Source organism: Copidosoma floridanum, unplaced genomic scaffold (assembly GCF_036245765.1).
Source record: "Copidosoma floridanum isolate Cflo_tuat_1 unplaced genomic scaffold, Cflo_Japanese_pri ptg000034l, whole genome shotgun sequence".
NCBI classification, from domain to species: Eukaryota; Metazoa; Arthropoda; class Insecta; order Hymenoptera; family Encyrtidae; genus Copidosoma; species Copidosoma floridanum.
This window is the reverse complement of record NW_028321911.1, coordinates 8,985,086-9,115,271: the sequence shown is the minus strand read 5'-3', so window position 1 is coordinate 9,115,271 and position 130,186 is coordinate 8,985,086. Positions and strand designations below refer to the sequence as shown.

At 37.5% G+C, this 130,186-nt stretch overlaps 2 protein-coding genes and 1 long non-coding RNA gene across 3 annotated transcripts; all 3 read left to right on the top strand.

Moving 5' to 3' along the window:
• Positions 1-48,048: 48,048 nt before the first annotated feature.
• Positions 48,049-52,465, top strand: LOC149373270 (uncharacterized). The gene is made up of 8 exons (XM_089597585.1): positions 48,049-48,065; positions 48,244-48,745; positions 48,797-49,404; positions 49,469-49,628; positions 49,679-50,754; positions 50,906-51,380; positions 51,425-51,655; positions 51,704-52,465. Exons 1-8 carry the CDS (start codon positions 48,049-48,051, stop codon positions 52,463-52,465), a joined length of 3,831 nt encoding a protein of 1,276 aa, XP_089453711.1.
• Positions 52,466-52,498: 33 nt separating this feature from the next.
• LOC149373269 (uncharacterized) lies at positions 52,499-121,948 on the top strand. Its single transcript, XM_089597584.1, has 2 exons — positions 52,499-53,068; positions 121,604-121,948. The coding sequence occupies exons 1-2, from the start codon at positions 52,499-52,501 to the stop codon at positions 121,946-121,948; spliced, it is 915 nt and encodes a 304-aa protein (XP_089453710.1).
• Positions 121,949-127,710: 5,762 nt separating this feature from the next.
• LOC149373268 (uncharacterized) lies at positions 127,711-128,920 on the top strand. The gene is made up of 3 exons (XR_016293423.1): positions 127,711-127,768; positions 127,844-128,013; positions 128,109-128,920. It is a non-coding gene; the product is annotated as an uncharacterized LOC149373268 (long non-coding RNA).
• Positions 128,921-130,186: the final 1,266 nt, after the last annotated feature.

Below are 130,186 nucleotides of genomic sequence, written 5' to 3'. Positions count from 1 at the left end.
ACTAAAAACACCAAAATCAACTTTAATAACTCAATAGATAAAAGATAAACTTTTATTACACCGTTCACCATCACCATCACAAAAACCGCACACAGTAAAATTTGCAGAACAATCGAAAGAAAACTTGAAACAACTTCCTGAATCACGTACATCAAAAAATATCCCTATGAAAAGTAATATTCGCGTTGTATTGCCTGCCAAATACATTAATGGGCTTCAAAAATCAAACATAAGCAGTGCAACAAGTAATGTCTCTAACAAAATGATACTCGAAACAATTACTGCTCAAACAAAACCAAAAGATAATTCTTCTCGTGAAATACACCATACTTTTTTAAACTCCAAAAATCAATTAGTTTCGAGCTCATCAGAGACTATGACAACTTCTGATCCTGTAAATACCCAAACACAAATCCCACCAAATAATCCATTGTTAATTACGACGAAATCCTTAACACACACACAACAGCAGCCAACAACAAACAATATTACCGAGAAATTGCAAGAAATTATGGAAATGATTCAAGCTACAAATTCATGAGTAATTTTTTAAAATTGTAATGTAACTGTCTTAATTTTATTAATAGTTAAAATTTAGTGTTGAAAAAGAATTCTATTAAGAGTGCTTATGAAAATAATTCAACGTGAGGACCTCACAGAAAAAAAAATGATTCAGAATCTTACTCATTTGTGAAAAAAATTTTTTTTATTAGTATGCAAGTGAATGAATGGGAAAAAATCTTAAATCTTCAAAATTAATTTTATGGATAACTTTTTTGTGAATTTCTAATTTCTCCGTAATAAAAACATATTACAAGATTCAATAGTATGTTAATAATCTACTAATCTTCACATTAAATAATAAATAACACACCAAGATTTAGTAAAAAATGCTCGGCTTCGCCTTCGGTGGCAATACACGTGCAATCTGAGCATTTTTACTCATATAGTGTAGACAAGTTTTTTTACCACTGTGGAACGAGAGTGATACTTTCATCCCACTATGTGAGACAGAAGTACTCGCTTCCGTTACGCAGGCACGAAAAAAATTTTTGCTCTACGCAAAAACATCGAGAATGTATACCATATTTTTGAAAGTTAAGAATAATTCTAAATCGCTTCATTTTCATAAGAAGTTAAATCAAATTATTGTCCATGAAAGGTGAAAATAAAAATTTATTTACTGATGTACCCTTATTAATTTTTTTTTTCTAATTCTAGTCATATGGTAATCATAAATGAGAAGTTGGACCATCTTGAATCAAAAGTAGAGTAAGTGTACATGTAAAAACAATTAATAAAATAATAAATACGGTATTTTAACTAAAATGTATACATTGCAGATCTAATCATCAGTTGTTAGAGCGATTAACAACACAAAGGCGTGGTGGAATGAAAGCAGTACCTCAATTTTTGCCTTTTAAAACTCTTCAACATCTTCTTGATTTTGACCGTGCTGCCGATGCTACATATGATGAGTTGGTAAATAATAAGCCATCAAAAAATTTTACTGATTAGAAATCTGTAGTATTATTAAAAGATGCTCCTAATTTTTTTAAAGCTGTAAAAAAATATGTGTACAAATTGTGTTGCATTCATAAATAACTTTTACTTCAAATACAGGTCCATTACTTCGTGTACCTTGGAGGCGCCAGTGCAGTTGATTGTGCAGCAATATACTTTAAGCATGTTTTTGCCAGTGACGAAGAAATATCTCCATATATTTCTTGGCTCGGAAAAGCGTTACGAAACTTGACTTCGTTGTCGCGAACAAAATTTGCTAACGCTTGTGAAGGTTTGTCTCATGTAAATTCATATCAATACTTTTGAAAAAGAGTATAATCAATTAAATTTTTACTTGGTGTCTTGGTGATTAACTGTTTTAGATTACTACTGTAAGCATACTTTTTTTTTTTTTTTTTTTTTTTTTATTAATTTTATAACATTTTACGAGTACTCCTTAAAATGCCAAAAAAAATTAAATTTAAAATTTTATCACAATTTCACTTCTGTATGATTTTATTACTATATTTAAAAAATTTCATTCATTGTTCGAATTAAAAGTATTTTTTTTTAATATTTACAAATAAAAATAGATTCGGATGAATTTCTATTAGATAACCGTTATTTTTAATAAAAGTTATGTTACAAGTCATTTTATATGAAATTGTAAGAATTTATACTAATAATCATTTTTTTATTATATTTTTATAAGCATTTGAATGATGAATTACACTGACAGTCATGCTTTAAATCACAATAAAACTATGTACTTAAAAAGGTTAGAATAACAATGCATACCAACAGTCATAAAGTATTTATTAAGTGCTGCAAAATAATATAAAAAATCGTACGATATGAAACAGGATAAAAAACAAGTAGTGAAAAGCACGCACCATCTCTCTTACTTTCACTCGTTTTTCCCACTAATACTACTTGACATTTTTAATAAAAATCAATCTATAATTACCTATTGGTACATATTCAATTACAAATCTATGTTTTTTAATATAGAGGCTATGAAAATCAGCAAAAAAATATCAGAAAGCAGCCGGGATAGTTTTATTGATGGCATGACAAAAGCCTTAAAAAGTTTGAAAGAAAGACGTCGGCGAAAAGAAATTAATCAGACCATCATGGCTCAAATAGAAAATGAGAATTTGGAAGACCATCACCCAAACGACCTTGGCGTGATACATATAAATGAGGAAGATAACTTAGAACAAATAGAAGATAGACGTTCTGTAGAAGATGATCAAGAAATTTCCAACGAGCAATTTGGACAGCAACATGATGATATAGTTCAGTCGGAGTCAGAGGTTGAGAAAGAAGACGAGCAAGAGATTGATGAGGAATTTCCGGATGTATCTGAAATGTTCCAACAACCCTCACATAAAAAAATTAGTAAGTTTTAATAATTAACTAAAGAATAATATATTGTATGTAAGCACGCGTTCATTGGCAGGATTCGTTGCTTATCGAAAAGAATATCCAAATGTCTTAAATATATTTATTACATGATCATAAACCAGTACAATCACATTATTTAAAAAGTTTTCAAATAAAAAGATATTATAGCAGAACTAAAAAAATATTTTTTTTACAGGACTTGAACAGGTGTGAACTTCAGTGATTCCATAATAACTACGTTGCTGAGTCTTTATTTAATTTTGTCATGGCAGTGTCAAATCTTAAGTCGTATAATTTTTCATTTAAGTAAAATGTAACTAATTTTTTCATTCAGTATTCACTTTCTTGTAATATGTAATAATTTATTTTTTGTGATGTGTGTTGCTAAATAGTTAATTTTAATTTGCATTGCATGATGTAATATGTATCGTAGGATTGTAACTGTAGGATAAGATTGTAACTTTGTGTTTATCATCCTGTGCAATTGAATTTAATTAATACAAATAAATTATTTTTTTTATAGTCGCAATGCTTTATTAATTATTTTAAAAAACTTAGAGGTTATGAGCGGCTACCCACGACACGCATCCCACCTCGCGTACACGCAACCTGCAGCTCTGGTGAATGCATGGTGAATGCAGTCTGACAGCATGACGTGCACTCTCCACGCCATGCTTGCAGTGTGCACTCAGAAATTGCTACAGCTGGACGTCAGAGTGCTTTCACGCGTGCTTCAGGCCGTGCTCCACGTTGCGGTCACAGTGCCGTCACGATGCTATCTGGGTAGCTCCTTTTGAACGTCTTCAATTTTTTATTACCACACTTGATTTGCCTAAATAATAATTATGATCATTCTACGTATGGATGCAAAATGTTACGTATTACATTTATGTGCATGTAAATTATAGTATGATATATAATGTATAGCGTTGCAGATCAAAACTGGTGTAAATTTAATCTTCATAAGAAAACTAACTTTGTTTTAAAGTAAAATGTTAGGCGAGTTTAATGTGTTTCGTACATATCGAAAAAAGAAGAATGACTCCAACAATAACGTGATATAGTGGTATGTAATACAGTATTTATTTTGATAGCAAACTATAATAATACCAAGTGCCTCTTTCAATACAAAACGAAAGATTGGAAGAGTAACGAGATCAACAAAAAATAGTTACATTTTTTGATACTTGAAAAAGTTATTAAAAAGAAACATTGTGATAATAAATAAATATCTTAATTAAATATCTGAGTAAATGGAGAATTTACAAAATGAAATTAAAGATTTACAAAGTAATAAGATCAAGATAAAATAGTCAAGTTATAAAACATCATTCTAAACCTATATAATTTTAATAACAGAAACTATGATAATACAAAGTACCTTGTTAAACATGTATAATATTTCTTATGTTACTTATACAAAAGTATTAAACGAAATGAAAGATTTTAAAAGTAATGACATCATCAAAAAATAGTCAAATTTGTAGCTACATGAAAGATTTATTTTTTACAAAAAATAATGGAATAAGAACATATATTTGTAAAATATCTGAGTAAATAAAAAATTTCGCCAAACAAAATTAAAGATTTACAAAGTAATGAGATCAACAAAAAATAGTCAATTTTTTAAAGATCACCCTGAATCTATATTATAATTGCTTACAATTGTTGAAATACTTAAATAAGGTAAATATTTTATTACAGAGCAAAACATGTCAATATTTTGCAAAATTCTTAAACCTGTATAACTTGCCGGGCTGGCTTTATACTGTTTTGGACGTATATGTTACGTACGATATGCTAGGCATATCATACTAACTCCCCCTGGTGACCACGAAGCTACCTTATCAAGAGGGTACCGATGGGAGGGGAACGAGGTAATATAGGGCCCAGCAAGCTTCAAAATTGGGAGAACAAAGAGAAGACTCGGACAGACAGGGTGAACGAAGGGAATACTCGGGCAGGCAGAGAGAACGAAGAGAAGACTCGCACAGACCGAGAGAACGACGAGAATACTCGGGCAGACAGAGAGAACGAAGAGAAGACTCGCACAGACCGAGAAAACAAAGAGAACACTCAGAGAGATCGGGCAATTAATTGGGAACACATACGGGCCTTTCCTTATAAATAAGTATCTTGAATAAAAGTCTTTAAGGTTCCAAGGTTTTGATCGTTCTCGCGAAGCACCTCCTTATTTTTTGGTTTACCCACGTAACAGTTTTGGTGCTAGGTGTGGGGTTTAGTAAGAGTCAAAATTTTTTTTTGCAAGCCGAGAAGCACACATAGTGCAGTGCCGCGAGAATACAACGATTAAAAATCGAGGAGCCGAGAAGCCGATCAAAAAGGACAGGAGCAGTCATATTCTGCAAGCGACGGTGACATCAACCCGCAGGAAAACAGGACTAGGACACTAACTGCCGATAATCACAGGATCAAGGATCAAGGAGACAAGCGGCGAGCGCTGAAAAGAGATGATTTTCAAAATCTTATTTCTACTGGTGTGCATATCAACGAGAACGTAAGTCCACTTATAATAAAATTAATTTTATACCTTACTCCCCGGGAAAAAGAGGGAAGGCACTTATAAGGCGAAAATAAGGTCGTAGAAAATTTTTGTTTCTGGATTTATACTTATTATCACGTCCGCTCCCCGTGTTTGGCGTTTTTTTTTTTCTTACTCTTAGAACCTGAAGAGAAATCGTGCGGGACAACAGACTTAAACAAACAGCAGATTAGGAAAATTTAGGCATATCAAACATAAAACAGAGGGAATTTATAAGTAGGCTTCCACAGTTATAGGAAACATCCGAAAATAATAATATAATAATAATAACCGGCACCCATATACACCACTAATTCCATTATTATAATTCTTATTAACGAAACAGACTGCAGATATTCCCAAAATAATATTTCTTCGTAGTTATCACTAAACTAAGAAAGGGCCAAAATTAAAAAGAGCTAGTAAAAGACGAACACTGCTCTTTTATTTTCTTATCTCACCTGTCACTACTCTTATCACCCGATTATTGTTAAGCTGTGACACAGGTTATTAAACGCAACCCCGTTGCTAAGAGAATAAATACACCTCATAAGAAACAAAAAGGAGGATACGACACATAGAAATACATATATAAAAGAGGAAAAAAAAAGAAAAAAAAAAAAAATGAAAAAAAAAAAAAAATGATTCATCTACGCGACAATATCCATGAGTCAGAGAGTGATAGCGAAGGCCCAAGTAATAATATGACGGCAGACTTGTACAGGCCAGAGTCCAATAGTAAACAAAAAAAGGAAAATATGACGGAACGAATGTTGGAATTGGAGCTGGAACCCGAGGGGTGCGAGAAACTAGATGCCCTGGACGAAGAAACAAAAACGATAGTCATGAGTTTATTTTCAAAGATAAAAGCAAAACTGAAAAGAGCAGAGGAAGTGAACGTGCCACATGAGCCAAACACTGAGACCAGCTGAAATCCGTCACTGACGATAAGGGATCAAAGGAATATATTGTGTGACACAAACGCAAACACAGGACGTATAAATAAAGAAATGGACCCTCTTTCTGGCGAACGAGTCATCAAGCGAAGCTTAAGAGAAACTGAAGAAATACGTGGAACTCGAAAAAATAAAACAAATATGTTATCAACACAATGGAGCATGCCAGAGAAACAAGAGCGGCCGATTCACGTTACACCCCGTTACGAATATCAAGGCACAAGAAACTCCGGGACGAGAGACTTACATGCTCAACTGCTGTGGGACGGATTAAGAGATAGGAACAAAGAACCTGGAAAAATAAAGGGATTCGTGTCTATGGCAGCAGAACCACCGTTGACTAATAATTACACATACTGGACCAATTTTAATGAACATAGGGATAGGGACAATATAGCACCAACTATGGGCCTATATACAGAAAATATGCAAGCTACGGGTAATCATAACCATCCACGCAGACCGCAGAATTTACAACAAAACATTCTGCCCACGCTCAGCCACATGGCAAATAGCATCCCGTTCTTCGACGGCGACCCAATCAATCTGCCGCTATTCGAAAGAATGGTAAGAATGACTGCTCAAATGATCGGTCCAGAATATAAATTATTTTTCCTTGGAACCATCGCAAGTAGACTAAAGGAAAAAGGAGCTGAGCATTTCGCGCCCAGATTGGCTTTATTCGGCACGGTCCAGGAATTTCTTCGGGAACTTTCGAACAGATATGGGAGTATAAATAATTCGGACACTTTAATGGCACAATTGAAGATAATCAGACAGCAAAATCGGGAATCGATAGAAGATTACGGCGGAAGGGTACAACGATTATATAACAGGCTCACGATGCTGCACGATTCGAATCCAAGCTTACTACCGATTCAAAAGCAGGTCCTAAAGGAAGGCGTGGAGGCAGAAGCAGTCAAACAATTTACATATGGGTTGCACTCAACATACAGGTGCAAAATCACAAGCTTAAATCCAAGGACTCTCTGTGAAGCAATCATAGAGGCATTAAAAATAGAGAGTGACCTCAGTCTACGGCACGCATTACCAGTAAGTGCACTGCCTGCATACAATAAGGCAACAACCGAGCGAGAGCCACTAGTAAACCTAGCAAGTAAAGAGGATAACACAACAGAAATCACTAACGGGGCACAAGGGACCGCAGCAAACGTAAAACGCTGTATATATTGCGATGGCCGAACCGGGCATTCAGTCGAGGAATGCCGAAAATTACTAGCAGTAATCAATGACAGAAAAACTTCGCGAGACAACGGAAGAGAGTTAAAAGGAAATTGCAGTTATTGTCAGAGACCAGGACACTACGCGAGAGACTGTCGTTTACGTGTGCAAGACATAGAGGAAGAGGAAAGACGGCGAAACGAGGGAAGTAACCAACCCGTAAATAATACCCATACCAACAGAAATGCCTATGATTATAGGAGTAAAAATGATAACTTTAATAACAATAATTACAATAATTACAACAGGGGCTATAATAATGGCCCAGCGGAACAATATAACAGGAATAATAATTACAATTATAGGAATAATAACTACAATAATAAAAATAACGATTACAATAATAAAACTAACAACTACTATGACAGAAATGATTACAATAACAGGTATAATAACTACAACCCTACAGGGAGCAATTATTACACCAACCGCGGCTACAGTGACCAGTTTAATAACAACAACAGGGAATCATTTAACCGTTATGGGAACAACTATAAAAATCAAGACAGTAGGGACGGCTATAATAGGGACCCAATTAGGCAAGAGCTGCCACGGGATAGGGGCCCTCAGCATCGAGAAAACAACGCATACGGCCCTGACAATAGGAGGGACGTACCGGCAGCTTTAAACTCGCAAGATGTTCGGCGTGCTCCTCAAACGTCGAACATCAACTGGAGAAAGAGATAGAGAAAAGTGTGTCCAGTGAGGAAAAATGTGTGAGAGAGAGGCCGCAAAAGACGGAGAAAGAGATAGTAGAAAAGAAGACGCACAACGACAGTCCAAGTACTCCACAGTGCAAGAAAAAATAGAAAGTAATACGGCACAGCAGGATACCACTCCGATAAAACGGAGCGGAAAACACACAAGAAAAGACAGGAGAGCCCGCAAGAAAAGTAGTCGGACAAAGGCACCAGACACACATGTAGATAATGATGAACCCAAGCTTTCAGAGCGCGACGAAGAAATAGAGCAGCTTCCCAAGATAACTATAAAACTCGCGAGAACAGGGCATAGGCCACCATCGGTCCAGTTACAGGGACCACAGTTAAAGAATGGAAAGGCGACTTTTTATGCGGATACAGGCGCAGAAATTTCGATTGTAAAGGTTAATTTTCTAAGCACAGACATGCTAATAGACAGTAGGTATCGAGTAGCTATTATTGACGTGACTCACGGAGCACGCAAAACGTTGGGCACAGTACAGGCTCAGTTGCACGGATTAGAGTGCACATTACATGTAGTCCCCCATGACTTCCCAATTGACGCGGAAGGAATCATAGGGTGGGATATTTTTAAGCGATACCAAGGCCAGATAAGCGCCGCCGAGAATACGATTAAATTGGATAGCGTAGAGATACCACTGTTAAGGCCGGAGTGTTTTAAAATACCTGCGAGATCGAGGCAAATAATTTATGCGCGAATAAGAAAAAGCAAAAATAATTCAGAAAATGGCTGGATACCCCTCCAAGAAATGGAGGAAGGAATATTGTTCGAGAACTTTATAGCCATGAATGTTAATGGTAAAATAGTCGCACAGATCATTAATACAAGTAACGAAATAAAATACGTGCTTGTTCCGGAAGTAGAGCTGCTAGAATATGAGGAAATTTACCGGAAGCGCGCAGAAGACGTCGAAGGGGACGACGTCGAATGCCTGGAAGAAGCAATGATAAGATTGTTTGATAAAGAAAAAAGAGATGACAAGAAAAAAATTGAAATTTTCACAAAAAACGAAGGGGAGCTAGAGAAAAAAAAAAGGGTAGACAAAATAATGCAACTCGTAGCCACAGCTGGTTGCAACAAAAAAGAAAAAGAACATATAAGGAATCTAATTGAGTCCAATAAACAAGAAGAGCCCAACATACATGATTTATTAGAGGGAAGGTCTGATGAATTACGGGCTCTAGTAATGATTGGCATGAAAATGCAAGATGTAGAGGGAAGGCCGGGAATGATGATTTACCTGTGGGAGCCTAACGAAAAGCGCATAAGGCCTCCACCTAAACCACCACCCCCGCTGGATCCTTAAAGCAACGGTAAGCCATTGACTGAAGAGAATACAACGACGATAGTTATAACAATATTAATAATAATGATAGTAACATTAATAATAATAATGACAGAAGAAATACTGGATATAAGAAAAATAAAGCTAGTATACCGACATAGTATATTGTATAGGAAGACAGGATAAACAGAAAAATACGTGTATAATACATATATATAGCGACAAGCGTTAGTTTTCATGAATTCGCGGCCCTCGGACAAGCAACGAGTGAGCAACAAATCATACGAAAAGAAAATATGAAATAAAAGATTACTGCGCAACCAACAGATATTCTGACAATTAACCCACCCCCTTGTGGAGATAGACTATTGTAAAAATACATACAAAAATTCAGATTTCTAAAATTTTTGCGGCCCCCGTATGCAGCGCGAAAATATGACATAAAGAGTGGGATTAATTAGGTTTACGATAAAATTTTTTTCGCGGCCCCGGATGCGCCGCAAACTAGATATTCACATACGTTACACTTAGATTTGCAAAAAAAAAACCACAACTATAATGGATAGGTACGCATAAACAAAGCATTAATAATATTAATCAATTGTAATTTGATGTAACGTGAATGAAAAAAAAGCAAAGCGAATGAGGAGCGCATGTGGCACTCTCTAGGGAGTAGACGTACTCAATAGGAGTAGAATTAACTCACAGGCCAAATGTACAAATTACGCATGGTAAAGACAAATAAAAAGGAAAAAACAGACGTATAAGCTGACATATACATGTAAATTAAAATAATTTTTTTCTTGATTACCCGATTGACTTCATTATTGTAAAAAAAAAAAAAAAATTTTAGCAATTATTGTTAGGTAGAGAGGAGCATGGAGGAATGATAAAAAAAAAAAAATAAAACAATTTCAGAAAAAATAAAACTATTTTTTTAAAAAGGCCCACGAGCCCACGTCGAGTATGAGAGATTAAACCTCCTCTTCTTACTTCCTGCTATTGTTCTACATTAGAAACAATCCCACTCCTACCATCATGATATACTGATAACCACAATACCTGAAACGCCACACATAATCGTAACGGGATATAGAATTGACTACCATGTCTAAATTAACGAATAGCTCGTTCGTCAAACTGTCCACTTCAAATTTATCATAATTTTGCAAAAAACTACATGGACCAGTACTTAATCGTTCATGTAAGGGAGATTAAAAATAATGCACCCAGATCACCGCTCGACGATCGAGAGGAATAATCGACCACACCCAGTGTGCGGCAGTGTTTCTGAGAACTAGGCCATCGAAGGACAACGTTACTAGGCCATCCTCATTCAAACAGGGTCGTCGATATTGGAGAGAAGGCATACGAATCTACAACCCGCATGCTTAACTGAAAAAAAATAAAAGACGCTTGCAATCACATAAGCTGTCACTTACACAACGACATTGCGTGGTAGTGTACGCAAGCTGCTCCAGCTTTTGCAAGAAAGAAAAAAATTTAACTGCATCCATAAGGACCACACAAGGAGATTCTACTGGCGCAAAAAGAAAAAAATCACGCTGTGACGCAAGTAGAGTTGAAGCTCAGCTTTGAGAACTTAGTCGCCACGTAAACATCTTAAAAAGCACACTTTCTTTAGACATTAAAGAGAAAAAATGAAAGCTTTGTTGTTGTAAAAAAAAAAAAAAAAAAAAAGAAAAAAAAAAAAAAAAAAAAGAATATCGAAAAAGCAGCGAACTAACTCAGCAAATACGTCTACGGCGTCAAGAGTGGTTGTTGACAAAAAAATACCCTTATAAATCCTTTCCTAAATCTGACTACATAAAAAAAGAGATTAGAGGAGTATGAGGGAAACATTATATAAAAAAATGTATGGGTGAAAAGTATTAGAAATATGTACGATACGGGCCAAAACTTCACTGCCAGAAAATGATTTTTTTTTAATTCATACTTCCAAGCTTGTCTCGACCAAAAAAAATATACTAAAGAAATGTAAGGCAACCAATCGTCAAACTATTTGACTCTACAGTGTTCTTAAATATGTTATATGACGCCTCAGGCAAAATGGAGCGCATTATATTATATCCGACTATTCACAAACTCAATAAGCGACTTATATGCGCACATAGAGCCAATGCGAAATAAAAGATAACGTAATGAAACATATTTACGATGGAGAATTTTTTTAACTAGGAGAAAAATACCCACATTGACAAAGACACTAAAATAAATTACAATAATTGTACAAAAAAAGTAAAGAAAGAGAATTAGAAGATGTACGTTTATTATTATTTACTTTATATGTGAGGAGAGAGCCACACTCGCAGCTCAACGCTAACCAAATAAAGGGGAAACATAAGAGAAAGGGTAAGGTACATACGGTAATACATTTAAATAAATACCTATCGATGAAGTATAAGTAGTGTTAGGACAAGTATTTACCACAGTAATTAGGGTTGGAAACTAATAGCTAACAGCTTTATATATTACAGGATTAATGAATTCGGCATGGGGCTTCTTTTTCTTATGTTTAAGTGCCTTCTCCATCGGGGGGGCCCTACTACAGATATGTTATAGAATGTTCACAGGAAAACAAAAGGTTCAAGAAGAAGCACGAGAATTGGCAGTAATTCAAACCACACCGACAGTAGAACTCAGAGCAGAAAGGTGACTGATACTAGAATTGTCCGTGACCAAAATTAGAATTCGTGAGCCTCGAAGATAAGCGCCGGGAGTCGCTCGACTATATTGGAGGGCGCAGTCCGAAGGATAAAACTATTAAACTAGGAAAGAATTTTTTTTTAAGTATGTAGTGTCGAAATAATCACTGTAAGTAAAAAAAAAAAAAAAAAAAAAAAAAATGGTAGTTGTAGCGATAATAATAATAATAATAATAAAAATAATAATAATAATAGTAATGCTATAAGTATAATAACATCACATACCATTTTAACAATGAAAAAATGAGAATGAGCGCCGGGAGTCGCTCGGCTACACCAAGGGGCACAGTCCGTAGGACAATATAATTTTTTTTTCTTTTGATGATAAGGTTGTACGAAATTTTTTTCTCTCTTTTTTGATGAATAAGCGCAAGTGAAAGTATAAAAAAAAAGAAAAAAAAAAAAAAAAAAAAAAAACACATTGTAAAACCACACTTAATGTAAAGTAGTCGTAAACAGAAGCCCGCTTCGCGGCCATTTCATATATAATTGTAATGTAAGGCAAAGCGCATACAAAAAAAATTTTGTTATACACTTAGCACACGATGAGAGGAGACGGAATAATTGTGAGAGAAAAAATATTAATGTAAAGGGAACAGCGATTCTCTAAAAGAATGGAAGAATGAGTGTAGGATACTAAACTACATTAACAACACAAACAACAGAATACAATACAGCACACACACGCACACTCGCAACAAATCCACAGGCTCAGTTCCGTCAACATCGGAAAGCGAGCGTCGTCAAGTCGACGACGTCGCGGCCTCGGACGTGTTACGTACGATATGCTAGGCATATCATACTAACTCCCCCTGGTGACCACGAAGCTACCTTATCAAGAGGGTACCGACTGGAGGGGAACGAGGTAATATAAGGCCCGGCAAGCTTCAAAATTGGGAGAACGAAGAGAAGACTCGGACAGACAGGGTGAACAAAGGGAATACTCGGGCAGACAGAGAGAACGAAGAGAAGACTTGCACAGACCGAGAAAACGAAGGGAATACTCGGGCAAACAGAGAGAACAAAGAGAAGACTCGCACAGACCGAGAGAACGAAGAGAACACTCGGAGAGATCGGGCAATTAATCGGGAACACACACGCGTCTTTGCCTTATAAATAAGTATCTTGAATAAAAGTCTTTAAGGTTCCAAGGTTTTGATCGTTCTCGCGAAGCACCTCCTTACTTTTTGGTTTACCCACGTAACATATAATACAAATTGTAAAAATTTCCGTTTACTTTCTGAAGAAGTTCATAAATTGGTGGATTGTGGAAGCTGTAATACTTGAAATATTTGTTTTGGAAAAAAATAAATAAGAAAGCATAAAGTCTTCGGACAGACATAAAAAATATTTGAAGGCTGTAGAAATCATTTGTACTAAAAAAGCTAAGGGAATGAATAAGCATGCAAATCGGTTTCTGATTAATTTCACGTAAACAATTATGATATATATTTTTTTTCCAAATTTACTTGCAATTGTTCGCCAAAAAACAGTATAAAGCCAGCCCGGCAAGTTATACAGGTTTAAGAATTTTGCAAAATATTGACATGTTTTGCTCTCTAACAAAATATTTACTTCATTTAAGTATTTCAACAATTGTAAACAATTGTATTATAGATTCAGGGTGATCTTTAAGAAATTGACTATTTTTTGTTGATCTCATTACTTTGTAAATCTTTAATTTCGTTTGGCGAAATTTTTTATTCACTCAGATATTTTACAAGGATATGTTATTATTCCATTATTTTTTGTAAATAATAAATCTTTTATGTAGCTACAAATTGGACTATTTTTTGATGATCTCATTACTTTTAAAATCTTTCATTTCGTTTAATACTTTTGTCTAAGTAACATAAGAAATATTATACATGTTTAACAAGGTACTTAGTATTATCATAGTTTCTGTTACTAAAATTATATAGGTTTAGAATGATGTTTTATAACTTGACTATTTTATCTTGATCTTATTACTTTGTGAATCTTTAATTTCATTTTGTAAATTCTCCATTTACTCAGATATTTAATTAAGATATTTGTTTATTATTAAAATGTTTCTTTTTGATAACTTTTTGATGTATCAAACAATGTAACTATTTTTTGCTGATCTCGTTACTTTTCCAATCTTTCGTTTTGTATTGAAAGAGGCACTTAGTATTATTATAGTTTGCTATTAAAATAAATACTGTATTACATACCACTATATCACGTTATTGTTGGAGTCATGATTCTTTTTTCGATATGTACGAAACACATTAAACTCGCCTAACATTTTACTTTAAAACAAAGTTAGTTTTTTCATGGGGATCGAATTTACACCAGTTTTGATCTGCAACGCTATATTTTACATGCACATAAATATAATACGTAACATTTTGCATCCATACGTAGAATGATCATAATTATTACTTAGGCAAATCAAGTGTGGTAATAAAAAATTGAAGACGTTCAAAAGGAGCTGTGCTTTTTTTGACATTTTAGTTGGTTTACCTACTACGGCGATGCATATAATAATAGATTTAGCTGATCTGTAACACATGGTAACTGTTTCCTACAGCACTGACCCACATGGTAACGACAGTTTTTGCTTCGGTACTTAACCTCCAACGCTAACGCCACCTGCCTTATGGGGTACCTAACTAAATTTATGTGCCTCAAAAGTTGAAAACAAGAAAAGGCCTGCCCTGGCCCTCTATACTTAAAGAGATATATTCCATATCCTCTGGTACGACTTCCCTTTCTTTGAGTATAACCCCGGTTAATTGATGGTGGTAACAATCGGCTAAGAATATTATCTGTACCGAGGAAACTCTAAGATTAGGAACCAACATACAAACAATGATAGTGTTTATATGTCAGAGGGCGGGTTCGTTGCACTGTGTTAAAGAGGGAAATTGCTCAGATTGCCGATTATATACAATATTTAAAATAATTATTATCAAGTTTCAAAATTTATCTGTTGAATAATCAATTAATTCCTGCACCATATACAGCAATTGTTTATTGATTATTACTTTATTGAATTCTCCTGAATATTCCCTTAATTTAATTAATTTAGTAATTTAATATCTTGTTTAACTTATTCAATATTTTTCTAATCTAATATCTTTTTTTTTAATTTATTTCTGCCCTTTTGTGGGGTACAGATAATATTCTCAGTTTATATAAACGATTTGAAATCTTAACAGCTATTTTTCTAGTTTTTATCTTAAACTATAAAAGGAACTCGCAATCTTACGTGGAGGGGAAGGTTTGCTTAAATAAGTACAATCAATTTATTTTTAACTAGCAGCCCCCCGTCTCGGCTTCGCCCGAGACTTACTAAATAAAACACCGTAGTGTGTTGACATTTAATGTGAAACATTTTTAGTTAGAAAATTTTACACATATTCCCGATACATCTCAGAACAAAAATCTTCTTATTAAAAACATATTTTTTCGGAATCCATATAGTTTATTTGGTCAAATAATAAGGTGTAAAAATTCAAAAAAATAATTATGCTGAAAAGTACCGTGCGTTCTTTATGCCATAAAATAATCGATGGCTATAAGAAGTTGTTGATATACAGTTTCTTCCGTGTAATTCACGAAAAGGGCTATTTTTTAAAGCTGTTAAGATTTTAAACCCCCAAAAAATGTATATTAAAAAAAAATTTTTTTTCCTCATATCTCACTATTTTATTACCAGAGCAACAAAGTCCTGGACCTTAAACCCAACATTTTTATTGCCACAAAAACAGAAATACATTTTCTACTTATTTAAAAATCTAAAGTAGGATCTTTAAAGATTTCAGAGATTGCTGTGAGGGTACAATGAAAAGCTGATCTCTCACGTAATGGACTCTTAAGTTGTCGATTTTGACGCTGCTGTTTCAATCTCGATAAATTTTCTGCGTCAGTTTCTTGACGCCTCAAATTGTATTCATTAGATACATTTGAAGTTTTCTTTCCAATATACCCTTTTGCGACTATTGGCATGCTTACGACTTTTATGACCCCTAAAGGCTATTTTCAGTCAACTTTGTTAATTTTAATACATTTGTTGGCAAGGTAGTTCGACGTCCGATGGTCCTAAAAAAGACCGGTGAGCTTCTTAAGTTAACTCTTTCTTGACTGCAGTTAACAGTAATTGTGAGTGCCTGGATACCTCAGGGTGATCTTCTCTGGCTTGCTGTTGAAGACCCAGACTGATCGGGAGAAAAATTACAAAGTCCGAAGCTTTGGGGCTAGTTGTAGTGCTCTTTTTCAACGTCTCCCGGTATAACGTCGAAGACGTTGGTGTCTAAAGAACAGTTTTTATTTGCAGATTCAGTTGTTTTGGTGATCTTAGATGGGGAGATTGGTTAGTGATACTTGTCCAGTAGAGGCTGTCCCGTTGACTTTTAAGTTTTTTTTCCTTCATAGCTGTTATAGGTTTTCCCAGTGCAGACCTTGGAGAGGATCAGCGATTCCTGGTTGAATGCTTAGAGTCAAGAGAGTAGTATAGGGTCGTCGGTCACCGGTTTTCCAGCCTTGCGAAGAACAACTCCGCAGGTGACGTCTGCTAGTGAATGGCTGACTTGGTTTAATAGTGCCCGTCATAATATAGTCTTTTAGTCGACGAATCGCTTCCGGAAATGGTAGTAAAAATGTATTTGTTGGCAAGGTAGTTTACACTTGGGTAGATCTTAAAAAGAACCAATGAAATTGATGGTTAAGTAGGGGACGTAAATACTTATAATGGCCCTAAAAAGCGCCAGTGGTGAAACTTCCAGGCTATTCTTTATTATTATTCCTGAAGATGAAGAGCTGGCTACGGGTAGCTTGATTCTTACCCTGGGAGTCTCGATGTACGGAGACTGTGATGGAGGGAGGTACGCCGCTGACCAAAGAATATCTCGTCTCGGGTCCTTCCCCGGATAACCAACCGCTCATCGTTAGACGGGAACATGTGGGTAAGCGCGTTGGGGACGCGACGACCAAGAAGGTAGCCGTTGTGGCTTCCCGTGCCCCTCAGAGCTGTTCTCCCTTGCTTACATTTGTAGCCACAAATTCTCTAACTAAGTACACCAGGTGGGATGGTGGGACTGCCACACATTTCTGAAGAGTTGGTGCAGATTGTGCTCTGGCTAGATATGTCTCCTGGTATTGTGGCAGAGACGGCATCGGTTGGAATCAATTTTTTTTTTTTTGATCGCACTCGTCGAGATTCAGGGTGAAGGGGCACCTAGGTCCCTTCCCCTTTAGAGAAGAGTGTCGTCCGTAACCAGGATACCCAGCTGCAGGACTATCACCAGCATTCTCTACACAGCTTGTTGAGCTGCCGAAGCTCGATTATACCATTATCGATACGCTCCGGCCTATTATAACCACACTTATTTAATTATGTTGCAGGTAGCTTCGATTTTTTGTCGACGCCACCTAGCGGATTTTACTGAACTAAAGTGAAAAGCTGGCGTATTTTTGCAAAACTTTGAGCTCATTTGTTGCTATTGTTATTAAATTTTTTAAGATAAAAACTATACTAAAACCATCTAGGAAGTATCATGAATCAGTGTGCAAAATTTCAGCAAAATCGGTTCAGTAGTTTTCGCGGTTAGCGATTACAACTGTTTTAGCGACTTTGCTTTATATATTAGTAAGATTATCTTATATTTATTTAATCATATGATTCTAAGTAAATTGTATCTTAAATTTTTACATGTATTAACTATATTTAAGTAATCGCAATTATTTACTTTAATAATAAAAAAAAATATATATAATATACTCGATAATTTACTTAAAATTTATCCGCCCTTTTAATAAAGAATTTTACATACATGACAATTTGAATTTTCCTTCCTTAATATCTCAGCTTAAACACGTTAGGTTAGACTAATACGAATTTTTATTACAACCACGGAAAGTTAGTGTTAGGTAACTACCCATCCTACCAAGTCACGTGAGGTTAGGTCGTTCTCAGGGCCCTTGGGTGTCTTGAGCACTGCTCAAGTCGTCAACCCAGGAACTTCGCCTAAGAACGTGGTCGCTAACCCTAGTGCCTCGACTACTTGGGGATGACTCGTCTCCACGCTTAAAGCGGTCAAGCACCAAAAGTCAAGTAGATACCGGTTAGTGGAAGTGTTACCTGTCGGTGGTATACAAACTTACTTTTCAGCTATCAGCCTTCGTACTTCGTCTCTTTTATCTCCCTTTGTGCTCGTCGCGGTATTATACCGGTGCACGGGAAAGTTCCAGGTCTGGGTGAACAACGGAGTTTCCGCGTCCCAGGCAGTGTGCCCAGATCGTCCTGAGAACTCGCGCACACTTGTGCGCAGCCGGCCTCCGATTGGCCAAGCGACTGCGCGTCGTTTGAACGTCCAAAACTCAAAGACACAGCGCTCACAGCCCGAACACATGAAACCCAAATGCCTAATCCCCAACGACTCAGTGGCTCAGTGCGCTTACTTAACCGCACTTTTTTTTATTTATTGGTAAGAAAAATCTTAAGCGGCTAATTCCCAACGACCCAGTGCGCTTACTTGGCCACACTTTTATTTTATTTATTGGTAAGAAAAATCTCAAGCGGCTAATCCCCAACGACCCAGTTCGCTTACTTGGCCGCACTTTCATTTTATTTAAGTGCGCTGGTCCCAGGCTCGCTGGAAGAGGACTCCCTTTTGCATTGCGCACTGGTGCCTTTTATGCTAACGTTATTTCCTTTTGAGTAGCAGGTTTTCCCTTCTTTGGGTGAACGCGCTCTAGCGTTTTCTTAACGTACTAGACGCACATTCGCCGCGCGCGGTGTTTAAATTGGAATTTTCGTGTTTCAAATAGAAATGAAATATATGTATAAAAAAAATGTGTACTGTTTAATTGTCTATGAGACGGATTTTTTATTACAAGAAAATATAATAAATAGAAGAATATAAATATAAATGTGAAGCGTGTATTATAAATTCTAGGTGATAGAAGTGCCCCCTTGCAACAGAGAAACTTATTTTACTGTGAATTGAATGTAACAATCAAGCCTTTTCAGTTTAAAAATATTAAAATTAACTATTAATTGCTTAAAAATAATTCTTTGGTGATATTAGTTGTAAAATAGCATGTATAGTTTCATGTTCCGTCAATTGGTACGCTTACCTTTAATTTAACAAATAAAAAAGTTATTAACAAAAAACTGAAAATGAAAGACGGTGTTTTCTCTAATTTGAAACTTTATACCTGAAACTGTGACGTCTGTGAGCTAAGTATGACCAAGTTGGATTTCTCACATCATCAGAATTAACATTTCAAATAAATTATTTTCTGAATGTAGACCCGTGATTTTTATCATAATTTTTTGATGGCATTTTCATTGTAAAAATCTAACTATATTCCGTGGATCCCTAACACTTTCTCCTGCACTGTGAAAAAATATCGAGGTAGTATATAAAAGTAGTGCGATAGGCGGGTAACCTGTTGTAGGTAACTACTTGTGTGAGATTTGTCTTGTGCGCTCACTCCCTCCCTCCCTTCTCTTCCCGGACTGGAGAGAGAGAACTGCGGCTGGCTCAAGGGCGCGGCTGTCGCGGAAAAGGAGAGAGCATTGATGGAACCAAAGGTTGAGGGAGAAAACGGATCGCCCGTAAGAAGACCACCGAACCGGAACTCCTGGTCGCTCGACTTCCAAAATCTCTGTATCGGCAGATCCGCCGAGTCGTATCTCCAACAAAATAAAGAGTTATTAAAACATTGGTCTTTCGAGCCGGATTGCGTGACCAGGACAGACAACCGCCAGAACCTTATCGAGTCCAGGACAGCCAGGCCCACGGTTTGATTTGAAGCAATAATGTAAGTAGAACGATGTGAGATTCGAGCATGCGATGAGACATTCTCTACGTTAGAGAACGTATCGAGACATTCGGGCCTCTGTTGCAAGTGATACAATCGTGCAGAGCTGCGCCACATGGCAGAGCGGTTTGGGGTTATGGGAGCCTTAACGCGATGTGATAAGCGAGAGATGCTCAGACATCAACCGTGACTGCCGTGCAGTCCGCGTCGTGGACCTCGCGAGCGATCGCGATTACTCCGAAAGTGAGGCTGTCGAGAAGTTTTGAGGTGCAGATTGCAGGCAGCTTCATAGATAACCGCAGGTTTTATTTAAGTTTACGTCAGACCGCCATTTCGTCGTTTCTCACACCGCTCTCAATATTTGGCGTCAGACTCATTCGGCACACACGATTAGACCACCAGTAACAACGCGCCTCTTGAGAGACAAGCGTCGAGCTTAGCGCGTGATTAACTTACTGTATGACGAAGGCTGGCCTCCATTGCTAGAAACGCAGCGAGCTCTGCTAGAGGTTCTTGCGGACTTCACTAAATCCGCCAAGGCTGTTGAAGTATGGAGCATGGGTCTCGTCGATGCTAGGTTGGAGCTGCTTGTCAACTATTGGGATGACTTCCAAAAGCCAATCATAAGGATCTGCTTCAGGGCACGCCTGTGGACAAAGTCGCCTCCTTGAGAGACCTGCACAGATCCGCACAAGGATACTATCTCGATGCTAAAGCGTACCTGTATGACGCTAGGAATCGGATTTCGTCGAGATTGTCGGAAGGTGGCGACTCGCTAGCCCGCCTCGGGCTCCCGCCTTCCGAGCACCATAACATCCCGCACTTCTCCGGCCATCTCGAGGACTGGAAATAGTTTCGCGACCTGTTCCAGGCGCTTGTTCATCAAGATACCCAGCTCACCGACGTCGAGAAGCTCTACTACCTAAAAGCAAACGTCAGAGAGAGGCAAAAGCAGTTCTGGACACCTTGCAGCTCGCTGGCTCCAATTATTCCATGGCGTGGAGCCTTCTTGTCTCGTGGTTCGAGCATCGCCGCCTGCTCGTGCAGGATCACGTCACGGCACTCCGAACACTCAAGCCTCTGCATGAGGAGTCAGCTGCTGGTCTGCAAGGGTTGCTTGATACCTTAGAAAAGCATCGATCGTAATCAACTGCGAGCGCTCAATCAACCCGTCAAACATTGGGATGTGTGGATGATCTCTTTTGCCTCAATCGCCATGGACCCCTTGACTCGGAGAGCCTGGGAAAACGATTTCGAGAAGCTGGAGGCTGCAAGCTTGGCACAGGGGAAAGTGGCTGCTTTTGCCACCTTATCCAGCTTTCTGCGGAGGTGCGGCTGCTCACTGATATCAATGGAAGCCTCGCACCCTCCCCGATCGACAAGTGATACTGTACGTTCGACCGGCAGTCGCCCTCTATCGCCGATGCCACCCAGCCGCAACTACCGATCTTTCGCGACCCACGTAATCGATGATAACTGCCCTGCGTGCCACGCACCACGCTACGTCGGACACAGCAGCCGATTCCTAGAACTAGATACGTTTGGGCGAAGGGGTTTCGCCGCTCTGCGTTTTAACTGCCTGAAGCCGGGCCACATGGCGACTCTCTGCCCTTCTCAGGAAGTATGCCAACACTGCAAGGCACGGCATCACAGTCATCATAGTCTCATCCATACTGACGGTCGCAAGCGCAGGGCCGCGCTGATCCAGCACTAGCCTCCAAGGGCGGAATCGACACGGCGCGCACAGTGGGCGATTTTGATTTTTTTCCTCAAAACCTAATACCTCGCGAACATTGATAGATATATAAGAAATTCTTTTTTTATTCTCTTTCTTTAATGATAAGGAATGAAGAAAAACTATGGAGAGGTAAGTAAAATTGAAATCTAACCTACAAATTTAGAGTAAACATCAACTTTTCATGATTTTCCGTCTGTTTTTTTGTTTTTAACTCCAATTGGGATGAATTTTTGCTGATTCATGACTAACTTTGATGATTTTATTTTTTATCTAATATATACTTTATACTGACGTTAAAATTTATTCATTTGTATATATATATATATATATATATATATATTGCGAGTCTTCGTCTTTTTCACGAGGACTTTTTGTGGGACCAACGTGGATCGCTTAGGCGTACCGTTCCTCACGGTGTAATAGTTGGCTCCGAAATCCCTGAATTAATTTTAAGATTTATTTCTATTGGATTAACTAAGGACAAGGACGTGATGAAATCAAAACGTATATTTAACGAGGCGTAATTAAAGAAATAGAAACTTGATTTATTATACTTGGAAAGTTTACAAACAAAAGAATAAAGATAGACGCATCAGCTATCGAGCGCATTTACAAATAAAGTTTATCCTATTTGGCGTAGTCAATCGAATACACTTCTCCTCACGAACATACTCGAGAGACGAAATTCGGAGAATTATACAGGTCACGCTATGCATCGTGTAGCGAATACTTCGAGGAAGAGAGCGCGCGTGCCTATAACCTTACAATTCAAGAATCGGATTTTTGACTAATACGGGTTAATTATTTTTAACACTTCAATTATTTTTAACACTCATTGATAATTGAAAACAAAAGTAGAGATTTATGTTCCGGTTTTTAACACTATGTTCATTAATCGCGAGTTGACTTTCTCAGTCAAAAATTTATAGCTATTAACCCGATCAGAAATTTAATGGGTTTGCCACCTTAGTTAATGGAGTCCCCCTTAGGCTGCCTAGTTGGTACCCCATTAGGCGCGTCACAGGGCGAACTGAGGGTCCATCGTAGGCTGCCCCAATAACCTAGCTAAAACTGTTGAAAACATTATATATTTCTGTTTTTTTGTTAAATATATGTAACCGTAATTTTAATTCTTCCTTATCTGCACGGCCGATAAACTCCATTATCTACATAGCCCGCATGGTAAATCAGGCACATGCTCTTATGATAATTGTATTAAATGTAATGATGTACCTACACAAAAAATACAAAGGGTTAGGTAAACTTTCTTTCCTATTGGGGCACACTAGAGAGGACCACATCTACGCCCCGTGACGATGCCATTATAGGACCACATGTGGTTAATTTGGCAGCGTAGTGTGGACCCCATCAGCACCCTACTAAGGTTTCTGATCGGGAATATGCCTATAATTTATAGCTATAACTACCTATAAAACAGCTATAATAATGTATAAAATTCAGCTATAAATATAGCTACAAACTACAGCAGTAAATTTCTCACAAATAATGAATAAAAATTAGTTTAAAATCAGACTTTTTCAACACATATCAATCAGTAGAGATGGTATCATCCGTATGATAACAGTAAAACTGGGGGCCTGAAGTATTTTTGAATATGTAGAAAAAAAAACAAGAAATCATATACAATTTCAAGTTTTTTTAAAATTGTTTAAAAATACTTTAGGCCCTCAGTTTTACTGTTATCACACGGATGATACCGTCTTTACCGATCGATATATGTTGAAGAAATCTGATTTTAAACTAATTTTTATTCAAAATTTGTGAAAAGATTACAGCTGTAATTTATAGCCATATTTATAGCTGAATTTTATACATTATTATAGCTGTTTTATAGGTAGTTATAGCTATAATTATAGCTATAATTTATAGGTATAATTACAGCTATAAATTTTAAACTGAGAATTACATCACTTAAAATAACCTGATTAAAACTACGCTATCAGATTTACAGTAAAAAAAGTACGCAGAGGCTCGACGCAAAAAAGGAAATCAAAGATTTATCCGTCCTGAAATGCAACGGTCCCAGATTCAGGAAGGAGAATCAAAACGCAGATTTAACGAGTACGTATATAAAAAAGGAGAACACCGTCTACACCACTCAGCTGTAGACTCATCACCTCGGTACCCCCGAAAATCGGACCTCGCAACTCTTCCCCCGGAAAAATATATTGCGCAAAAGTATTATAAACAGACACTGCGTCGAGCTGCCTGAACTGTTTTCCCCCGAAAATCACGTTTTCAAAAATCAACAAAAGTAAGAGCGCTACAATATGTATGTGTATAAATATTCTGACGTATACTTATAAGTAAAACTTTGCAATATATATACACATTATTTTTTATCAGGTCCTGTACTATCGACAACATCTTCAGAAATATTTAATTGCGAGAATCATATTCCGCATTTAAGTTGTTCGTATATACAATAATACATATTACTCTCTTATCCTAACGTTTTTGAGGATAAGATTTTATTAAACCATTTTTTTAGTAAGCACGCTTTGTGCAGAGCACAAAATAGTAGTTTATTTTTTAAATGCATTTGTGCGTGTGTAAGACACACAGGAGAAGAGTCTTCATTTTCAAGTTTTTCGATGGAAGGACTCACTCGAAACAAATTATGAGCTTCACGTCCTAATATTGAGCTAACAAAAACTTAGCCTCCTTATTACCATCCCAGCTAAAAATTTGTCATAAGTTCTTACATAAGTTCTTATGTAATTTCTTATGTAACTTCTTATGTAATTTCTTACATATTTACATTTGCTTATCAACCGAGAACTTACATAAGATCTTATGTAATTTCTTATGTAAGTTGTTATTTAAGTTCTTATAAGAGTTCGTGAATCAGTCGTTTAAACGTATTTAATTACTATCTACATACATACACGGTGAATTATAAAATTTTTTCTGCACAAAAGATGTTAAAATAGCTTATACAAATTAGTAAATACAAAAAAAAGCATTTCTTACCTTCACTAAGGGGATTTGAACCTGGTCCGAAGAATCCCTAGTTAAGTGTCTTACCCATTTAGCCAGAGTGGATTCGATACATGGGAAAGAATTATTTCGTGGATAACATTTAACACCTTGGTTATCTCATTGGTTAATGAACATTTTATAAACGTACGTATAACATTGTTTTGAGTCTGATTATGCGTTTCTTGACAATAAATCTTGTAATTGATTTTACAACTACTTTTCGATCACAGATTTTATTTGAACTTTACTTGTACTTTTTATTCTAAGCGAAAAATAATCTATTTTTAAAAGTGTAATAAATTTATTGTAATTGTTACTACAACAAAGTTGAGGATTAACTTCTTCTCTTTAATATTTTAATGTCGGTATCAAAAACCAGCAGCAAAAATAGTTTCGCACTTATATAAACATTACTCAAAAGATTATATAAATTCTTAAAATATAAGTTACTATACATGAAATAAAGTTTTTAAAAAAAGTATTTGATTTAAATAAGAAGTGGAAAAACAAAGCAATAATTTGAGGACTCAATAACATCGATGTTAGTATCAGATGTACCATATGAGGACGTCAATTCTTAACCATGTATCGAATCCACTCTGGCTAAGTGGGTAAGACACTTGACTAGGGATTCTCCGGACCAGGTTCAAATCCTCTTAGTAGACGTAAGAGATGCTTTTTTTGGTTTTTACTAATTTATATTAGCTATTCTTACAGCTTTTATGCAGAAAAAATTTTAAAGTTCACCATGTATGTATCTTATAGATAGTAAATTAATACGTTTAAACGACTGATACCCGAAGTCTCATAAGAACTAACATAAGAACTGACATAAGATCTTAAGTAAGTTCTTGGTTGATAAGCAAATGTAAGTTCTGACACAAGTAGTGATAAAAGAACTTATATGAGAACTTACGTAAGAACTAACATAAGAACTGACATAAGAAATTACATAAGAAATTACGCAAGAACTTATGTAAGACCTTATGATAAATTTTTAGCTGGGATGTTCACATATTCTTCTAAGATTCTTTGCAAGGGTAAGAAAATGATATTTTAAATTTTCCAAGTCGATGTCACCTTCATACAAATCAATCCCATGACCCTCCAGTGTGCAATAGTTATTGTATTTTCTCACATCATGAGGTAAATCATTGAAGGCGCATGGAGGTTTTAGTAACCAATGACCCACAACATTTTCTTGCAGTGATACTACTCCAACTTCTTTTGGCATGAATTTTCCAGCAGCATCGTAAAAGCTTTGGATATCCATTATATAATCCATGTTGTTTTAATCACTGCTTTTTCTTATAAGGATATTTTCAGAATAAAAGATTTTTCCTTCGTAAAGAAACTATATAAATTACGTTTTAATTTGAAAGATGAAAATAAAAATTTTTTTTTCTAATCTGCACTGATACTAAAAGGCTTGTTTCTTCTTCGATCGCGCTCATAACACTATTCCACTTTGTAAAGAACTGAGAGAAAAATATTACAGGACTCGTATTTATAACCTCGTGTCATCCTAGCTAGCAACATGTTCTCACATTTTTTTCTGTAGAAAAATATAAGGTCACTAAATAAACAATTTATTTTTAAAAACTCAAATTCTATGTAAGCAATTTATTTTCAAAAACTCAAATGCTATTTAAAAATTATTTTTTTACTAATAAATATCTTAATTTCTGTTACAATTTATAATTTGCAACAATATATTTACAATTATTTATAATCTTGCTAATTCGCATATTATTTTTTCTGGTCGTAGAGTTTTCTTTTTTTTATAATCTTACTAACTTCACATATTATTTCTATTTCTGGTGATGGAGGTACATCTTTTCAGTCAAATCAATTAATAGCAGCTGATGTATCTGCGAGCGGTAGCGACTTCAAAAATTCCCACAAGTCGTCTTTCTCACCGACTTCAATTTTTGCCCGTGGACTAGCACCCTCCATAGCACAATGTAATGGAAGAGTTTTTAAATTTTCAATCTCATACCAGTGTCAAGGAATGACTGAATATATTTTTGGGGAAGCAATCGGTTTTCATACCTTTTGAACAGCTATGCCTAACTTCTGCGAGAATAGAGATGGACTTAAGGAGGGGAACTTATCAGTATTCATGTTATACCTTTGGAAAAGCCAATGAGAAAAAATTTGACTGAGTGTTGCAAGAGTGCACTATTTTTATCTTTGATGTATAGTACTATAGAAAAGAGTTAAGGGCTAATAAAGCATTCGATTGGCTCAGAGTCAAGATGTTGCAGGTAGAGAGAGAGAGAGAGAGAGAGAGAGAGATGAGCGGAGGTGGAGCATTGAGTGAGATACACATGCATTGTGCTTTCATATTTTACACTACTCTCAGTCAAGTCTCAAAAGCACATGTTTTGAACCAAAGATTCCCATAAATACGTCTAATATTTGCACGTAGGCATAATGTAGGCGAATGAGTCGTTACACGTCCAAAAATTTTATAAGGTTCTTATCACTTTATTTTTAACTTTCACATTGGTATTCCATTGAGTTTTCAGGATGCGTTTGATTTATAATGGGGTTCGATACATAACTGTTCTCAAGTATGGTAGATTTTGTGCAGGTAGGTACATGCATCGTTTTTCTTCTAAGAAAATTTTATAACTCCGGTCACTCTTTAAATGAAAAATTGTCAGCTTCCGAGAATATCAATCTAGTCTTCTATGTACCAGTTAATTTCTATATGCTACTAATCTTGCACAAACATCTTTCCCTCCTTAAATTTTAATCAAATATAGCAAGATTCTGCATGTAGGAAGCATTGTTGTTTTTTCTATACTGAAAAAAATTCATCGTAGATTCTCATAAACATGTCTAATATTTGCAAGTAAGCGTAAATGAGTCGTTTCACTTCCAAAAAAATTTTTATAAGGTTCCCATCGGTTTATTTTTAACTTTAACATGGGTATTTCTATTTGACTTTATATCAGGGTTTGAGACATGACGGCTTCCATGTATAGTTGGTGTTTTGCACATAGGTACATAGGCGTGGTTTTTCTTCTAAGAAAATTTTATGACTTGCTGACATTCCTGAAATTAAAAATTGTCAGTTTCCCACAGTATTAATCTAGCCTTCTATGTACTCATTTGATTTTTATGTGCTACTAACCTTATACAAACTTCTCCGCTTCCTTAAGTTTTACTCAAATATAGTGGGATTCTGCACGAAGACACCAGTGTTGTTTCATATCCTGACAAAATTCATAACGCTTTCAGCACGCCACAAGTAAAGTCACTAATTCGGTTACTAACAAATTCTTCATTTGTATTAAAGAATTTTTTTTTCATACATATAAAAAGAGTTTGTCGTAAGATTAGTTCTTTTTTGTCAGAGAAAGCGAATAAAAATTAAATAATCATGACTACTGCGCAGTATTTTAAAGACTCTGCTGATGACATATGACAGCTGCAAAGACGAATTACAAGGGAAAGCATACTGATGCTGCAGATATACAGGTAATATAAATATGGGATGCATAGTTCTCCATGATGTTGAAAGACGGATTACAAGGGAAAGCATACTGATGCTGCAGATATATACAGAAAACAATAAATATGGGATGCATAGTTCTCCATGATGCTGAAATTTTTAGCAAACGTTCAGATGTATCAACTTCTAAAAGACAAAAACTGCAAGCTTTAATAGCTTTGTTGAAAACTTATATGCGTCTACTTCACGATCCCCTATTGTTGCGGTCCAATAAAAACCAATAAAAAATTCATTGATTTTACCATAGGATTTTTCTATTGGTTTGTTGTCGGTATTTGCACCCGTAAATCCAAATAAAATCCGAAATGGTCAAAAATAGATTTTCTATATCATTTATTATAACTAGGACATGATTGAACAAAAATAAATTGACAAATTAATGTCATACCATCCGGATGGTAACACCAAAACGGGGGGACTAAAGTATTTTTTACAAAATTCTAATGTAAATTAATAACTAACTTTTCTTTCAATTTACATATAAAATACTCCAATCCCCCCGTTTTGATGTTACCATCCGGATGGTATGACATAAATTTGTCAATTTATTTTTGTTCAATCATGTCCTAGTTATAATAAATGATATAGAAAATCTATTTTTAACCATTTCGGATTTTATTTGGATTTACGGGTGCAAATACCGATAAGAAACTAATAGAAAAATCCCATTGTAAAGTTTTATTGGTTTTTATTGGACCGCAACAACAGGGTCATTTAGAAGTTATACTATCTGTAAAAGCATTCGAAAATGACGCAGTTAAATTTGAGAATGATGAATTAAATGTGCATGAAGAAGTTGCTGCTGCAATTGAAGCCTTCGAATATGAATCACCTACTTTTGGAATAACGTCGGGTGCTGAAATTATACCAACAGCAGCAGCAGCAGGAGTTTCTGATAGCAGTCAAAATATATCAGCAGAGAATCAGACTGCATCTCTTAGCTATGACGATGTAGCGCGTTTGAAAACCGCATCAGGACAGCGGTAATTTCGAATTTAAAACATTTAGATCAGGGAAAATTTTTAAACGATTGCCAAATTCTTTTTATTGAACGAATACAGCAAACGCTTGAAGAGTATGAAAGTTTAAAAGTGAATGTAGTGTTAGCGGCTGAATATAAAAAAGTTAATGATAATGTTGAAAATATTGAAATTAAATATTTCAATACAAAATCGGAAACCATTTATCAAACAACTGATATAAGTGAGTGGTTTGAAACACATGAGCAACAACCAATTGAGAGAGATATAGAAGATTTTCAAGACAAGGAATTAGGATGGCCTTTGCTTTTAATAATTAACTAAGTTGTCAATATGTAAATAAATTGAACCCTATATGAGAGGTAGCTCTTTTATTGATTTACCAAAATACATCAGAAATAAAAAGGCATGCATTAATGTGATGAATAATGATGCACAATGTTTTAAATGGGCCATTTTATCAGCAATGCATCCCGTAAAACATAACGCACATCGTGTCTCCAATTATATTAAACATTTTAATGAATATAACTTTGACGGTATAGACTTTCCAGTAGATCCTAAAAAAATAAAAAAATTTGAGAAGTTAATTACAAGTATCATTACGTCTGAATAAGAAGTCTTTCCCACTTAGTAAGTAATCAGTTGTCACATCATGAACATGCACACACATATGTAACCGATGTCTTCACTACTTTTGGACGATTCAAAAATTAGAAGCTCATAGAGTTGATTGTAAAAATATCAACAAATGCAAAATAATACTCCAAAGTAAAAAAAAACAAAAATCATTCTATACTTGAATTAAAAAACTTTTTGTACAAAAATCGAGTACCGCTCATTGTGTATGCTGATTTTGAATATTTGCTAGAAACTATTGAAAACGAACGTGCATATCAACATCATAAGGCCTTTAGTATTGTATATTATATAAAATTTGGTTATAATAATAGTCTATCAATTTACAATAGCTATAGGCAAAATAATGAAGAAAATGAAAAGCCTTCATAGTGGTTTGTGAAATAACTTCATTCTATTGCATTAAAACTAGAAAAGTTGTATAAAATTCCACTTGACATGATAAATTCAACCATTGAAGAACAATCAGAATTTAAAAAAGCAATAATGTGTCATATTTGCAACAAAATAATTGGTCTTAACGATCAAAAAGTTCGAGATCATTGCCATCTTACAGGGAAGTAAGTACTGTGATAGTTTATTTGATTCTGTCTTTTTTTTTCAGTAAAAATAAACATTATTTGTTTTTCCAGATATCGCGGTGCTGCACACAGTAAATGTAACATAAATTATCAAGACTTGAGGACAGTTCCAGTCATTTTTTACAATTTAAGCGGATATGATTCACATTTATTTATAAAGGAACTAGCAACATTTTTTCCCGACCGTGTACAGCTTCTGCCTCAAACTAAGGAGACTCAGTCAAAAATTATTAGCTATTATTTTTGTTCGGCTCGTTTCCCGTGATCAACGTCCGACAAGATGACGGCACGCACGCCCTCCTTCGTTCTGCGCGCGTACTGCTCCTGCGGAGCTGCCGAGCCACGCGCGGGCAGAGATAAGTAGAGAGATTGCCAGTGCCTATGTTAAAGAGTGTGCCGATGTTTCGGCGCTGACTTAAGCGCCAATCCATCGTGGCCAGCAGAGGAACCGTGCACATGTTTTCTATTGGCTGGCGGCTTGTAGGCTCAGCTCGCAGGGAGAGGTAAGGGGAGATCAGTGAGGGAGACATGAAAATCCAAATGTGTGCATCGGTGATGGAGATGGAGATGGAGGAGAAGCTAAACCTATATGTATATGCATACAACGGGCTATATATCTATAGCTGTAGTTGTACACTGCTAATACGGAAAAGAGCTGTGCGTATTACTTTTCTCGCTTTTCCTCCCTGAAAGAAAGATAAGCTTTTTGAATGCAGTTGATCATTCGTTCAACTATAATAAACAAAAACATAATTGTCAGGTTATTAGCAATTTTTTTTTTCATTTTTCAAAAAATGACAAGCTCAACGCAATTAACATATTATTATGCTTTATTAATAAACGAACGCCTTTATCCCAATAATTCGGTGCGCTCAATTGTTCTTCACTTTTACGATAAGTGAAATTATTGAATAATAAATGAAGGCATTCATCACAAAGACACAGTACGCTAAAATATTTTTTGTGCTCAGTAATATTACTTACTAATATACTGAACGCATTCATCCAAACGCCCCATTGCGCTGATATCTTTATTATTTGATTAATTTATTCTTTTTCACCATTAATACATAATAACTAACGGCAGTAATGCGATAAAGCTTAAATTAAATCTTAAGCTTCGAAACTTTACGATAAACATATGTAACTTTACTCCCTTCTGACCATATGCTTCGATAGCTCAGGTGGCTAGAGCTGCATGAGCGTAGAATTTCGTTTTGCGGCAGCGGGTTCTAATCTCACTCGCAGCAAATTTTTTTTTTTTTATTATTACAACATTACTAAAAAGGTTTAACACTTATTTTTCATGATTACTTACGTATTTTGTTTGACCAGTGACCAAAAACATTTTTTTTTTTTTTTTTAAATTGGTATACGATCCAAGAAAATTTTTTTCCATTTACGGCTAAAAAAATCATTTGACGCATTGAGTACAAGATTTTCAAGTGCAGTTGATCATTCATTCAATTATAAAAAGAAAAACACAATTGTTAAGTTATTAAAATTAGTAATATTTAAAATTATATTGCACTATTTAACACTTTTTTAATTCTGTATATAAATTAAGTTTCTAGAAAATAAATTATCATTATCAGTTATTTCTTGCCAATTTCAAAAAAGCATATGACATTTCAAATCTGCTCGGTGCGCGCAGCGCGCCGTGTTGCGCGCATGATCAAACAGTACACCCATCCGCATAGATATATATATATATATATATATATATAACTATATTAGCGCGTTATTACCCGCAGCGCTGTTGTTTTGTTCTCAATCGCGTCTGTTTTGTATTTATCATACTGATTGACGGTGCTGTCGATCGCGCGAATCAGTCTTGCTGAGAGAGTTTTCTTGCATTAATCATATATTACCGTGACACTAATTTTTAGAAATTAGTATTCAGTGTTGTGCAGTTTTTGGCAACGATCACTTCAAGACATTTTTACTTCGTCATAGGAGATTTATCTTAGCAGGGAGAGTATTAATTACGTTTCTTTTCTGACATTCATTTTTTTTTTTTCCACAATGTATGCGTTCAGTATACCTGCTATTTTTTTGCTGTGTTTTACGACTATGTAGCATTTTTCTGCCGTTGTATATACTTGTTGTTATAGTTGAAGCGAGTACAACAGAAAAATGGAAAAAAACAGCGTTTATGCAAGGTGAAAAAATTGTCACTGCCACAACGGCCCTCACAATAGACATACGTTGCGTCGATTCCCTGCAGACAAGAAGCGACAATCTGTTTGGATTACGAATTCAGGTATTTCTTAGTTATAGATGTAAATGTGTGCTTATATAAATTAATATGAAGTAGTTTGGTGGTAAGGCAAATACATATGTGTGTTTTCGTGTGTATTTCTGTACGTTATTAGTTTTTATGTACACTCGCCACGGCTTCATTCTTTTACCGCAGAATTGGAATTTGCAGCTTGTTTAACTGTGTCCTTTTTTTTTTTTTTTTTTTTTTTTTCTTATATCTCAATATGACATGTAACCTTATTGAAAAATAATTTAGAATTGCATTTATAATTATGATCTGTAGAAATCTCCAAATTTTTTTGGTATGATTACTTTAAGATAAACCTATTTAATTTTGAAATAGATCTACAAGTTGTTATTTTTTTAATAACGCAAGAAAGAAAGAGTCAAGTATGCATTTAAGCGTGTGTGTTAGTTTATGTTAGTCCATCCATATGAGAAAAATAACCGTCAGTGTTGCTGCATATATTTGCGCTCCTCTCATCTTTCAGAACTTTTCTCCCGCTAACTATGTGATGTACGTCCTTAAGTCACAAAATTACCTTAATCTCAAAGTAAAAATTGTGAAAGAATAAAACGCAATAAAAATCAATTATTGTATTTACAGTATACAAACATTTTTTTTTTATTTCTTACAAATGTTGAAAAAATATGTAAAAATCGTATAAACAATTACATATGTATTGCAAACGTCATAAATTAATAATAATTAATAATGAAACTATTTGCTGAGGTGTTGTATGGTGCGAATGGAACCGGAAGTACGTCAAAGGGGGGGGGGTGAAGGGAGAGTAACATGCAAAATCCACTTCCGTTACACATTTTTTCAAGGTCGTCAATCTGAAATCGTTGATTTACTCTCACGCATAACGCGCCTATAGAAGTATAACTTCAAAAACTTGAAAAATTTTCCAGAAAAATTTGAATGTTAGTTGAGTGTAACAATCCTAATAGTACATCATAAGTTGTTAAAAGCAGACTTGTACTTCAGAACGGCATGGATGGGGTAGATATATAATCCACAATAATTTCAAGTGTAGGATTTTTCCATTTATAATAAAAAATACTTGAAATATTCAGATAATACTTTTACATTTTTAGCGATCATTTAAGCAAATGATAGACGCCATCCAATCAATCAAGAATAATTTTTAATATCGAAACTGATTGTACCAGCCAGAAACATTTTTTCTAACAGGTAACACTGCAATGAAATTCTGGGCACCGTCTTCCAAGCGATCTGCGGGAATTTGTGACGGACATTTTAATGATGCTGATTTAGTGAAAGACAATACCGGCAAAATAAAGGGTTTAAAACGGAACAGTACTCCTATTCATTGGCAGGCTCCTGAAGCAAAAGTTGTTTATGACAATTATATGCAAAAATATCACATAGCACACACACAGCAGCGATCTAAAGTAAAAAATATGGTACTTACAGAAACAACGGCTTTTGTTGACAATGCGTCTTCAGCATCATTTAGTAATGCTGATGTCTCGTCAGATAATGCTGATGCGGCATCAGAATCGCTAAACGAATGTCAAGGCGTTCAAATTAATCCCATCGAAGTATCAGTTAATTTCTATATCGAACAAAGTTTTGCTGTAAATAGTGAACGAACTTTCGGCGTGGATGACGTAGTAGAGGAAATTCCGATTCTCAGAAAAAGACCAAGCGATGTAACGTATCCATCCGGTAAAAGATTATTTTTTGATTTTGAAGATATTGAGAGTAATGAAAAATACTTAAGTTATGAGAGGGACAGTCAAGAGAATAAGACTGAAAAATTTGATAGTCGCATCAACAATGTTTCTAACGTTTGTAATGTTCCAGCGACCGATTTTAAAGTATCTGATACAGCTAATTCTTCTTCAAATATAACTGATACAACTTCTTCAAAGATCAAATCAAAATCTACTTTACTCAAAGCTCGGCAGATGATTCTTAGACTCCGAAAAAGAGTTGCAGATTTAGAAGACGACAAAGCCAAGTACCAAAGATTAATTAAAAATTTAAAACAACAAGTTAAACGTAAGGAACACTCCATCCAAAATTTAATGAACACAGAAATTCGTACCATCGACGACATCTTAGAAGGCAAAGGTCTTTCTAAAGCTGCAACTACTTTAATTAAAATGCAATTAAAACGAGACAAAACCGAGTATAATGAAGAAGAAAGAAACCTTTGTAAAATTATTTATTATCATTCAGCAGCGTGTTACAGTCGGTTGCGGGACCTTAAAGTGCGGTTGGCCGGAGAATCAACGGTTAGAGGGTGGGTCGCTGAATACGATGTTTTACCGGGATTAAACAATGTAGTATTACAAATGCTTGATAAAATGCTTACGTCGTTACCTCCTGAATAGCGCGTGTGCGCTTTGAAATTCGATGAAATGTCTATAAAATCCGGTGAAGAGTATTCTAAAGCTCAAGATTTAATTGAAGGGTTTGTTGATATGGGTGAGAATCGAAGGGGATCGAAATTAGCAAATCACGCGTTATTATTCTGTTTGGATAGTATAAATGCAAAAAATCCTTGGCGCCAATTATTGTCTTATGGATTTAATGAGCATGGTGCATCGTGCGAAGAATTATACGATATTTTGTTGGAAACGTTAAGGGCTTTATTTAAGATAGGAGCGAATATGTTAAGGCCATTGTTTGCGATCAGGGTTCTAATAATCAAAAACTTGCTTGGAAATTGCTAAATTCATCCGCTAAAGAACCTTTTTTCATCTTGATGATCGTAAAATTTATTTAATTTTTGATTGGCCTCACCTTATCAAAAGATTGCTTGTTCAATTGAGATCTCATAGATATATATATGTAAATGATGAAATTGTCATGAACTTCAGAGATATACTTGAGACGTGGAAGCTTGACTCAAATAACTGTACATCAAACGTATTAGGATATTTAAATCAAAGCTATTTCATACCGAACAATTTTGAAGTTATGAATGTTAAATCAGCTATGCAACTGTTGAGTCGTCGCATGGCTGCTGCTGTTCATACTGCTTCTCAGGATCCTCATGGGTTAGCATCTGATACTGCGGCAAAATCTGTACAATTCATCGAGACGTTAGATGCAGTAATAGACGCTTGCAATAGTTATTCTTTGCGCACAGTTGACGAACAGAAATGCCCTTTATCCAATGACAATCCAGAGATCCTGGAACACTTAAATTCATTTATTGATTGGTCTGAAAAATGGTATACTGTGGTTGTAACTAAAAGCTCTACGGGTAAAACTTGTATTAGACGCTCTAGACCACTTTGTTTTACTGGTTTACCACAAACAGTAAGAGCTTTAACTTTACTTTATCAAGATTTAAATTCAGATTTTCCTAACTTTGCGCTCGCGACAGGTCTTTGCAACCAAGATAGCGTTGAACATTCTCATTCCAAATTTCGAGGAAGATGCGGTTTTAATTTTAATCCTACCTGCAGAATGAATCGTTTAAGTTTTAGACACGTCTTATCAACTGATGATATTGGTACCAGTAAGCGATGTAATGTTATTTTAAATGAAACTCACTCATCGGTTTCACTGAGTGCAAAACCTGTAAATACTAATGAAACAACATCGTTGGGTACAACTGAAAACAGTGAACAATCAAATTTTGATCTAAATTTTAATCCACATGTAGAAGAAAGTGTTATGTTACCTGAATATAACTCTGATGAAGTTGACGAAATTAATGAACTTTTAAATGTTGCTGAAATATGAAATCATTTGTACCCATCGATTCTAGTACAGCGCCAGATTTCGAAGAAAAACATTTGTTCGAACAAAATTCGATTACATTTCTCAGTGGCTATGTGTGTAAAGCATTGCTAATAAAAAATAAGTGTTCTTATTGTGAAAAAATTATGTGTAAGCCTTTGACAGAGCAATTAAGTGACAGCGAAATATGTTTAGAAAAAAGGGAATATCCTCATTCAGATCCGAATTTGCCCAGCATCGCTTATTTAACTAGAGCGAGTGATTACTTTGTTAAAATAATAAGTTGCCAGTTGCATGCTTTTAACGATCACCACTTGAGTGTTTGGTATCAAAGAAAATTGCTTTTAAGTTTGAAAGAATTTGTCGAAAAATACACGAATGAGAAATTTCCTAAATGGTTTGATAAAACCAATAAATGTTATAACCACAGATTGTTTGCGTTAGAAAAGCTGTTATTAGTCAAAATTTATCGGAAGACAAGTGATCATAATCACAGTAAAAAAAATGATTTAGATAATGAGTTTGTCACTAAAAATAAGAAATTGCGAATCGTAAAACATCTATAAAATGTTGTGTATATATGTAAATATTTACTTTGTAGTCTTAAGGTAATTAAGTGTTATAGAAATATGGAAATGTTTCATCATTCTGGCATCTTATTTTTCAAATAATTTGTGACAAAATATTTGAGGTTTAATGTCGGTTTTAAGATTAAAAACATTGATAATTTGATTTTTTGTTATTCAATGCTCAAGGTAACGTTTGGGTGACGTTTTTAGTAGATATGGTTACAATGTTAAATAATTTGTTAAGTTACATATGTTAAATTCTATTACTAGTGCTATATAAAACAAACGTACTGTATTTTATCGTAGAAGAATCGTATAGCAAAATTTCATATTTTAGTTTGCATTACAATTAATGACGTTAATGAATTCTTGAATTGCTCGAAAGTATTCCAAAAAGTAGTTTTAAACTTTTTTTAAAAATTATAAACACAATACTTTTTTTTTCATCTATTGTACATTAAAAATGATTGATTAGTATGTCTTAGAAAGTCATGTAGAATGAATTTCTTGTTGTAGTGCCAAAGAATGTAAACTGTTTTTGTGTTGTACATAACATTTAGTAGAAATTATTATTACTATTTTTTTTTATTACTATTATTATTATTAATATTAGCTGCAATAAATGTAAATAATTTCTCACTTTAAATAGGATACAAACGAGATAGGATGCGCTGCTGTGTGTGATAGGAGTCACGAATTTAAATTTCTGTAAAAATTTTGTTCACTACACGATATTTATTATTTTTATAATTATGTACATAATGAATGCGTCACTGAGAATTGTATTATATCTTTAAATTCGAGTCGTAAAATAATCGCTTGATGAAATAATTAGAGTGCTTTCGGAAAACAATTCAACTTACAAATCAGTACTTTAAATTATAAGAGTTACAAAAATTCGCAGTTTTTATTAATTCGTTGTATTACGTAATCAGTAGTTTTCATTGTTTAATTTGTCTTAGAGTAGTATTTTCAATAAATTTGTCGAGCACTCAACAAATTAAAAAAAAAAAAAAAAAAAAAAACGCGCACGTAATGTGGCCACATTTAGTGTGCCGGTCTCAAGCCCAGAGAAACTACAGAGAGAGCGTGCATTTTTTCATAATAAATCGGGTCGGCGACTATTTGCACAAAAACCAAATAGTGATTTTCTGACTTGAGGTTGGCAACGGGCACTGAAAATCATAAATTCTGCAGTGCTAACAAAGATGGTAGAAAATCGTAGTTATCCCTGCATACTGCTAGATGGCGTTAAGTGTCTGAAAGACATATTATTTAATTGAATTGGGGTTGGAAGGCGTGAAGAGCGTGCGCTACGATTCCACGGAAAATTTAAAGTTGGATGGCTAGCGCCCACTAGTTCACCACGTCCGCGTGTTGGCAGTGCATACTGCTGTAGTAGCATCCGCTAGAAGAGCGTGCGCTACGATTCCACGGAAAATTCAAAGATTCTACGGACAAATTCAAAGTTGGATGGCTAGCGCCCGCTAGTTCACCACGTCCGCGTGTTGGCAGTGCATACTGCTGTAGTAGTGCCCGCTATAAGAGCGTGCGCTACGATTCCACAGACAAATTCAAAGTTGGATGGCTAGCGCACGATACATTATTACGTGTGATTTAAAATTTGTCGTTGTAAATGAGAGAGAGAGTATTTAAAAATATATGTATGAGTTTATTTTATATTAGGCTGCTGAGACACTTAAAATTATAAGAAAAATATGATTAAATAACATTCCTATTATACTGATGAACACTGTGAACAAAACCATTCTATATTTTTTAGCGTTTTAACTGTTTTTTTTGAAAGCTTGACACACTTGTAGTGAAATCATCTTAAACACAATTCGCACTGTATAACGCTAGCATGCCGCATATTTTTTGTGCACGATCCACAAGAATAAATTTTTTTTTTTTTTTTTCTGTCAGAATTTTTATAAAGTACTCATAACATGATTTGGACATGAAACTCTTTATTGCCATTACATCTACTTCTTCACTTACAAAAGTGTCGATTAAGGTGCCTGCAGACAAGTGGCATATGTCTTGCACATCCAAATGCAAACCACGGGTGGAATACTGAGAGTACTTGTAGGGATCACAATGCAGCAGTAGGCCTAGTAATATTTCGGCTTTTTCCTCCTCATTTCTTTCACGGAAAGATTCAACATTTTTTAGTTTTTCATTAGTATCTTCGTCTGGAAAAAATTTTACAGCATTAGTTACATCAAGGAGTTAGTAAACACAATTTTTTTTTATTACAAAAACTTACCGCTACTAGAATTCGATGTTGGAGAAGTTAGAAGGGTTCTTGGGTTTATCGGCAACAAGGAAGCATCATCATAATCATATTCTATCAGTGTTGATTTTGCTGTGGGTGTAGTACCATCATTGCCAATGACGGGTAATAGCAAATTTTGTTGTTCATTTTCATGCTCAGTAACAATTTTTTCAGCACATTTTGGCAAACCTATTTGTCATTACACATATTACGAGGTTTACTACAAAAAAATGAAATATGTATATTAAAACGGAATATTCCCGATTAAAAATCATACTTACTTGACTTTTCTTCTGTCACGGAAATTTTACTTTCCTGTGCGTGGCTTATTATATCGTAGTACACAGACTCGTGTGTTTGAGTGTTAAAAGGATCAGAAGTCCTTGTTGTTGTGACTACATTGGTTCGGCCTAGCCGTATTTGTCGGGTTTGCGTAGCACAAGATGTGCTAAGTGCTGTAATACATTAACTAGTTAAACGAAAATTCATTTTGAAACATACATAGAAAGACACAAATAAATTTATTTATTTTATCTATCAGGTGAAAATATTTACACAACTTAAGCTATGAATATTAATTTTTGTAAATACACTAACGGTTTTCACAGGCATGCTTTCTTTTTTGTATTGCTGCCAGGTTTCCAGGCTCACTTGAATTGTCCAGTCGATCCCTCTTTTTCTGGACTACCTGCTTACTTTCATCAGCACCGCCTTTTTTCTTAGAATGCTGCACACACTCATTGTTGTGCAACAAGACTGATCTTGTGTCAATCACAAGCTCATTGTTTTTTGCATGTATTCTCAACATGCAAGGACAGTTGCAGCGAGTGCTTTCTTTTTTTTGTTGTCGCTTCGGGTTAGCCACAGGTTTATACACACCGGATCTTACACATTTGAGATTAAGAGCTGTGTATCGTAAGCGCTCATTTGTTTTATCTGTAACGGTATTGTACTTCTGAAGTTGCTCATTGCCATTACCGTAGTACCAAGTACTGTAGTCATGAATAAATGTCATCAATTTCTTTTCGGAAGCAAACGTTTTTCCTATCACCGGCTTTGCAATAGCAACATCAACAGAGTTGTCTTTTTCTTCCTCCATTATCGTTGTCAAGAGCAGAGATTTTTTTCTTTTTCTCTAGACAGCGGCAGTATACACACGCGAAGACTTCTTCGCAACGAATGCAGAGACGACGACGACGACAACTGCTGCAGCAGCAGGAGTAGTAACTACACCACTACCTCCTCACCCCCACTCTCTTCTGTTCGTATATATATACTCACTCTCTTACTCTCACTTTCTCCTCATTCTCTCTGTAATGAGACACGCACTGACGAGTTGTGACGAGTTGACGACTGTGACTTGTGGTGTGTGTTAGGACTGTAAGGAGGGGGGTACTGTGAGCTCATACGAGAGAGAGAGAGAGAGTGAGAGCACATACATACACACATAAATCTCTACATTCTCTGTCTTTCTCTGTGCTGTCAGTGTTACCGGTACGTGAGGGAGCGAGCGCGCGTATTGTGCTGAAACAAATTAACATTAGCGCACGCTATTAAAAAATATATAATAATTAGTGAGAAATGTCCCAAAGGTCTCAGTATGTACGGAATCGCTACACCACGAGGGTGTACTTTCGCAAACTCTTTGATTTTCTCTCTCATTAAGTCCGTGTGTGCTTTTTATTTGCTCGCATCTAGTAATTACGCCTACAAGTATATTCTATATTGATTTTGCTTTTAAGGTAGTGTAATTTTTTTTCCTCTATGGGTAAAACAAAACAATCAAAAAGTGTCAAGGGAAACAGCCATTGGATATTCAATGGTTATTCCTATCACGTAACTAATAGGTATAAGAGTACAACGTGAGTTCTTATTTTTTTCTAAAATTAGGATAGTGCGTGTTTACGTTGTCTTAACACTCTCAATATTATTGTTTTCGTAAAAACGTACTATTTGACCAAAATTTTATGTTTGATGATACACAACGCGAAAAAAATTTTTTTACACGTTTAGATACTTACGTTGCATAAAAAAAAAAATGTGATGCACATGGGAAGTTTAAAAACAACGTATATCTTTCATTGAAAAGTACGCACAACCATGAACCCGATCCAATGACAGCTAAAAAGCAATCATTTTACCAGAAAATGAAGAAACTAAGCAGCGTTCATCTCATCACTCTGATACAACTGTATAACACAGCCTTACAAAGGTAACAGAATATATATGATGCATTATTTTTTGGTAATTAATTTTAAGGTGGTACTTTTACCATTGTGTACAGTAAGTTATTCATTCCGAATGTACGATATATAACGTACGCTTAATTGTCCAGATTAGCATGTGTATTTTTGTGTGTACAAAGATTTTTACAAAATAATATAGTACTAATGGAACTTTAATATTTTTTTGAAAAAATGATGGCTACCTGGAGTAAACGATCGCAATTTTCCGAATTATTTTTTTTACGTGTTGAACATAAATGAGAATAACTGTCAACTTACTTTAGGTGAATTATGTTAAAAGCATGCGCGAGCAGTTAGCGGAAACCAACATTTTTTGCAGGTACCAAAATTAGAATTTTAACATTAAGTAAGGACGAAGCGTGCGCTAAAGTGTAGCGTACGCTATGGCTCCGGACATATTGCAGCGGCAAACGTTTCGGCGTGACGCGCCATCCGCGCACCTCCCTTCGCTTGCTCGCTCCCACTCCGAGTGCCACACACGCGTGTCGCGTCACGCTGCAGCACTCCTGCAAAGCGTTTGATTTCCTATCCCTACCCTATAAACTACTGTAATATATTTTGTAGTCACCCCCTTCCTCCCCTCCATAGTAAACATAATACGTGGTGAATTAATTGTACAAAAATTCGTAAAATTATTAATATCATTAAACAACGTCACGAATTGTAAAAATAGAATTAAAAAATGCCAAAACATGCGACGTACGACTCTTCTCTCCTAAAGGTGTTTACGTACGTGACATGAGAGCGAGAGTAAAGTCTGACCCCCTGTTACTCTCTGACACTCTCACATAATAAAAATTATTATTTTATATGTATGAAGAGTTTAATGACAACTCACACACCCAGTCGCGCAAGATCAAAAACACCTACATTTCAGTCAATTATTACTATTATCTTAAAATTTTTTTCTAACCTTTTATGCATATTATAAGAATTTATAAATTTTTTTTTAAGAATATCAGGATTTTCAAATTAATAAAAAAAAAATATTTTAGCGTATCTGCTAAAAAGATTTGCAAAATGTCGCAGGGATGTTATTAAACACTTTGATACATTTCATGTTTGTGCATGTAGTACATCGTGTGGTGATTGATTTACAGAAACCCAGAAGTTGCAGAGAAAGTACTTTATGCTAAAGTTCGTCGAGACGTTCAACGTTACGTTCGGCGGTACAATCCCAATAATACCAAATTAACATTGAAAGGGAATAGCTTGATTGCTTTTGGGCGACATTGCAGTTCTGGAGTAGATAGCAATCAACTAAAGTATGGCAGACACGGAGAAAATAAAATAACCATCGCTATAGATGAATTTGATTCCCGGACAAAAGGTGCTCCATGTTCTGCGGTCAATGTTTACATTTACGACTACGAATTATTTAATAACGTAATCAACTATGGTACAAAAATGTTCATCGATGGAACTTTTGACATCATCCCCAATTTGAAAGGCGCGTATCAGCTTATTACGATTATGCTCAAAGTTAGCAATGGTGTATCGAAAAAGGTATTTTATCAGTTAAATTTTTTTTGTAATAACTAATAATTAAACCAAGTAAGCAGTCTGCATCATTTGTAATTCTATTTTTATTTATTTACTATTTTTTTGTTTTTCATTGTACAATAATATACAAAACAAACACGACTACATAAACACTGTGAATTTATTATATATATTTTTTGTTACTACAACTTACGACATTACAAGAATATTATTTTGATGCTGCAACACTTCAAACAGTTGCAATGACAAAGCTATACGAATATTATTGATACATATATTTTTGTATCATTAAAATATATTAATTGATTGTTTTAATAAAATATGCTATATAAAATATTATCATTGTAGGCTGTACCCGTCTTCTTTTGCATCGCAAGCCACAAAACTGAAGACACTAACAAAAAATTATTTTCTTATATAATAAGAGTTTTCCCGACGTTTTCGCCGAAAGAATGCAGCTGCGATTTTGAAATCGCCATCAGAAATGCTGCGGAGATAATTTTTTCTGATATTGTCGTGCGATGCTGCTATTTTCATTTCAAGCAGGTGCGTTAGCATTAAAAATATTTTATTATTGTTACAAGATTTAAGTATGGGAAATTTTCATAAAGTGCCACAGTTAGATAGAAGTCCTTTTATGTTTTATAAAAAATACACTTTTTACTGTATAGTACGATCTACTCCAATTTTAAAACCAAATTTTCATTAAAGAAATAATAATACAATACGCTAATCTTTTCAGGCTTTGCAAAAGAAAGGTAACAGATTGAGAATAACTACTGCAAAGAAAACTACAAATAATCATCCAGAAGTACATGTAATATTAGAATATATAAGCTCCTTAGCTTTAATCCCAGAACCAAGTATTCCAGAAACGTTCAATTCGATAGTTAAAATCTGCAAAGAACAGTATGGCGATTATTTTGAAACTTTTTTACAATATTTCGGAAAGTATTAGCTTCAACAAGTTGGCGCCAATTACTTTAGTGTCTACAATGTATTCGAAGACAGGACGAATAACGATCTTGAAACTTTTCATCGTGACGGCAACAGTGCATTGCCGAAGAATCCGAAAATAAACGTTTTTTTAAGTAAGCGTAAATATGTATTTCGATATTTATACGGCATAAAATTGCTCTAGACCATAATTACGTAAAATAAGGCTAATACTAACATTTAGTAAGCGCATGACAAATAATTATTAAATTACATTTTATTTTTGCAGCACACCTCAAGGTTACATTGCTTAGGTCAAAAGTCATTAAAAACGCAATTGAAAACAACACTTATCAAAGTCGTGAAATGAAACGAAGGGATATGGATTCAAATGAGGAGTTAAGTTGTTTTTGGAATGTGCTAAAAAAGATGCTCCAAACGACATAGATAATTATAATGGTTGCTTATTAGATTACATAAAACTACTCCAAAAAGTTAAATCCCTTCATGACAAAGAAAAACAAAACGCTGTCAATTGGATCAAGCACATGGACTTTGAAAGCTCTCTCTTACCAAAAAACGATGTATCAAAATACGAAACAGTAGTTGTTAATTGCAACGACAGGAATATAGAAGACTTTGGCGAATTAGTTACGTACATCAGAAGAAAATATTTTTCAAAAAATGATGCCGTTGTTGTAATTGTAGAAAACAACTACTAAACAAAAAATGTAAATAATAAATTTGAAAAAAGTATGAGACAATAATACTTTTGTTTGTTATACGATGCATCTAAAAAAAAAATAATTATATATACAGTATGCATCACTACCTCCTCAAAAACACACAAAATCTACATGCACGCCTTCTCGTGTTGTATTATGTTCTGTATCGTCAATATACGATTTGATCGATCACTACATTCCCAACGTAGACGTGGTGGTGGTAATGAACAACTATCTCTCACTAGCCATCCAACTTTGAATTTTCCGTGGAATCGTAGCACACGCTCTTGTAGCGGGCGCTAGCCATCAAACTTTGAATTTGTCCGTAGAATCGTAGCGCACGCTCTTCTAGCGGGCGCTAGCCATCCAACTTTGAATTTGTCCGTGGAATCGTAGCGCACGCTCTTGCAGCGGGCGCTAGCCATTCAACTTTGAATTTGTCCGTGGAATCGTAGCGCACGCTCTTTTAGCGGGCGCTACTACAGCAGTATGCACTGCCAACACGCAGACGTGGTGAACTAGCGGGCGCTAGCCATCCAACTTTGAATTTTCCGTGAAATCGTAGCGCACGCTCTTCACGCCCTCCAACCCCAATTCAATTAAATAATATATCTTTCAGACGCTTAACGTCATGTAGCAGTATGCAGGGATAACTACGATTTTCTACCATCTATGTTAGCACTGCAGAATTTATGATTTTCACTGCCCGTTGCCAACCTCAAGTCAGAAAATCACTATTTGGTTTTTGTGCAAATAGTCGCCGACCCAATAAATCATTACAGGTATTACCACAAACAAAGCTGTAATAACTTTATTTTTTTATAATTACTTTTTCATGAAAAGTAATTTAAAAACATGTTTTTGGTCACTGGTAAAACAAAATACGTAAGTAATTATGAAAAAGAAGTGTTAAACCTTTTTAGTAATGTTGTAATAATAAAAAAAACAAATTTGCTCCGAGTGAGATTAGAACCTGTTGCCGCAAAACAAAATTCTACGCTCACGCAGCTTTAGCCACCTCAGCTATCGAAGCACATGGTCAGAAGAGACTAAGAGTTACATATGTTTGTGGTAAAGTTTCGAAGCTTAAAATTTAATTTAAGCTTTATCGCATTACTGCCGTTAAGCTATTATATATTAATGGTGAAAAAAAATAAATTAATTAAATAATAAAGATATCAGCGCAATGGGGCGTTTGGATGAATGCGTTCAGTATATTAGTAAATAATATTACTGAGTACAAAAAATATTTGAGAGTACTGCGTCGTTGTGGTGACTGCTTTTATTTATTATTCAATAATTTCCCTTATCGTAAAAGTGAAGAACAATTTAGCGCACTGGATAATTGGGATAAAATCGCTCGTTTATTAATAAAGCAAAATAATAGATTGATTGCGTTGAGCTTGTCATTTTTTGAAAAATGAAAAAAAAATTTAATAACGTGAAAATTATGTTTTTTCTTTTTATAATTGAATGAATAATCAACTGCACTTGAAAATCTTGTACTCAATGCGTCAAATGATTTTTTTAGCCGTGAACGGAAAAAAATTTTCTTGGATCGTATACCAATATTTAAAAAAATAAAAAAATGTTTTTGGTCACTGGTCAAACAAAATACGTAAGTAATCATGAAAAATAAGTGTTAAACCTTTTTAGTAATGTTGTAATAATAATAAAAAAAAAATTTGCTGCGAGTGAGATTAGAACCCACTGCCGCAAAACGAAATTCTACGCTCATGCAGCTCTAGCCACCTGAGCTATCGAAGCACATGGTCAGAAGAGAGTAAAGTTACATATGTTTATCGTAAAGTTTCGAAGCTTAAGATTTAATTTAAGCTTTATCGAATTACTGCCGTTAAGCTATTATGTATTAATGGTGAAAAAGAATAAATTAATTAAATAATAAAGATATCAGCGCAATGGGGCGTTTTGATAAATACGTTCAGTATATTAGTAAGTAATATTACTGAGCACAAAAAATATTTGAGCGTACTGAGTCTTTGTGATGAATGCCTTCATTTATTATTCAATAATTTCACTTATCGTAAAAGTGAAGAACAATTGAGCGCACCGAATTATTGGGATAAAGGCGTTCGTTTATTAAATAAAGCATAATAATAATATGTTAATTGCGTTGAGCTTGTCATTTTTTGAAAAATGAAAAAAAAAAAATTGCTAATAACCTGACAATTATGTTTTTGTTTATTATAGTTGAACGAATGATCAACTGCATTCAAAAAGCTTATCTTTCTTTCAGGGAGGAAAAGCGAGAAAAGTAATACGCGCAGCTCTTTTCCGTATTAGCAGTGTACAACTACAGCTATAGATATATAGCCCGTTGTATGCATATACATATAGGTTTAGCTTCTCCTCCATCTCCATCTCCATCACCGATGCACACATTTGGATTCTCATGTCTCCCTCACTGATCTCCCCTTACCTCTCCCCACGAGCCGAGCCTACAAGTCGCCAGCCAATAGAAAACATGTGCACGGTTCCTCTGCTGGCCACGATGGATTGGCGCTCAAGTCAGCGCCGAATCATCGGCACACTCCTTAACATAGCCACTGGCAATCTCCCTACTTATTTCTGGGCGCGGGCTGACTCACTGACAATCGAGGACCCAAGGAAGAAAGAGCAGAGGGAGATCACATCGACAGAAGTGCTCTAATTGTCTGCAACTCTGTACTAGGCGCTAAGTCATATCCAATCAAGATTTTCAAAACTGAACAGTGGTCCTTCGAGCCGGATTCTGAGCAAGTAAGAAACAAACAGCAACCATTGCAGAGCAGGTGTATATAAACCAAGGAGAGCATTCAGCACACAACATGATGTGAGTATACTATTACTGATGTCAAAGTGTTGGTTGTATTAAGCCATCGCGGCGGCCATCATGCCCGCGGTTTGACTTGCGTTGCCTGATCATGGCCACGACGAGGTCGTGCCGCCATTAACGCGTGCCTCACTAGCATCTGCGTCACAAGTTGAATACAAGGCTGCCACGGCCACCGCATAGCCCGCGGTCCAGCGCTCGTCATACATGCAGCCACGGCAGACATGAAGCTGTGTCGCTGGTAGTGGTTATCTCGTCAGTAGCGGCGGCCACATCGCCTTCCTTACGGGTGTACCTATACCTTGTCATGACTAGAGCAAACGCAATATGGGCGATTTATCAAGGTTAGCATTTAACCTTTCTTTTATATGCGTGACGCACGCAAGCGTCTACGCGCCTGCATGGACATGTTGGTGCGTATGTATGTGTGTGTGTGTACATAAGGTGTGAGTCTCTCTCTTTCTCGCTCTCTTTTCTTCTCCCCGTCGTACAACCGCACGCATACGTCTTAATTTGTGGAAGTGAGGACAAAGCCAGGCTCGGCCCGACGGCAATAGCAGCTTCGTGCAACCGTCAAGCTCATGATTGCTCTTTCAGGTCCAACAAATGCTGGGCTAACCTATTTGGCGCCCAATGCGCTCTGGCAGACGTCATCGCTCGTTTCGCGCTGGCCGTCACGCAAACTGAGCCCTCGGCCTGGACCACCGGCCTCGTCGAAGTGAGCCTTGAGTTGCTGGATGGCTACTGGAACGACTTCCAGGCCAATCATCTGAGGCTCATCGAGACGCCTCCTTCCGAGAAATCACTAACCCAAATGTACTCGACATCGGAGGCTGAGTACATAAAGTCACGCGCCCACCTCTACAACGCGAGGAGCACCCTCGCACCACCCCCTGGCAACGGTGGAGCCGGCCCCGGGCGCGCTACATCGAGTTGTGGACCCCGCCTGCCCCGAATTAGTATTCCCACCTTCTCCGGAAAAAGAGAAGACTGGGAGAGCTTCCGGGATTTCTTTCTAGCGCTAGTGCATAACGATCAACAGCTCACTGATGTCGAGTGACTGTTTTACTTAAAGTCTCTTGTGGAGGGAGATGCCAAAACAGCCCTCGACGCGATCCAGATCGTTGGCGCCAACTACTCGACCGCTTGGGCCACGCTCGAGGCACGATTTGAACACCGCCGTCTCCTAGTACACGATCATCTAACGGCGCTATGCAACATCAGGCCTTTAAGGGACGAGTCGGCCAGAGGTCTGCGGAGCTTCCTTGATACGCTGGGTCGCCACCGGGACCAGTTGCAAGCTTTGGGCCGTCCTGTCCTCCAGTGGGATGACTGGCTGATCTCTTGTGCCATGACCGGCATGGACCCAACTACCCGGCGTGCCTGGGAGGACGAGCTCGAGCGGCTCGAGGGCGTCGACACAAGGGCTGGGATTGAGACTGCGACTTTCACCGCTATGACGAACTTTCTTCACCGACAGTGCCGCGCTCTCAGCTCCATTGAGGCATCTCGCCCATTGTGGCCAGCGAGCACGCCCAGCAGCCGTCCACCAGCTTCATCATCTTCTGGGTGGCACTATCGCTCCCTCGCAACCGGCGCAGCTCTGCCTCCGAGCCCGTCCTGCAGCGAAACCCATTACCTGGGGCACTGCGCTCGATTCCAAGGCCTCGACACGCACGCTCGGCGAGACCTGGTCTACCAAGCCCGACTATGTTTTACTTGACTCCGAACGGGCCACCTGTTGAAGTTCTGCCCCTCCCGATCTGTTTGTCAGATTTGCCGAGAACAGCACCACAGCCTGCTTCACGACAGCAGCCGTCGACGGCCATCGGACCCATCTGACGGTCGGCCATCACCAAAACGGCCGAAGGCCGGCCCTGTCGGTGCAACCCGTGCCGACGACCTGGGCCCGTCGCCCTCTTCCTGACTCACCGTGCTACCGACCGCTCTCGTCCAGCTGAGTGGGCCGTCCGGCCGGCGCGCGACAGTCCGAGCCCTCCTCGATGCGTGCTCCGAGGTCACGATCGTCTCTGCGAACCTGGCGCGACGGCTCAACGCCACGCTGGAGCACACCAATGTTAGCATTTCCGGAGTAGGAGGTGAGTCGGTCGTCCACTCGAGAACACAGGCCCATCTGCACATCGACCCGGGCAGAGAGGTGCCACCGATCACCTTGGCGGCACTCTGCTTACCTCAGCTCGGGCTCGTATCGCCATGTGCTCCTCTGCACCCATCCATGGCCGAGCAGTGGCTTGATCTTCAGCCTCTGGCCGACCCCGCTCTCGGTACACCTAGTCGTGTGGACCTGCTCCTCGGTGCCGACGTCTACAGCCGCATATTGAGGGCGGAATCCGTCCAGCGGGGCGACATTATCGGTCAGCACACGATCTTCGGCTGGACCCTCGTCGGCCGTGCTCCTGGCCTGCAGCCAGCAGCTTTTACTGTTAGCTCAACACTGCACATGGACGGAGCACCGTCTTGGCATCGCAAGCTAGCTGCGCTGCTGCAGCGCTTTTGGGAGCTCGAGGAAGTACCGCAAGTCAGTCACCGCGCTCCAGAGGACATTGAGTGCGAGCGCATCTTTCTCGATCACCATCGTGCTTCGGATGGCCGCTATGTTGTTCGTCTGCCACTAAAGAGCGACAGTGCGCGGCTGCTTGGCAACAGCCTGCAGAGTGCCATGGCCGCCCTTCACTCGTTGCATCGTCGCCTTCAGTGGACCCCAGCGATGGGTGCTGAGTATGCGCAATTTATGGCAGAGTATATCGCTCTGGGCCACATGAGGCCACTGCCTGACGATCTGCGCACGGCATCGCCCCGACCAGTGCACTATATCCAACATCATGGCATCTGGCAGAGCAGCGGTAAGGGCCGCAGACTTCGCGTCGTGTTCAACGCATCGAAATTGACATCAAGCGGCTACAGCTTAAACGACGTCCTCTTCGTAGGCCCTAGACTGCAGACCGTGCTCCCTAGCGTGCTCCTACGCTTGCGACGACACCGAATCGCCTTCTGCAGCGACGTCCGCATAATGTTTCGTCAGATCTGAATTGACAAGCGTGACGTCGACCTACAGCGTATCTTGTGGAGCCCTGGTCCAAACCAACCGCCCACGCACTACCAGCTGTTGACAGTCACCTACGGCGCTTCGTGCTCACCGTACCTCTCCTTGCGCACTGTGCAGCAGCAGCGACGACATCGCCACGGCTCGACATGTTCGTGACCAGCTAATCGAACTTCTGCAAGCCGGCGGGTTTCCTCTGCGCAAGTGGACAGCCAATGTGCCCGAGCTGCTGGACGACCTCCCCGACGACGTACGCCTGCGGCCCACTTGGTGTCAGCTTGGCGCTGAAGGTCTCGTTAGTGAGCTCGGTGTGAGCTGGGACCCACCGTCAGATTGCTTCCTGCTAACAACACCTCCCCTCATACAGCACCAAACCACCAAGAGGACCATGCTCGCAGCGCTCGCGGGCCTATTTGATCCATGCGGTTGGCTTGCGCCGATCGTGCTGAACGCCAAGCTCCTGCTGCAAGACTTATGGCGAGCCAACCTGGACTGGGACGAGTCTGCTCCGTCGTCCATGATTCAAAGGTGGACTGCCTTTGCTGCCGAGCTCCAAGCCGTCTCCGGTCTATCCCTGCCTCGTTGGATCGGAACGGTCGCGTCAGCGGACATTCACCTGCACGTATTTTCCAATGCCAGCCGCCGCGCGATGGCTGCTGTCCTTCTAGACTCCAGGCCACGGATGATTCTGTCCACTGCCACATCCTCCTCGCTCGCACGAAGCTGGCGCCCATCCGCACTCTTAAGCCAATGGCCGAGCCCGTGGCCTGGATGACCATTCCTCGCTTGGAGTTCCGCGCCGCCCTGTTGGCTGCTAAGCTTCTGCGCTCGACGGCCGAAGAACTAGCAGTTCCAATCGAGTGCTGTCACGCCTGGTGCGACTCGCAAATTGTGCTGCACTGAGTTCGCTCCGATCAGCCAACCAACAACGCCCTCGTCGACAACTACGTGGCCCAGATACAGGACACGCTACCCTCGAGCGCCTGGCGGTACGTGCCGTCGCAGTCCAATCCAGCCGACGTGGCCACTCGTAGCGCGGACATGTCCGGTCTCAGACAACAACTCCTGTGGTGGGACGGTCCGCCGTGGCACGCTGACAACGACCGGGCCTGGCCCCAGGAAGCACTTCAAGAGGTGACACCCCTGCCGTTGGCCTGCTACTCCACCCATCTGGCTGAGCCGAGCATACTTGAACGATATTCCAAGCTTCACACTCTAGTCGTCGTTCTCGTGCGCACTCGTCGGTGGGTCCGGCGCCAGTTGCGTCACCCACCTGTCCTGCCGGTGCTCTCACTACTGACCCCTGCCGAGCTTCAAGATGCCTTCCTGGCCTGCGTCCGTTTGAGCCAATCGGAAACGTTCGGCGAAGAGCGCGCGCGTTTGCAGAACGGCAAGCGATTGCCAAAAGGGAACCCTTTGACTTCTCTTGCGGCTTTCCTCGACATCAACAGCGTTCTGCGCGTCGGCGGGCGGCTGGGTTTCTCCTTGCTACCTTACGAAGAACGGCATCCACCGATCCTTAGCGGAGCCTCATCGCTCGCCTCGCTGGTCCTTTCTTGGGCCCATACTCAAGCTCTTCACGGTGGATACAGGGTCATTAGCGCCTACGCGGCGAAGCGCGCATGGATTCTCGGTGGCCCACGCAGAATCAAGGCTCAATTGTGGCGGTGCGTCGTATGATCCCGACTCCAGGCTCGCTCCGCAACCCAGATGATGGCCCCCTTACCAGCTTCACGAGTCACACCTTCCCGCGCTTTTGGCCACACGGGTGTCGACTACGTCGGGCCTTTTACAGTACTTGCGTCAAAAGGACGAGGCATACGCACTACGAAGGGTTACATCGCCGTCTTCGTGTGCATGACGACAAAGGCCCTACACCCCGAGCTCGTCGGTGATCTCTCCACAGCCGCCTTCCTGGGCGCTCTCGCTCGGTTCACCGGTCGTCGCGGTCGACCCTCTGAACTCTGGAGCGACAATGCCACTTGCTTTCGCCGCGCTGATCTGGAGCTGCGCGAGGCGTTACAAATTGCGGAGATCGACTGGGACCTCGTTGCCGGCTCTCTCGCTTCGCAAGGTATTGCTTGGCACTTCATCCTTCCCGGAGCTCCACATTTCGGCGGACTCTGGGAAGCCGCCGTCAAGTCAGTCAAAGGCCACCTCCGACGCGTAATGGGCTCCCGTCATCTGACCTACGAGGAAATCTCCACCGTACTAGTCGGGATTGAGATGGTGCTCAACGGAAGGCCCTTGACACCGCTCTCCGGTGACCCTTCCGACCTCGAGGTACTTACATTATTAGTTTTTTGTTCATTAATTTTTTAAAGTGAAAATTTGAAGAATTATAACAAACTCCATGGGCAGTTTATCGACGTTTTGCTTCGTTAGAACCATTATATTTAATGTCAGGAATAAACTAAATAGAACATAATTGATTTCGGTGAATTCTGATGTATTGCCGCAAAACGTTCTACTTTGCTACCTAACAAATTGCAAATGTCTGTCAAGTTTGCATTCTTATTTTCTCAACTAACATCATTGCCTTTGTCTTAAAAAATCTAGAATCAAAAAAATTAACGCTCTAGCTTACTCTCCAGTCAAAAGAAATTTGCGTTACTTGCAATAAGTGATGCTTACTTTTTTTTTTGGCAAAAATCAATGACATTAATAATGTACTCCTGCAGTGTGATGCAATAATATTTGAAGATGATACATAAAATTTTTCGCAAAAAAAATTTCATCACTCCGTTATTGCAAAAAACGCAAATAACTTTCGGCTTAAGAGTAAACTAGAGCATTCTTTTTTTTTAATTCGTGACTTAAGACAAAGGCAATGAAGTTAATTGAGAAAAGACTTATTCAAAATTGACTAAGACATTTGCAATTTTTCTTGTTGAAAAAAAAAACTTTAGTGTGCGGAAAAAGTGTGCTGCAAACATTTTCAGCGGTGTGCAGAAAAAAAATTTGCTACCCATCAGAAATCTCGCAAGGAACGAATTAAACCGTATGTGTACAACTATCATAAACCTACTTGGTGTAAGTTTCAACTCTGAACTGAAATTCTTTCTGAAGATTTTTTTTTTGTTAATTCCATTAATATATCATTATATTTTTAGAATATTTCTTTGGGAACCACAATCCCATTGTGTTGGTGCGGTGTCCTTTAACAAAATTTGTTGCAGTTGTACAATTCTTTGAAAATTTTTTTGTTTAAGTAATTCAAACTTCATTTTTTATAAAAATTTTTAATTAAATCGAATTTGAGTTTATACATTTGAGTCATAAAAATACATCTTTTTTTTTGGACGATCAACCGGTATTTTTGCAGTACCCTGGACCCCGCAAAAGCCTTTTTGGAAATCATCAACATATTTACTATTTTCCTCACACTCCTATGATACCTCCAAACTTTTGGGAGGAAACGGTAACTCGTGCCTTTCATCACACTCGCGCTATGCACTCGTGTGTTTAACTAGCACTCGTTCCCGTCAACTCCAACCACCTTTTTGAGTCAATCACGACTCGTGCAGAAAATCGTCTTTTCCGCGCCTGTTCCGTAATTAAATAATTTGTAGCAAAACGTCATAATTAACCAAAATCAATTACATTTTATTCAGTATCATTACTGACATTCTATAGAACGTTTCTAACGAAGCGAAATGTAGACAAATTGACTGTGGAATTAGTAATGACACTTTAAAGATTCACTATGAAAAAGTAATTACCTAAAAAAAATTATTATTTTACAATTTTACAAACAGCTGCTTGCTGTGCGACTATATATATCGATGCCCCACACGAACAAACGTACAGGCAATTATGAGGATGAATGATGAGCAAACTCAACCGCCAGAGGGCATGGGCAGCAGGACAAAGTGCAACCAAGATATACAGGGCGTTCTGATTTTGAGCCCGGAAAACTATACCACGAGATAAAGCTCATCAAAAGCTCTCGAAAAGCTTTTTACAAAATTTGGATTCGATGGATAATTAACGAGATATTGTTGATTTAATAATCGATCAATTCCTCCAATCACAGAGCACTTAGCCTCAGGAGGCGGGGCCTAAGCATTGTGGAGGGGCGACTACGCACAGCTAAACTCTTTTACGGAGAAGGTGGTAATAGGTATGCCAGGAAACAAGGTTACCGACTGCAGAGATTTGATCAGTTACCGTACCAGCGCAAAATTCAAATAGCAAGGCCGAAGTATTTTAACCGGAGATCTGATTTTTGAGAAATGATTACGCACGTCCACTACGCTTATTCAGTGCATATTTTTTTCTCAGTAAATTTCACAGAGGAACAATTCAATTCAAATTTTTTTGAACATGCATCGCCTGATAAAAAAACCAGAATGTGAGAGGGTCTCATGCGTTGAGCTCGAATACTCAGTAAAACTCTTAATCTTTTAACGTTGAACTGCTTGGAGATAAAATTTTAATTTTTTGTATACTGTAGAAGAAGCTCATTTCACGCATTAACTTGGTCAAATTTTTCTATTTCATCAAACTTTTTAGTCTGATTTGCGAAAATAAAAAAAATAAAAAAATAATAAATGAAATTACGATTAAGCAAGACATGTGCGTTCATGGGGCACACCTCTCTAACGTGTAAGATGTTACTAAAAAAGGATCAGTATTTAATCCATACGAAGCTTTATCGTCTGAGAAATAACAGCTACATCTAGAAACTAGAGAAAATCTCACGCTTTCAGCGCGATGGCTCAGCGCGAATCAGAATGCTTATTTTTTCATCTACGTGTCGATAGGTCTTGAACCTTTTGGTCCCTGGAGTACAACATGACTATTAGAAAAAAGGCAAGAAAATTCCGCACATCGAGCTAGTTCATTTATCAAAAATCTTCTAAATCTAGAGCTTACATTATCTAATTTCAAAACATAACTATTCTTATGCCCTCCAACATCATAAGCACTAAAAGTTCAAGTAGGCGGAAAGGTCCAACATGGTGAGAGTAATTGACTAGTAGAAGCCACAATTTTTATTTTTGTTTCCTTTTTTTTTTTTTTTTTGTCTATGGAAAAAAATTTACAAAATTTTGAAACTACTTTAAGATAAAAAAAGTGTAAAAAAAGAAGAAGCCCATTTCACACTTTTAGTTGGTCAAATTTTATGCATTTTGTCAAACTTTATCGTCTAAAAAAGGATTAGTATTTATTCCATACAAAGCTCTATCGATAAAATATCTCTTTCTGCCAGTAAGTATTGGCGACTAAAAATCCAACTGTTTATTAGTAGATTCATCAATAAAATAATCTTACAAGCAAGTAAGCATTGGCATTAAAAAATCAAATAGGTATTCAGTAGATTTATCAATAATATATGCCTTTAGGCAGATAAGCATCGACGATAAGAAAAAACCCAACAGATTTTGAATGATTTTTTAAATAAAATAATCTCTTTGACGAGTAACCATCGGCGATTAGAATCCTAACAGTTCTTGAGTACATTTATCAATAAAATAATGTCTTAGGCAAGTAAGCATCGGTAAATAGAAACTCAACAATTTACTAGTGAATTTATTATTTAAATAACTTTTTAAGCAAATAAGCATTGGTGAATAGAATACCAACTATTTTTTACTGGATTTATTAAAAAAATAATCTCTTGGGCGAGTAAGCACGTTTGATTATTGGAACCCAACAGGTTTTCAGTAGATTTGTCAGTAATATCTGCCTTCAGGCGAGTAAGAATCAGTGATGGAAACCCAACAGATTTTGGGTGATTTTATTGATAAAATAATCTCTTTGACGAGTAACCATCGGCGATTAGAATCCTAAGAGATTTTTCGTGGATTTATCAATAAAATAATGCCTTAGGCAAGTAAGCATCGGTAAATAGAAACTCAACAATTGATTAGTGAATTTATTATTACAATAATTTTTTAGCGAGTAAGCATCGGTGATACGAAACCCAACAGATTTTGAGTGATTATATTAATAAAATAATCTCTTTGGCGAGTGAGCATCGGCGATTAAAATCCTAGTAGTTTTTAGTGGATTTATCAATAAAATAATCTTTTAAGCAATTGAGCATCAGGGATAAGAAACTTAATGGGTTTCCAGTGGATTTATTAACAATATCTGCCTCTGGGCGAGTAAGCGGTAGTGATACGGAGCCCAACATATTTTTTATGAATTTATTAGTAAAATAAGCTTTTACGCTAGTGAGCATCGGTGAAAAGAAATCATACAGTTGTTTAGTATATTTATTCATAAATCTTCAAAGAGATTAATTATGTAAATAAATTTCCTAAAAACCAGTTAGGTTTCTAATCCCCAAAGCCTACTCACCTCAAAGATTATTTTTTAATTTAATTCCCAAATAAACAGTTGACGTTCTAATTGCTGATGCCTACTCGCCTGAAAGATTAAAAAAAAAAAAAAATTACCAAATAAACAGTTGGGTTTCTAATCGCCGATGCTTACTCGTTCGAAAGATTATTTTATTTATAAATCCAATGAAAATCACTTGGGTTTCTAATCGCCGATGCTTACTCGGTTAAATAATTAATTTAATAATAAAACCTGCAGTGAAAAACAGTCAATGTTCTTATCGGCGATGCTAAACTCTTTTAAAAGATTATTTTATTAATAAATCCAGTGAAAAAAAGTTGGGTTTTTAATCGCCCATACTTACTCGGTTAAAAAATTATTTTATTAAAAAGTCCAGTGAAAAATGGTTGGGTTCCTAATCACCAATTCCTACTCGCCTCAAGAATTATATTTTAATTTAATTCCCAAATAAACAGTTGACGTTCTAATCGCCAATGCCTACTCGCCTGAAAGATTAAAAAAAAAGTAAATTCCCAAATAAACAGTTGGGTTTCTAATCGCCGATGCTTACTCGTTTAAAAGATTATTTTATTAATAAATCCAGTGAAAAAAAGTTGGGTTCTTAATCGCCCATACTTACTCGGTTAAAAGATTATTTTATTAAAAAGTCCAGTGAAAAATGGTTGGGTTTCTAATCACCAATTCCTACTCGCCTCAAGAATTGTATTTTAATTTAATTCCCAAATAAACAGTTGACGTTCTAATCGCCAATGCCTACTCGCCTGAAAGATTTAAAAAAAGTAAATTCCCAAATAAACAGTTGGGTTTCTAATCGCCGATGCTTACTCGTTTAAAAGATTATTTCATTAATAAATCCAGTGAAAAAAAGTTGGGTTTTTAATCGCCAATACTTACTCGGTTAAAAGATTATTTTATTAATAAATCCAGTGAAAAATGGTTGGGTTTCCAATCACCGATGCCTACTAGCCTCAAAAATTATTTTTTTATTTAATTCTCAAATAAACAGTTGGGCTTCTAATCGCGGATGCTTACTCACCTTAAAGATTATTTTAATATCTCATTTCCAAAAAAACAGTTGGGGTTGAATCACCGCTGCTTACTCACCAAGGCAGACATTGTTATTAAATATACTGATAAACTATTGGGTTTCTCATCGCCGATGCTTGATTGCTTAAAAGGTTATTTAATTAAATTAATTTTTTTTTGTGATTTAAGATTTGAATCCTAATTTATTGAATCTAAATAATTAAATCCAAATGAAATTTTTCAATTAGTCATGTTGTACTCCAGGGACCAAAAGGTTCAAGACCTATCGACACGTAGATGAAAAAATAAGCATTCTGATTCGCGCTGAGCCATCGCGCTGAAAGCGTGAGATTTTCTCTAGTTTCTAGATGTAGCTGTTATTTCTCAGACGATAAAGCTTCGTATGGATTAAATACTGATCCTTTTTTAGTAACATCTTACACGTTAGAGAGGTGTGCCCCATGAACGCACATGTCTTGCTTAATCGTAATTTCATTTATTATTTTTTTATTTTTTTTATTTTCGCAAATCAGACTAAAAAGTTTGATGAAATAGAAAAATTTGACCAAGTTAATGCGTGAAATGAGCTTCTTCTACAGTATACAAAAAATTAAAATTTTATCTCCAAGCAGTTCAACGTTAAAAGATTAAGAGTTTTACTGAGTATTCGAGCTCAACGCATGAGACCCTCTCACATTCTGGTTTTTTTATCAGGCGATGCATGTTCAAAAAAATTTGAATTGAATTGTTCCTCTGTGAAATTTACTGAGAAAAAAATATGCACTGAATAAGCGTAGTGGACGTGCGTAATCATTTCTCAAAAATCAGATCTCCGGTTAAAATACTTCGGCCTTGCTATTTGAATTTTGCGCTGGTACGGTAACTGATCAAATCTCTGCAGTCGGTAACCTTGTTTCCTGGCATACCTATTACCACCTTCTCCGTAAAAGAGTTTAGCTGTGCGTAGTCGCCCCTCCACAATGCTTAGGCCCCGCCTCCTGAGGCTAAGTGCTCTGTGATTGGAGGAATTGATCGATTATTAAATCAACAATATCTCGTTAATTATCCATCGAATCCAAATTTTGTAAAAAGCTTTTCGAGAGCTTTTGATGAGCTTTATCTCGTGGTATAGTTTTCCGGGCTCAAAATCAGAACGCCCTGTATGTAGATATATTATTTGAATATGGTTTATTTACATTGTTTCATAAAAAAATTCGTAAAAAATATTTACATTGTTTCTTTTAGCAGTTTCTTAAATTGATTTATACTGCAAGAACTATAATAGTTCTCTTTGTAAATTCTCATTCATCCTTTAAATTCTAAATTTTCCGCTCTCTCACATACGAGTAACAATGAAATTGTATTGGTGAGACGCCATGATAGAAACCGTATTCAAATAAAATATCTATAAATCTAAGTTGCACCTTGTCCTGCTGCCCTATGGTGGTTAAATAAGCTTGCTCATCATTCATCCTCATAGTCTGACGAACAGACGTACAGGCAGTCGTTATCCGACGAAGAGACGCACAGGCAATAACTGTCTGAAACGTACAGGCAATTGGAGTGCTCTCAAATGTAACTGGCAAGCTTGCTGAAATTTCAATATGGCTATATGGAGCAATTGCTTAATGTTTAATGCTTTATGATTTAATAAATTGATCAGTAAGTGCCCCACGTCATCAGGAGATTAGCGCTTGAGTTATTGTTTAACATTTTGTTATTTAATGGAGTGGCCTGTGTGGGTGCCTCGGGTCATCAGGTGATCGGCACTTGAGTTATTAATTAATTAATTATTATTTAATACAATGGCCAGTAAGTGCCCTGAGTAATTGTCTGGTGATTGGCGCTTATGTTATTGTTCATTATTTTGTTAATTAATGGAGTGGCCAGTAAGCGCCCCGAGATATCGGATAATGGCGCTTGAGTTATTATTTAACATTTTATTATTTAATACAGCAGCCAGTAAGCGCCTCGGGTCATAAGGTGACTGGCGCTTGTGTTATTAATTCATACTTTATTACTTAATAAAGCTGATAGTAAGCACCCTAGATTATCGGGTGATAGGCGCTTGTTTTATTTATTAATAATTTATTATTTAATAGAGTGGCCCGTAAGCATTCCGGGTCATCTGGTGATAGGTGCTTGAGTTATTAATTAATTATTGTTTTAGAGAGTGGCCAGTAAGCGCTCTGGCTTCTTAGGTGATTGGCGCTCGTGTTGTTATTTGCTTTGGGTTGTTGGATTAAATAGCTTGGGGTTAATTTATTAATTTATTATGCATGAAGTTCTGTAGAATTGTCTGAGTTTTTGTGTCTTGCTCCATATAGCCACATTGAAATTGCCGCAAGCTTGCCAGTCACATTTGGGAAGACTGCCTGTTCGTCTCTTCGTCGGACGATAACTGTCTGTACGTCTCTTCGTCGGACAGTGACTGTGTGTATGGATCTTCGTCGGATATTTTGACGAGTACGCTTCTTCGTAGAAACCTCTGGAATACCTTTCTTCGTCGGAGGCATCGGTATATATATATATAAATACGTACGTTTAAATTAACGCTATTGTTTTCTTTACGTCTACTGGAAGTTGTTCCGTAAAATAATGTTCATGCTTCACATTTTTGTCTAAAAAATTTGATTGGAAATAGGTTGACGGTTGTCAACTTTCTTTTAAATCGACAAAAGTTGAGATATAAGCAACAAAACTAAATAAAAAAATTGCTTTTTTTCAAATGACATTAAATACATGTATGAAGCCGACTTTTCATTTCGACAAAACTATTTTTTCCGCCTTCCTGAGGAAATTCTGTAGGGGGGAAGGAGATTTTCTTTTCTTACTAGAAAACAAATGATTGGTCACATTTTTACCTTTCCGTATTTTTCCACTATTATTATCAAAAACTGGTACATGGACTGAATTCTTGGCACAATGCTGAAGGTTGCATCTAAAAACCATCTCTGCGAGTCACGAACAGTTTTGACAAAATCGTCGTCGTACAAAATCAAATGCTGTACAATTCCAACTGTAATGACTTCGTACGATATGTCAGAGCGATATGTCATGCGATCTTGTTTCTGCATCAGGAAACCTACAAACAGTTTACTACTATCTGTAGTTCTACTGGCGCACAGTGGGAGAAAATTAGATCTTTTAGCTACAAAATATCTGACGACTATCTGATATAATACACGCTGATATGGAGTTGTCACTTTTGCTTATAGCCCAAAACCACTACCTCAAAATAATGGAGAATGCAAAAAAAGTGAATTATACAATAAAAATTTTTAAACGAATTTTAGTTAGTGATTGATTTTCCAGGTGTATGATAATTTATTGTTTTTTTTGTGCCAATTAAAAGTGACAGACATAACAACAGATAAATACCACAAGTTTTGCTTGTTTTACTGTTTCACATATAATTTGAGATTTACACGGTTTTTTAGTCTGTAACTACAAATTTGTAAAAGGCAGGCCAAACGTCCATGTTTTTAAACCATAAATCCTGAACTCCTTATCCAGGGATTGGCCGAACTTTTATATCCTGAAATTTTAAGCCCCAAACAACCGGAAGCCTGTCGTTTTGAGCGATGAATACAAAACTCAAATGAATGAATCTTATACCTTCAATCCCTACACGTTATATCCTGAGATTCTAAGTCTGAGTCTCTGATTTACCAGTTCGGAATTTATTGTTTAAAAAATACAGGTCTTTGGCCTGTTAGACGTTTATGACTTAGGAGTTTTTGTTCCTAAATAAAAAAGACAGTCCGTACTCAAAGACAAAAAAAATCTGTTACATACTAAATTGTACGAAAATCAGAGAAATAAAAACCAAAATTTTTTATTGTTGGCCGTCACTTCGTATGCACCCTTTCCAACTGTGTGTACACATATAATATATTTACTCAGTTAAAAATTTATAGCTATAATTATACCTATCAATATTAGCTATAATTATAGCTATAACTATCTATAAAACAGCTATAATAATGTATAAAATTCAGCTATAAATATATATAGTTAAAAATTACAGCTGTAATTTTTTCACAAATTTTGAATAAAAATTAGTTTAAAATCAGATTTTTTCAACATATATCGATCAGTCTAGACGGTATATCATCCGTGTGATAACAGTAAAACTGAGGGCCTTAAGTATTTTTAAATAGTTTTTAAAAAACTTGAAATTGTATATGATTTCTTGTTTTTTTTTCTACTTAGTTAAAAATACTTCAGGCCCCCAGTTTTACTGTCATCATACAAATGATATCATCTGTACTGATCGATATATGTTGAAAAAATCTGATTTTTAACTAATTTTTATTCATTATTTGCGAAAAATTTACAGCTGTAGTTTATAGCTATATTTATAGCTGAATTTTATACATTATTAAAGCTGTTTCATACGTAGTTATAGCTATAATTATAGCTATAAATTATAGGCATATTAATAGTTATAAATTTTTGACTGAGTATCATCAGGGATCAGAATAACCCTTATAAATAAATTTTCGTAGAAATATTTTTCATATGTTTGTTTTTTCTGCATTTAGCGATTTTTTAAAGTTGTGGTTTAACTTATAAGCAAAAGTGGCAGCTCCATATCCTTGTTTATTAGCTCAGGTGCGTAAAACAAGCTGCAAAAGAGATACGTCATAAGTATGCTTCATGTAATTGTGAAAATGCGCAATAATGCGTTTATAATATGCAATAACCTGTAGAGGGCAAAAGATTGGTATTTAAGTGTCAGAAAATACTTACAACTAAAAAACCTCGATACCGATCACCAGGACATCGTCATCGGTACTCCCATATACCTAGACTCGTGTTAAAGTCTATTTACATATTTATAATTAAAAACTCCAGGTGCCGATCACCAGGACATCAACATCGGCACCCCTGTTTACCTAGATGTGTATTCAAGTCTAATTAAATTTTTATGATTAAAAACTCTAGGTGCCGATCACCAGGACATCGTCATCGGCACCCTCGTATACCTAGACACATTGATAAGTCTATTTGAATGTTTATAATTTAAAACTCTCGGTGCCGATCACCATAGGACATCGTTATCGGCACCCTTGTATACCTACGATCGCTTATGAGTCTATTAAAATGTTTATAATTGAAAACTCTCGATGCCGATCACCAGGACATCGTTATCGACACCCCCGTATACCTAGACTCTCGTTAGAGTCTAATTCAAATTTTCATAAATGAAAACTCCAGGTGCCGATCAACAAGACATCGTCATCGGCACCCTCGTATACCTAGACTTGTTTATAATTCTATTGAAATGTGTATATATATTAACTCCCGCTGCTAATCCCCAGGAGATCGTCATCGGCATCCTAGTATACCGCTACTCGTATAAGTGTCAGATAACTCGGCAAATTTAAAATACTGTAACTTCCGATTACCGGGACGTCGTTATCGGCAGTTTATAGTGGAGTTCCTTATGATCATCAAGACTGATGAGTCACCTAATGAAGATATTTTTTGAAGTATCTGTTGGTAAAGGCAGTTTATGTATGCGGTAGTACTACATAAACTGGGTACTTTTTTTTGTGGTCGGTCGGTCCGATTCCTTAAGAAACTGATACATGACCAAAATTGTACCTACATTTTTCGTGACTCCCACCTTGGCACCCAGTATTTAACACACTCCTAGCTATTCGGCTCACCGTTCGATTTTCCGGCTCATTGTCCGATTCGGCTCAACGTCCGATTCAGCTCATTGCCTTATAGTCTCCAATCAGAGATAAGTAGGAAGATTGCTAGTGCCAGCGTTGGGTTAGGCGGGTTCAATATCAGACCTTTTTCCCTCAATCGTAAGTATAGCTATACGATCTAGGGAGAATGTTCCGTCGAGCACACAGCACAGCAGTGAAGGAGCACTGCCAAAGGCACGCGGAAATTAAAAATTGTAATATTAATAACACAAGTGCCTATCACCCAATGACCCATGGTGCTTACTCGCCTCTTTATATAATATAATAAAGTATTAATTATTAACACAAATGCCTATCATCCAATGACCCGGGGCGCTAACTGGCCTCTCTATTGAATAATGAGGTATTAATTATTAACACAAGCGCCTATCACCCGATGACCCGGGGCGCTGACTGGCCTCTCTATTAAATAATAAAGTATTAATTATTAATACAAGCACCTATCACCCGATGTCCCGGGGCGCTTACTGGTCGCTTTATTAAATAATAAAGTATTATTCAATAGCACAAGCGTCTATCACCCGATGACCTGGGGCGCTTACTGGTCGCTTTATTGAAGGATATATATTATTAATTAATTACACAACGGTCATCAGGTGATAAGTGCTTGTGCTGTTAATTAATATTTTAGTATTTATTAGAAAGGTCAGTAAGCGCCCTAGGTCATCGGGTGACAGGCGCTTGTGCTATAAATTAATAATATATATCGTTTAATAAAGCGACCAGTAAGCGCCCCAGGTCACTTGGTGATAGGCCCTCGGGTTATTTATTAACCATTTGTTAATTTATGCAGTGGCAAGTAAGCACCCTGGGTCATTTGGTGACAGGCACTTGTGTTATTAATCAATAACATATATCGTTCAATAAAGCGACCAGGGAGCGCCCCAGGTCATCGGGTGATAAGCGCTTTGGTCAATAATTAATATTTTATTATATAATAGTGTAGCCAGTTAGCACCCCGGGTCATTGAGTAATAGGCGCTTGTGCTATTAATAAATATTTGATTATTTAACATAGTGGCCAGTAAGCACCCCAGATCATTGGGTGATAGGCGCTTGTGCTATTAATTAATAATTTATTATTTAATAGAGAGGCTAGTTAGTGCCCCGAGTCATTGGGTGATAGGCTCTTGTGCTATTGATTAATACTTTATTATTTAATAGAGAGGCCAGTTAGTGCCCCGGGTCATTGAGTTGTAGGCACTTGTGTTATTCATGTTACAATTTTGAATTTCCGCCTGTCTTTGACAATGCCCCTTCAGTGCTGTGCTGTCTGCTCGACGGAAAATTCTCCCTAGATCGTTTAGCTATATATACTAGGGAAAAACTGCTAGAGAAAAAGTTCCGATATTTAATCCGTCTAACCCAACGCTGGGCGCTGGCGCTGGCCAGTGCCGATGTTAAAAAGTGTGCTAATGTTTCGGCGCTGATTTGAGCGCCAATCCATCGTGGCCAGCAGAGGAACCATGCATACGTTTTCTAGTGGCTGGCAGCTTGTTTGCTTGGCTCGCGGGGAGAGGTTAGGGAAGATGAGTGAGGGAGACATGAGAACCTAAAAGTGTGTGCATCGGTGATGGAGATATAGATGAAGGAGAAGCTGAACCTATATGTATATGCATACAACGGGCTGTATATCTATAGCTATAGTTGTACACTGCTAATACGGAAAAGAGCTGCGCGTATTACTTTTGACGCTTTTCTTCCCTAGAAGAAAGATAAGCTCTTTAAATGCAGTTGATCATTCGATCAACTATAAAAACAAAAACATAATAAAATGACAAGCTCAACGCCATTAGTATATTTTTTGGCTTCATTAATAAACGAGCGCCTTTATCATAATATTTCAGTGCGCTCAATTGTTTTTTAATTTTATGATAAGTGAATTTATTGAATAATAAATGAAGGCATTCACCACAACGACAATGTATGCTCAAATATTTTTTGTACTAAGTAATATTACTTTCTAATAGACTGAACACCTTTACCCAAACACCCCATTGCACTGCCATCTTTATTTGTTAATTTATATTTTTTCACCGTTAATACATAGTTTAACGGCAATAATACGATAAAGCTTTAACTAAATATCAAGCTTCGAAACTTTACGATAAACATATGTAACTTTTAGTCTCATTATAACCTTAGCGTTAATAGCTTAGACGGCTAATGCAGGAGAGTAACTTTCAGTTTTGCGGCTCCGGGTTCTAATAATCTCACTTGTAGCAAATTTTTTTTTTTTTTGCTTCCAAGATTACTTTAAATCTTTCATACATTTTTTAGTATGATGACTTACGTATATTGTTTTATTAGTAACTAAAAAGATTTTTTTTTTCCGATATTGGTACACGATCCAAGAAAATTTTTTTTCTATTAATGTCTAAAAAAATTATTTGACGCATAAAATAAAAACTTTTCAAGTGCAGTTGATCATTCATTCAGCAACAAAAAGAAAAACATAGTTGTCAAGTTATTAAAATTTTTTTTTTCACTTCTTAAAAAATGACAAGCTCAACGCAATTAACATATTATTTTGCTTTATTAATGAACGAGCGCCTTTATCCCAATAATCCAGTGCGCTCAATTGTTCTTCACTGTTATGATACGTAAAATTATCGAATAATAAATGAAGGCATTCACCACAACGACAAGGTACGCTCAAATATTTTTTGTACCAAGTAATATTACTTTCTAATATACTGAACACCTTTACCCGAACGCCCCATTGCACTGACATCTTTATTTGTTAATTTATATTTTTTCACCGTTAATACATAGTTTAACGGCAATAATACGATAAAGCTTTAAATAAATATCAAGCTTCGAAACTTTACGATAAACACATGTAGTTTTTAGTCTTATTATAACCTAAGCGATAATAGCTCAGATGGCTAGAGCAGGAGAGTAACTTTTAATTTTGCGGCTTCAGGTTCTAATCACTTGAAGCAAATTTTTTTTTTTCATTCCAATATCACTTTCAACGTTCCATACATTTTTTTTCATGATTACTGACGTACTTTGTTTTACCAGTGACCAAAAACATTTTTTTCAATTACTTTTTATGAAGAAGTAATTATCAAAAAAGAAAGTCATAACAGCTTTGTTTGTGGTAATACCTGTAATAGGTGATTATGAAAAAATGCACGTTTTCTCTGTGGTTTTTCCGGGCTGGAGACCGGCACAATAAATGTGGCCACATTACGCTCGCGTTTTTTTTTTTTTTTTTCAATTTGTTGAGTGCTCGACAAATTTATTGAAAATACTACTTTAAGACGAATTTAATGATGAAAACTAGTAGAAGTACTACAACAAATTAATAAATACTGTAAATTTTTGTAACTGTTATTATTTAAAGTAGTGATATGTAAGTTGAGTTGTTTTTCGAAAGCACTATAATTATTTCGTTAAGCGATTATTTTATGACTCGAATTGAAAGGTATAATACAATTGTCAGTGACGCATACTACGACTTCCCTTTCTTTGAGTATAACCCCGGTTAATTGGTGGTGGTAACAATCGGCTAAGAATATTATCTGTACCGAGGAAGCTCTAAGATTAGGAACCAACACACAAACAATGATTGTGTTTATATGTCGGAGGGCGGGTTCGTTGCCCTGTGTAAAAGAGCAAAATTGCTCAGATTGCCGATTATATACAATACTTAAAAAATAATTATTATTAAGTTTCAAAATTTATCTGTTGAATAATCAATTAGTTCCTGCACCATATACAGCGATTGTTTATTGATTACTACTTTATTAAATTCTCCTGAATATTCCCTTAATTTAATTAATTTAATAATTTAATATCTTTTTCAACTTATTCAATATTTTTCTAATCTAATATCTTTTTTATTTTATTCCTGTCCCTTTTTGGGGTCCAGATAATATTCTCAGTTTATTAAACGATTTGAAATCTTAACAGCTATTTTTCTAGTTTTTATCTTAAACTATAAAAAGGAACTCGCAATCTTATGTGGAGGGGAAAATTTGCTTAAATAAGTACAATCAATTTATTTTTAATTATCTTATATTTATTCAATCATATGATTCTAAGAAAATTATATCTTAAATTTTTACATGTATTAATTGTATTTGAGTAATCGCAATTATTTACGTTAATAATAAAAATATATAATATACTCGATAATTTACTTAGAATTTATCCACCCTTTTAATAGAGAATTTTACATAAATGACAATTTGAATTTTCCCTCCTTAATATCTCTGCTTAAACACGTTAGGTTAGACTGATGCGAATTTTTATTACAACCGCGGAAAGTTAGTGTAAGGTAACTACCTATCCGACCAAGTCACGTAAGGTTAGGTCGTTCTCAGGGCCCTTGGGTGTCTTGAGCACTGCTCAAGTCGTCAACCCAGGAACTTCGCCTAAGAACGTGATCGCTAACCCTAGTGCCTCGACTACTTGGGGATGCGTCGTCTCCACGCTTAAAGCGGTCGAGCACCGAAAGTCCAAGTAGGTACCTGTTAGTGGAAGTGTTACCTTGCTGGTAGAGTACAACCTTACTTTTCAGCTATCGGCCTTCGTACTTCGTCTCTTTCTCTCCCTTCGTGCTCGTCGCGGTATTGTACCGGTGCACGGGAAAGTTCCAGGTCTGGGTGAGCTACGGATATACCGCGTCCCAGGCTCGCTGGAAGATGAACTCCTTTTGCATTGCGCACAGGTGCCTTTTATGCTAACGTTATTTCCTTTTGAGTAGCAGGTTTTCCCGCGCTCTAGCGTTTTCTTAACGTACTAGACGCACATTCCCCCCGCGCGGCGTTCAAATTTGAATTTGAAAATAGGAATTTTTTATAAAATGAAATATATGTACAAAAAAAATGTGTATTATTGAATTGTCTATTAGACTGATTTTTTATTATAAGAAAATATAATAAATAGAAGAATATAAGTATAAATGTAAAGCGCGTATTATACATTCTAGATGGTAGAAGAGCCCCCTTGCAATACATTATGAACATAATTATAAAAATAATAAATATCGTGTAGTAAACAACATTTTTACAGAAAGTTAAATTCATGACTCCTATCACACACAGTAGCGCATCCTATCTCGTTTGCATCCCATTTAGAGCGAGAAATTATTTTAGTTTACTACGGCTAATAATAATAATAATAATAATAATAATAATAATAATAGTAATAATAATAATAGTAATAATAACAATAATAGTAATAATAATAATAGGAATAATTATAATAATAATAATAATAATAATAATAATAATAATAATGATAACAATAATAATAATAATAATAATAATAATAATAATAATGGTAATAATAATAATTATAATAATATCTAGTAAATTTTTTAAGACAATGCAAAAACAGTCTTTATTCTTCGGCAATGAAACAAGTAATTTTTTCTACATGACTATCTAAGACATACTAATCAATCATTTTTTATGTAAAAAAGTTGAAAAATAGTACTTTTCCTACGAGTTTAAAAAGTCTTTGTTTGCGAACCGAGAGGTTTGCAGCTCGAGCCGAAGGCGAGATCCGTAACGAGGTTCGTAAAGGAGACTTGTCGAACGAGTATCGGAAAACTGCTTTCTTTCCCGAGGAAGTACCAGCCTTTCAAAACCACCGGAGGGCGGAAAAAAGTATTTTGTTGATAATTTTAAAAAGTTTAAAATTACTTTTTAGAATACCTTCGAGCAATTTAAGAATTCGTTAACATCATTAGTTGTAATGCAAACTGAAATAGGAAATTGTTACTTCATGCGTCGAATGATTTTTTTAGCCATGAATGGAAAATAATTTTCTTGGCTTGTGTACCAATATTGGAAAAAAAAAATTTTGTAGTCACTAACAAAATACGTAAGTAATTATTGAAAAAAAGTATAAAACATTAAAAGTAGTGTTATAATAATAAGAAAAAAAAAATTTGCACCGCGTGAGATTAGAACCCAGAGCCGCAAAACTAAAATTTACCCTCCTGCTCTATAGCCATCTGAGCTATTAACGTTTAGGTTATTGTGAAACTAAAAGTTACATATGTTTACCGTAAAGTTTCTAAGCTTGAGATTTAATTTAAGCTTTATCGTATTATTGCCGTTAAGCTATATATTAATCGTGAAAAATGTGAATTAACAAATAAAGATATCAGTGCAATGGAGCGTTCGGGTAAAGGTGTTCAGTATATTAGAAAGTAATATTACTTAGTAAAAAAATATTTGAGCGTACTTTGTCATTGTGTTGAATGCGTTCTTTTATTATTCAATATTTTCACTTATCATCAGAGTGAAGAACAATTGAGCGCACTGAATTATTGGGATAAAGGCGCTCGTTCATTAATAAAGCAAAATAATATGTTAATTGCGTTGAGCTTGTCAATTTTTGAAAAGTGGAAAAAAAAATTTTAATAACTTGACAATTATGTTTTTCTTTTTGTTGTTGAATGAATGATCAACTGCAGTTAAAAAGCTTATTTTTCTTTCAGGGAGGAAAAGCGAGAAAAGTATTACGCGCAGCTCTTTTCTGTATGAGCAGTGTACAAATATAGCTATAGATATATAGCCCGTTGTATGCATATACATATAGGTTTAGCTTCTCCTCTCTCCATCACCGATGCACACACATTTAGATTCTTATGTCTCGATCCCTTACTCATCTCCCCTTACCTCTCCCTACGAGCCGAGCCTACAAGCATCCAGCCAATAGAAAATGTGTGCATGGTTCCTCTGCTGGCCACGATGGATTGGCGCTCAAATCAGCGCCGAAACATCGGCCAGCGTTGGGTGAAGAGGATTCCCGCAGTGAAAATGACGGTCAGTAACATAAAAGTTACTGTCACTAACATACCAATCTATAGAGTGTTGGAAAAGCGAATAGGCAGAGAAGAAGGGGGCATTCCAGAGGTTCTCACCAGTGCTCCCAAATGTGACTGGCAAACATGTGAGAAATAACACAAGCACCAATCCCCACACAACCCGGTGCGCTTACTGGTCCCTTTATTTATTTAAAATAAAGTGAATAAAACAAGCGCCAATCCCTACACAACCCGGAGCACTTACTGGCCGCTTTGTTTATTAATTAAATAAATAAAATATCACAAGTGAAAATCCCCACACAACCCGGTGCGCTTACTGGTCCCTTTATTTTTTTAATATAAATATAATAATAAGACAAGTGAAAATCCCCACACAACCCGGAGCGCTTACTGGCCGCTTTGTTTATTTAAAATAAAGTGAATAAAACAAGCGCCAATCCCCACACAACCCGGTGCGCTTACTGGTCCCTTTATTTATTTAAAATAAAGTGGATAAAACAAGCGCCAATCACCACACAACCCGGTGCGCTTACTGGCCGCTTTGTTTATTTAAAATAAAGTGAATAAAACAAGCGCCAATCCCTACACAACCCGGAGCACTTACTGGCCGCTTTGTTTATTAATTAAATAAATAAAATACCACAAGCGCCAATCCCCACACAACCCGGTGCGCTTACTGGTCCCTTTATTTATTTAAAATAAAGTGAATAAAACAAGCGCCAATCCCCACACAACCCGGTCCGCTTAATGGTCCCTTTATTTTTTTAATATAAATATAATAATAAGACAAGTGAAAATCCCCACACAACCCGGTGCGCTTACTGGCCGCTTTGTTTATTAATTAAATAAATAAAATACCACAAGCACCAATCCCCACACAACCCGGTGCGCTTACTGGTCCCTTTATTTATTTAAAATCAAGTGAATAAGACAAGCGCCAATCCCCACACAACCCAAAACGCTTACTAATCCCTTTATTTATTTAAAATAAAGTAAATAAAACAAGCGCCAATCCCCACACAACCCGGTGCGCTTACTGGTCCCTTTGTTTTTTTTAAATGAATATAATGATAAGACAAGTGAAAATCCCCACACAACCCGGTGCGCTTACTGGTCCCTTTATTGTTTTAAAATGAATATAATGATAAGACAAGCGCCAATCCCCACACAACCCGGTGCGCTTACTGGTCGCATACTTATTTTACAATAAATATAGTAATAAGGCAAGCGACAATCACTACATAAGCTGGGGCGCTTACTAGTAGCAATAATTATAATTAAAAAGCATTAAGTAATCATTCAAGCGCAACCAGTGGTGACCAGTGAGTATCCTGGATAGTCAGGTGATAAACACTCGCGTTGTTACGTAATAAATTTTATTAATTATTACAGGGACCAGAAAGCACTCTGGGTCGTGTGGGGATTAGCGCTTGTATTATCATTATATTCATTTAAAAAAAATAAAGGGACCAGTAAGCGCACCGTGTTGTGTGGTAATTGGCGCTTGTTTTATCCACTTTATTTTAAATAAATAAAGGGACCGGTAAGCGCACCGGGTTGTGTGGGGATTGGTGCTTGTGGTATTTAATTTATTTAATTTATTAATATAGGGACCAGTAAGCGCACTGGGTTGTGTGGGGATTGGCGCTTGTCTTATCATTATATTCATTTTAAAAAAATAAAGGGACCAGTAAGCGCACCGTCTTGTGTGGTGATTGGCGCTTCTTTTATCCACTTTATTTTAAATAAATAAAGGGACCAGTAAGCGCACCGGGTTGTGTGGGGATTGGCGCTTGTTTTATCCACTTTATTTTAAATAAATAAAGGGACCGGTAAGCGCACCGGGTTGTGTGGTGATTGGCGCTTGTTTTATCCACTTTATTTTAAATAAATAAAGGGACCAGTAAGCGCACCGGGTTGTGTGGGGATTGGCGCTTGTTTTATCCACTTTATTTTAAATAAATAAAGGGACCGGTAAGCGCACCGGGTTGTGTGGTGATTGGCGCTTGTTTTATCCACTTTATTTTAAATAAATAAAGGGACCAGTAAGCGCATCGGGTTGTGTGGGGATTGGCGCTTGTTTTATCCACTTTATTTTAAATAAATAAAGGGACCGGTAAGCGCACCGGGTTGTGTGGTGATTGGCGCTTGTTTTATTCAATTTATTTTAAATACATAAAGCGGCCAGTAAGTGTTCCGCGTTGTGTGGGGATTGGTGCTTGTGGTATTTTATTTATTTAATTTATAAATATAGGGACCAGTAAGCGCACTGGGTTGTGTGGGAATTGGCGCTTGTCTTATCATTATATTCATTTAAAAAAAATAAAGGGACCAGTAAGCGCACCGGGTTGTGTGGGTATTGGCGCTTGTTTTATCCACTTTATTTTAAATAAATAAAGGGACCGGTAAGCGCACCGGGTTGTGTGGGGATTGGCGCTTGTGGTATTTTATTTATTTAATTAATAAACAAAGCGGCCAGTAAGTGCTCCGGGTTGTGTAGGGATTGGCGCTTGTTTTATTCACTTTATTTTAAATAAATAAAGGGACCAGTAAGTGTTCCGGGTTGTGTGGGGATTGGCACTTGTGGTATTTTATTTATTTAATTTATAAATATAGGGACCAGTAAGCGCACCGGGTTGTGTGGGGATTGGCGCTTGTTTTATTTAATTTATTTTAAATACATAAAGCGGCCAGTAAGTGTTCCGGGTTGTGTGGGGATTGGTGCTTGTGGTATTTTATTTATTTAATTAATAAACAAAGCGGCCAGTAAGTGCTCCGGGTTGTGTAGGGATTGGTGCTTGTGGTATTTTATTTATTTAATTAATAAACAAAGCGGCCAGTAAGTGCTCCGGGTTGTGTAGGGATTGGCGCTTGTTTTATTAACTTTATTTTAAATAAATGAAGGGACCATTAAGCGCACCGGGTTGTGTGGGGATTGGCGCTTGTTTTATTCACTTTATTTTAAATAAATAAAGGGACCATTAAGCGGACCGGGTTGTGTAGGGATTGGCGCTTGTTTTATTAACTTTATTTTAAATAAATAAAGGGACCAGTAAGCGCTCTGGGTTGTGTAGGGATTGGCGCTTGTTTTATTAACTTTATTTTAAATAAATGAAGGGACCATTAAGCGCACCGGGTTGTGTGGGGATTGGCGCTTGTTTTATTCACTTTATTTTAAATAAATAAAGGGACCATTAAGCGGACGGGGTTGTGTAGGGATTGGCGCTTGTTTTATTAACTTTATTTTAAATAAATAAAGGGACCAGTAAGCGCACCGTGTTGTGTGGTAATTGGCGCTTGTTTTATTCAATTTATTTTAAATACATAAAGCGGCCAGTAAGTGTTCCGGGTTGTGTGGGGATTGGTGCTTGTGGTATTTTATTTATTTAATTTATAAATATAGGGACCAGTAAGCGCACTGGGTTGTGTGGGGATTGGCGCTTGTGGTATTTTATTTATTTAATTTATAAATATAGGGACCATTAAGCGCACCGGGTTGTGTGGGGATTGGCGCTTGTTTTATCCACTTTATTTTAAATAAATAAAGGGACCGGTAAGCGCACCGGGTTGTGTGGTGATTGGCGCTTGTTTTATCCACTTTATTTTAAATAAATAAAGGGACCAGTAAGCGCACCGGGTTGTGTGGGGATTGGCGCTTGTTTTATCCACTTTATTTTAAATAAATAAAGGGACCGGTAAGCGCACCGGGTTGTGTGGTGATTGGCGCTTGTTTTATCCACTTTATTTTAAATAAATAAAGGGACCAGTAAGCGCACCGGGTTGTGTGGGGATTGGCGCTTGTTTTATCCACTTTATTTTAAATAAATAAAGGGACCGGTAAGCGCACCGGGTTGTGTGGTGATTGGCGCTTGTTTTATTCAATTTATTTTAAATACATAAAGCGGCCAGTAAGTGTTCCGCGTTGTGTGGGGATTGGTGCTTGTGGTATTTTATTTATTTAATTTATAAATATAGGGACCAGTAAGCGCACTGGGTTGTGTGGGAATTGGCGCTTGTCTTATCATTATATTCATTTAAAAAAAATAAAGGGACCAGTAAGCGCACCGGGTTGTGTGGGTATTGGCGCTTGTTTTATCCACTTTATTTTAAATAAATAAAGGGACCGGTAAGCGCACCGGGTTGTGTGGGGATTGGCGCTTGTGGTATTTTATTTATTTAATTAATAAACAAAGCGGCCAGTAAGTGCTCCGGGTTGTGTAGGGATTGGCGCTTGTTTTATTCACTTTATTTTAAATAAATAAAGGGACCAGTAAGTGTTCCGGGTTGTGTGGGGATTGGCACTTGTGGTATTTTATTTATTTAATTTATAAATATAGGGACCAGTAAGCGCACCGGGTTGTGTGGGGATTGGCGCTTGTTTTATTTAATTTATTTTAAATACATAAAGCGGCCAGTAAGTGTTCCGGGTTGTGTGGGGATTGGTGCTTGTGGTATTTTATTTATTTAATTAATAAACAAAGCGGCCAGTAAGTGCTCCGGGTTGTGTAGGGATTGGTGCTTGTGGTATTTCATTTATTTAATTAATAAACAAAGCGGCCAGTAAGTGCTCCGGGTTGTGTAGGGATTGGCGCTTGTTTTATTAACTTTATTTTAAATAAATGAAGGGACCATTAAGCGCACCGGGTTGTGTGGGGATTGGCGCTTGTTTTATTCACTTTATTTTAAATTAATAAAGGGACCATTAAGCGGACCGGGTTGTGTAGGGATTGGCGCTTGTTTTATTAACTTTATTTTAAATAAATAAAGGGACCAGTAAGCGCTCTGGGTTGTGTAGGGATTGGCGCTTGTTTTATTAACTTTATTTTAAATAAATGAAGGGACCATTAAGCGCACCGGGTTGTGTGGGGATTGGCGCTTGTTTTATTCACTTTATTTTAAATAAATAAAGGGACCATTAAGCGGACCGGGTTGTGTGGGGATTGGCGCTTGTTTTATCCACTTTATTTTAAATAAATAAAGGGACCGGTAAGCGCACCGGGTTGTGTGGTGATTGGCGCTTGTTTTATTCAATTTATTTTAAATACATAAAGCGGCCAGTAAGTGTTCCGCGTTGTGTGGGGATTGGTGCTTGTGGTATTTTATTTATTTAATTTATAAATATAGGGACCAGTAAGCGCACTGGGTTGTGTGGGAATTGGCGCTTGTCTTATCATTATATTCATTTAAAAAAAATAAAGGGACCAGTAAGCGCACCGGGTTGTGTGGGTATTGGCGCTTGTTTTATCCACTTTATTTTAAATAAATAAAGGGACCGGTAAGCGCACCGGGTTGTGTGGGGATTGGCGCTTGTGGTATTTTATTTATTTAATTAATAAACAAAGCGGCCAGTAAGTGCTCCGGGTTGTGTAGGGATTGGCGCTTGTTTTATTCACTTTATTTTAAATAAATAAAGGGACCAGTAAGTGTTCCGGGTTGTGTGGGGATTGGCACTTGTGGTATTTTATTTATTTAATTTATAAATATAGGGACCAGTAAGCGCACCGGGTTGTGTGGGGATTGGCGCTTGTTTTATTTAATTTATTTTAAATACATAAAGCGGCCAGTAAGTGTTCCGGGTTGTGTGGGGATTGGTGCTTGTGGTATTTTATTTATTTAATTAATAAACAAAGCGGCCAGTAAGTGCTCCGGGTTGTGTAGGGATTGGTGCTTGTGGTATTTCATTTATTTAATTAATAAACAAAGCGGCCAGTAAGTGCTCCGGGTTGTGTAGGGATTGGCGCTTGTTTTATTAACTTTATTTTAAATAAATGAAGGGACCATTAAGCGCACCGGGTTGTGTGGGGATTGGCGCTTGTTTTATTCACTTTATTTTAAATTAATAAAGGGACCATTAAGCGGACCGGGTTGTGTAGGGATTGGCGCTTGTTTTATTAACTTTATTTTAAATAAATAAAGGGACCAGTAAGCGCTCTGGGTTGTGTAGGGATTGGCGCTTGTTTTATTAACTTTATTTTAAATAAATGAAGGGACCATTAAGCGCACCGGGTTGTGTGGGGATTGGCGCTTGTTTTATTCACTTTATTTTAAATAAATAAAGGGACCATTAAGCGGACCGGGTTGTGTAGGGATTGGCGCTTGTTTTATTAACTTTATTTTAAATAAATAAAGGGACCAGTAAGCGCACCGGGTTGTGTGGGGATTGGCGCTTGTTTTATCAACTTTATTTTAAATAAATAAAGGGACCAGTAAGCGCACCGGGTTGTGTGGGGATTGGTGCTTGTGTTATTTCTCCATGTTTGCCAGTCACATTTGGGAGCACTGGTGAGAACCTCTGGAATGCCCCCTTCTTCTCTGCCTATTCGCTTCTCCAACACTCTATAGATTGGTATGTTAGTGACAGTAACTTTTATGTTACTGACCGTCATTTTCACTGCGGGAATCCTCTCCACCCAACGCTGACATCGGCACACTCTTTAACATAGGCACTGGCAATCTCCCTACTTATTTCTGCTCCAATAAGTCTTTGTGCTTTTTCAGCAAAATGGCTTCTTCCAAATTTTTCTGTTTTTTTATCACTTTCTGTTGATTTTGTAAAAAGTAGTTAACTTTAACATAGGTATACTGTATACAAAATAACAGTTATGATTTAAGCTCGAATTTGAGCTTTTACCTAGAGGTTTTCTGTGTCTTACCAAGAGAGGATGAGGATAATGGTGACGTAACAGGTTGGTACCAGCTGTATTTACTGCATGGTCCAGATCATTTATTTTTTGAATTTTTGATCTCAGTTAAGGGGGCTCCAGCGGGAGGAGTTAGGAGGTCACAGGTAGCTTAATTGATAGATAAAAACACGCTGATTCCAACGGTGTCCTGATTTACCCCTCTAACCCTGGAAAATTTTGAGATATTTGCTCTCAAAGTTCGTACATTATACATAGCCTCTCATAGAGCAACGTGAAAACATCGGTATTTTCTAACAATAATTGAGGAGTTACATGTCAGGACTGTAACTGTTTTATAGAACATCTCAGTAGCTTTCAGATGGTACCTTCAAAAATATAGGTAACCCTGGAAATATTTGAGATATTTTGTAAAGTATTGATCAAGTCATTGAATTAGCAGGGTCATGACGGGATGCCATCTTGTTGTTTGTAAGGCGCGCGCTTTTGAATATTTCAGAATCACACTGCAAGTACTTACATAAGTTTCATGTCATTTGTAACTCTTTTTTAATCGTGTTCTCCTATGGATTACTTACACATATTTTTTTTTTAAATAAAATAGAACATTGAAAAATTTTAACTGCAATTATTTTTTATTTTATCAAAAATTGCGTCAATAATTTTTTTATTTGAAGTAACTCTTACTTTATTATTTACACTCATAGATAATAATGAGGTGATGCCATTTGTAGGATCTTTTTTATATGCATCTACTAATACTTCTATTGATATCGATTCTTTGGCCATTTTATAAATTATCTTATCATTAATAATATATTTTAATACAATTAATTTTTGTTTGTTCCCTGTTGAATGGTTCCGATAAAACACGATAAAAAAAAATTATATCAGGATAGATGTGTGTCTTTGCACCAAAACATGATATATTGATCAGTGTTTTCGTATGAATATCCCAGGATAATTTTATATCAACTTTATAGGATCATACAAGTTTTAAACAGTATTGTAAAATGTATAAATTTTTTCCGATTCAAACAAACGACTTACAATTGTTTATAGGTTTTTTTAGGGAGAGTAAAGAGCTGACACAAAATTGTATCATGTCGTATAAGATTAATTACATTACCAAATTATTTATCAGGATCCACTAAATTATTTTACGATACGTGTGATACGATGTTATAACGTGCTTATTATGTTTCACACATGATCATACTCAAATATTTTACCTGTAATTATACGGTCAGCTAATTAATATACGTGACTGAAAATTTAATATTTTAAAAAAAAATGAGTTTAGATGTCTGACTAAAACTCAAATCTTTTGGGAAATTCGGTTAATACACTATTTTAAAACTCAAACATATTTTCAGTCAAATAAAAATACTTCATTGAAATTTAAAATAATCATTTGTAAAAATAAAAAACGTATTAAACGGGCCTTTTTTCGCGGCTTGCCTTTGACGAGACTATCTTTACATATCTTATGTGTTTTTACGTACTTAGGAGCCTCAGTATAGATCATATCTCAATTACTAAGTATTTATTTAATGTAATATAGTTTATAAATGTTAGTCTGACAATTATTATTATTTATCACGTACTTACATAACTTTATATTAATTACTACCCTAAAAATTGAATTTGAAAAATTTTACCATAAGTTTGAATCGAACCGGAGTCCACAGGTATTTGAATCCGATGTGTTACCGCTGAGCTATGGCAACTTTGGATTTGAATTATGAAAAACTGATATAAATCGTTTAACTGATATAAATGTACCTACGTCACGCGGGAATCCATCGATATCTTGTGAATCCGTTACATTGAAGCACACGTCAGAACGTGTATATTACAATTGTAGTTGTTCGTTTAATATTTACACAATATTTTGGCAAGCTCAGCTCCGTGGGCCCTAAGACAAGAAGTTTCATGTTGACATTGTCAGTCATATCCACATTGGATACCAAGCCAGTAGAAATTAGACGAAAATCATAAGAAATTATAAGACTAAAATCAAGACTAAAATTATAAGAATATATGTGTGTATTTACACCTGACATATTTTATAAGACCTTATACACCGAGAATACATCAAAATACTAAGAAAAAAATTATATACATGAAGTTAAATGTATATGATCCTATATAGTTTATGCATAGTTATTTGCTTGTAAGACACGATACAAATGTATAAAGAATTTTCTTATACAAACTTATCAGAAGTGTATCGAGAAAAACATATGTCATAAAGTTTGCGTCATTAAATAGGGATATTTAATTCTGGACGGGTAATAGTTGAAACAAGTCGAAAAATTGTAAATAAACATCAAGGTTCGCCATACGCAACCATAAGAAAATAACCTATTTAAAATAATATGTACAACTATTTTTTAAATTATCATATGTACTTGTTATCCACATATAGGTATATTTCGTTCTGAATCATGGTAAATATTTTTACATCATATACACCGATACATTGGGAAGACAAAAAATTTACTGATAAAATATTATACCTCGCAATGTTATGTCCGGTATACTAAAAGAAATTTATGTCAGGTTTTATCATGTTGTACCGGAACCATTTAACAGGGTTATCATCAATTACTTTTTTATTTCTTTTTTGCTGTTGCAAAATCATTTCAGCATCCTGCAAGTCTTGATGACTCTTACAGTGATGTGTGATTTCTTTCATTTTTTATAACACAAAAAAACTAATTCTAAATAAAACGCTCTGTACGTGACAGAAGCTGCTGTTTGTTTACCATAGGTACGGACACATCATATATATAGATGATGGTGCTCGCTTATATATACACGTATATATAGATATATACTCACAGAAGTGATACCAACTAACCGAATAGTTTTCGGGTTGGTACCAGTGCTCGCTGGAGCCCCCTTAAATATTCATAGCTATAATTATACCTATAAATTATAGCCATAACTACCTATAAAACAGCTATAATGATGTATAAAATTCAGCTATAAATATAGCTATAAATATAGCTATAAATTACAGCTGTAATCTTTTCACAACTTTTGAATAAAAATTAGTTTAAAATCAGATTTTTTCAACATATATCGATCAGTCAAGACGGTATATCATCCGTGTGATAACAGTAAAACTGAGGGCCTAAAGTATTTTTAAACAATTTTTAACAAACTTGAAATTGCCTATGATTTCTTGTTTTTTTTTCTACTTATTCAAAAAAACTTCAGGCCCCCAGTTTAACTGTTATCATATGGATGATACTATCCGTACTGATCAATATATGATGAAAAAATCTGATTTTAAACTAATTTTTTTTCATTATTTGTGAAAAATTCACAGCTGTAGTTTATAGCTATATTTATAGCTGAATTTTCTACATTATTATAGCTGTTTCATGCGTAGTTATAGCTATAATTATAGCTATAAATTATAGGCATATTCATAGCTATAAATTTTTGGCTGAGATTGCCAAGGAGCACAAGAATCTGATGAATTGGATACACTTGCTGATTCTGTGGTTGCGTTTTCAATTCCGAGTGACCGATTATGGAGCTCAGTATCATGTATAGACTGCTTGCTGCTTTGATTTGATTCTTTTTGCATACTCTTTTGAGAAAGATAAAAAGTAATAATCTAGAAATTGCGGATGAAGACACAACTGAAAGAGAATAATTTTATTATTACTCACTTATGTGTTCTACAACCTTCTTTGCTGGACTTTGCCAAAGTTTTTCCGCACTTGCAGCAAGTAGCCTCTTGTGAAAAAAAATCATATCGAAAAACCACATAGTAAAACCATGTAAAAAAATCTCATAAAAACTCGTGGTTTTATACCACTCTGCCTTCATGTGGTTTCTTGTCTCAAATCACCATGTGGTTTTTAAGCAAAACCATATGGTTCTTACAAGCTTTTCTTTATTATTTAGTAATAATAAGAATTATTTCTACTTAAATTTAACTATTTAAAAATCTTCATAACGCATCAAAAATGATGAATATAAAAATAAATCAAAAGAATAAAAACCGATAAGGTGAATTGAACTTTGGCTTACAGATTGTTAGCCAAGTATCTTATCCATAGGGCTATAAGAGTAGATTCGATTTCAATTTCCAATTTTGTGTCCTTATTAGGTACAGAAGACACAGTATTCTATTATTTGTATTTGTACATAACTATTTACATAACTAGTTCTTTACATATTAACTACAGTAAAATCGTGTGAATTTGTGTATGCAATAAATTTAACATTGTTATTAATTAATAATACGTGTAAAGATATTTGTTTCCGAGATAAAATAGCTACGGCAATTAAACCTTCCATTTAATTTGTTGATTATACATACTAAAATGATACACTTTTCAGTCATGTATTATCCAATAATTATATTTATATTTAATGAATAACTAATAAAAATAATAATTGTGTTTTACTATTTGGTTGTAGATAAAAAAATTTCACTTAAATAATTATATTCAAAAAATATATATTGCAAATGAAAATCCTTGAAATTAATTTATTATGAATAGAAGTATGTACAAATACCAATAACATAATACTATACATTTTGTAGCTTATAAAGACGAAACATTCTAATCCAGCATCAAGTCCCCTCTGGTCATGCGGATGAGATACCTAAGTACACAAATTGTTTTAGTATGTTATTTAGAGTGAAATCGTATGTATTACTTATATCTATGAATTTCGAGGATTTTGATTAACAATACATGATATTATGATATTTATCTTCCGGTAAGTTTTACAAAAACTATAATGCTTAATCACAAATCATCATTCTGTTTTTTTTATTCTTAAATATGTAGCAAAAAATATCAGTTATAATTTCGATTTGTTATTTTTTAAATATTTATATAATTATTGGAAAATGTATGACTGAAAGTTGTATCATTTTGGTATGTATAATGAGCAAATTAAATTAAAGGTTCAATTGCCGTAGCCATTTTATTTTGGAAACCCGCAGCACAGGTCACAAGCTGTTCGTCATCAACATAAACCGTACATAAGAACGAGCAGTCTATATTTTTAATATGTTTATGACAAGAATAACATTAGTTGGGGTGTAATCCGCAATCATCACCAGCAGTTACATATGTGAGACGTGACAAAGTTGTGTAACTGCTGGTGGTGATTGCAGATTACACTCTTGGTATTGGTAGATTTGCCAGTAAGCGCCCCGTGTCATTGGGTGATTTGCGCTTGTGTTATTAAATTTTATTATTTTTCATTTGGTAGATTTGCCAGTAAGCGCCCCGTGTCATTGGGTGATTTGCGCTTGTGTTATTAAATTTTATTATTTATCATTTGGTAAATTTGCCAGTAAGCGCCCCGTGTCATTGGGTGATTTGCGCTTGTGTTATTAAATTTTATTATTTATCATTTGGTAGATTTGCCAGTAAGCGCCCCGTGTCATTGGGTGATTTGCGCTTGTGTTATTAAATTTTATTATTTATCATTTGGTAGATTTGCCAGTAAGCGCCTCAAGTCATTGGGTGATTGGCGATTGTGTTGATAAATTTCATTATTTATCATTTAGTAGAGCGGCCAGTAAGCGCCTCGAGTCATTAGGTGATTTGCGCTTGTGTTATTAAATTTTATAATTTTTATTTAATAGAGCGGCGAGTAAGCGCCTCGGGTCATTGGGTGATTTGCGCTTGTGTTATTAAATTTTATTATTTATCATTTAGTAGATTTGCCAGTAAGCGCCCCGGGTAATTAGGTGATTGGTGCTTGTGTTATTAAATTTTATCATTTTTTATTTAGTAGATTTGCCAGTAAGCGCCCCTGGTCATCGGGGGATATATAATTATGTTACTAATTATTTATTCTTAGTAATATCAAGGTGTCCATTAAACGTTTCGGGTTATCTGGTTATAGGCGCTTATGTTATTTATGATTTATTTCTAATAATAATAAAGAGGCGAGTAAATAACCTGGGTCGCATGGTTATAGGCGTTTTCGTCAATAATTAACAAATTGATGGGTTATTTGGTTTAAGGTGCTTGAGATTTTAGATCTGATTTGAATTTGGCGCTGTGCGTTCGGTACTATTTCTGGGGACACTAGAATCTAGTTAGAATGGTCTTATAGAATAGGCCTTATTCAGTTCGAGCGACCACTATAACCGTGGCCAATCAACGCGCGGCATTATAGCAGCCCTTCAGCGCAGTAGGACAGATTGCATGCCACCATTGGCATTATGCCTCTACCGCGTGACCTCAATATATATGTGACTAATGTAGAGGTGTTGGTATGCGAGGAGGATAGGTATGAGAGACTTGAGGCAGACCAAGTAAATATATGTTAAGTAAATTTATTATATAAAATGTATTAGTGTACAAAAGAAAAAAGGGGGGCGAGATGCTCACAGGCAGCGCTCTCAAAAGTGACTGCCAAATTTGCGGGAAATTCAAATTAGCTATATGGAGCAAGACGCAAAACCCCAAATAACTCGACAACATTTCATACACCATAACTTGATAAATTAATCCTAAGCTATTTAACCCAATAACCCAACGCGCCTAAAAGCAGTATCACAAGCTTTGATGATTAATGAAATACAATAAACAATAACGCAAGCGCCAATCCCCACACAACCCGGGGCGCTTACTGGCACTTTGTTTTTTAATATAATAAATAAAATAACACAAGCGCCAATCCCCACACAACCTGGGGCGCTAACTGGCCGCTTTGTTTATGATTTAAAAAAATAATTAACGCAAGTACCGAACACCACACAACCCGGAGCGCTTACTGGCCGCTTTGTTTATTATTTAAAAAAATAATTAACGCAAATACCAATCACCACACAACCCGGGGCGCTTACTGGCCGCTTTGTTTATTACTTACAAAAATAATTAACGCAAGTACCAATCACCACACAACCCGGAGCGCTTACTGGCCGCTTTGTTTATTATTTAAAAAAATAATTAACGCAAGTACCAATCACCACACAACCCGGGGCGCTTACTGGCCGCTTTGTTTTTTAATATAATAAATAAAATAACACAAGCGCCAATCCCCACTCAACCCGGGGCGCTTACTGGTTGCTTTGTCAATTATTATAATAAATAAAATAACAGAAGCGCCAATCCCCACACAACCCGAGGCGCTTACTGGCCGCTTTGTTAATTAATATAATAAATAAAATAACAGAAGCACCAATCCCCACACAACCCGGGGCGCTTACTGGCCGCTTTGTTTATTAATATAATAAATAAGATAACAAAAGCGCCAATCCCCACACTACCTGGGGCGCTTAGTGGTTGCATTATTTGTTTGAAGAAAGCATCAAATGATAAAAAAAGTCAAGCGCAACTAGAAAATGCTCTTTATAGTTTGGTGATGGGCATTCGTGTTATTACTTTATAAATTTTATTAATTTTCAAAATCATCATCTAACGCTGCTGAATGTTGTACCTTATTTCATTTATTCAATTAATAAACAAAGCGGCCAGTAAGCGCCCTGGGTTGTGTGGGGATTCGCGTTTGTGTTATTTTATTTATTATATTAAAAAACAAAGCGGCCAGTAAGCGCCCCGGGTTGTAAAGTAATTGGTACTTGCGTTAATTATTTTTTTAGATAATAAACAAAGCGGCCAGTAAGCGCCCCAGATTGTGTGGGAATTGGCGCTTCTGTTATTTTATTTATTATACTAGAAAACAAAGCGGCCAGTAAGCACTCCGGGTTGTGTGGTAATTAGTAATTGCGTAAATTATTTTTTTAAATAATAAACAAAGCGGCCAGAAAGCGCCCCAAGTTGTGTGGGGATTGGCGCTTGTGTTATTTTATTTATTATATTAAAGAACAAAGCGGCCAGTAAGCGCTCCGGGTTGTGTGGGGATTGGCGCTTGTGTTATTTTATTTATTATATTAAAAAACAAAGCGGCCAGTGAGCGCTCCGGGTTGTGTGGTGATTGGTACTTGCGTTAATTATTTTTTTAAATAATAAACAAAGCGGCCAGTAAGCGCCCCGGGTTGTGTGGTGATTGGTACTTGCGTTAATTATTTTTTTAAATAATAAACAAAGTGGCCAGTAAGCGCCCTGGGTTGTGTGGGGATTGGCGCTTGTGTTATTTTATTTATTATATTAAAAAACAAAGCGGCCAGTAAGCGCTCCGGGTTGTGTGGTGATTGGTACTTGCGTTAGTTATTTTTTTAAATAATAAACATAGCGGCCAGTAAGTGCTCCGGGTTGTGTGGGGATTGGCGCTTCTGTTATTATATTTATTATATTAAAAAACAAAGCAGCCAGTAAGCGCCCCGGGTTGTGTGGGGATTGGCGCTTCTGTTATTTTATTTATTATATTAAAAAACAGAGCAGCCAGTAAGCGCCCCGGGTTGTGTGGTGATTGGCGCTTCTGTTATTATATTTATTATATTAAAAAACAAAGCGGACAGTAAGCGCCTCGGGTTGTGTGGTGATTGGTACTTGCGTTAATAATTTTTTTTTTAATAATAAACCAAGCAGCTAGTAAGCGCTCCGGGTTGTGTGGTAATTAGTACTTGCGTTTATTATTTTTTTAAATAATAAACAAAGCGGCCAGTAAGCGCCCCAGGTTGTGTGGTGATTGGTACTTGCGTTAATTATTTTTTTAAATAATGAACAAAGCGGCCAGTAAACGATCCAGGTTGTGTGGTAATTGGAACTTGCGTTAATTATTTTTTCAAATAATAAACAAAGTGGCCAGTAAGCGCCCCGGGTTGTGTGGTGATTGGCGCTTCTGTTATTTTATTTATTATATTAAAAAACAAAGCGGCCAGTAAGCGCTCCGGGTTGTGTGGTGATTGGTACTTGCGTTAATTATTTTTTTAAATAATAAACAAAGCGGCCAGTAATTGCCCCGGGTTGTGTGGTGATTAGTACTTGCGTTAATTAATTTTTTAAATGATAAACAAAGCGGCCAGTAAGCCCTCTGGGTTGTGTGGTGATTGGTACTTGCGTTAATTATTTTTTTAAATAATAAACAAAGTAGCCAGTAAAACCCCCGGGTATGTATGGGGATTGGCGCTTGTGTTATTTTATTTATTATATTAAAAAACAAATCAGCCAGTAAGCGCTCCGGGTTGTGTGGTAATAAGTACTTGCATTAATTATTTTTTTAAATAATAAACAAAGCGGCCAGTAAGCGCCCCGGGTTGTGTGGTGATTGGTACTTGCGTTAATTATTTTTTTAAATAATTAACAAAGCGGCCAGTTAGCGCTCCGGGTTGTGTGGGGATTGGCGCTTGTGTTCTTTTATTGATTATATTAAAAAACAAAGAAGCCAGTTAGCGCCCCGGGTTGTGTGGGGATTGGCGCTTCTGTTATTTTATTCATTATATTAAAAAACAAAGCGGCCAGTAAGCGCTTCGAGTTGTGTGGTGATTGGTACTTGCGTTAATTATTTTTTTTAAAAATAAACAAAGCGGCCAGTAAGCGCCCCGGGTTGTGAGGTGATTGGTACTTGCGTTAATTATTTTTTTAATTATAAACAAAGCGGCCAGTTAGCGCTCCGGGTTGTGTGGGGATTGGCGCTTGTGTTCTTATATTGATTATATTAAAAAACAAAGCAGCCAGTAAGCGCCCTGGGTTGTGTGGGGATTGGCGCTTCTGTTATTTTATTTATTATATTAAAAAACAAAGCGGCCAGTAAGCGCTCTGGGTTGTGTGGTGATTGGTACTTGCGTTAATTATTTTTTTTAATTAATAAACAAAGTAGCCAGTAAAACCCCCGGGTATGTGTGGGGATTGGCGCTTGTGTTATTTTATTTATTATATTAAAAAACAAATCAGCCAGTAAGCGCTCCGGGTTGTGTGGTGATTGGTACTTGCGTTAATTATTTTTTTAAATAATAAACAAAGCGGCCAGAAAGCGCTCCGGGTTGTGTGGGGATTGGTGCTTCTGTTATTTTATTTGTTATATTAAAAAACAAAGCAGCCAGTTAGCGCCCCGGGTTGTGTGGGGATTGGCGCATTTGTTATTTAATTTATTATATTAAAAAACAAAGCGGCCAGTAAGCGCCCCGGGTTGTGTGGGGATCGCCGCTTGTGTTATTTTATTTATTATATTAAAAAACAAAGCGGCCAGTAAGCGCCCCGGGTTGTGCGGGGATTAGCGCTTGTGTCATTTTATTTATCATATTAATAAACAAAGCGGCCAGAAAGCGCCCCGGGTTGTGTGTGGATTCGCGTTTGTGTTACTTTATTTATTATATTAAAAAACAAAATGGCCAGTAAGCGCCCTGAATTGTGTGGGGATTGGTACTTGCGTTAATTATTTTTTTAAATAATAATTAAAGCGGCCAGTAAACGCTTTGGTTTGTGTGGTGATTGGTACTTGCGTAAATTATTTTTTTTAATAATAAACAAAGCGGCCAGTAAGCGTCCCGGGTTGTGTGGAAATCGGCGCTTCTGTTATTTTATTTATTATATTAAAAAACAAAGTGGCCAGTAAGCGCTCCGGGTTGTGTGTTGATTGGTACTTGCATTAATTATTTTTTTCAAATAATAAACAAAGCGGCCAGTAAGCACCCTGGGTTGTGTGGTGATTGGTACTTGCGTTAATTATTTTTTTAAATAATAAACAAAGCGGCCAGTAAGCGCTCCGGTTTGTGTGGGGATTGGCGCTTCTGTTATTTTATTTATTATATTAAAAAACAAAGCAGCCAGTTAGCGCCCCGGGTTGTGTGGGGATTGGCGCTTGTGTTATTTTATTTTATAATATTAAAAAACAAAGCGGCCAGTAAGCGCTCCGGGTTGTGTGGTGATTGGTTCTTGCGTTAATTATTTTTTTAAATAATAAACAAAGCGGCCAGTAAGCGCCCCGGGTTGTGTGGGGATTCGCGTTTGTGTTTTTTTATTCATTATATTAAAAAACAAAGCGGCCAGTAAGCGCCCCGGGTTGTGCGGGGATTAGCGCTTGTGTCATTTTATTTATCATATTAATAAACAAAGCGGCCAGAAAGCGCCCCAGGTTGTGTGGGGATTGCCGCTTGTTGTATTTTATTTATTATAATAAAAAACAAAGCGGCCAGTAAGCGCCCCGGGTTGTGCGGGGATAGGCGCTTGTGTCATTTTATTTATTATATTAATAAACAAAGCGGCCAGTAAGCGCCCCGGGGTGTGGGGATTCGCGTTTGTGTTTTTTTATTCATTATATTAAAAAACAAAGCGGCCAGTAAGCGCTCCGGGTTGTGTGGGGATTGGCGCTTGTGTTATTTTATTTATTATATTAAAAAACAAAGCGGCCAGTAAGCGCCCCGGGTTGTGCGGGGATTAGCGCTTGTGTCATTTTATTTATCATATTAATAAACAAAGCGGCCAGAAAGCGCCCCAGGTTGTGTGTGGATTCGCGTTTGTGTTACTGTATTTATTATATTAAAAAACAAAGCGGCCAGTAAGCGCCCTGGGTTGTGTGGGGATTGGTACTTGCGTTAATTATTTTTTTAAATAATAATTAAAGCGGCCAGTAAACGCTTTGGTTTGTGTGGTGATTGGTACTTGCGTAAATTATTTTTTTAAATAATAAACAAAGTAGCCAGTAAAACCCCCGGGTATGTGTGGGGATTGGCGCTTGTGTAATTTTATTTATTATATTAAAAAACAAATCAGCCAGAAAGCGCCCCGGGTTGTGAGGTGATTGGTACTTGCGTTAATTATTTTTTTTAATTATAAACAAAGCGGCCAGTAAGCGCCCCGGATTGATTGGGGATTGGCGCTTCTGTTATTTTATTTATTATATTAAAAAACAAAGCGGCCAGTAAGCGCTCCGGGTTGTGTGGTGATTGGTACTTGCGTAAATTATTTCTTTAAATAATAAACAAAGCGGCCAGTAAGCGCCCCGGGTTGTGAGGTGATTGGTACTTGCGTTAATTATTTTTTTAATTATAAACAAAGCGGCCAGTTAGCGCTCCGGGTTGTGTGGGGATTGGCGCTTGTGTTCTTATATTGATTATATTAAAAAACAAAGTAGCCAGTAAGCGCCCTGGGTTGTGTGGGGATTGGCGCTTCTGTTATTTTATTTATTATATTAAAAAACAAAGCGGCCAGTAAGCGCTCTGGGTTGTGTGGTGATTGGTACTTGCGTTAATTATTTTTTTTAATTAATAAACAAAGTAGCCAGTAAAACCCCCGGGTATGTGTGGGGATTGGCGCTTGTGTTATTTTATTTATTATATTAAAAAACAAATCAGCCAGTAAGCGCTGCGGGTTGTGTGGTGATTGGTACTTGCGTTAATTATTTTTTTAAATAATAAACAAAGCGGCCAGAAAGCGCTCCGGGTTGTGTGGGGATTGGTGCTTCTGTTATTTTATTTGTTATATTAAAAAACAAAGCAGCCAGTTAGCGCCCCGGGTTGTGTGGGGATTGGCGCATTTGTTATTTTATTTATTATATTAAAAAACAAAGCGGCCAGTAAGCGCCTCGGGTTGTGTGGTGATTGGTACTTGCGTTAATTATTTTTTAAAATAATAAACAAAGCGGCCAGTAAGCGCCCTGGGTTGTGTGGGGATTGGCGCTTCTATTATTTCATTTATTATATTAAAAAACAAAGCGGCCAGTAAGCGCTCCGGGTTGTGTAGTAATTGGTACTTGCGTTAATTATTTTTTTAAATAATAAACAAAGCGGCCAGAAAGCGCTCCGGGTTGTGTGGGGATTGGTGCTTCTGTTATTTTATTTGTTATATTAAAAAACAAAGCAGCCAGTTAGCGCCCCGGGTTGTGTGGGGATTGGCGCATTTGTTATTCTATTTATTATATTAAAAAACAAAGCGGCCAGTAAGCGCCTCGGGTTGTGTGGTGATTGGTACTTGCGTTAATTATTTTTTAAAATAATAAACAAAGCGGCCAGTAAGCGCCCCGGGTTGTGCGGGGATTAGCGCTTGTGTCATTTTATTTATCATATTAATAAACAAAGCGGCCAGAAAGCGCCCCGGGTTGTGTGTGGATTCGCGTTTGTGTTACTTTATTGATTATATTAAAAAACAAAGCAGCCAGAAAGCGCCTCGGGTTGTGTGGGGATTGGCGCTTCTGTTATTTTATTTATTATATTAAAAAACAAAGCGGCCAGTAAGCGCTTCGAGTTGTGTGGTGATTGGTACTTGCGTTAATTATTTTTTTAAATAATAAACAAAGCGGCCAGTAAGCGCCCCGGGTTGTGAGGTGATTGGTACTTGCGTTAATTATTTTTTTTAATTATAAACAAAGCGGCCAGTAAGCGCCCCGGATTGTGTGGGGATTGGCGCTTCTGTTATTTTATTTATTATATTAAAAAACAAAGCGGCCAGTAAGCGTCCCGGGTTGTGTGGAAATCGGCGCTTCTGTTATTTTATTTAATATATTAAAAAACAAAGCGGCCAGTAAGCGCTCCGGGTTGTGTGGTGATTGGTACTTGCATTAATTATTTTTTCAAATAATAAACAAAGCGGCCAGTAAGCACCCTGGGTTGTGTGGTGATTGGTACTTGCATTAATTATTTTTTCAAATAATAAACAAAGCGGCCAGTAAGCACCCTGGGTTGTGTGGTGATTGGTACTTGCGTTAATTATTTTTTTAAATAATAAACAAAGCGGCCAGTAAGCGCTTCGGTTTGTGTGGGGATTGGCGCTTCTGTTATTTTATTTATTATATTAAAAAACAAAGCAGCCAGTTAGCGCCCCGGGTTGTGTGGGGATTGGCGCTTTTGTTGTTTTATTTATTATATTAAAAAACAAAGCGGCCAGTAAGCGCCTTGGGTTGTGTAGTTATTGGTACTTGCGTTATTTATTTTTTTAAATAATAAATAAAGCGGCCAGTAAGCGCTCCGGGTTGTGTGGTAATTGGTATTTGCGTTAATTATTTTTAAAATAATAAACAAAGCGGCCAGTAAACGCTCCGGGTTGTGTGGTGATTGGTACTTGCGTTAATTATTTTTTTAAATTATAAACAAAGCAGCCAGAAAGCGCCCCGGGTTGTGTGGGGATTGCCGCTTGTGTTATTTTATTTATTATATTAAAAAACAAAGCGGCCAGTAAGCGCCCCGGGTTGTGCGGGGATTAGCGCTTGTGTCATTTTATTTATAATATTAATAAACAAAGCGGCCAGAAAGCGCCCCGGGTTGTGTGAGGATTCGCGTTTGTGTTATTTTATTTATTATATTAAAAAACAAAGCGGCCAGTAAGCGCATTGGGTTGTGTGGGGATTGGTACTTGCGTTAATTATTTTTTTAAATAATAATTAAAGCGGCCAGTAAACGCTTTGGGTTGTGTGGTGATTGGTACTTGCGTTAATTATTCTTTTAAATAATAAACAAAGCGGCCAGTAAGCGCCCCGGGTTGTGTGGAAATTGGCGCTTCTGATATTTTATTTATTATATTAAAAAACAAAGCGGCCAGTAAGCGCTCCGGGTTGTGTGGTGATTGGTACTTGCGTTAATTATTTTTTCAAATATTAAACAAAGAGGCCAGTAAGCACCCCGGGTTGTGTGGTGATTGGTACTTGCGTTAATTATTTTTTTAAATAATAAACAAAGCGGCCAGTAAGCGCTCCGGGTTGTGTGGTGATTGGTACTTGCGTTAATAATTTTTTTAAATAATAAACAAAGCGGCCAGTAAGCTCTCCGGGTTGTGTGGAGATTGGCGCTTCTGTTATTTTATTTATTATATTAAAAAACAAAGCAGCCAGTTAGCGCCCCGGGTTGTGTGGGGATTGGCGCTTCTGTTGTTTTATTTATTATATTAAAATACAAAGCGGCCAGTAAGCGCCTTGGGTTGTGTGGTGATTGGTACTTGCGTTATTTATTTTTTAAATAATAAACAAAGCGGCCAGTAAGCGCTCCGGGTTGTGTGGTGATTGGTATTTGCGTTAATTATTTTTTTAAATAATAAACAAAGCGGCCAGTAGGCGCCCCGGGTCGTATGGTAATTGGTACTTGCGTTAATTATTTTTTAAATAATAAACATAGTGGCCAGTAAACGCTCCAGGTTGTGTGGTGATTGGTACTTGCGTTAATTATTTTTTTAAATAATAAACAAAGCAGCCAGTAAGCGCCCCGGGTTGTGTGGGGAGTGGCGCTTCTGTTATTTCATTTATTATATTAAAAAACAAAGCGGCCAGTAAGCACTTCGGGTTGTGTGGTTATTGGTATTTGCGTTAATTATTATTTTAAATAATAAACAAAGCGGCCAGTAAGCGCCCCGGGTTGTGTGGTGATTGGTACTTGCGTTAATTATTTTTTTAAATAATAAACAAAGCGGCCAGTAAGCGCTCCGAGTTGTGTGGTGATTGGTACTTGCGTTAATTATTTTTTTTAATAATAAACAAAGTGGCCAGTAAGCGCCCCGGGTTGTGTGGGGATTGGCGCTTGTGTTATTTTATTTTATAATATTAAAAAACAAAGCGGCCAGTAAGCGCTCCGGGTTGTGTGGTGATTGGTTCTTGCGTTAATTATTTTTTCAAATAATAAACAAAGCGGCCAGTAAGCGCCCCGGGTTGTGTGGGGATTGCCGCTTGTTGTATTTTATTTATTATAATAAAAAACAAAGCGGCCAGTAAGCGCCCCGGGTTGTGCGGGGATTGGCGCTTGTGTCATTTTATTTATTATATTAATAAACAAAGCGGCCAGTAAGCGCCCCGGGGTGTGGGGATTCGCGTTTGTGTTCTTTTATTCATTATATTAAAAAACAAAGCGGCCAGTAAGCGCCTTGGTTTGTGTGGGGATTGGTGCTTCTGTTATTTTATTTATTATATTAAAAAACAAAGCGGCCAGTAAGCGCTCCGGGTTGTGTGGTGATTGGTACTTGCGTTAATTATTTTTTTAAATAATAATTAAAGCGGCCAGTAAACGCTTTGGGTTGTGTGGTGATTGGTACTTGCGTTAATTATTCTTTTACATAATAAACAAAGCGGCCAGTAAGCGCCCCGGGTTGTGTGGAAATTAGCGCTTCTGATATTTTATTTATTATATTAAAAAACAAAGCGGCCAGTAAGCGCTCCGGGTTGTGTGGTGATTGGTACTTGCGTTAATTATTTTTTCAAATATTAAACGAAGAGGCCAGTAAGCACCCCGGGTTGTGTGGTGATTGGTACTTGCGTTAATTATTTTTTTTAATTATAAACAAAGCGGCCAGTAAGCGCCCCGGATTGTGTCGGGATTGGCGCTTCTGTTATTTTATTTATTATATTAAAAAACAAAGCGGCCAGTAAGCGTCCCGGGTTGTGTGGAAATCGGCGCTTCTGTTATTTTATTTATTATATTAAAAAACAAAGCGGCCAGTAAGCGCTCCGGGTTGTGTGGTGATTGGTACTTGCATTAATTATTTTTTCAAATAATAAACAAAGCGGCCAGTAAGCACCCTGGGTTGTGTGGTGATTGGTACTTGCATTAATTATTTTTTCAAATAATAAACAAAGCGGCCAGTAAGCACCCTGTGTTGTGTGGTGATTGGTACTTGCGTTAATTATTTTTTTAAATAATAAACGAAGCGGCCAGTAAGCGCTCCGGTTTGTGTGGGGATTGGCGCTTCTGTTATTTTATTTATTATATTAAAAAACGAAGCAGCCAGTTAGCGCCCCGGGTTGTGTGGGGATTGGCGCTTTTGTTGTTTTATTTATTATATTAAAAAACAGATCGGCCTGTAAGCGCCTTGGGTTGTGTAGTGATTGGTACTTGCGTTATTTATTTTTTTAAATAATAAATAAAGCGGCCAGTAAGCGCTCCGGGTTGTGTGGTAATTGGTATTTGCGTTAATTATTTTTTAAATAATAAACAAAGCGGCCAGTAAACGCTTCGGGTTGTGTTGTGATTGGTACTTGCGTTAATTATTTTTTTAAATTATAAACAAAGCAGCCAGTAATCGCCCCGGGTTGTGTGGGGATTGCCGCTTGTGTTATTTTATTTATTATATTAAAAAACAAAGCGGCCAGTAAGCGCCCCGGGTTGTGTGGAAATTGGCGCTTCTGATATTTTATTTATTATATTAAAAAACAAAGCGGCCAGTAAGCGCTCCGGGTTGTGTGGTGATTGGTACTTGCGTTAATTATTTTTTCAAATATTAAACAAAGAGGCCAGTAAGCACCCCGGGTTGTGTGGTGATTGGTACTTGCGTTAATTATTTTTTTAAATAATAAACAAAGCGGCCAGTAAGCGCTCCGGGTTGTGTGGTGATTGGTACTTGCGTTAATAATTTTTTTAAATAATAAACAAAGCGGCCAGTAAGCTCTCCGGGTTGTGTGGAGATTGGCGCTTCTGTTATTTTATTTATTATATTAAAAAACAAAGCAGCCAGTTAGCGCCCCGGGTTGTGTGGGGATTGGCGCTTCTGTTGTTTTATTTATTATATTAAAATACAAAGCGGCCAGTAAGCGCCTTGGGTTGTGTGGTGATTGGTACTTGCGTTATTTATTTTTTAAATAATAAACAAAGCGGCCAGTAAGCGCTCCGGGTTGTGTGGTGATTGGTATTTGCGTTAATTATTTTTTTAAATAATAAACAAAGCGGCCAGTAGGCGCCCCGGGTCGTATGGTAATTGGTACTTGCGTTAATTATTTTTTAAATAATAAACATAGTGGCCAGTAAACGCTCCAGGTTGTGTGGTGATTGGTACTTGCGTTAATTATTTTTTTAAATAATAAACAAAGCAGCCAGTAAGCGCCCCGGGTTGTGTGGGGAGTGGCGCTTCTGTTATTTCATTTATTATATTAAAAAACAAAGCGGCCAGTAAGCACTTCGGGTTGTGTGGTTATTGGTATTTGCGTTAATTATTATTTTAAATAATAAACAAAGCGGCCAGTAAGCGCCCCGGGTTGTGTGGTGATTGGTACTTGCGTTAATTATTTTTTTAAATAATAAACAAAGCGGCCAGTAAGCGCTCCGAGTTGTGTGGTGATTGGTACTTGCGTTAATTATTTTTTTTAATAATAAACAAAGTGGCCAGTAAGCGCCCCGGGTTGTGTGGGGATTGGCGCTTGTGTTATTTTATTTTATAATATTAAAAAACAAAGCGGCCAGTAAGCGCTCCGGGTTGTGTGGTGATTGGTTCTTGCGTTAATTATTTTTTTAAATAATAAACAAAGCGGCCAGTAAGCGCCCCGGGTTGTGTGGGGATTGCCGCTTGTTGTATTATATTTATTATAATAAAAAACAAAGCGGCCAGTAAGCGCCCCGGGTTGTGAGGGGATTGGCGCTTGTGTCATTTTATTTATTATATTAATAAACAAAGCGGCCAGTAAGCGCCCCGGGGTGTGGGGATTCGCGTTTGTGTTCTTTTATTCATTATATTAAAAAACAAAGCGGCCAGTAAGCGCCTTGGTTTGTGTGGGGATTGGTGCTTCTGTTATTTTATTTATTATATTAAAAAACAAAGCGGCCAGTAAGCGCTCCGGGTTGTGTGGTGATTGGTACTTGCGTTAATTATTTTTTTAAATAATAATTAAAGCGGCCAGTAAACGCTTTGGGTTGTGTGGTGATTGGTACTTGCGTTAATTATTCTTTTACATAATAAACAAAGCGGCCAGTAAGCGCCCCGGGTTGTGTGGAAATTAGCGCTTCTGATATTTTATTTATTATATTAAAAAACAAAGCGGCCAGTAAGCGCTCCGGGTTGTGTGGTGATTGGTACTTGCGTTAATTATTTTTTCAAATATTAAACGAAGAGGCCAGTAAGCACCCCGGGTTGTGTGGTGATTGGTACTTGCGTTAATTATTTTTTTTAATTATAAACAAAGCGGCCAGTAAGCGCCCCGGATTGTGTCGGGATTGGCGCTTCTGTTATTTTATTTATTATATTAAAAAACAAAGCGGCCAGTAAGCGTCCCGGGTTGTGTGGAAATCGGCGCTTCTGTTATTTTATTTATTATATTAAAAAACAAAGCGGCCAGTAAGCGCTCCGGGTTGTGTGGTGATTGGTACTTGCATTAATTATTTTTTCAAATAATAAACAAAGCGGCCAGTAAGCACCCTGGGTTGTGTGGTGATTGGTACTTGTATTAATTATTTTTTCAAATAATAAACAAAGCGGCCAGTAAGCACCCTGTGTTGTGTGGTGATTGGTACTTGCGTTAATTATTTTTTTAAATAATAAACGAAGCGGCCAGTAAGCGCTCCGGTTTGTGTGGGGATTGGCGCTTCTGTTATTTTATTTATTATATTAAAAAACGAAGCAGCCAGTTAGCGCCCCGGGTTGTGTGGGGATTGGCGCTTTTGTTGTTTTATTTATTATATTAAAAAACAGATCGGCCTGTAAGCGCCTTGGGTTGTGTAGTGATTGGTACTTGCGTTATTTATTTTTTTAAATAATAAATAAAGCGGCCAGTAAGCGCTCCGGGTTGTGTGGTAATTGGTATTTGCGTTAATTATTTTTTAAATAATAAACAAAGCGGCCAGTAAACGCTTCGGGTTGTGTTGTGATTGGTACTTGCGTTAATTATTTTTTTAAATTATAAACAAAGCAGCCAGTAATCGCCCCGGGTTGTGTGGGGATTGCCGCTTGTGTTATTTTATTTATTATATTAAAAAACAAAGCGGCCAGTAAGCGCCCCGGGTTGTGCGGGGATTAGCGCTTGTGTCATTTTATTTATTATATTAATAAACAAAGCGGCCAGAAAGCGCCCCGGGTTGTGTGGGGATTCGCGTTTGTGTTATTTTATTTATTATATTAAAAAACAAAGCGGCCAGTAAGCGCATTGGGTCGTGTGGGGATTGGTACTTGCGTTAATTATTTTTTTAAATAATAATTAAAGCGGCCAGTAAACGCTTTGGGTTGTGTGGTGATTGGTACTTGCGTTAATTATTCTTTTAAATAATAAACAAAGCGGCCAGTAAGCGCCCCGGGTTGTGTGGTGATTGGTACTTGCGTTGATAATTTTTTTAAATAATAAACAAAGCGGCCAGTAAGCTCTCCGGGTTGTGTGGAGATTGGCGCTTCTGTTATTTTATTTATTATATTAAAAAACAAAGCAGCCAGTTAGCGCCCCGGGTTGTGTGGGGATTGGCGCTTCTGTTGTTTTATTTATTATATTAAAAAACAAAGCGGCCAGTAAGCGCCTTGGGTTGTGTGGTGATTGGTACTTGCGTTATTTATTTTTTAAATAATAAACAAAGCGGCCAGTAAGCGCTCCGGGTTGTGTGGTGATTGGTATTTGCGTTAATTATTTTTTTAAATAATAAACAAAGCGGCCAGTAGGCGCCCCGGGTCGTATGGTAATTGGTACTTGCGTTAATTATTTTTTAAATAATAAACATAGTGGCCAGTAAACGCTCCAGGTTGTGTGGTGATTGGTACTTGCGTTAATTATTTTTTTAAATAATAAACAAAGCAGCCAGTAATCGCCCCGGGTTGTGTGGGGATTGCCGCTTGTGTTATTTTATTTATTATATTAAAAAACAAAGCGGCCAGTAAGCGCCCCGGGTTGTGCGGGGATTAGCGCTTGTGTCATTTTATTTATTATATTAATAAACAAAGCGGCCAGAAAGCGCCCCGGGTTGTGTGGGGATTCGCGTTTGTGTTATTTTATTTATTATATTAAAAAACAAAGCGGCCAGTAAGCGCATTGGGTTGTGTGGGGATTGGTACTTGCGTTAATTATTTTTTTAAATAATAATTAAAGCGGCCAGTAAACGCTTTGGGTTGTGTGGTGATTGGTACTTGCGTTAATTATTCTTTTAAATAATAAACAAAGCGGCCAGTAAGCGCCCCGGGTTGTGTGGAAATTGGCGCTTCTGATATTTTATTTATTATATTAAAAAACAAAGCGGCCAGTAAGCGCTCCGGGTTGTGTGGTGATTGGTACTTGCGTTAATTATTTTTTCAAATATTAAACAAAGAGGCCAGTAAGCACCCCGGGTTGTGTGGTGATTGGTACTTGCGTTAATTATTTTTTTAAATAATAAACAAAGCGGCCAGTAAGCGCTCCGGGTTGTGTGGTGATTGGTACTTGCGTTAATAATTTTTTTAAATAATAAACAAAGCGGCCAGTAAGCTCTCCGGGTTGTGTGGAGATTGGCGCTTCTGTTATTTTATTTATTATATTAAAAAACAAAGCAGCCAGTTAGCGCCCCGGGTTGTGTGGGGATTGGCGCTTCTGTTGTTTTATTTATTATATTAAAATACAAAGCGGCCAGTAAGCGCCTTGGGTTGTGTGGTGATTGGTACTTGCGTTATTTATTTTTTAAATAATAAACAAAGCGGCCAGTAAGCGCTCCGGGTTGTGTGGTGATTGGTATTTGCGTTAATTATTTTTTTAAATAATAAACAAAGCGGCCAGTAGGCGCCCCGGGTCGTATGGTAATTGGTACTTGCGTTAATTATTTTTTAAATAATAAACATAGTGGCCAGTAAACGCTCCAGGTTGTGTGGTGATTGGTACTTGCGTTAATTATTTTTTTAAATAATAAACAAAGCAGCCAGTAAGCGCCCCGGGTTGTGTGGGGAGTGGCGCTTCTGTTATTTCATTTATTATATTAAAAAACAAAGCGGCCAGTAAGCACTTCGGGTTGTGTGGTTATTGGTATTTGCGTTAATTATTATTTTAAATAATAAACAAAGCGGCCAGTAAGCGCCCCGGGTTGTGTGGTGATTGGTACTTGCGTTAATTATTTTTTTAAATAATAAACAAAGCGGCCAGTAAGCGCTCCGAGTTGTGTGGTGATTGGTACTTGCGTTAATTATTTTTTTTAATAATAAACAAAGTGGCCAGTAAGCGCCCCGGGTTGTGTGGGGATTGGCGCTTGTGTTATTTTATTTTATAATATTAAAAAACAAAGCGGCCAGTAAGCGCTCCGGGTTGTGTGGTGATTGGTTCTTGCGTTAATTATTTTTTTAAATAATAAACAAAGCGGCCAGTAAGCGCCCCGGGTTGTGTGGGGATTGCCGCTTGTTGTATTTTATTTATTATAATAAAAAACAAAGCGGCCAGTAAGCGCCCCGGGTTGTGCGGGGATTGGCGCTTGTGTCATTTTATTTACTATATTAATAAACAAAGCGGCCAGTAAGCGCCCCGGGTTGTGTGGTGATTGGTACTTGCGTTAATTATTTTTTTAAATAATAAACAAAGCGGCCAGTAAGCGCTCCGGGTTGTGTGGTGATTGGTTCTTGCGTTAATTATTTTTTTAAATAATAAACAAAGCGGCCAGTAAGCGCCCCGGGTTGTGTGGGGATTGCCGCTTGTTGTATTTTATTTATTATAATAAAAAACAAAGCGGCCAGTAAGCGCCCCGGGTTGTGCGGGGATTGGCGCTTGTGTTCTTTTATTCATTATATTAAAAAACAAAGCGGCCAGTAAGCGCCTTGGTTTGTGTGGGGATTGGTGCTTCTGTTATTTTATTTATTATATTAAAAAACAAAGCGGCCAGTAAGCGCTCCGGGTTGTGTGGTGATTGGTACTTGCGTTAATTATTTTTTTAAATAATAATTAAAGCGGCCAGTAAACGCTTTGGGTTGTGTGGTGATTGGTACTTGCGTTAATTATTCTTTTACATAATAAACAAAGCGGCCAGTAAGCGCCCCGGGTTGTGTGGAAATTAGCGCTTCTGATATTTTATTTATTATATTAAAAAACAAAGCGGCCAGTAAGCGCTCCGGGTTGTGTGGTGATTGGTACTTGCGTTAATTATTTTTTCAAATATTAAACGAAGAGGCCAGTAAGCACCCCGGGTTGTGTGGTGATTGGTACTTGCGTTAATTATTTTTTTTAATTATAAACAAAGCGGCCAGTAAGCGCCCCGGATTGTGTCGGGATTGGCGCTTCTGTTATTTTATTTATTATATTAAAAAACAAAGCGGCCAGTAAGCGTCCCGGGTTGTGTGGAAATCGGCGCTTCTGTTATTTTATTTATTATATTAAAAAACAAAGCGGCCAGTAAGCGCTCCGGGTTGTGTGGTGATTGGTACTTGCATTAATTATTTTTTCAAATAATAAACAAAGCGGCCAGTAAGCACCCTGGGTTGTGTGGTGATTGGTACTTGCATTAATTATTTTTTCAAATAATAAACAAAGCGGCCAGTAAGCACCCTGTGTTGTGTGGTGATTGGTACTTGCGTTAATTATTTTTTTAAATAATAAACGAAGCGGCCAGTAAGCGCTCCGGTTTGTGTGGGGATTGGCGCTTCTGTTATTTTATTTATTATATTAAAAAACGAAGCAGCCAGTTAGCGCCCCGGGTTGTGTGGGGATTGGCGCTTTTGTTGTTTTATTTATTATATTAAAAAACAAAGCGGCCTGTAAGCGCCTTGGGTTGTGTAGTGATTGGTACTTGCGTTATTTATTTTTTTAAATAATAAATAAAGCGGCCAGTAAGCGCTCCGGGTTGTGTGGTAATTGGTATTTGCGTTAATTATTTTTTAAATAATAAACAAAGCGGCCAGTAAACGCTTCGGGTTGTGTTGTGATTGGTACTTGCGTTAATTATTTTTTTAAATTATAAACAAAGCAGCCAGTAATCGCCCCGGGTTGTGTGGGGATTGCCGCTTGTGTTATTTTATTTATTATATTAAAAAACAAAGCGGCCAGTAAGCGCCCCGGGTTGTGCGGGGATTAGCGCTTGTGTCATTTTATTTATTATATTAATAAACAAAGCGGCCAGAAAGCGCCCCGGGTTGTGTGGGGATTCGCGTTTGTGTTATTTTATTTGTTATATTAAAAAACAAAGCGGCCAGTAAGCGCATTGGGTCGTGTGGGGATTGGTACTTGCGTTAATTATTTTTTTAAATAATAATTAAAGCGGCCAGTAAACGCTTTGGGTTGTGTGGTGATTGGTACTTGCGTTAATTATTCTTTTAAATAATAAACAAAGCGGCCAGTAAGCGCCCCGGGTTGTGTGGTGATTGGTACTTGCGTTGATAATTTTTTTAAATAATAAACAAAGCGGCCAGTAAGCTCTCCGGGTTGTGTGGAGATTGGCGCTTCTGTTATTTTATTTATTATATTAAAAAACAAAGCAGCCAGTTAGCGCCCCGGGTTGTGTGGGGATTGGCGCTTCTGTTGTTTTATTTATTATATTAAAAAACAAAGCGGCCAGTAAGCGCCTTGGGTTGTGTGGTGATTGGTACTTGCGTTATTTATTTTTTAAATAATAAACAAAGCGGCCAGTAAGCGCTCCGGGTTGTGTGGTGATTGGTATTTGCGTTTATTATTTTTTTAAATAATAAACAAAGCGGCCAGTAGGCGCCCCGGGTCGTATGGTAATTGGTACTTGCGTTAATTATTTTTTAAATAATAAACATAGTGGCCAGTAAACGCTCCAGGTTGTGTGGTGATTGGTACTTGCGTTAATTATTTTTTTAAATAATAAACAAAGCAGCCAGTAAGCGCCCCGGGTTGTGTGGGGAGTGGCGCTTCTGTTATTTCATTTATTATATTAAAAAACAAAGCGGCCAGTAAGCACTCCGGGTTGTGTGGTTATTGGTATTTGCGTTAATTATTATTTTAAATAATAAACAAAGCGGCCAGTAAGCGCCCCGGGTTGTGTGGTGATTGGTACTTGCGTTAATTATTTTTTTAAATAATAAACAAAGCGGCCAGTAAGCGCTCCGAGTTGTGTGGTGATTGGTTTTTGCGCTAATTATTTTTTTTAATAATAAACAAAGTGGCCAGTAAGCGCCCCGGGTTGTGTGGGGATTGGCGCTTGTGTTATTTTATTTTATAATATTAAAAAACAAAGCGGCCAGTAAGCGCTCCGGGTTGTGTGGTGATTGGTTCTTGCGTTAATTATTTTTTTAAATAATAAACAAAGCGGCCAGTAAGCGCCCCGGGTTGTGTGGGGATTGCCGCTTGTTGTATTTTATTTATTATAATAAAAAACAAAGCGGCCAGTAAGCGCCCCGGGTTGTGCGGGGATTGGCGCTTGTGTCATTTTATTTATTATATTAATAAACAAAGCGGCCAGTAAGCGCCCCGGGGTGTGGGGATTCGCGTTTGTGTTCTTTTATTCATTATATTAAAAAACAAAGCGGCCAGTAAGCGCCTTGGTTTGTGTGGGGATTGGTGCTTCTGTTATTTTATTTATTATATTAAAAAACAAAGCGGCCAGTAAGCGCTCCGGGTTGTGTGGTGATTGGTACTTGCGTTAATTATTTTTTTAAATAATAATTAAAGCGGCCAGTAAACGCTTTGGGTTGTGTGGTGATTGGTACTTGCGTTAATTATTCTTTTAAATAATAAACAAAGCGGCCAGTAAGCGCCCCGGGTTGTGTGGAAATTAGCGCTTCTGATATTTTATTTATTATATTAAAAAACAAAGTGGCCAGTAAGCGCTCCGGGTTGTGTGGTGATTGGTACTTGCGTTAATTATTTTTTCAAATATTAAACAAAGAGGCCAGTAAGCACCCCGGGTTGTGTGGTGATTGGTACTTAAGTTAATTATTTTTTTAAATAATAAACAAAGCGGCCAGTTAGCGCTCCGGGTTGTGTGGTGATTGGTACTTGCGTTAATAATTTTTTTAAATAATAAACAAAGCGGCCAGTAAGCGCTCCGGGTTGTGTAAGGATTGGCGCTTCTGTTATTTTATTTTTTATATTAAAAAACAAAGCAGCCAGTTAGCGCCCCGGGTTGTGTGGGGATTGGCGCTTGTGTTATTTTATTTTATTATAATAAAAAACAAAGCGGCCAGTAAGCGCCTTGGGTTGTGTGGTGATTGGTACTTGCGTTATTTATTTTTTAAATAATAAACAAAGCGGCCAGTAAGCGCTCCGGGTTGTGTGGTGATTGGTATTTGCGTTAATTATTTTTTTAAATAATAAACAAAGCGGCCAGTAGGCGCCCCGGGTCGTATGGTGATTGGTACTTGTGTTAATTATTTTTTAAATAATAAACATAGTGGCCAGTAAACGCTCCAGGTTGTGTGGTGTTAGTACTTGCGTTAATCATTTTTTTAAATAATAAACAAATCAGCCAGTAAGCGCCCCGGTTTGTGTGGGGATTGGCGCTTCTGTTATTTTATTTATTATATTAAAAAACAAAGCGGCCAGTAAGCACTCCGGGTTGTGTGGTAATTAGTACTTGCGTTTATTATTTTTTTAAATAATAAACAAAGCGGCTAGTGAGCGCCCCGGGTTGTGCGGGGATTAGCGCTTGTGTCATTTTATTTATTATATTAATAAACAAAGCGGCCATAAAGCGCCCCGGGTTGTGTGGGGATTCGCGTTTGTGTTATTTTATTTATTATATTAAAAAACAAAGCGGCCAGTGAGCGCATCGGGTTGTGTGGGGATTGGTACTTGCGTTAATTATTTTTTTAAATTATAATTAAAGCGGCCAGTAAACGCTTTGGGTTGTGTGGTGATTGGTACTTGCGTTAATTATTCTTTTAAATAATAAACAAAGCGGCCAGTAAGCGCCCCGGGTTGTGTGGAAATTGGCGCTTCTGTTGTTTTATTTATTATATTAAAAAACAAAGCGGCCAGTAAGCGCCTTGGGTTGTGTGGTGATTGGTACTTGCGTTATTTATTTTTTAAATAATAAACAAAGCGGCCAGTAAGCGCTCCAAGTTGTGTGGTGATTGGTATTTGCGTTAATTATTTTTTTAAATAATAAACAAAGCGGCCAGTAGGCGCCCCGGGTCGTATGGTAAATGGTACTTGCGTTAATTATTTTTTTAAATAATAAACAAAGCAGCCAGTAAGCGCCCCGGGTTGTGTGGGGAGTGGCGCTTCTGTTATTTCATTTATTATATTAAAAAACAAAGCGGCCAGTAAGCACTCCGGGTTGTGTGGTTATTGGTATTTGCGTTAATTATTATTTTAAATAATAAACAAAGCGGATAGTAAGCGCCCCGGGTTGTGTGGTGATTGGTACTTGCGTTAATTATTTTTTTAAATAATAAACAAAGCGGCCAGTAGGCGCTCCGAGTTGTGTGGTGATTGGTACTTGCGTTAATTATTTTTTTTAATAATAAACAAAGTGGCCAGTAAGCGCCCCGGGTTGTGTGGGGATTGGCGCTTGTGTTATTTTATTTTATAATATTAAAAAGCAAAGCGGCCAGTAAGCACTCCGGGTTGTGTGGTTATTGGTATTTGCGTTAATTATTATTTTAAATAATAAACAAAGCGGCCAGTAAGCGCCCCGGGTTGTGTGGTGATTGGTACTTGCGTTAATTATTTTTTTAAATAATAAACAAAGCGGCCAGTAGGCGCTCCGAGTTGTGTGGTGATTGGTACTTGCGTTAATTATTTTTTTTAATAATAAACAAAGTGGCCAGTAAGCGCCCCGGGTTGTGTGGGGATTGGCACTTGTGTTATTTTATTTTATAATATTAAAAAGCAAAGCGGCCAGTAAGCGCTCCGGGTTGTGTGGTGATTGGTTCTTGCGTTAATTATTTTTTTAAATAATAAACAAAGTGGCCAGTAAGCGCCCCGGGTTGTGTGGGGATTGCCGCTTGTTTTATTTTATTTATTATAATAATAAACAAAGTGGCCAGTAAGCGCCCCGGGTTGTGTGGGGATTGGCGCTTGTGTTATTTTATTTTATTATATTAAAAAACAAAGCGGCCAGTGAGCGCATCGGGTTGTGTGGGGATTGGTACTTGCGTTAATTATTTTTTTAAATAATAATTAAAGCGGCCAGTAAACGCTTTGGGTTGTGTGGTGATTGGTACTTGCGTTAATTATTCTTTTAAATAATAAACAAAGCGGCGAGTAAGCGCCCCGGGTTGTGTGGAAATTGGCGCTTCTGTTGTTTTATTTATTATATTAAAAAACAAAGCGGCCAGTAAGCGCCTTGGGTTGTGTGGTGATTGGTACTTGCGTTATTTATTTTTTAAATAATAAACAAAGGGGCCAGTAAGCGCTCCGGGTTCTGTGGTGATTGGTATTTGCGTTAATTATTTTTTTAAATAATAAACAAAGCGGCCAGTAGGCGCCCCGGGTCGTATGGTAATTGGTACTTGCGTTAATTATTTTTTAAATAATAAACATAGTGGCCAGTAAACGCTCCAGGTTGTGTGGTGATTGGTACTTGCGTTAAATATTTTTTTAAATAATAAACAAAGCAGCCAGTAAGCGCCCCGGGTTGTGTGGGGAGTGGCGCTTCTGTTATTTCATTTATTATATTAAAAAACAAAGCGGCCAGTAAGCACTCCGGGTTGTGTGGTTATTGGTATTTGCGTTAATTATTATTTTAAATAATAAACAAAGCGGCCAGTAAGCGCCCCGGGTTGTGTGGTGATTGGTACTTGCGTTAATTATTTTTTTAAATAATAAACAAAGAGGCCAGTAGGCGCTCCGAGTTGTGTGGTGATTGGTACTTGCGTTAATTATTTTTTTTAATAATAAACAAAGTGGCCAGTAAGCGCCCCGGGTTGTGTGGGGATTGGCGCTTGTGTTATTTTATTTTATAATATTAAAAAGCAAAGCGGCCAGTAAGCGCTCCGGGTTGTGTGGTGATTGGTTCTTGCGTTAATTATTTTTTTAAATAATAAACAAAGCGGCCAGTAGGCGCTCCGAGGTGTGTGGTGATTGGTACTTGCGTTAATTATTTTTTTTAATAATAAACAAAGTGGCCAGTAAGCGCCCCGGGTTGTGTGGGGATTGGCACTTGTGTTATTTTATTTTATAATATTAAAAAGCAAAGCGGCCAGTAAGCGCTCCGGGTTGTGTGGTGATTGGTTCTTGCGTTAATTATTTTTTTAAATAATAAACAAAGTGGCCAGTAAGCGCCCCGGGTTGTGTGGGGATTGCCGCTTGTTTTATTTTATTTATTATAATAATAAACAAAGTGGCCAGTAAGCGCCCCGGGTTGTGTGGGGATTGGCGCTTGTGTTATTTTATTTTATTATATTAAAAAACAAAGCGGCCAGTGAGCGCATCGGGTTGTGTGGGGATTGGTACTTGCGTTAATTATTTTTTTAAATAATAATTAAAGCGGCCAGTAAACGCTTTGGGTTGTGTGGTGATTGGTACTTGCGTTAATTATTCTTTTAAATAATAAACAAAGCGGCCAGTAAGCGCCCCGGGTTGTGTGGAAATTGGCGCTTCTGTTGTTTTATTTATTATATTAAAAAACAAAGCGGCCAGTAAGCGCCTTGGGTTGTGTGGTGATTGGTACTTGCGTTATTTATTTTTTAAATAATAAACAAAGGGGCCAGTAAGCGCTCCGGGTTCTGTGGTGATTGGTATTTGCGTTAATTATTTTTTTAAATAATAAACAAAGCGGCCAGTAGGCGCCCCGGGTCGTATGGTAATTGGTACTTGCGTTAATTATTTTTTAAATAATAAACATAGTGGCCAGTAAACGCTCCAGGTTGTGTGGTGATTGGTACTTGTGTTAAATATTTTTTTAAATAATAAACAAAGCAGCCAGTAAGCGCCCCGGGTTGTGTGGGGAGTGGCGCTTCTGTTATTTCATTTATTATATTAAAAAACAAAGCGGCCAGTAAGCACTCCGGGTTGTGTGGTTATTGGTATTTGCGTTAATTATTATTTTAAATAATAAACAAAGCGGCCAGTAAGCGCCCCGGGTTGTGTGGTGATTGGTACTTGCGTTAATTATTTTTTTAAATAATAAACAAAGAGGCCAGTAGGCGCTCCGAGTTGTGTGGTGATTGGTACTTGCGTTAATTATTTTTTTTAATAATAAACAAAGTGGCCAGTAAGCGCCCCGGGTTGTGTGGGGATTGGCGCTTGTGTTATTTTATTTTATAATATTAAAAAGCAAAGCGGCCAGTAAGCGCTCCGGGTTGTGTGGTGATTGGTTCTTGCGTTAATTATTTTTTTAAATAATAAACAAAGTGGCCAGTAAGCGCCCCGGGTTGTGTGGGCATTGCCGCTTGTTTTATTTTATTTATTATAATAAAAAACAAAGCGGCCAGTAAGCGCCCCGGGTTGTGCGGGGATTGGCGCTTGTGTCATTTTATTTATTATATTAATAAACAAAGCGGCCAGTAAGCGCCCCGGGTTGTGGGGATTCGCGTTTGTGTTCTTTTATTCATTATATTAAAAAACAAAGCGGCCAGTAAGCGCCTTGGTTTGTGTGGGGATTGGTGCTTCTGTTATTTTATTTATTATATTAAAAAACAAAGCGGCCAGTAGGCGCCCCGGGTCGTATGGTAATTGGTACTTGCGTTAATTATTTTTTAAATAATAAACATAGTGGCCAGTAAACGCTCCAGGTTGTGTGGTGATTGGTACTTGCGTTAAATATTTTTTTAAATAATAAACAAAGCAGCCAGTAAGCGCCCCGGGTTGTGTGGGGAGTGGCGCTTCTGTTATTTCATTTATTATATTAAAAAACAAAGCGGCCAGTAAGCACTCCGGGTTGTGTGGTTATTGGTATTTGCGTTAATTATTATTTTAAATAATAAACAAAGCGGCCAGTAAGCGCCCCGGGTTGTGTGGTGATTGGTACTTGCGTTAATTATTTTTTTAAATAATAAACAAAGAGGCCAGTAGGCGCTCCGAGTTGTGTGGTGATTGGTACTTGCGTTAATCATTTTTTTTAATAATAAACAAAGTGGCCAGTAAGCGCCCCGGGTTGTGTGGGGATTGGCGCTTGTGTTATTTTATTTTATAATATTAAAAAGCAAAGCGGCCAGTAAGCGCTCCGGGTTGTGTGGTGATTGGTTCTTGCGTTAATTATTTTTTTAAATAATAAACAAAGTGGCCAGTAAGCGCCCCGGGTTGTGTGGGCATTGCCGCTTGTTTTATTTTATTTATTATAATAAGAAACAAAGCGGCCAGTAAGCGCCCCGGGTTGTGCGGGGATTGGCGCTTGTGTCATTTTATTTATTATATTAATAAACAAAGCGGCCAGTAAGCGCCCCGGGTTGTGGGGATTCGCGTTTGTGTTCTTTTATTCATTATATTAAAAAACAAAGCGGCCAGTAAGCGCCTTGGTTTGTGTGGGGATTGGTGCTTCTGTTATTTTATTTATTATATTAAAAAACAAAGCGGCCAGTAAGCGCTCCGGGTTGTGTGGTGATTGGTACTTGCGTTAATTATTTTTTTAAATAATAATTAAAGCGGCCAGTAAACGCTTTGGGTTGTGTGGTGATTGGTACTTGCGTTAATTATTCTTTTAAATAATAAACAAAGCGGCCAGTAAGCGCCCCGGGTTGTGTGGAAATTAGCGCTTCTGATATTTTATTTATTATATTAAAAAACAAAGCGGCCAGTAAGCGCTCCGGGTTGTGTGGTGATTGGTACTTGCGTTAATTATTTTTTCAAATATTAAACAAAGAGGCTAGTAAGCACCCCGGGTTGTGTGGTGATTGGTACTTGCGTTAATTATTTTTTTAAATAATAAACAAAGCGGCCAGTAAGCGCTCTGGGTTGTGTGGTGATTGGTACTTGCGTTAATAATTTTTTTAAATAATAAACACAGCGGCCAGTAAGCGCTCCGGGTTGTGTAGGGATTGGCGCTTCTGTTATTTTATTTATTATATTAAGAAACAAAGCAGCCAGTTAGCGCCCCGGGTTGTGTGGGGATTGGCGCTTCTGTTGTTTTATTTATTATATTAAAAAACAAAGCGGCCAGTAAGCGCCTTGGGTTGTGTGGTGATTGGTACTTGCGTTATTTATTCTTTAAATAATAAACAAAGCGGCCAGTAAGCGCTCCGGGTTGTGTGGTGATTGGTATTTGCGTTAATTATTTTTTTAAATAATAAACAAAGCGGCCAGTAGGCGCCCCGGGTCGTATGGTGATTGGTACTTGTGTTAATTATTTTTTAAATAATAAACATAGTGGCCAGTAAACGCTCCAGGTTGTGTGGTGTTAGTACTTGCGTTAATCATTTTTTAAAATAATAAACAAATCAGCCAGTAAGCGCCCCGGGTTGTGTGGGGATTGGCGCTTCTGTTATTTTATTTATTATATTAAAAAACAAAGCGGCCAGTAAGCACTCCGGGTTCTGTGGTAATTAGTACTTGCGTTAATTATTTTTTCAAATAATAAACAAAGCGGCCAGTAAGCGCCCCGGGTTGTGTGGTGATTGGTACTTGCGTTAATTATTTTTTTAAATAATAAACAAAGCGGCCAGTAAGCGCTCCGGGTTGTGTGGTGATTGGTACTTGCGTTAATTATTTTTTTTAATAATAAACAAAGTGGCCAGTAAGCGCCCCGGGTTGTGTGGGGATTGGCGCTTGTGTTATTTTATTTTATAATATTAAAAAACAAAGCGGCCAGTAAGCGCTCCGGGTTGTGTGGTGATTGGTACTTGCGTTAATTATTTTTTTAAATAATAAACAAAGGTGCCAGTAAGCGCCCCGGGTTGTGTGGGGATTGCCGCTTGTTGTATTTTATTTATTATATTAAAAAACAAAGCTGCCAGTAAGCGCCCCGGGTTGTGCGGGGATTGGCGCTTGTGTCATTTTATTTATTATGTTAATAAACAAAGCGGCCAGTAAGCGCCCCGGGGTGTGGGGATTCGCGTTTGTGTTCTTTTATTCATTATATTAAAAAACAAAGCGGCTAGTAAGCGCCTTGGGTTGTGTGGTGATTGGTACTTGCGTTATTTATTTTTTAAATAATAAACAAAGCGGCCAGTAAGCGCTCCGGGTTGTGTGGTGATTGGTATTTGCGTTAATTATTTTTTTAAATAATAAATAAAGCGGCCAGTAGGCGCCCCGGGTCGTATGGTAATTGGTACTTGCGTTAATTATTTTTTAAATAATAAACATAGTGGCCAGTAAACGCTCCAGGTTGTGTGGTGATTGGTACTTGCGTTAATTATTTTTTTAAATAATAAACAAAGCAGCCAGTAAGCGCCCCGGGTTTTGTGGGGAGTGGCGCTTCTGTTATTTCATTTATTATATTAAAAAACAAAGCGGCCAGTAAGCACTCCGGGTTGTGTGGTAATTGGTACTTGCGTTAATTATTTTTTTAAATAAAAAACAAAGCGGCCAGTAAGCGCCCCGGGTTGTGTGGTGATTGGTACTTGCGTTAATTATTTTTTTAAATAATAAACAAAGCGGCCAGTAAGCGCTCCGAGTTGTGTGGTGATTGGTACTTGCGTTAATTATTTATTTCAATAATAAACAAAGTGGCCAGTAAGCGCCCCGGGTTGTGTGGGGATTGGCGCTTGTGTTATTTTATTTTATAATATTAAAAAACAAAACGGCCAGTAAGCGCTCCGGGTTGTGTGGTGATTGGTTCTTGCGTTAATTATTTTTTTAAATAATAAACAAAGCGGCCAGTAAGCGCCCCGGGTTGTGTGGTGATTGGTACTTGCGTTAATTATTTTTTTAAATAATAAACAAAGCGGCCAGTAAGCGCTCCGAGTTGTGTGGTGATTGGTACTTGCGTTAATTATTTTTTTAAATAATAAACAAAGCGGCCAGTAAGCGCTCCGAGTTGTGTGGTGATTGGTACTTGCGTTAATTATTTATTTCAATAATAAACAAAGTGGCCAGTAAGCGCCCCGGGTTGTGTGGGGATTGGCGCTTGTGTTATTTTATTTTATAATATTAAAAAACAAAACGGCCAGTAAGCGCTCCGGGTTGTGTGGTGATTGGTTCTTGCGTTAATTATTTTTTTAAATAATAAACAAAGCGGCCAGTAAGCGCCCCGGGTTGTGTGGGGATTGCCGCTTGTTGTATTTTATTTATTATAATAAAAAACAAAGCGGCTAGTAAGCACCCCGGGTTGTGCGGGGATTGGCGCTTGTGTCATTTTATTTATTATATTAATAAACAAAGCGGATAGTAAGCGCCCCGGGGTGTGGGGATTCGCGTTTGTGTTCTTTTATTTATTATATTAAAAAACAAAGCGGCCAGTAAGCGCCTTGGTTTGTGTGGGGATTGGTGCTTCTGTTATTTTATTTATTATATTAAAAAACAAAGCGGCCATTAAGCGCTCCGGGTTGTGTGGTGATTGGTACTTGCGTTAATTATTTTTTTAAATAATAATTAAAGCGGCCAGTAAACGCTTTGGGTTGTGTGGTGATTGGTACTTGCGTTAATTATTCTTTTAAATAATAAACAAAGCGGCCAGTAAGCGCCCCGGGTTGTGTGGAAATTAGCGCTTCTGATATTTTATTTATTATATTAAAAAACAAAGCGGCCAGTAAGCGCTCCGGGTTGTGTGGTGATTGGTACTTGCGTTAATTATTTTTTCAAATATTAAACAAAGAGGCCAGTAAGCACCCCGGGTTGTGTGGTGATTGGTACTTGCGTTAATTATTTTTTTAAATAATAAACAAAGCGGCCAGTAAGCGCTCCGGGTTGTGTGGTGATTGGTACTTGCGTTAATAATTTTTTTAAATAATAAACAAAGCGGCCAGTAAGCGCTCCGGGTTGTGTAGGGATTGGCGCTTCTGTTATTTTATTTATTATATTAAAAAACAAAGCTGCCAGTTAGCGCCCCGGGTTGTGTGGGGATTGGCGCTTCTGTTGTTTTATTTATTATATTAAAAAACAAAGCGGCCAGTAAGCGCCTTGGGTTGTGTGGTGATTGGTACTTGCGTTATTTATTTTTTAAATAATAAACAAAGCGGCCAGTAGGCGCCCCGGGTCGTATGGTGATTGGTACTTGTGTTAATTATTTTTTAAATAATGAACATAGTGGCCAGTAAACGCTCCAGGTTGTGTGGTGATTAGTACTTGCGTTAATTATTTTTTTAAATAATAAACAAAGCAGCCAGTAAGCGCCCTGGGTTGTGTGGGGATTGGCGCTTCTGTTATTTCATTTATTATATTAAAAAACAAAGCGGCCAGTAAGCACTCCGGGTTGTGTGGTAATTGGTACTTGCGTTAATTATTTTTTTAAATAATAAACAAAGCGGCCAGTAAGCGCTCCGGGTTGTGTGGTGATTGGTACTTGCGTTAATTATTTTTTTTAATAATAAACAAAGTGGCCAGTAAGCGCCCCGGGTTGTGTGGGGATTGGCGCTTGTGTTATTTTATTTTATAATATTAAAAAACAAAGCGGCCAGTAAGCGCTTCGGGTTGTGTGGTGATTGGTACTTGCGTTAATTATTTTTTTAAATAATAAACAAAGGTGCCAGTAAGCGCCCCGGGTTGTGTGGGGATTGCCGCTTGTTGTATTTTATTTATTATATTAAAAAACAAAGCTGCCAGTAAGCGCCCCGGGTTGTGCGGGGATTGGCGCTTGTGTCATTTTATTTATTATATTAATAAACAAAGCGGCCAGTAAGCGCCCCGGGGTGTGGGGATTTGCGTTTGTGTTCTTTTATTCATTATATTAAAAAACAAAGCGGCCAGTAAGCGCCTTGGTTTGTGTGGGGATTGGTGCTTCTGTTATTTTATTTATTATATTAAAAAACAAAGCGGCCTGTAAGCGCTCCGGGTTGTGTGGTGATTGGTACTTGCGTTAATTATTTTTTTAAATAATAAACAAAGCGGCCAGTAAGCGCTCCGGGTTGTGTGGTGATTGGTACTTGCGTTAATTATTTTTTCAAATATTAAACAAAAAGGCCAGTAAGCACCCCGGGTTGTGTGGTGATTGGTACTTGCGTTAATTATTTTTTTAAATAATAAACAAAGCGGCCAGTAAGCGCCCCGGGTTGTGCGGGGATTGGCGCTTCTGTTATTTTATTTATTATATTAAAAAACAAAGCAGCCAGTTAGCGCCTCGGGTTGTGTGGGGATTCGCGTTTGTGTTCTTTTATTCATTATATTAAAAAACAAAGCTGCCAGTTAGCGCCGCGGGTTGTGTGGGGATTGGCGCTTCTGTTGTTTTATTTATTATATTAAAAAACAAAGCGGCCAGTAAGCGCCTTGGGTTGTGTGGTGATTGGTACTTGCGTTATTTATTTTTTAAATAATAAACAAAGCGGCCAGTAAGCGCTCCGGGTTGTGTGGTGATTGGTATTTGCGTTAATTATTTTTTTAAATTATAAACAAAGCGGCCAGTAGGCGCCCCGGGTCGTATGGTGATTGGTACTTGTGTTAATTATTTTTTAAATAATAAACATAGTGGCCAGTAAACGCTCCAGGTTGTGTGGTGATTAGTACTTGCGTTAATTATTTTTTTACATAATAAACAAAGCAGCCAGTAAGCGCCCCGGGTTGTGTGGGGATTGGCGCTTCTGTTATTTCATTTATTATATTAAAAAACAAAGCGGCCAGTAAGCACTCCGGGTTGTGTGGTAATTGGTACTTGCGTTAATTATTTTTTTAAATAATAAACAAAGCGGCCAGTAAGCGCCCCGGGTTGTGTGAAGATTGGTACTTGCGTTAATTATTCTTTTAAATAATAAACAAAGCGGCCAGTAAGCGCTCCGGGTTGTGTGGTGATTGGTACTTGCGTTAATTATTTTTTTTAATAATAAACAAAGTGGCCAGTAAGCGCCCCGGGTTGTGTGGGGATTGGCGCTTGTGTTATTTTATTTTATAATATTAAAAAACAAAGCGGCCAGTAAGCGCTACGGGTTGTGTGGTGATTGGTACTTGCGTTAATTATTTTTTTAAATAATAAACAAAGGTGCCAGTAAGCGCCCCGGGTTGTGTGGGGATTGCCGCTTGTTGTATTTTATTTATTATATTAAAAAACAAAGCGGCCAGTAAGCGCCCCGGGTTGTGCGGGGATTGGCGCTTGTGTCATTTCATTTATTATATTAATAAACAAAGCGGCCAGTAAGCGCCCCGGGGTGTGGGGATTTGCGTTTGTGTTCTTTTATTCATTATATTAAAAAACAAAGCCGCCAGTAAGCGCCTTGGTTTGTGTGGGGATTGGTGCTTCTGTTATTTTATTTATTATATTAAAAAACAAAGCGGCCTGTAAGCGCTCCGGGTTGTGTGGTGATTGGTACTTGCGGTAATTATTTTTTCAAATATTAAACAAAAAGGCCAGTAAGCACCCCGGGTTGTGTGGTGATTGGTACTTGCGTTAATAATTTTTTTAAATAATAAACAAAGCGGCCAGTAAGCGCCCCGGGTTGGACGGGGATTGGCGCTTCTGTTATTTTATTTATTATATTAAAAAACAAAGCAGCCAGTTAGCGCCTCGGGTTGTGTGGGGATTCGCGTTTGTGTTCTTTTATTCATTATATTAAAAAACAAAGCGGCCAGTAAGCGCCTTGGGTTGTGTGGTGATTGGTACTTGCGTTATTTATTTTTTAAATAATAAACAAAGCGGCCAGTAGGCGCCCCGGGTCGTATGGTAATTGGTACTTGCGTTAATTATTTTTTAAATAATAAACATAGTGGCCAGTAAACGCTCCAGGTTGTGTGGTGATTGGTACTTGCGTTAATTATTTTTTTAAATAATAAACAAAGCAGCTAGTAAGCGCCCCGGGTTGTGTGGGGATTGGCGCTTCTGTTATTTCATTTATTATATTAAAAAACAAAGCGGCCAGTAAGCACTCCGGGTTGTGTGGTAATTGGTAATTGCGTTAATTATTTTTTTAAATAATAAACAAAGCGGCCAGTAAGCGCCCCGGGTTGTGTGGTGATTGGTACTTGCGTTAATTATTTTTTTAAATAATAAACAAAGCGGCCAGTAAGCGCTCCGGGTTGTGTGGTGATTGGTTTTTGCGTTAATTATTTTTTTAAATAATAATTAAAGCGGCCAGTAAACGCTTTGGGTTGTGTGGTGATTGGTACTTGCGTTAATTATTCTTTTAAATAATAAACAAAGCGGCCAGTAAGCGCCCCGGGTTGTGTGGAAATTAGCGCTTCTGATATTTTATTTATTATATTAAAAAACAAAGCGGCCAGTAAGCGCTCCGGGTTGTGTGGTGATTGGTACTTGCGTTAATTATTTTTTCAAATATTAAACAAAGAGGCCAGTAAGCACCCCGGGTTGTGTGGTGATTGGTACTTGCGTTAATTATTTTTTTAAATAATAAACAAAGCGGCCAGTAAGCGCTTCGGGTTGTGTGGTGATTGGTACTTGCGTTAATAATTTTTTTAAATAATAAACAAAGCGGCCAGTAAGCGCTCCGGGTTGTGTAGGGATTGGCGCTTCTGTTATTTTATTTATTATATTAAAAAACAAAGCTGCCAGTTAGCGCCCCGGGTTGTGTGGGGATTGGCGCTTCTGTTGTTTTATTTATTATATTAAAAAACAAAGCGGCCAGTAAGCGCCTTGGGTTGTGTGGTGATTGGTACTTGCGTTATTTATTTTTTAAATAATAAACAAAGCGGCCAGTAAGCGCTTCGGGTTGTGTGGTGATTGGTATTTGCGTTAATTATTTTTTTAAATAATAAACAAAGCGGCCAGTAGGCGCCCCGGGTCGTATGGTGATTGGTACTTGTGTTAATTATTTTTTAAATAATAAACATAGTGGCCAGTAAACGCTCCAGGTTGTGTGGTGATTAGTACTTGCGTTAATTATTTTTTTAAATAATAAACAAAGCAGCCAGTAACCGCCTCGGGTTGTGTGGGGATTGGCGCTTCTGTTATTTCATTTATTATATTAAAAAACAAAGCGGCCAGTAAGCACTCCGGGTTGTGTGGTAATTGGTACTTGCGTTAATTATTTTTTTAAATAATAAACAAAGCGGCCAGTAAGCGCCCCGGGTTGTGTGGTGATTGGTACTTGCGTTAATTATTTTTTTAAATAATAAACAAAGCGGCCAGTAAGCGCTCCGGGTTGTGTGGTGATTGGCGCTTGTGTTATTTTATTTTATAATATTAAAAAACAAAGCGGCCAGTAAGCGCTTCGGGTTGTGTGGTGATTGGTACTTGCGTTAATTATTTTTTTAAATAATAAACAAAGGTGCCAGTAAGCGCTTCGGGTTGTGTGGTGATTGGTACTTGCGTTAATTATTTTTTTAAATAATAAACAAAGGTGCCAGTAAGCGCTTCGGGTTGTGTGGGGATTGCCGCTTGTTGTATTTTATTTATTATATTAAAAAACAAAGCGGCCAGTAAGCGCCCTGGGTTGTGTGGGGATTGGCGCTTGTGTTATTTTATTTTATAATATTAAAAAACAAAGCGGCCAGTAAGCGCTTCGGGTTGTGTGGTGATTGGTACTTGCGTTAATTATTTTTTTAAATAATAAACAAAGGTGCCAGTAAGCGCTTCGGGTTGTGTGGGGATTGCCGCTTGTTGTATTTTATTTATTATATTAAAAAACAAAGCAGCCAGTAACCGCCTCGGGTTGTGTGGGGATTGGTGCTTCTGTTATTTTATTTATTATATTAAAAAACAAAGCGGCCTGTAAGCGCTCCGGGTTGTGTGGTGATTGGTACTTGCGTTAATTATTTTTTTAAATAATAAACAAAGCGGCCAGTAAGCGCTCCGGGTTGTGTGGTGATTGGTACTTGCGTTAATTATTTTTTCAAATATTAAACAAAAAGGCCAGTAAGCACCCCGGGTTGTGTGGTGATTGGTACTTGCGTTAATTATTTTTTTAAATAATAAACAAAGCGGCCAGTAAGCGCCCCGGGTTGTGCGGGGATTGGCGGTTCTGTTATTTTATTTATTATATTAAAAAACAAAGCAGCCAGTTAGCGCCTCGGGTTGTGTGGGGATTCGCGTTTGTGTTCTTTTATTCATTATATTAAAAAACAAAGCTGCCAGTTAGCGCCCCGGGTTGTGTGGGGATTGGCGCTTCTGTTGTTTTATTTATTATATTAAAAAACAAAGCGGCCAGTAAGCGCCTTGGGTTGTGTGGTGATTGGTACTTGCGTTATTTATTTTTTAAATAATAAACAAAGCGGCCAGTAAGCGCTCCGGGTTGTGTGGTGATTGGTATTTGCGTTAATTATTTTTTTAAATAATAAACAAAGCGGCCAGTAGGCGCCCCGGGTCGTATGGTGATTGGTACATGTGTTAATTATTTTTTAAATAATAAACATAGTGGCCAGTAAACGCTCCAGGTTGTGTGGTGATTAGTACTTGCGTTAATTATTTTTTTAAATAATAAACAAAGCAGCCAGTAAGCGCCCCGGGTTGTGTGGGGATTGGCGCTTCTGTTATTTCATTTATTATATTAAAAAACAAAGCGGCCAGTAAGCACTCCGGGTTGTGTGGTAATTGGTACTTGCGTTAATTATTTTTTTAAATAATAAACAAAGCGGCCAGTAAGCGCCCCGGGTTGTGTGGTGATTGGTACTTGCGTTAATTATTTTTTTAAATAATAAACAAAGCGGCCAGTAAGCGCTCCGGGTTGTGTGGTGATTGGTATTTGCGTTAATTATTTTTTTTAATAATAAACAAAGTGGCCAGTAAGCGCCCCGGGTTGTGTGGGGATTGGCGCTTGTGTTATTTTATTTTATAATATTAAAAAACAAAGCGGCCAGTAAGCGCTTCGGGTTGTGTGGTGATTGGTACTTGCGTTAATTATTTTTTTAAATAATAAACAAAGGTGCCAGTAAGCGCCCCGGGTTGTGTGGGGATTGCCGCTTGTTGTATTTTATTTATTATATTAAAAAACAAAGCGGCCAGTAAGCGCCCCGGGTTGTGCGGGGATTGGCGCTTGTGTCATTTTATTTATTATATTAATAAACAAAGCGGCCAGTAAGCGCCCCGGGGTGTGGGGATTTGCGTTTGTGTTCTTTTATTCATTATATTAAAAAACAAAGCGGCCAGTAAGCGCCTTGGTTTGTGTGGGGATTGGTGCTTCTGTTATTTTATTTATTATATTAAAAAACAAAGCGGCCTGTAAGCGCTCCGGGTTGTGTGGTGATTGGTACTTGCGTTAATTATTTTTTTAAATAATAAACAAAGCGGCCAGTAAGCGCTCCGGGTTGTGTGGTGATTGGTACTTGCGTTAATTATTTTTTCAAATATTAAACAAAAAGGCCAGTAAGCACCCGGGGTTGTGTGGTGATTGGTACTTGCGTTAATTATTTTTTTAAATAATAAACAAAGCGGCCAGTAAGCGCTCCGGGTTGTGTGGTGATTGGTACTTGCGTTAATAATTTTTTTAAATAATAAACAAAGCGGCTAGTAAGCGCCCCGGGTTGTGCGGGGATTGGCGCTTCTGTTATTTTATTTATTATATTAAAAAACAAAGCAGCCAGTTAGCGCCTCGGGTTGTGTGGGGATTCGCGTTTGTGTTCTTTTATTCATTATATTAAAAAACAAAGCGGCCAGTAAGCGCCTTGGGTTGTGTGGTGATTGGTACTTGCGTTATTTATTTTTTAAATAATAAACAAAGCGGCCAGTAAGCGCTCCGGGTTGTGTGGTGATTGGTATTTGCGTTAATTATTTTTTTAAATAATAAACAAAGCGGCCAGTAGGCGCCCCGGGTCGTATGGTAATTGGTACTTGCGTTAATTATTTTTTAAATAATAAACATAGTGGCCAGTAAACGCTCCAGGTTGTGTGGTGATTGGTACTTGCGTTAATTATTTTTTTAAATAATAAACAAAGCAGCTAGTAAGCGCCCCGGGTTGTGTGGGGATTGGCGCTTCTGTTATTTCATTTATTATATTAAAAAACAAAGCGGCCAGTAAGCACTCCGGGTTGTGTGGTAATTGGTACTTGCGTTAATTATTTTTTTAAATAATAAACAAAGCGGCCAGTAAGCGCCCCGGGTTGTGTGGTGATTGGTACTTGCGTTAATTATTTTTTTAAATAATAAACAAAGCGGCCAGTAAGCGCTCCGGGTTGTGTGGTGATTGGTACTTGCGTTAATTATTTTTTTTAATAATAAACAAAGTGGCCAGTAAGCGCCCCGGGTTGTGTGGGGATTGGCGCTTGTGTTATTTTATTTTATAATATTAAAAAACAAAGCGGCCAGTAAGCGCTCCGGGTTGTGTGGTGATTAGTACTTGCGTTAATTATTTTTTTAAATAATAAACAAAGCGGCCAGTAAGCGACCCGGGTTGTGTGGGGATTGCCGCTTGTTGTATTTTATTTATTATATTAAAAAACAAAGCGGCCAGTAAGCGCCCCGGGTTGTGCGGGGATTGGCGCTTGTGTCATTTTATTTATTATATTAATAAACAAAGCGGCCAGTAAGCGCCCCGGGGTGTGGGGATTCGCGTTTGTGTTCTTTTATTCATTATATTAAAAAACAAAGCGGCCAGTAAGCGCCTTGGTTTGTGTGGGGATTGGTGCTTCTGTTATTTTATTTATTATATTAAAAAACAAAGCGGCCTGTAAGCGCTCCGGGTTGTGTGGTGATTGGTACTTGCGTTAATTATTTTTTTAAATAATAAACAAAGCGGCCAGTAAGCGCCCTGGATTGTGTGGTTATTGGTACTTGCGTTAATTATTTTTTTAAATAATAAACAAAGTGGCCAGTAAGCGCCCCGGGTTGTGTGGGGATTGGCGCTTGTGTTATTTTATTTATTATATTAAAAAACAAATCGTCCAGTAAGCGCTCCGGGTTGTGTGGTGATTGGTACTTGCGTTAATTATTTTTTTAAATAATAAACAAAGCAGCCAGTAAGCGCCCCGGGTTGTGTGGTGATTGGTACTTGCGTTAATTATTTTTTTAAATAATTAACAAAGCGGCCAGTTAGCGCTTCGGGTTGTGTGGGGATTGGCGCTTGTGTTCTTTTATTTATTATATTAAAAAACAAAGCAGCCAGTAAGCGCCCCGGGTTGTGTGGGGATTGGCGCTTCTGTTATTTTATTCATTTTATTAAAAAACAAAGCGGCCAGTAAGCGCTTCGAGTTGTGTGGTGATTGGTACTTGCGTTAATTATATTTTTAAATAATAAACAAAGCGGCCAGTAAGCGCTCCGGGTTTTGTGGTGATTGGTACTAGCGTTAATTATTTTTCTAAATAATAATCAAAGCGGCCAGTTAGCGCCCCAGGTTGTGTGGGGATTGGCGCTTGTGTTATTTTATTTATTATATTAAAAAACAAAGCGGCCAGTAAGCGCCCCGGGTTGTGTGGGGATCGGCGCTTGCGTTATTGTTTATTGTATTTTATTAATCATTAAAGCTTGTGATACTGCTTTTAGGCGCGTTGGGTTATTGGGTTAAATAGCTTAGGATTAATTTATCAAGTTATGGTGTATGAAATGTTGTCGAGTTATTTGGGGTTTTGCGTCTTGCTCCATATAGCCAATTTGAATTTTCCGCAAGTTTGGCAGTCACTTTTGAGAGCGCTGCTCACAGGTCGAGCGCCGCAACGGATCTGTAGGTATTAGTATAGGTACCGCAATAGCGCAGCGTGGCACGTGCGGGCTTGTAGGCGCCCCACTCCTATATGTACGATACTACTATAGATCGGAGTGTAACGTTGGTAATACAAAAAAAAAACGCAAAAATATACCTATACCAACATCCCCACTATTAGAGTGTTTTTGATGCGCCTACAAGGAAGATACATTCAATTTCGATCGAAATAGATTAAATTTTTCATAACTAAACGCTTTCGTAAATATATCAGCACACTGATCATTCGTTCCAATATAAACAGGATCAATCTTATCTTCGCTTATTTTTTCGCATATGAATTTGTATCGAACATCGATGTGCTTAGTCCTTTGATATAATTCGGGATTTCTTGTTAATTTAATTGCACTTTGATTATCAATGAATAATGTAGTAGGTTCAGCACACCCATGCTCGATATCGCTTAACAATTTACGAAGCCAGATCGCTTCTTTTGATGCCTCGCACGCCGCAATGTACTCAGCTTCGGTGGTACTAAGGCTTATAGAATCTTGACGTCTCGAAGACCAAACGATACAATTTTCATTTAACATAAACGTATATCCGCTGGTTGATCTGCGTGTCTCGAGATCGCCGACATAGTCCGCATCGGAAAAACCAATCAGTGAGCTTTTGCCTTGTACTTCACGATATAATAATCCGAACGACCGCGTTCCTTTTAAGTATCTCAACACACGTTTAGCTGCTCGCCAATGCGGTTCATCGTAATTATCAAGATATCTACTTAAAACTCCAACTGCATATGCAATGTCCGGGCGCGAAATAATTGTGATATATAACTGTGATCCTATAAGGTCGCGATATGGAACTTTCAAATTACTCGGAACGATCGGACTTACTAATTTTTCATTTGTATCAGCTGGGGTTTTTACAGTGTTTGCATTGTTACGGGGTGCACAATGCGGATCAACGAGGCGGAGTCTCTCCACTTCGACCGGGCCTGTGTTGCCCGGATACCCAACGTTGACACTCCCTGTAAAATTTATATTCGGGTCTCGCTCTCCGAGACAAAGCAGGGGCCAAATATCGCGGCGACCTTGAACGTCGTCGCCTCTCGCGACGACTTTAATACGACACACGGGAATCGGGCACACACAAAAGGAAGCACTCGCGACCAAGTTTAAAATCAGAAATATATTCAACTAAATAATATAAAATGAAATACAAAATATTACTCGCGGGTGTGTGTGTTTGTGTGTGTGCCTGTGTACGTACGCTCGTTAAGCGAGAATACTCGACGAGCATGCGGCGCAAACTCGCGATTCGGGCAGACAACGCGGGCTAATCTAGGGCTGCTGCCCTTTACAATAAACTGCCTGTTGGCAGGTACTTACGGCGATGCGGGGTCGCTCCCCGACGATGCCTCTCGCAGGCCAAGTCTACACGGGAGCAGTGGAGCGGTTACGCTGAGGTCAGTAGGCGTCCCTACTGGCAGCGTTCGAAGGCCGAGATCGACGGTATCGGCCTTGGTGACCCTGAGTCCGGCGTTGCCTGCTATCCCAGCAGGACCCGGACACTCAGCACCAAGCACTGTACCGGGGACAGCTCAAGCACAGCCGTCACGACAACAATCGCAGAAACGGAAACACTCCAGAAGACGCGTCTCACGTCCTCCAAAACAGAATTCGCTTCTCGCGGGGGAAATTGCCTTGAGGAAATTGCTTCTCGCAACCCCCAACAAAAACTCGCTTCACGCGCGTTCGCTGGCCCAAGCTAATCTGATCCCTTTTCGGCTTTTTCTTCCCTTTCCATCCTTTCCTAACTGTCCTCTCCGTTTTTCCCTTTTCCTTCTTTCCCTATCGGTCCTAGCCTACCGATGATGGCTCGACGGTATCTCACCGTCACAGCATCAAGCATATCAAATTTAGTTAAAACTTTGTTTATATAATTTTCTTGATTAATGAAAATTAAATTAGGTTTGCGAGTGATTTGCATGCTGATAAAGAAATTTAAATGACAAATTGTGATGTCGAAACTTTATTTAAAAATCTTAACAAGCTTATTCAAAACATTTTGCTCGTGACATAGTAACAAACCGTCGTCTACGTAGAGCGCTAGATAAACTTTCGATGAATCGCAATACCCGGTATATACGCATTTATCAGCGTTGCTTTGAATGAAATTATATTTCTTTAGGCAATTGTTGAACTTATCGTTCCAACAGTGACCAGCTTGTTTCAAACCGTATATGGCTTTATTTAACTTTAATACGCAATTTTTCGATGAAACATTAAGACTTTCCGGAATACGCATATACATAGTTTCGCTCAGTTCGCTGTTAAGGTACGCTGTGTTTACGTCAAATTGTAAAGAAGACAAATCTTCTTGAACTGCGATTGACAGTAGTGTTCGCACCGATTCGTAACGCACAACAGGTGAAAAAACTTCACTATAATCGATGCCTGCTTCTTGAGAGAAGCCTTGAGCGCAAAGACGCGCTTTGTATTGTTTATCGTTGGGTTTCACATCTTTAATTTTAAATACCCATTTGTAACCTATTGGTTTTCTTCCTTGCAGTAATTTCACGATTTCGCACGAACGATTTTTCGCGTGTGCATCTAACTCTTTATCGATCGCCTGTTTCCACAATAATTCGGAATCTTTACCGTTTACAGCTTGTTTGTATGTACTGGGCGTATCGAGGTACTCACCGCGCGCTATGACGCAATCGTATTGTTTGGGACGGCGCAAGTTTCCTCGGGGTCGTAGACTGTATCCAGTTGGATCGTCGTTTTCAGGTTCAGAGAGCTCATCGCTTACATCGTTTATATGCTCGTCGACCGCGGGATCGTCATTCGCGTTCGCGTTCGCGTTCTCATCGTCACTCTCCCCCGAGTCGTTTTCGGGCGGGATGTCAACATCGTTGTTATCTATATGTTGTTCTAGAGGAGCATCAACATTGACGTTCCCTCCGACAACGAGCTGTTCTGATTCAGTATCCAAAAAATTTTTGACCAAGAACGTAGACGGATTTTTAGCGCCTTCGGAAAAATTTTCATTAAAAATAACATTGCGTGAAACAGTTATTTTACCGGTACTCAAATTAAACAATCTATAATTGGCAGACTCGTTTTCATAACCAACCAAAATTAATTTTTCTGATTTCGCGTCCCATTTCTTGCGAGAAGCAGCGGGAACAAGAACGTGCGCGTCACAACCGAAAACTCCTAAATGCGATAAATTAGGCTTTTTATTTGTCCACATTTCAAAAGGCGTTTGTGTTCGCGATCTAGCACCACTCGTTCTGTTCAAAATATACACGGCTGTGTTTACAGCTTCTCCCCAGAGTCGATTAGGTAGATCGCGCGTCAATAACATCATGCGAGCGCATTCAACAATGGTTCTCATCTCTCGCTCTGCTCGTCCGTTTTGCTCTGGGGTATACGGAGACGAAGTGTAATGCTTAATACCTCTTTTGACCAAAAAATTCTTAACGTCATCATTTATATATTCTGTACCGTTATCCGACCGAATAATTTTTATGTCTTTATCAAAATGATTTTTAACATGCATTACTTCGTTTTTAAGAGCTTCGGACGTATCGCTTTTATGCTTTAAAAGATCATCGCTGTGAAAGCCAGTAGGTTCGTCTTTAAATAATACAAAGAATTTAGCACCGCCGACGGACGGTGGTGTCATCGGACCACAAACGTCGGTAAAAATGATTTCTCCCGACGCAATATTGACATTTTTATCGTCTTTCTTAAAAGTTAATTTTGATTGTTTGCCGCGTGGGCAGTCCTCACAAAAAAATTTGCTCTCACCTTTTATTGCGACACCGGAAACCGCGTTGTTTTTAATCATAGTGCCAATTGAATTTACGTTTACGTGTCCCAAGCGTTCATGCCATAACTTTATTGATGCCGTACAAGCGTAATTTACTTCAACTGTTTTCGACTTAATCCACATTTTAATGAGATTATTACGTTGAACCGAACCTTCCGCGACAACTTCTTTTTCTTTAGAAAAAATTTTAGCTTGTTGGCCACTGAGTACAATGGAATGACCATTTGCCGTGCATACTCCCGTCGAGAGCAAATTTTTCTTTAAGGACGGAGTATACAGAACATTGTTTATCTCGCCGTCGAGCCATTCACCGTTAACTAGACGCGATATAAAAATTTTACCATGACCTTCCACTGGAAGCTTAGTATCGTCGCCGAGGTAAACAAACTCATTTTGTAAAGTCGTAAATTCGGAGAACCACTCGCGCCGGCAAGAATAGTGTCGAGAAGCTCCACTATCAAGGAGCCAAAGGTAATCGTCGTCTGTTTCATGGAACCAACTCGCGTCACGACTTGTATAACAAACTGCAACTTCGGAATTTTTCGACGAAACAACAAACGCGCTACAGCTTTTCGAATTCTTGCCTTCCGCGGAATCTTTTCTCTCCTTTTTGTTTTTACGGTTATTATCGCTAGGCTCTTTCGAATTTTCTTCTTTTTTCTTTAATTTATTCCGATTTCTCGCGATATGGCCACGCTTTTTACAATAATTACAAATTATATTACTCTTACGTTTTTTAGCTTCTTCGCCGTTGCTTGGCTGGCTCTTATTACCGCTGTCCTTGGAGATGCTGGTTGTAGCCAGTGCACTACTCACATCGTCCATGTTGCTTAAATGGGCTTCCTCTCGAAGAACCCTTTCTCGTAGCTTAGCCAAAGTCTGCTCAGCTTCAGATACGCTATCCCATGCCGAAATGAACGGGCTGTATTTAGATGGTAGGGTTCCGAGAATCTTGGCCATGATCATAGCGTCGGATAAATTTTCTCCGATTTCTTTGAGTTGACAGGCTAAGTTTTCTATATTCGCCATATGTAGGGCAGCAGAATCACTTGGCGTCATCCTGTACTCGTGAAATTTCGTCAAAAAAGTCAACTTATTTGCAGCACTTTTCTGCTCGTGAATTGCAGAAAGTTTCACCCACATCTCGTTTGACGAAGTACACGTGATGAGGTAACCGAGCTGCGTATGATTGATGGTGGTTGAAATAATTGCCTTCGCATCTTTCTTTGTCCATTCTGCTATCTTCTCAGCATTGCCTGTTGTATTATCCTGTGCTGGCTTTTTTTCCTTGCCAGTCACTATCTCGAGAAGACCTTGAGCTACGAAGATTGTCTTCATTTGAAATTTCCAAAGTTGGAAATTTTGACCGTTACATTTGGTCACTTGAAATAAGTTAGAAAAACTAGATATGTTGTCGGTTATGTTTAACCTTTCCTTGCACTTGGCAAGAGACGCAACAGGAAAAAAAAATACTAGGAGAACAAAACTTATGGTATGCGGCTTGCTCGAATAAACGAGACAGAGCAATCGAGACGAGAAAAAAAACGCTTGCTCATGACACACAAACACGATGCACTCACTATCTCACACCATAGAGAAAAAACAAAACCTTCCTAGGGCTAAAACGTAATCTGGGCCCATCTGGGTCGCCGACCTGTTGGTATGCGAGGAGGATAGGTATGAGAGACTTGAGGCAGACCAAATAAATATATGTTAAGTATATTTATTATATAAAATGTATTAGTGTACAAAAGAAAAAAGGCGGGCGAGATGCTCACAGGTCGAGCGCCGCAACGGATCTGTAGGTATTAGTATAGGTACCGCAATAGCGCAGCGTGGCACGCGCGGGCTTGTAGGTGCCCCACTCCTATATGTATGATACTACTATAGATCGGAGTGTAACGTTGGTAATACAAAAAAAAAAATGCAAAAATATACCTATACCAACAAGAGGGAAAATAATACAGCTCTTATAGGAAGAATCTTGTTTTTATTTTTTTTTTCGCACTTTAAAAGATATTGAGCTTAAAAAAGTTGTTAATTCCATGTTACTGACATAATGAGGGTTACGTAGTTATTTTTTTTCTTTGGTGAATTCGTTTATGAAGGTTGAAACAGCGTTTTGAACGTATACGGAGTGCCGTTAACCCTACTTTGAGCTGTTTGTTTATCTCTGAGCAACAACAGCAGTAGGGTTATAAACGGCACTCCGTATACGTTCAAAACGCTGTTTCAACTTTCATAAACGAATTCACCAAAGGAAAAAAATAACTACGTTACTCTCATTATGTCAATAACATGGAATTAACAACCTTTTTAAGCTCATATCAATATCTTTTTAAGTGCGAAAAAAATAAAAACAAGATTCCTCCCATATGAGACCTGTGTTATTTTCCCTCTACATTAGTCATATATATACTGAGGTCACGTGGTAGAGGCATAATGCCAATACCTATAAACGGTCCCTATACGGTCCGCAAACTCAGCAAAGATGGGGTACTGTAGCTAAGAGAAAAATGGCATCACACTAACAAAAATGTAGTATTCATGATTTCCTGACGTCAGCGTGACTGATATGTTGTCACATAAGAAGTAAGTCCACATTACTGTATACCGTCGTCACTTATTGCCGTAGTGTGTCAGTGACATGAAATTGCCATTTCAGTGTTGGGTGAAAAGGATTCCTGCAGTGAAAGTTACGGTCAGTAACATGAAATTTACTGTCACTAATATACGAATATATTTAGTATTGAAGAAGCAAGTAGGCAGAGAAGGTGGGGGTATTCCAGAGGTTCTCATCAATGCTTCCCAATGTGACTGGCAACCTTGCAGAAAATAACGCAAGGGCCAATCACCAGGCGACCTGGGACGCTTACTGGTGGCTTACTTACTCAACAATAAATCAAAAAATTAAAGAAGTGCCAATCCCCGAATAACTTGGAAGGCTGACGGTCGCTTACTTACTTAACAATAAATCAAAAAATAACGCAAGCGCCAATCCCCGCACAACCTGGGGTGCTTACTGGTCATTTACTTACCTAACAATAAATCAAAAAATAACGCAAGCGCCAATCCCCGCATAACTCGGGACACTTACTCGTCACTTACTTACTTAACAATAAATAATAAATAAGATAGGCGCCAATCCCCGCACAACCCGGGGTGGTTCCGGGTCCCATTATTTATTATTGAAAATCATCAAATAATAATTCAAGCGCGAACTAAGCGCAACCAGTAGTGGGCAGTAAGCGTCCTGGGTTGTGCGGAGATTGCCGCTTGCCTTATTTTATTTATTTTAGTAAGTAAGTGACCAGCAAGCACCACGGGTTGTGCGGGAATCGGTGTTTGCCTTATTTTATTTATTGTTTAGTATGTAAGTGACCAGTAAGCGTCCTGGGTTACCTGGTGATTGGCGCTTGCGTTATTTTCCGCAAGTTTGCCAGTCTTATTTGGAAGCACCGATGAGAACCTCTGGAATACCTCCTCCTTCTCTGCCTATTCGATTTTCCTAAACTAGATACATAGATTGGTATGTTAGTGACAGTAAATTTCATGTTACTGACCTTATTTTTGACTGCGGGAATCCATGGTATAATAAATACATAAGGTGGGCTCTTCAGCCACCCTACCGATCAACCAATCAGGAGGCTTGGAACAAGCGAAGGGATGGGTTGGTATCACATTCACATCTATCGCATATGTGATACATATGTAATACATATGTGATATATGCCATACAACCCGTCAGCACGTGAGAAGTTTTCTTATACTAAGTCAGTGATAAGGAAAACGTATTTGGTGACTGTTATTATTAATTATTTCACAGCGTTCATCTGTGTTAACTGTGATAATCGTCAAAATGGGAAAACCATGTCACAACAACTGGGAAGGATTTAGTAAAATAAGGGACAGTAAGGGAGTCATTAAAAATGCAAAATGTCACAAGTGCTCGTCTGTTTACACAAACCATGAGAGTAAATTTCTTGCTCGACACAGGTATCATCCTAGATTAATACTGTTTCTCCTCAATTATAATAATCCTCACTCTTATTTTACACTTAACTGCATTGTTTTGTTGTGAATTGTTACAGGTTGATTTGTAAAGGTAAACAAAGCTAAAGTCTCTGTTCAGATAATGATTCTCTCAATGAGATCAACAATGCTGTCCAAGCCATTACACTTCCCATGGATCAGGATTCTGAATGTGAACTTTCTTCAGAGCCACATTTGAATAGTCAATATAGATATCAGTTATAGGCAACTAAAAACAAGAGCGAATTTACAGGTTGCCAAACCTGTATCTGAGAATCCACGCCTTAAGCATTGATTCTCAGCCATTTTTACAAAGATAGTTTAAGTTTATCCAACAATATTTAAGTTCACCCAACAATAATTCAATAATATTTACAGGATACTTCCAGTGCTGTACTGATCAATGACAAGGACTTGAAGGCTTTACATGGTCAATTACTGCAATCTGTTTTATTGTGCAATTTGAAATTTGAGACACTGGATAATGAAGCCTTTAAGAAGTTTTTAACGTTGTTAAATCCTTTGTATCCAATTCCAAACTCTGAATGTCCAAAAACTAGTATTGCGCATACAATGCTTGATGAAATGATGAAAGACTTTACCTCGAATTCATATCTAATGGGTGTAATCACTCAACAAGATGGTAGCTACATGTACGTTATAGGTTTTTTAATTTATAATAACAGTTACTTCTTTTAGACTATGAAATTCTAGACGGAAATACACGAGTCGATGACAATGCAGCTGGAGATGTAAGTGTCGTTGATAGTTTAAAGATTCAATTGCAAACATTTGTTTGCTCTTGTGTTTCCAAATCTCTGAATACAGTTGGAGTTAATGTTGAATATGTGCTGTTGCACTCAGATGTTATTCTCAGTCATAGAATCATAGTTAATGACAAAGAATGTTATATTAATTGTACATTTTTTAATATGATAAAAAAGTTGAAAAACTTGAATTTTAGTGTACAATCTCTAACTCCAGAAGATAGGTCTAGACTTAGAACATATGATAATGCCTTAGTGACTTTAGACAAATTTTTCATGATAATATTCACGTTATTCTACCCGAAGCTGTAGAAAAGTTACTTGAAATAGTTGAAACGTATTCATTCAGATCACTGCCCTCGGTGTTCGATTCGATTATGGCTTTATTCAGTCCTATTTGGTTCGCAGCTAACTATTTGGAGCCAACCTTTAAAGGGAAACGCTTTTTCAAAACAGAGACCTTAAAACAATACATGTAATCTTTTGCTTTTCGATGTTTTGACTCAGAATCTTTAAAAGGATTCAGTCATTACACAAATAATTAAGGTATATTCAATATAGTAACGTCAACAGTTGACATACACAACAGTGAAGAATTCTGGTACAAAGCTGCAGTTGAATATAGCAATTTAAGTACAATTGCTCTAAAATTAATTGCTTTGCCTGCTAATTTGAAACGAATTGATATGCATGATCTGATTGAAAATTTAAATAATTCTCAAGTGGAAGATAACGCGGAAGCTAAAATCATTCTAGCATCTTTGCTATTAAATGAAAAATAAAATTTTTTGTCTCATTTTTCTTTCATTTTTTTAAATTAGTGCGCTCAGATTGAAAAAGATTCGTAGATATAATATTTTATCACAGTATTACGAAGACGTTAAATATTAAGCATCATGTCAAACATGAATCAATGTGTGATATGTTCGATAAGATATAACTCTTAGAGTAATGTATGATTTTACATCTAAGTTCCTATAAAATAGTTGGCAGAATAGAAAAAAATACTTATAATTGAGTATTAATAAATACACATATATGTATATTTTTTTTTCAAAGATTTTTATGGCAACGATTTATGTATAAAAATATATTCAGCTCTGAAAATTTGTTTAATAAATTTTTTTCGTAATTTTATTTTGTAATTAATTGACCCATACGATTTTCCCCAAGAATACGTTTCAGTCCTATTTAATGTTAGAATTATTATATGTATATTCATACATTTAAATCACGATAACATTTTAACATGGGAAAGTACACAATCGAAAAGTTTTTAATTAGGAATAATAACTACGACCTAACTAATGATTATAGTTATCAAATAGTTGATACAAAATCACCTTAAATAAATTATTCCTTTGAATATT

Excerpts from the sequence above, each read along its gene's own strand:
- LOC149373270 (XM_089597585.1), top strand. Across the intron at positions 49,629-49,678 it reads AACCCGTGCCGACGACCTGG|CTGAGTGGGCCGTCCGGCCG; the intron begins GCCCGTCGCCCT and ends GCTCTCGTCCAG. Across the intron at positions 50,755-50,905 it reads TGCAGCGACGTCCGCATAAT|CAGCAGCGACGACATCGCCA; the intron begins GTTTCGTCAGAT and ends CGCACTGTGCAG.
- LOC149373269 (XM_089597584.1), top strand. The coding sequence starts at position 52,499 with ATGGCCCCCTTACCAGCTTCACGAGTCACACCTTCCCGCGCTTTTGGC. Across the intron at positions 53,069-121,603 it reads GTGACCCTTCCGACCTCGAG|GCCAAGTCTACACGGGAGCA; the intron begins GTACTTACATTA and ends TGCCTCTCGCAG.